The sequence below is a fragment of the Oryza glaberrima genome, chromosome 2 (assembly GCF_000147395.1).
Source record: "Oryza glaberrima chromosome 2, OglaRS2, whole genome shotgun sequence".
Lineage (NCBI taxonomy): Eukaryota > Viridiplantae > Streptophyta > Magnoliopsida > Poales > Poaceae > Oryza > Oryza glaberrima.
In genome coordinates, this window is record NC_068327.1 from 5,030,345 (window position 1) to 5,171,107 (window position 140,763).

Here is a 140,763-nt window from a genome sequence, read left to right on the forward strand (position 1 = left end):
AGCAGGGTCATTGCCAGAGAGACCGAGACTTGCCACACTACTACAGTCACAGATCGACAAGCGTGTGAATCGGCACGTACAAGTGTATGGCAAAAATGGCCAATGCCAAATCTGAAGGTGACAAGACTGTACATATCCTTCTCTATCAGACTAGCTATCACTGTACATGTGTGTACGTCTAAGCTACCATTTTACCATGCGTTATAAAATTTACTCTACTTGGCAAAATCGACAATGAAGGTGACTTGACTGTACATCCTTCTCTATCAGACTAGCCATGTCACTGTATGTGGGTATACCGTTTACCACATGCGTGTTAATAATATAATTACTTGGCAATCGATCGAGAGTGAATAATTAATATATATGACGAAGGTGACATGACTATGTATCCTTAATTCCCTATCACAAATTAAACTAGCTATATCACGTTAATAATTTACTCCAAGATTCTTTTTTTTAAAAAAAATTCACGTACTTATATTCGTAGGTGTATATCACATCCTATAGATTGCGTCACAGATATTTGTATATGTATGAATAATACTTATCTTCAATTAATCTTTGTGTAATAATAATGTACGTTGTTCCGCGGTTATAAATGGAACATGTTAATATTTTCATTTATGTGAAAAAATAGGGCTCATAAATCTCCGTTTAAGATTCGTAGTATATAACACTATTTTCCACCACTATAATTAATTACTCCCTCCATTCCAAATTGATGTATATATTTCATAGATACACTAAAACCAAGAAAAGCTAATAACTCTCTCATACTATATTTACTTTAGCAACAAACTTGATGCATGCACCATCCCCACTGTTTCCTAGCCAATAGCAAATCAAATTACACGTGGGTTATAAATATTTGTGTGCATGGATGCATGCATCAATGTCCATTTACTTTAATGCACAAATAACGAATAGACTTAATGAATGAACATAAATATGTAGATCATTTAGGAATAATCTCAAAAAAAAATTATATGTAGACCAATTTGAAATGGAGGGTGTATTAAATAGCTAGCACTGGACACATCATATCATACACTTTGTTCCCTTTCCTGCCCGCATCTCCCTATCTTATCACTTTAGCGCGAGGAAATGATGGAAATAACAGTGTGAAACGTGGATACAGTTTCCTATATATATTAGCCACCATGATGCATGGCATATAATAGCATGATGGTTAGTAAAGTGGTAAAAAAACACCACTAAAACCACTCTTAGCGCTGCATCTTGGGTTTTAAAATTTTAAAGTGAAAGATAACTGGTTGAAAAATAAAATCGAATCGTCTTCTCTCCTTGTCTTCCATTTAAATTCCATGACTTGTCGTACGTTGATATGATCTTTTTTGGCTTTACTTATTGAAAGATCGCCGGGAAGAACCTGTCCGGTACGTGCCGTCCGTACTCGGCTCACTCGTGCTCCTCCGCCGCCTCAACTTGCACGGCAACCTGCGCGACGAGCTCCGCCTCCCGCTCCGCCTCCCGCTCCACCTCTGTCTCAGCCGCCCGCCGCCCTCCGTCACCGGCAGCGCCGCCTGCTCCCGCCCTCGCGTGGCCGCCGCCGTGCTGGTGAGAAGAGAGGGGGGGGGGGGGTTGAGAACTGATAGGTGGGGCCCACTATTTTTTTTTAAGAAAAATTGCTGACTGGACTGTCACGTAGACCTAAAACCACTCCGGATTGAGTCAGGGGGGTTATTTATCCGATTTCAATAGTTGAGAGTGTAGAATGTCTGATTTTCGAGTTTGGGGGTGTAATTCGGTCGACCTCGATAGTTCGGAGGGTAATTCGTACTTTTTTTCTAAGATAAATGATTGAACATATGTCAAAAATCAATGGCATCATATATTAAAAATGCAAATAAGTAGCGTTTCTGTAATAGTACAGAAAGAACGGATTAAATTTTATTAACCACAGGACCCAACAAATACTTTTTTGGAGAGATTGGCTATCACCGAAGAATAAAACTCTCCTGCTTTTCCTGTGCTGGGTTAATTAAATTTTATTTACCACAGGACGTCCCACATACCTTTTGGTTTTCACGTGCACTGGTGATGTTTCTAGCTGTCTTGCATGAGCTCAAGCATCTCATCAGCAGGTACAGTAAATCAGGACAAAACTGTACTTAGCCGGCGTTTAGCTAACTACTAACAGTGTTTAATTAAAGTACATGCATCATGCATGGTGATGCCTCAAGTTCGATTGAGTTGGATTATTGTTACTGCTCACTAATAGTAGTCTGAATTAGTACGGCTGCCTGATTTCTATAATCTACTGACCGGTCAGTCAGTCTAAGCTGTAATCACATCAAATGCAATAAATGAGGACAAAATTGTTACCCGGAGTTTAGCTAGCTACGTACACGTTACAGGGACCCTTAAACAGCAACAGGTTATAGGCTACCTTGCACACCGGACAAATCAGGAAAAGGAAGCTTTGGTTGTATGTGTCTGTGAGTGTTTCCATCAAAATTTGGAAAAAAAAAAAGCATTTGCAGGTCCAATTTATCTCATCAAGTTAAAATTGAACATACGTGTAATACCGCTAACATCGTCATATTGCAACCTTGTGTTAAAAGCTATAATTAATCGAGAAAGGAAAACCATAGAGATTGGAGTGCTGGTGTGCAAGGATATGTAAGTTTTTCCTTTTTTTTTTCAAAAAGAGAGAGAATAAAGATAAAATTATGCGAACTACGGTAGCTCAACTCTAGAATTAAGAAAATTCTAGTTCCACGAAGGATGAAGAGAGAAGGCAATAGAAAGAAGAGGTCCGATATAGCATAACACAAGCGACAAGGCAAAGAGGTATTTTAGAAGAATCATTTTTTCTTCACACAGAGCCACCAACAACGGTGCCTCACTACGTGTATGTCTTTGTAATTCATTCGGTTTTTAAAAAAAATGAGTAAACATGTTCAAATTAATAAATGAGCGCGGTGGTGAATTGAATAGATATAAAATAATTCAGATTTCACATTAATAAAATAGTATGATTTGGATATCATGTATACTAGTAGCAAACTGTAGGCTTATATACAAGTGTGCAACCAATGAACGGCTTTGCGGTTCACAGCATGCAGTCCTAGCTTGTAGGATAATACAACATCTAATATATAGCATGTGCTGCCAAACATGTGGCTGCGAATTAATAATAAGCCGTATACAAAAATATTCCTCTCAAATAACAACAGAGAGATCTCAAATGATAAAAGATGTGACGTATACATGTTGTACTGTCATGCTACCGTACGTATTGGCCTCCTCGCACTTTCTTGAAGTGACTATAGTACTGTTGTTGATGTGTCCATATATGCTTTCACTTTTGAGGTCGACAATGAATCGGCCTGTTTGAAATGTGAAAAAAGATTTTCATTCATATGTATATATACTATGAGTTAAACTTTTTCTCATATAGCTCCTACCAATATATAAGACATTATTAGCTGTTTACACGGTTTACAATGCAACATTATACTTTGACAATATTTTTTCTAAATATATTTTTTTAAAAAGAAAATTACCGTCATATAGGTACTTCTAAATACAAATCTAGTAATAACATATATGACTTTAATTATTAGAAAAATGTTATAAATAATAATTTTCCTAAAAGATAGTAATGTCTTATATTTTGGGATGGAAAAGAGGGACATTCTTGTAAAAAAATTGCATTCCATGTCCGAGACTACTAGAGATTGGGTGTTGTTTATCATTCAATATTCTTTAGTGGCTTGACCTTGTAGCCTTGGAAAAGTAACCAGACTAAGCGTAATTTATCATCCAATATTCTCTAGTCAAGTTTTTTTTTTTCAACGATAGGCCTGCAAGCTTATTTCACCTTTGTAGTATAATTCAAAGCGATTTGTATTCTAAAATTTTATTTTTAGATATAATTTCAGGGGAGTTTTTTTTTAAAAAAAAATTTATCTTCTCAACAATCATGAAAAGAGAGCCAAGCAATGGAAATGACGAAGAAATTAAAAAAAACCCTCGAATAAAGTTCTAAATTAAATATTCAAGAAGCCACGGTACGTTTTGATTATTGGCTAGGCCTAATCATGCTGAAGCCGTTGCAGCCGTTCGTGTGAGGGCACATGTATCTCGGAAAATGTTGTGCATGGATTCTTCCATCAACCGGGAGATGCCTATACAAAAATTTCGCTGTCATCACAGCGACTCTTGACAGATCATACATACTGTTGCAAACTTTTCTATAGATTTTGCGTGCTGTTCTGTTGTCTTCTAATATGTGCTAGTGATACTGACTAATATATATGTGCCTCACCGATTAAAAATAAATAAATAAAACAATTAACAAAAATAACTTATCAGTAAAAATTATATGTATTCTTGATGATTTAAGAGACAACGCTAAAATGTACTTATATGATGAAAAACTTAAAATCGTCTCTGAAATTAAAGAGTAAATTTTATAAAACAACAGATACTTTAATCAAATTATCACAAAACTACAGATTTAACACTAAATTTCTCACAGTACTCGTAAAACTACATATTTAGTAATAAAGTTATCATAAAACTACAGGTTTAGTGACAATTTAATTACAAAACTTACATGTTTATAACTCAAACATAACACTAGTGCTAATGATCTAAACTCTGAAACCTGTAGTTTTGTGATAACTTTGTTATTAAATCTGTAGTTTTGCAATACTCCATCTTAGATCTGTAGTTTTATGATAAATTTAATTTTAAATCTGTAATTTTATGATACATAACATTAAATATATAGTTTTGTGATAATTTGATCAAAATATATGTAGTTTTGTGAAATTTACTTAAAATTAAATTTTTAGTTGTGGCTGATGTGCTTGCAAAGCATCAGTATGTTGCTAGCCAATAATACAGCAGCAATCAGGCAGGAGTAGTGTACAACCTTAATTAAGCGATATATTAAGCTATATATGTATGGCTTACATCCTAGCTACCTTCTCCTACTAGAGCCTCATATAGTCATGTGGAACATATAGAAAGAATTTGTGTGGTGAAGTGCTATACATCGATCCCATTCCAGAGGATATGGATTGTGACCACCTATATACTAATTAAGTACTTCTTGTATGTGTTTTTTTTTTAAAAAAAATGCATTGCTTGTATATATGTGTACGTAGACATGCAATAGACCAATTTACAACGACAGCTGTTGAAGTAGTAGAGGGGCCGATTGGACTACCTTGTAATCCTGATGATCTCTCTCTCTCCTTTTCTTTTACTGAAAATCCTGATGATATATTCCCTCTTGTGGCTGCATCCGAAGATGCTCATCTAGGGCTGGATAATAAGCCAGCTCAGGTTAGTTAATTAAGGCTTGGTTCGTTTGAGCTCGTTATCTTTACAAGTCACAAGTCAGTTCACTTAGCTCGCTAACCTTAACAAGTTAAAAGTCTAGCTCAACTCAGCTCGTGAGCTAAATTGTTAAACTCGTTAACACATTTATATATCACTTTTATAATTTCAAACTTACCAATTTATCATGTATTAATATATATAGTCTAAAAGCTAACTAAGAAAAGGCTCAACAAATACAAAAGTTTGAATGTAAATTAAAGACTACGTACTAATTAAGAAGCATGGAATATAAAAAGATATATATTGTTATCTCTTTTACTAACAAGCAACTCGTGAGCTAGCTCATTATAACTCACGAGGTAAAAGTCTAGCTCAGCTTAACTCGTTACGAAACGAGTTCAAGCCGATCAAAGCCACGAGCTTAATTTGAGCTTTTGTCCACCCATATGTCCATATGCCCATCGATGATATATAAGCTGTCCCGTGATGGGTCAATGCCATTAATGTTTAAGAAGGGTGTGGCTAGTCACCAGCATTTGTGGAATCATGAAGGGATCAGAGCATCCGCAGCGTATAATTTGATTAAGCAGGCAGCCAATTAATTTTCTTGGGGCCAAAATAAAACGGCCAACATTACTCGATAATGCGGTTAAAATTGACCGCCAATGTTATATACTTACTTTCTTTAGGGTTTTCCTTATAATGCTAAGGTATATATATGAACATTTCCTTGTGAGTTGGCCTAACCGCCAAGAAAAAGTATTTCAATCCGGCATGGAAAAGTATCCTTCTCACATGAAACTCTGCCACGTTTACAAAGTCATATTTACTAGGTAGGGGGAAAAGCGATGGAGGGGCAATGTCGCTGGTGGATCTGCCCCTCAGTTGCCATGGCCACCGGATCCACCCTGATCGGGGCCACGATTGACGAATCCACCGCTCTTAAGGCTGCTGTTGTTGTCGTGACCACCCTAGCCACCGTCACACTCCCCGCTACGACAAATTCGATGCGTCCGATCCATAGCCTCCCCTACCCACCCCTTCACCATCACCGGATCTAGCGGTCGAGGAGAAGAGGGCGAGAGGACTGAGGAGAAGAGGGATAAGTAGGGAGAAGAAATGATTTAACGCAAGGAGGAGAGAAAAGGAGTGGGAGCCAACTGGGTACCAAAATTCGCATGCAAACCTCTTAAGAGATCTGGCTGTGAAAATAAATTTTTGTAGTTGGGCCATTATTGGACACCTCCTAAATCTTTTTATATACAGGTCCGCATGTGAAGAAAACGGTGCAAAAGTTATTTTTAAGTAGTGTATATATGCAGCTATACTTTTTTTAAAACTTTATGCATATATACTTTTAGTAATTTAATTTTTGTCAGACTTAGCACTATTTGGAAGAGTTTATATTAGCTACAACGATTACTATCTTCAACTCTCTTCTAAATAGTCCAGGTTCAGATATTCTGTCACTCGGTAGCTAAGCTACATAATCCAGAAAATAAAATAGGGATTAGGGCATGTATAATGGTTGTCAATAGTGGTCTCTTAGCATTACTAATTAGGAATACTTGTTGACACGGAAGAAAGAGAAAGAGTAGAGACAAAATATTGTTGTTATGCATAACAACGGCTTAACAACAACTATTAATCACTATAATATGGAAATATGGTTGCATGAGGATAAAAAAATAAAAATAATATTAACAAAAGAAATATTTTTTGAGTTAATTATTAGAGCCTTTGTCGTCTCAACTATTATAAAGACACGTCTCTAAATAATCTGTATCTATTATATACTAAAGGTCCATTAAACTTTCTACAAACGCTCTCAAGCCGCCATGTGGGACTCCTACAAAAGCTCTTAGATCGCCACGTAGTATTCTAATATATTAGAAATATCTAGCCCTCGATTTTCACTTAAATAGGTGGGTCCATTATTTTAGACCATTAGATTAGCTTAGATTAAAGAAAAAGTTAATTAGTCCACCCCTCATCTGACGAGCGCGTACGTACGCCTCCCTCCCAATGGCACGCATGTAACCCCACCTTTTTTTTAACTCCCCCCAAACTTTTTTATTTAATTTTGTCTGAAATACTTTACAATATAGGAGTATTTATATCATCTCATTTTTATGCCGTTGATATTTTTGAGCGTATATTTATATGCATCTTAGTATTAAAAAATTTTGAGAATAAAATAAAACATTCAATCCTCGATTTTCACGTTAAATTAGATGGACAAATTATTTTATACATTAGATTAGATCTATAAAAAAATAATACCTTCCAAACCATCTACGTATAAATATATAGCACTATTCACCTAAAAAAGCCAAAAAGAATCATCCTGTGTACGTACTTACTCCATTATTCACTGATGAATAAAAATATTTTTACAATGTGAGATATAAATTGGTGGGTCCATTATTTTAGATTTAGATTAGATTAAAAGAAGAGTTAGTCCCTCCCTCTCATCTCACCGCGTGTACGTACACCTGCTTCATCCCGTTTGTACCTAGGTAAGGTATGTGCCCTCCTTTCTTTCACTCCTCCCATTTACCCCTTTTTTACCCTACAATCTCTATTTTTTTAGGATGTTTTAAATAGCGGGCTAATACATTTAGCGGTTAGCTTCTTAAACAGATATAGCGGCAGCTATAGTGGGATAAATAGAGCTATAGCGGCTAAATTATACATGAGAGCAAATAGCTAAAACCCTTTTCAAACAGCTATAGCAGGAGATTTAAAACCCTGCTTTTTTATGCTATTGACATTGTTTGAGTGAGTGTATATTTGATCATTCATCTTCGTATTAAAATTATGTAATTATAATAGGAGATTCTAGAAATTCCGACCTTCGATTATCACTTAAATTGGTGAACCAGTTATTTTATAGCATCAGATCACATCTATTAAAAAATAATTCCTCCCAAAAAAAAATCCCGCGTACATACGAATACATAGTACTGACAAAAAAAAAGCCAAAAAGAATATCTTGTATATATACGTCACCCTACTTAAAAAATTTGCATGGATTTTAAAGAAAATGAATGGCCTATATTAGAGAGCACCTAACATCTAAACTTCATTCAAACTCTCTCAAGCCGCCACGTGAGACTCCTAAGGGCATGTACAATGTAAATGCTCTAAAAACACTCCTAAGTTGTCATATGGAGTTATAATAAATTATAAAAATTTATTTTCATTAAATCGGTGAACCCATTAATTTTAACCATTAGATCTATCTAAAATTCAAAATTCTGGTAGCCAGCACGTACTCCCTCCCTCTAGCCACCCCCAACTCTTCCCTTCTCCCTTATTTCTAGCTAACATAGATCTATCTTAAGATTTTGAAATTACGCTCATCTGGAAAAAGAATCACATGTAGAAAAAGTCCTCCAAAATTCCTAATGCGCGATCGCTCGCCAGGCTCGATCACCCCCTTCTCCACGTGATTTCTTTTTTTGGCACCGCATTACTTTCCTATTTTAGTAAATTTTTGCACCTAAAGTTTGTACACCTCAAGTTTACATATCTAAAGTTTATACACCTAAAATTTAGAGACCCAAAGTTTATAAGTCAAAAGTTTATATATCCGATTCCAATTTGAATTTGAATTCAAATATTTTTATATATAGTATTTCTATACATCTAAACTTTATACACCTAAAGTTTATAGACCCAAAGTTTATAAGTCAAAAGTTTACATACCCGTTTCAAATTTGAATTTAAATTCAAATATTTTTTATATATAGTATTTTTCTATACATAAATTTTTCTAATTTTGTTTTTTTATTTTTTTAAAAAAATTATGTTGTAGTAGGAAGAGAAGAAGGGAGGAGGAAAGGGGAGAGGAGCTTATACAAGGGGATGGAGGTTGATCGCTCCAGGCGATCGATCGCCCATTAGCGTCACCCAAAGTCCTCTATCACTCCATGGACGTCCACGTACATATGTACCTACCCTCTTTGTTCTTTCCTTTTTTTCCCTTCTAGGTTAGATGAGATACAAAATCAAAATTCGTATTAAACTTAAAATATACTCTAATAAATTAGAAAAAATCTAGAAAATGTGAGAAAAAGAACTACAATATCTAGCCATCAATTTTTAATTAAATTGATGGATCTGTTATCTCCGACCATTAGATTAAATCCTATTTATAATCTCTCTCCTAATCTCTCTCAGCGCACCGATGAGAAAGGTATGTACTTACAACTTGTAAAAAAGCTGAAAATACATATACAACTGCAACACACATTTAAAAAGATAAAGTGGAAAAACATAAAAATATAAATTATGTCATTAAAAATTACATTTGCTTCCATCTTCTTTCTCTTCTACATGTATAGACGAAATTGTAATTATTAGTAGTGGTAATAAATTTGAAGAAATTATAACTTTATAAACATAGATTATATATATCATCATATATATATATATGTCTAAATTAGCTCCACAAATGTTTGAAAATAAACTTTATAAAACTATATTATTTTACCCTTTATATTAACAATATAATTTTTTTTACTTAAACCGATGCATCTATTATATCAAATCATTATTTTATATGAAAATTTTAAAAACATGTTGTTTAATATAAATGTTACGCAATAATATTCTCTACCAGTAAATTGCCCATTTATGATCTATGTTAACTAATATTTTACATTAATTACTCAACCCACTATTTTATACTATTTTTAACAAAATATTTTGATATCGATTTTCACTTAAACTGATGGGCCTATTAATTAGACCTATTAAGGACCTATTAACAAGCATGCCATATCTATCTTTTATAAAAGTAAAATGAAACTTCTAAAGACCACGCACATGTGTATGTTTGCCTTCTGCAAGAGTGATGAAGCATCGTACCTGAGGCAGCTAAGGTGATTTGCCAAGGTGATCCGATAAACACTATACATATCAATTAAATTTATATAATTTTGCTCTTATTTCAAACAAATATCGTTTCAAAGAAAACAATCAAACATGCGAAAAAGAAAAAAAAAGAAAAGCTTCAAACAATTGCTGATATTTTGCACTACCCAACAAAGCAATTCTGCAAATGATTTGTGTCCTAACAAAAATTCTTTAAAACTTTGGAAAAGAATATGAAAATTTTGAACTTCTACAAAGGGAAAAACAATCCAACCGTTAATCTATCCTAATTTGGTTGTCACTAAATCATGCATCTTCATGAGACGATTCGATCACAATAATTTTGAGTCCTTGCTATCGCAATTTTTACTTGTAGCAATATTATATGGTATGTGTTTAAATTGTGTACATAATATTTACTTTTCACGAACGCGTATACATCATATTTACTCACTCAGTCCAAAAGTAAATTCAAATGTCATATGACCTTGATCTATCTTCTAAGTCAATAAATGGTTTTCAGATATGCCCGACCTATAGTTTGCCCTTATAAAATATAATTTCTATTATGATAGCATGGATGCCCGCGTATCGCGTGGGCCACCTTCATAGTTGTTTAAAAAACCATACACGTCTCTATCATTAAACATGCCCTTAGAAGGTAGGTAAGCCAACGTGTCTTTAGATCATCGCTAGCACGTTATTGATTCACCGTCACAGCCTAATTAATCTTCGTATCTTGGAAACAGGACCGTAGAGATTTGACACACTTGACCATTCGCCAAACCATAATTTAAGCGTGTGTTAAAATTAGAAGACGCTTAAGGACGTGTATGTACACGCCTTATCCACGTAATTAGTCATATCGATCGCCAAAGATCGAATATGCATGCATAAGCCCTTTGCCATGCTGCGTCATTGCATTGATATGCTGCATGCCCCACAACGCGCCTATAGCTAGCTGGTACATGTTTAAGGCTTTGTACGTGCATACGATCGACCTGACCGTGCATCACGAGGGAGGCTGATCAATTTGCCTGTAGAACCATGTATGGTCAGATAAGATATGTAGGATCAGAATGTACATACTAGCAGGGAAAGCCTTTTTACTCCCGGTTTGCAACCCCTTATAGTCCCGGGTTGCAAACCGAGACATCCAATTTAAAACTTTTCATACCCATTTTAGTCCCAGTTAAAATAACTGGGAGAAAAGATAAATCTTTAGTTACGGTTGATAATACCAACCGGGTCTAAAGATGGTAACACCACGTGGCTGGCGCTACATCTTTAGTCCAGGTTGGTTAGTTTTTTTTTTTTTGGAAAAATCGGTTCATTGTTTCTTTCTGCTTCTATTTATTGTCACCCTCAAATCCTCACAAATTATGAACAACAAATCATCCACAATTGCCCATCTAAAAAATCATCCACAATCCACAAGTCATTCACAAAATCATCCCTAAATCTAAAAAAAAAATCACAAAACCACCCAGCCACTGCCTCCCGGTCGCCGCTGCCTGATGTTGGCGCCGCCCGGCCGCCTCCTCCTGACCTCTGCCACCTCTCGGCTGGATCTGCCGCCCAGGCACCCAGCTACCGCCGCCCGACCGCCACCTCCTGGCCGCCGTCGCCGTCGGAGGAGTGAGGAGGGGGAAGAAAGGGGGAGGTAGAGAGAAAATGAGAGGGGAGGAGAAGAGGATGGGATAAGGACGAGAGGCACAGCGCGCGCGGCTCAGGAATTTTCACGGTTTTTAGAGTTTTTTAGAGTTTGGGTCCCGGTTGGTATAAACAACCGGGACTAAATATTTATCTTTAGTACCTGTGGATTTTTAAATCGGGAGTAAAGATATTTTTAGTCCTAATTCTTACTCAAACCGGGAATAATATGATTTTTGCATGACCCAACAAAAATCATTTATTCAGTAGTGACACATCCTGAATAGTCTGTCTGATTCATCCATGTTAAAATATAACAACCTATAATCGAATATGACATATCTTAAACAATCTGTCTGATTCATAGCCCTTGTTTAGATCCAAACTTTTTCTTCAAACTTCCATCTTTTCCATCACATCAAAACTTTCCTACACACATAAACTTCCAACTTTTCTATCACATCGTTCCAATTTCAACCAAACTTCTAATTTTAGCGTGAACTAAACACACCCATAGTATTAGGCCCCGTTCGATCTCCACAATTCTGGCACGCAAAACGAGAAACCTCCTTAACACATGATTAATTAAGTATTAATTATTATAAATTTGAAAAATGAATTTATTTGGTTTTCTTAAAACAACTTCTATATATAATTTTTTTTAAATAATGCAACATTTAACAGTTTGAAAACAAGAAATAATAAAACAGGTCCTTAGAATGTGTACCATTTAGGACCGGAGGTCGTATACATGTAATCCTCGTCGGTGGGCGCTAGCTGCATGTGTTTGTGCATGCAGATCACCAAACCGGAAACGTCCATTTATACCTGCTGCTCATACAAATATACTCCCTCCGACCTAATATAATAGATTTTGGAATAGATAAAACGTATTCTAGTATTATAAGTCTGAAAATATTTCCCATCTAGATTCACAGCCCTATGATAGGTCCCATCCAACAAAAATCCATTTATATTTAGGAGCACATAAACATGAATGAATGCTGTCTGGACTTCTACTGTAGGGACTGTAGCTTGGATCCTGGTCCAAAGGCTGCACGCAGCCACGCATAGTACAGTAGAGACTCAATCATGCATCTGCATTATATGTGACCCAACGGCACCGCAAATCCCACTTATCGGGCTATATACAGTTCATATTTCAATTGGAAAGAAAATCATTTCCCATTTGGAACGAGACATAATTAAGATACCAACAAGGGAAATGATAGGAAACCGAATGCTAATGATGTGATATGTGGACCACCACGTGAGGAAATCAAGTGTTTATATAGGTCATTTCTCCAAAGTTGGTTCATAATTAATTAATTAATTAATTCCTATTACACTGGCATATCCGTGTTATTTATGGAAGGGCCAAAAATGTGTAATCACCAGAAAATGAAAAGAAAGATGACATCCCAACGACTGACGCCACAGCAAATGGGAAAAGAATTGGAGAAATACATCAAACTACTTTGCAGAAATAGGATGAAGTACATGTTTTTTTACATTATTGGTTCGCACCTGGGAGTAAGGTCAGCTTCAACCGACACGGTCGAATATTTTGAGTAAACAGGTCCATTTTATGAAAGCAGATGATCGCATGTTCAGTCGCCTTGCAGGCAGTAGAGCTGGCGGATGTTGCCTGAAGCTGAAAAATTAACAAAATGTGATTTAGGGGAACCCAGAGCTCACCAAAATTGAGCAAGCCATATATACCATCAGCAATGATGTGCATGAAAAAGATAAAGTAGAACGAAACTCAAAGAATTAGTTTCACATACGTAGGTGATTGCCGGTATGTTGCAATGGGATCCTAAAAAAAGTTTCACATACATTTTGAAGTCCAAAATTATCTAATTAGCAAACCATTTTAGCCTGGTGAGCTTGCCAGAAGCACTGAATACTGTTGCCATATCGATGTAGATTTTCCATCTAATTAACATCTCCTATTCGTTTCCATCAATACAGCACGGGTATACCACATTACCAGACAACCTGCCAGACCGCCGTACTCCACTGGGAAAGGCCCAGCCCATCTACAATCTGCTAACACTAGCTATCTCAACAACTCTCCCCAGAAACTCCCCCAGCCGCAGACACCCTCTCCTCCATCGCCAACTCCCCCAACTGAGTTAGCCAGCACCGCATGGCCGCGCCTCTTTCCTCCCTTCACCTCCAGCACCATCATTCCACTCTCCTCTCCTCTATCCTCAATAGCCATCGTACCGCCCCTAGCCATCTCCAGCACCGACTTCCTCTTGTTCCCTTACAGTTCCTCTGGTGAGCAAACACAGCTGCACTGCGGCGCCAGCCACCTCCTCTAGGCTCTAGCACAATCTACATCCCATCCTCTGGGGAGCGAAGCTCGGGACTGAAAACCAGTCACCCGGGCACTGCGGTGCTCTTTGAGTGGCAGCAACCAACGCGACCAACAAAAGTGGTCTGCTGTTACAAAGCTGACTATGGCAGAAAGATTCAAGCATTGGACGACAACTGCAGTAGCATGCTTGGCTGCCCCGTCAGATCAAGCACGTGGTCTTTGAGAAGTACCAAGCGCCGTTCCAACTTCTGAGTTCCAGGGCCGTGGCCAGGTAGAGTGAATGCGAGCAAGCAAGATGTCGGTTCCAGTTTTCCCTCTCAGGTGGCTCATTGGCCCCACGTGGCAGTGGTGGTGGGTGGTGGCAGTTTCACCACTCACCACCACCACAAGAGGCTTTTAAAGTAGTATAGATGTAGGTATGTTGTACTTAATACTCCAGCTGACATGCTGAATAAAACGGATTCAGAATCATGTGGAATTGGAAGCCCAGAATAATGGTTCAAGTTCATTATGTATGGCCGTCATACTCTATACTACACCTATATTGGAAAAAAAACACTTATTGAAGCTACTAGGTTGACCCAATCATATATTCTTGTGACAGGTTTGTACTGTATTAGTGTGCACATTTGATTGTAGCTACCCAACAGTACATAAGAATCCTCATGCTGAGCAGTAATTACTCATTACTGAGCGCTCCATTCATGCAAATTTGTTTGTATGGTCAAAGCAAACAATTTGATTCTTGACACTGTTTCTTTGAAGAGACTAAATTTCAGAAAGCAAGGTGCAATTCTAATGACTTAGGCAAAACCATCATAGGCAAATGGCACTAAAACAAGCATAAAGGAGATATAAATGCATTAGCAACTGAATGTACAGATGAAAACTTACCATATAACCAATCTTTGAACTGTGCATGGAGGGCATTTGTCAATTCCTTCTTCCTATTGTCATCAATTTGCAGCTCCCGAATAGTCCTCCTAATATCTTCCAGTGCAGCAAGCTGAATATGAATGGTGTAAACACAGAGTTGAATTAGAAAAATCTAAATGAGGCAAATGTCAGTGGTAAAAACAACAGGACAAATTTTTCTCCTACTTCACAAATAATAACCAGATCTTGTGCTCCATAACTCCAGCATCCCTAATGCAGCTAGATTCGTACACACTAAGCTACTACAATTTAGACATGCGAATTGTGGAAGAATATCGAAGCACCAATTATTTCAATGGTATTGTTCAATTTGTACATAAAGCCACAAGCCCACAAAGTCATGGAGTGGGAAAAAATTCGAGGGTTCATTCTAAAGTAGGCACCAGCGCAAGTATAGACAAATTAGCAATGCACATGCAGGTAGTCCGAAGTCTGAACAATGACCTTTAAAGAGTTTTTTTAAAGAACAGTAGGGGACATAATTAGAATTAATCAAGTCAGAGCAAGAGCACCTGAAGACCAAGCTTTGATGAATTTAACAATGCACCATACCTTTTTGCTCTGGGATGCACAATAAATTTCAGGCAATGGAAAAGGACAGCATTTTGTAGGTTCTTGCACTTCAGTCCCAAACCAACTAGGAATCTGCAGGAGGAAAACAGTCATGATACAACACTGTACTAGAAAAAAAAAGTTAGCTGTATTATAAAAGAAAAACACCAGGTCCTACTTTAACAAAGTAGCAGCTCCCTACCACCACTACTAGCATGTGTTTGCAAAATGGCCTCTCTATTCAAGTGCAGTGGATAAGATGGACAATGCAAGCAAGATGAATGAATGAGTTTTAATGTATGCCATGTTATGCACCAATCCCATCAAGACAGCCAGCAGAAAATAATATGGTGCAGATTGAATAAATTCGTCTATCTGTCTTCCTATATTCATGAAGTTTAGCAAAGCAGAAGGCCCAAAATATACATGATGTACCATAAAGTTTGTGAATAGATCAGGATCTAGACGAGCTGCAGATTCAGCCTGAACATCAGAAACCCCCGCGGGATGGGATAATGAATCGTGCGGATCAACAACTCCCAACACAAAAGGCTGGTCCCATTTATTGATTGCAGGATCCACACCAACTTTTGCCAGATGTTCACCCAATTGTGGGTAGTAGGTATTAAATGGAGCAACCTGTTGGTACAGAAAAGGAGAAATTTGACTATAGTAAAAGGTTAAAATCAAAGCACAGTATGTTATTAATAGCACATCAATAAGTTCAGCATTGGACAAACTTCATACTTTCTTCCAGCTGTAACCCAACAACCTAAAAACTATGTAAGAATAAGTTTAGAGCAAGTTTAATAGTAGAGCTAACTGCTAGTTATAAACCCACATTAGAGTTAACATGTATAATAGATTAGCTATAAGGTTGGCTATATTTTTCATCTCCTCTCTCTTAGGCTGCGTTCATTTCTCCAACAAGAGTTGGATGAAATTTTGGATACTTGTGGCATGCTTTTCAAACTACTAAACGGTGCGTTTCGTGCAAAAATTTTCTATATGAAAGTTGCTCTACAAAATCAGATTAATCCATTTTTCAAATTTGTAATAATTAAAACTCAATTAATCACACATTATTACCACCTCATTTTGCGTAAAACACTTAATCTTTATCTTCATCTTCATCTTCAGGAGATTCAAACACCACCTTACTCTCATTTATGCAATTAATGCATTCATCTTGGAGCATGTGTATAGCTATCTCTTGCATAACACTCATATTTCTTGTTATCTCTCCTCCACATAAGCTTACAGTTGAGTTATAGCCTACTAACTAAACTTGCTCCATAGTGGACTCTAAGCCAACTATAAGGCTATGTGGAGGAGAAAGAACAAGAAAAATGATGGGTGTTAGCTTTTATGCAAGAGCTAGCTTTACATATGCTCCAAGGTAAATGCATTAATTGCATAAGTGAGAGAAAGATAGGGAAGAAAATTTGAGGCAACCTTATAGCTAATATACTATACATGTTACCTCTAATATTATTTTTAAATGGGCTTATAGCTAGTAGTTAGCTCTACTATTAAACTTGCTCTAAAGTGTGAAGGTGAACCTTATAGTTAAGATCATTAAACAAATAATTCTTTGAGAGTTATCTCTTCTTGATTTGGTAGGGTGTATAGCATTGACTTTATTATGATCTCCACAAATAAATTATTTTAACAATCGGTAAACATATAGATAGTCATGTAGATATAAATATATTATTGAAGGTGTACAATCATCTATATAATAAAGTTTGATTAATCACTTGGCAGTAACTTTTCATAGCAACAAGTGTGTACCTTCAATTACACTATTAAAAGGGACACTCACTTGTAATTTATGGTTGTCCCCCACAATAAGAGGTTGGTGATTTACTCCCAGGTAGAATATGCACTCACGACAGTTAGCAATACAAATCCGTTTAGCAGCTGCAATAATATGAACTCTTTCACAATGCTCCACTTTAACAACCTGACAACACAAAACATATAAAGTATAATTGTCAAATGTACTTAGCACTTTAGCAGAACAGAGGTAATAACAGCAAATTTGAAGTGACAATAAAAAAGTGTTTCTTATTTTCCACTTGGGGCCCTTTATTCTTTGTTAATGTACAGCCTATCTTATATTATGTTTAACAGTCCAACTCAACGCATGATTAAATCTATTTGATAGGAATTTTCCAGGAAAAGACTGTAAAAGAGTAGCAACTAGCATGTCAGTTTTTGGTTCACACAACAATGTGTGACAGCTTTCACTGTCTATTGTTATTATTATCATCACCTCCTCTTCTATTTGGACAAAATACTCAGCACTCATGTACCATTCAGGTGATACCAAGGCATACACAATTGAAGTCTCAAACAGATCCGGTGCAGCTAAAATAGTCTGGTGGCAACTGATGTGTATACAAGGGTTTTTCTCTTTAAATTGCTTAGAAAAATATGAGGAATATATTAATCAATATTCTGCAACAATGGGAAAGGAGGGTGTAAAGATATACCGATTGGCATCCATACCTTACCAATAGCACCAAGAACAACAGTAGCATCAGAACATCCATACACAGTTGCGTACTTCAATGGTGCCAATATGTAGATAACAGACTCATGGCAATTTAAAACCTGCAAAAGCTGTTTGTTAAGAAAACCAAAAATGTGGAGTCCCACCTCCATGATCACAAAATTAAATACACAAAGCAGCTACATCACAATACAACACAGAAGTGGGAATTTCTTGAAATAGAGTAAAACATAATACTGACACAAACAGCTAGAAGCTGGAGTCTGCAAAAAATCTTCATCATGAGAACAGTTGTCATATTTGTTTTCTCATCCCAATTCTACTTAGCAGCCTACTCCCCGCGTCCCAAAATATAGCTATCTAAATTTTTCGCTTCGGTTTTAACATTTTACATATCCTGGCCCAAATAATGCCAGTTTAAGCCATCATCTCCTTAATCACCCAGATGTGGCTAACAATGTTTTTCCCTTTCAAACTAATACTCCACTGGAAATCCAGAGATTAAAACATATTCTTTATTGTACTAAGAGTAGCACTAGAATAAATTATTACGCTCAAGATATGTAAGCATATGAAAACACTTGAAACTGTTTTAAACTAGATTCGCATAAATGGTTCTTTTTATCAACATTACCCCCCCCCCCCCTGGGGGGGATTTAGTGGACAATGCAAACATGTAGAAATGTGAAAAGTGACATATCTTTGTAGTCTTTTCAGCATCCAAAAATAGTTTATGGTAAGCAGCTATGATCCATACCTTCACTGAATGTCCTTTGACATCAGACGCGTGCTTGACAACAGAAGTTTTGGAGAAGCCTTCCACAAATGTTGTGTTTCTGTAGTATGCAGGATTTGTACCAGTCGGTGTGCTGTTCCTTGCATTACTAGCATTGGCATCAGCCATTGTGACGTCTATATCGGAAGTAACCTGCTGGCTAACTTCCTTTGATATGGACTTCTCGGTAGAGAATTCCAGTGAAGCAGATATATTCTGTGAGATCCAATCATGAACCTGGGCAGCAGGTACAGGGGCAGCAGGCATGTCAGGATCAGAATTTGCAAAAAAAGTGGCTGCCTGGCTTAAGGGTGTTCCTTCTGAGAACTTCAGTAGAAATCCAAGGTGTTCAAATGTCTCCATGGTCAATACCTGCACAAAAATTGTGAAATACAGTTATTTTACATTCTGAAGTGTAATGGTCTACCAAAGCCCAACCACAAAGAATCCTAAGGAATAAAAACCTAAATAGGACGCACAAAGGCAATTGCCTTCAGAAAATGCCCTCAAATGTAAGGTGACAATGTGACATGTATCCTAAATTTAACAAAAAGATGAGTTCTTACTTGGGCCAGATATATCTAACTGGGTCAAATATATGCTACCTTTATATTTGCTTGTCTATATATTAGTTTTTAAAAAAGAATCTGCTATCTCAAAACATCTACTGATGGGTGGTCTTCGTTTTTTTTCTTTTTTTGCAGGGCACCTTCAGAGTGAAGTTAACACCTAATTGACCAAAAGCATACTCATACATCACAATATATTTAGAGGTATACTTGTCTGAGAGGTAGGTTTGCATATAATTTTACAGGATCACGGCCCTGGAGTTCCAGGCATCCAACACGGAGATGTACTTTTACGGGTCGATTCTAGTGTTTTGAGATATAGAAAAACAAATAAACTCCATTATCAGAACATGCTATGCATTATTCTGTCACTCTTTTCCCACATAAAGCTTCACTCTACTAAGAAAACAAGATACAAATTGTCAAACAGAAGAGTAATCAAGTGGATATCACAAATAGCAACAAGCTCGGCAAACTTAAAAGAAAGAAAAGGCTGCGTACCAGAGAATCATCACCTTCGCCTTCAACAGAATCGGCCAACAGAGTAAGAATATTGGCCATATGCTTTTGCAGATAAGATAGCTGGTGAATTTCCTCATCAGCTTGAGAAGGCATGAATCGACGGCTATTACTGCGTACAAGCTGCGAAATAATATAAATATAAAGAGTAAGTGAAGGAGGTACCATACGACTCATATTAGCAAAAGGAACAGAAGGTGTTTTTATGTCTTTTGCTTGATCTGTTGGTTTGGGGAAGGGAAATTGGGATTGACCCTAAATGTAACACCTAGAACAATTTTAACATGTAACTGAGGTTGGTAGCGTAAAAGCTTTAAATACGAGAAATTGAATAAGTAGGAGAAATCTTGATTTTACAAAAACTTTATACAAAAAGGCATGAATACTAACCCTCTGTAGCCACTGTTACCACCCAAACCAGAAAAGGCACAGGGCATAGGATTTCAGTTTAAAAATATTGCTGATAGACGAAACAGAGGTTTAGCAGCTGGGAATTTTGTAAGTCATATTTGAATGCACCATAGTCTCCAAATTTTGAAATTTGAGCTAAAAGAGTGGAAGTAAAATATTGTGCCTATAGTGAAATTACCAGGTTTGCATGGTTCCAGATCAAATCGAAAGAATTAAGCAAACATACAATTGACTGAATCTATAACAAAATGGTCACAACAATGACTGGTCGCTCAATTATGGCAAAGTCTGTGTGCTTCTGAGTTTACTGTTAGCATACCAGTCCAACCATCATACGTAATTTGATGCAACCAACCATTCATTTCTGACGGCCACCAATAAAAAAGATAACCTTAAATTGAAGTCAAGAAGTGACCCCAGCATACGGTACCATCCATAGCATCCAATAAGTATCAGCAGCTAGGATCTTCTTTTGCACTATATATCTAGAGCTGCACGACTTTTTACTGTGGCGCATTTCTTATAGCTCGAGTGAGTTACATCACATATCAATTTTTGTTGTGACAGCAGATAAACGGCAGCATCAGCTGCAACATGAAGGATATAAGGTGGCACAACAGCCGCCTTGTTTAAATCGACGGCGATGTTCTAAGCTCAATTGGGCACATGATTAAGGCTAAGCAATCACACATCCAAGGTGTTCTCTGCTGCAGAGGAATCATGGGAGCACCCAAATTCTAATTATAAAGCAACGGGGGGGAGGCCTTGATCCCTGACCTGGATCGGGGAGAGCGCGGAGAGGTAGCCGTCGAAGGCGGAGGTGGAGGGCCAGACGTCGGTGACGGCGGGCGAGTCCTTGTGCGCGCGGGGCACGAGGCGCTTGTACGACTGGATGTAGAGGAAGAGCAGCACGTCGCGGAGGTCGGCCCCGCCCCCGCCGCCGGAGTCCAGCGCGGGGTCGTCCGCGGGGAGCACCGCGGCGAGCGTGGCGAGCGCGAGCGCCGCCTGCTCGTGCGGGATCTGCAGCGCCTCCGCGAGCGCCGCCGCGGCCACGCGGCCTCCTCCATCCGCGGCGGAGGCGAGCTTGTCCTTGACCTGGGCGAGGGTGTGCGCGAGCGTGCCCTCGGGGAAGATGAGCTTGGGGATGGGGAGGAGGCCGTGCTCGAAGGCCTCGCGGCGGGGGCGGAGAAGGAGCGGCGGGGGGGACGGGGACGGGGACGCGGCTGCTACCGCCGGCGGCGTCTGCGGCTGCGGCTCCGGCGGCGGGTCGAGGGGGTCGTCGGCCATCGCCGGCGGCGAGGAGGAGGAGGAGGAGGAGATCTGGGAGGAGGAGGAGAGGAGGGGGAGAGTGGCGGAGTGCGGTGGCGCCGCGGAAATGGCGAGAAGGGATCGCAGGGGAGCGGGTGATTTTTCTTTTCTTTTCTTTTATTTATTAGATTATATTAAAATTGTTTTCCATTATAGTGGGAATTTTGACTCGTTTGTTAGAGCTTCAAATTCTAAATTTAACTTTATGAATTGGGTCTAGTATAAAGTTGTGGGGCAGTATAAATATAGCTCCACCCTTCTAGCAGTTTCATCTTTTCACTTATGCTTATACTTATTAGCCAAATTTTGAATTTTCAACGTTAAATTTGGAGTTGATTTTGAGGTTTTCTCATCGAAGTTTATTTTTCAACCTTGCTTTTTAGATCGTTAAGAACACGTATATAAAAGTTTTATTTGCAAATTATTTAGCCTGGTTCATTTTGTGAGAGCGCTCTAGCCAGCTCCACTCTAATTTAGATGAAACTGAAATTGTTTGGTTAGGCTTAAGATCCAAGAGAGATGTTGCTATATCTGGAGCTGCACCAAATATGCCCATAGTAATAACCAGGTGAAACCCCGCGCATTGCTGCGGGAATTTAATATGATAACAAAAAAAATAATGTGTAAGATAGCTAGATAACATCAGATTAAGTAAATTAATGTGGTTTATGATAATTTAAATTTAAATAGTATGTAGAATGGTTATTCAAACGTAAAAAGTAATGTGGTATGACTTTATGAAAGAAGAAAATTAGGGAGATAGTTTGGACCGTAGATTAATCATCTAAAGGCTAAAAACAATTGATGTGATATGACTTAATTAGAGGAAAAAAGGAGAAAGATAATTTGGACCATAGATTAATCATTTAAGCAATAACTAAGTGAGGATGAACTATATAAGTATATACGATATCATAAAACATAATAAAGATATACATTGAAACATTATGTGAATTGTGTTGAATGATAATTTAACATGTTTGTATTTGAAAAGCTCTTAAATTATAAAAACTATAAATATATAGCATGTTTGCATGATGTTTAAATGTGATGATTGTTAGTGGATGATGATGTGGCATCTAGTTAATTAGTGGATTAGTGGATGATGATGTGGCATCTTTGCATGTTAAGCTTAAGGAGTTAGTGGGGGATAACTTTATAGTAAGATAGGATAAATGGGTTTTGTAGTTTCAGACATGGCAAGAAGAGTTGATAGCTCTAGCGATCCAACGATGGTTGTTGGCCAAAATATGGCACATGTAAGGCCATGTACAAGTGTACAACCCGTATTAAATCATAAGCTATTAACCTTGCTAATTAGAAATATTTGTGAAAAAAAAGAAACAAAATATCGTTGATATAGTTAACAACAGCACAATATTGATTCTTAGCACTTACAGAAAGAAAACATGATTACATGAGGGTGAGAAAAAACAAGAAAGAACAACAATAAACAAAATTTGAGTTTTCGTCGTCTCAACTATTATATTGTAAAGATATTATCTCTAAATAATTTAAGAGATCATACTAGGCTCTACTATTGAGTATGTCCTAAACTGTGTTTTTTATATGAGGAAACAAATGGTTTAATCTATCATTTATCGATCAAAACTGGTAATAATTTATTGATAATTTTTTATAGTCATATGATTGTAAAAATAAACCATGATAAAAAAATTATCAAAATCAGTTTGAAAATTAAATATTTAAATTTAAATTCTGGCTACGGGTAATAAGCCAAAAGACAAGCAAAGGAGTAGTTTATACTTTTTGTAGAAATATAAAAGTTTCCTGTTACAATTTTGTGGCATCGAAAATATTCTGATTTATTTTAATTGCATCGAAATTAGCTATTTATTATTTTGTTTGGCAGTTCATTTTGTCGCGGATTTTTAACTCTCAAAATTTAGCAGTACCAATGTTTGATTAGGTAGCAAACTAAGCTACTCTTAGCATTATTACCTTTCCAAATTTTGTTAGTTCAGATAATTTCCTTTCATACGAACACTATCAAACTTTGCTAAGGTTGTATTGTTTTTTTGCGGGGAAGAGCTGGGAATTACTATTGCTCAACCGACTGCTAAGGTTGTGTTTGTTTGTTACATTTCTCAACTCATCTTCCTCGTTTTACGCGTATATGCTTTTTAAATAACTAAACGATCTTTTTTTAAAAAAAATACGAAAGTTGCTTTAAAAAATCATACTAATCTATTTTTTTTAAAAAAGCTAGCTAATATTTTATTAATCATGTGCTAATAAGTTATGCGTAGGACAAACTAACTCAGCCTAAAAAGTTGACAATGGCCAAAGGTGTCAATACCAAAATTGGGTATGAACAAGCCCTTAGTTACACTGGAAGGCCGCATTTGGACAACCTACTGTTGAAATTTCTAGCAGTCCGAAAAAAAAAAGTTGAAAAACAGGCCTAATTTTGGACCGAACTGAGGCCCATAGAGCTGATGCCTGATCGTCGCTGGCCCGTGGGCCGTTTCCCAACTCCAAAACCCACGCTCGCTAGCTGATGAGAAACGGCATGATGGGAAAAGAGAACCGAAAATTTCAGAACATTTTGAAATTAATTATGTTCAATAATTTTGTCAGTAATTAACTTAAAATTACATTTTCCTGTCACGGTTTCAAGGAGCATGCAGGAAATATATATTCATTTTCTTAGATCGACCGAGTAGAAGATTCTAATTTCTAAAAGAACAAATTAAGCCGTCGCTTTATTACAAGAGACTCCATTTGTGGTTGGAAACAGTTGCTTTTGTAATGGTCAAGTTCTTTTCATTTTTCAGGATCCAGGACTTGACCCTAATTAGGACAAAACTGAATTTTCCGTGCTTGTGCAGGAAATTCCCACGGTTAATTAATCGACATCGATCACTTCAATTCAGATTGGCTCCTATTGGTCAATTTTATTTAGGACATCTTTTTTAGAGCTCTTATACATAGGTCAATAATGTCGTTATTGCATTTGCTGTTTTCTGAAATCGACTCGTACGTGATCGTTATATATACACTGAATTGGAATAACTTATCAGAACACAGAAAATCCATGGAAAACAAGGCAATTCCTTCAGAATCATAACATGAGTTTTCCAATCCAATAATTAAACAATTAGACACAATTTAGCATGCATCCATGTGAAATGCAGAGACCATATATTGTTCCTGTTTATTATTGTAGAGTTGACTTTAATTAGCATCATCTTTGTAGTGACCCCAAGAAGGTCAAGATATGTTCTCCCTGACCTTTTGTATCTTCTTGTTTTCATTTTGTGTTACAAGGTTATTTGGCTTTGCCTGTTTGTTGTAGCCGACCTGGCCGACAGCATCTCATTCAACTGTAATCTGAAACCACCACCACTTTCTTCTTCTCTGACTTTTTCCATTAACCCAGATTGTTCTTACAACATCTTCTTTCTTTTTTCATAAAACATTCAAGATATCAATAATACTGTCTCACACATTCATATAACCCATAGAAATATTTTAAAAAAATACAGCTACGTTAAAGTTTTTTGATAATAAATTCTCTAATTCTATTTCACACATCAAATAATCGTTGTATATTTTTTTCCATTTACTAATGATGGGTTAAGATTTCGACATTCGATTATATGTATACTAAAACATCATCTATTTGAGAATGGACGAATTACATGGATAATGAATGCATGCACAACTATCTCATAATCCCTTCTGTTAATTGGTTTCGAAGTCTGACCCGATACCTTTGAAACAAATAAATTAGGAAGAATTTTGGAGGAGGAAGAAGAAGAAACACAAGCAACTTGGGTTAATAATTATAATAACCAACATGTCAATTGGGCAATCTTAAATTCTTAATCCTGCCGGTTAGTTTCATGAACCAATCCACCCACGCAAGCGTACACGCGCGGAACACATGCTCGAATGCATGGACTGACCGGAGAAAAAAACAAAGTGATTGACAATGTAAAAGATGGATGAAAATGACATTTCCTTATCTTCTAAGAGAATCCGATATATGTACACATTTGAAGGGCCCCTTTGATTTGTAGAAAAAGTGTAGGAAATTTAAAGGATTTCAATCCTATGGAAAAATTTTCTATGAAACCTTTTGAAACAAAGGATTGAATCCTATACTATCCTTTAAAATTCCTATGGAATGGGTGATCCTATAGGGATTTTGGAGGAAAGTTAGCAAGAGGTCCAACCTCTTGGAAAAATTCCTTTGAGTCTATCTCTCTCATCCGATTCCTGCGTTTTTCCTGTGGTCCAATCAAACGATCATTCCTGTGTTTTTCCTGTATTTTACAATCCTCTGTTTTACACCTGCATTCCTGTCAGAATCCTGCGTTTTTCCTATTCCTCTGTTTTTCCATTCCTGCGATTCAAAGTGGCCCGAAGTGACAACTTATATCATAGTTCAACAAGCAGTTTGTATATTCTTCTGTTCATCCATGTTTTTTTAATTAAGGAGGGGATAGATTGATCCTCCGTATGCACTGTCACGACATTATGTTAATTGTTATGATCCACTCTCCCTTTCAGACGCGACCACAATTTGTATTAAATTGATTGCTAGTTAGTCGAAAGATAGTTCAGCACAAAAAACATATTATCATAACTAATTTATTTTCAAAGTATAATAAAGATAGGAGCTTAATTATGCCAAACAAAATCTAAAAATAAGGGCTGGCTGCTCGGAATGTAGAATTTTCTTTACAGGAATTAGTTTAATTCATAAGAAAATCCTTAGAAAATTATTCATTCCAAAGAAGGCCTAAAACTATAATATCGTATACAGTAGGATTTATTTGGTTTGGAGGAATTTCAACATATAGCAATAGAAAAGTTAAAGAAATAGAAATGAACACGCACACTTCTATTTGTAAGAATTTTTCAAGAGGTTTGATCAAATTTTTTCTATGTGTTCTTTTTATAACTTGTACAAAAGAAAAACTTCTTCTGATTTTCCCATATTTACATTCGTACAAACCGAGTAACACTCAAGAACTTTTTCAGCAAAATATTCTTAACAAAATTTAATATCACACATGACAAAAAGATATAGTATCATTTGTAATTTAATATATCTATCTATCCAACTCAAGGGTAGGTTGATTGTGCAATGTTGCACAAATGCACACGTCTCCATGGGTTGGGTGGAGTCGTTTAGTTAGGTTATGTGATTAGCTAGGCAGGCAAATTAAGTGATCTCTCGATCGGCAGGTGATTTATAAATATAATGGCCGGCGACTAAGCAAAAGTAAATGACATGACATGACAGCCGTGGACGAGAAAACCAATACGTCAGCATGACATCACGTGCGATCCATTTCTTTTCTAAGATTAAGATATTTTACCTCGGTTTCCTTTAGCACGCTTTTCAAACTACTAAACGGTGTGTTTCGCGTGAAAACTTTCTATACAAAAGTTGTTTTAAAATATCAAATATATCCATTTGTCAAGTTTATAATAATTAAAACTTAATTAATCATGTGTTAATGATTTTTCTTGTTTTACATACATCAATTTAATTTTTATCTTCATTAGAAAAATTGTTCGTGCGTTGTAACTGGTGAAGTCTATTCTAACCTTATTACTACTATATGGTTTAGATAAGGTGAAATTCACTGTGGCAATTTCATTTGGATATATTTTCTTTTTAAAAATTATGAGCTATGGTTAGGAGTCTAATCGTTTCGAGTTAGTATATATGCCAGTTTTCTTTAAAAGAGATTTCTTATACGACTGCTTTTGTATTTGCAAAAGCGAACTAACTTAAAAGTCGACTCAAATAAGTACATGTATTTCAAAAAACGAACGAATTTAAAAACCAACTCATATACGGATTACGTACCAAAGTACTAATAAAAAACATATTTTTATAATAGTAGAGATCAGCTTCAAACACGGATTGAAAGCCTCCATTGATGATCACTCAATTCATCACCATCGAGAGGTCCATCGATCCTCAGCTATAGATAAGCTGTACAAGAAGATCGTACGACGCCATTGCCATCAATTCTGTGGAGCCCACATAAGAGATGAATTGACACGTCAGCTACCGGCGTCTAAGTACGTGTATTAGGTACGTATAGTGTATGTATATGTACGTACGTGTACACGCACAGTTTATCTAGTGTTGCATTCAGGCATTCAGCATTGTGTGATGTATGCAAACGCAAAGGAGTCGTCGATCTCTGACGACACAAGCAGGCAGTACAGTTTGAACCATATACTCCTGCACGTACGGACAGATAATTAATATATACTATAGACATAATTATTTTTTAACAAAGTAAGTGTACAGATTATATATAATTAATCACGGATCCTAATTAATACACTAATGTACTTACCTGTGTATCTCTTAATTTATATATACCAATTGTGTGTGTTCTGGCAACCTAATATTTCTGGTTAATTGTGTGTGTGATATATTCATATATATATGAGTTTCTTATTAAATAATCCTAAGGGAGATATATATACACATATGCAGAGCAGAACGAGATTAATTGAACTGGCAGTAACAGAGATATAAATATAAATATATATATATATATATATATATATATATATATATATATATATATATATATATATATATATATATCTATATATATATATATATATATATATATATATATATATATATATATATATATATATATATATATATATATATGCACGCTATATGAAACAAATTAAACAAGAGAAATAAGGTGCTTTTGTTGGCTGGTTTCATCAAGTATTAGTTGCTATCTTCTGTTAATTTAATTAGTTGTTTAGGTTTGGTATAAGAATATATTATATACTGAAATTGGATTGCATGCATGCATATATACAAGGGTCGATCATGTGTACTAATGCTAGATAGTAGCTAAATGCAATGCATCATTAGAGGTCAACTCATTGGCATGTATTTTAGCTTTGACCTTTACCTGTATAATAATGTGCTCATTGGAAGAGAAAGGTGTAGCCAACAATGCATGCCAGGTCTGTTGCTGGCCAGAGAAGAATCAAACCCAAATTTTGCCTTTTGGATGCTGAACATATATACAACAGACCGGACATAGTGCTTCATGGGTATCTGGAATTTAATCATGTGTCTTACTAATTAATTGACATTTTGGAAGGATCAACCAACTGTGGTGTCTCCAGGGCCCCCTTCTTTTGTATCCAAGGGAGGAAACCCTATTAATTATGTTTATCTTGTAATAACACATCCTTTAATTGTTTTCTCTTTTGAGTGGCTATTGGCTCCTGAAAAGGGTGGACATTGTGGTTGGATTAAGACACTGATGTTTCTTAACTATTATTGCCATCGAACCATTACAAAAGTACACGGTAGGGAATTTGAAATTATATATGTTCATACCGTGTACTTTTAATTTGTAATAGTATGTGCTATATATACAGCAACATAAATATATGTTTACACAATCCAATTGATAATCAACTATATATATATATTTGCATCTCCCCTGCTCTATCAATATACACAAAGGCAAAGCATATGCCTTAATTAATTTGCTTAAAAAATATATACTAGTATATATTAGCGGCTGGTCCAAACCATACTTTGTTTTCTTGCAGGACCCAATTAATTCCCAACCTAAATCCTGCCAAAACACAACAAGTTGAGCAAAATTAATTAACAAGAAGAAACAGTGATAATACTTAATTTCTTCTGAACCCAAAATACCCAACAACAATACAAGCACTAGATAACCTTCTTTTTTTTCTTCAGAATTGACTTGGACCAATGATGAAACACGTAAAGATCAAGCACCAATTAATTAACAAAAATCACTATAAAACCGCGCTCCAAAACCAGTCGCAGAGACCGATCAACCCCGATCCAATCACATATCGTATTCGACCTTTATAAAAAAAGTCTAATTATTGCCTAGCTTTTTCCATGGCCTTGTAACCACTCCCCTTATATTTCTTGTACAAGCACTCCACCTCAACTAAGCTAGCTACTACAAGTCCTAATACTTTTGCTACCTATAGCTAGCTAGCTTCCGGTCAGAAGAAGCTAAGGAGAATTAAAAGCTATGTCTACCTAGCTTGGAGGAAGAAGAAGAAGAGGAGGAGGGATTGCGGCGCGATCGACTGACACGCGTCGTCTACCGATAAATTCCTCGCAAAATCAATCGATATCAGATCGATCGAGTCTAGAGGTGATGAGATCAGATGTGAAGTACTTGAGGAGCTGAATTGGTGATAGGATCGATTTAATTGCTAGCTGAGGTGATCATCATCAAGGAGAAGAAAGAGATAGCTTATTTGCTACTGGGGATCAGTGTGTTTGCATGGGGGATAGGCCATGGCAGCAGCAGCTGCAGCCACATGATCAGCAGGCGGCTTCTTGCTCAGTCACGGCCGGGATGATGATGCAAGCTTCTGCGACCTCCTCCTCCATCCATGGCAACAACATCATGTAAAAACCCTAACTCCTATACGACTTGTGCCTTTTTTTTTCCTCCCTAATTCGATCTTGTTTTATCAGAACAAATTTGAAGCACCTTGCTCAATGTTTAGCTTCTTGATCCCCTTTTTTGTCTTATCATCAGAACTGGAGCTTTAATTAACTCCACAATTCTCTCTCTCTCTCTCTTGATGCTGTCTTTCTTGGCAGTTTAATTTGTTGTCTCTTTTACTTTCCTTTCGAGATTATGGAGTGCTTTTTTGAACTTTCAAGATTACAGAATTGTTTTTCATGTTTTAATTTGTATGATGCATGAATGGGTTGATTACTAATGGTGCATGTTTGCGCAAGATAAGTAACTTTATCCTGGTTATTAAGGGTTTTATTTGGTGTATATTTAAACATCTCTTAATTAATTTGAAGAGTGGTATTCGAAGTGGGTGTACTTATTGTTTGCTCCAAATTTAATAAAGCGATGGGTGCAACTAATTCTACTAGCTGGTGCCGAGGCTTTTCATTCATTTCCTTAATTTTGATATCTTCTAAGGATTTTTACATTTTCTAATACTGGATTTGTTTAGCAAACAACGTATATTCCAAAAATTCTTTTTTTATTTTATCCCCTTTCTTGGAGCAGGAAGCTTAGCTTCTCTTACCAAAACCTTAAAATATGCAGAATAATTTAGCAACTACTACAGCTATAGCTACTGTCAGATCAGATGATAATATAATTTTGTGATGATTTCTCCATTTGTATTAATTTGTGCAAGTGCAGCAGAAAGGATCCTGGGGGAGGATACGACATGGCAGAATTGGATCACATCTTCCTCTACCTCAACAGCCAGGATCAAGCATCAGCAGCAATTCAAGAACAACCTCGTAAGCCACATATATATATATGCACTTATTACTGTCACCAAATCTTCAGACTTTTCACAAATTATGCATTATATTCTTCTCCGAAAAAAGATGTGATCGACAAGGATGCAGAGGGAGAATAATCTTTCTTTGGTCATATTAATTAATTAATTTCATCAGATATATAGCAAGCAGGCCGGCAAGCATCTCATCTAGCTACCTCGATTTTGACAAGTGAATATATATGGTCATTATCGAATTTTTCGACGACAGATATGGAGTATTAGCTATCTATAGAGATCGATGAGCAGGCAGCGATGGTGATCCATCTTCTTTTTTCCTTCTATTTGATCGCCTCAAAGCTTTACTCACTGACATGTCATTTTCCCAAAATTTTCTCTAGATGGGGAGGAGAGAGTGACGTATAACAAACACCTGGAGATGTGTGTCGTTCTTGCTAGGATGATTATCGTATATACACATATATGTAATGCTAAAGCAAGCTAGATATATGCATTTTTAACCTTAATCATCCAGAGACATTTGCAACAACGATTTGCATATATATGTATATATACTACTGCTAGCTAGCTAGCTATTTACATATCTAGGACATCAAACATGCACACACATATATATATTCTCTCCCTTTTGTTCACTTTTTCATACTTTTAATTTACATTAGGACCATAAGTGTGAAACAACAGAACTTACAACCACATGCATGTTGACATGCTGTTACACCATTTGATATATGTGTTAATATATTAATTAATGCCATGCATTACATATAGTTAATTTGGACAATTTAGTTCATCAACATGCATATATTTTTGGACATGTTTCTCAGTATTATTCTGAATTGCTACTTTACTGATCTCTACATGGATGCAGAAACCCTCAACATCTTCCCTTCACAGCCAATGCACGCCGGCGAGCCTTCTCCCAAGGGATCATCATCCATGGCGGCTATCAACTCGGCGCCGTCCAATAACGCCCTCGCCATCGCCGCCGGCTCTTCCAAGCGGCCGCTGGCGGCGGCGGCGGCCGGCGGCCAGCCGTCGAGGCTGAATAATCCGGCCGATCAGCCGTCGGCCTCCGGGAAGGACGGCAAGGCTGCCGTCGTCAAGGTAACTTAATTAGCTCCGATGATCTCATCATCTTCGTCTTCAGCTGATCTACGACATTCTGAGTGGCTCAAGCTCACGCATGAGTTTGTGTGTGTGTGTGTGGTCGTCTCGATCGGCCGATCAGAAAGAAGGCGGCGGCGGCGGCGGGAAGCATCACGGCGGCGCATCGTCGGCGGCGGCGTCGGAGCACGAGGGCCCCAAGACGCCGGACGCCAAGACGCTGCGGAGGCTTGCACAGAACAGGGAGGCAGCCAGGAAAAGCAGGCTAAGGAAGAAGGTAATTTGTTAATTAATTAAGTTGCAGTTAATTATAGTTAATTACTCTTGCTCTACCTGGCTGGTAGGGTAGCTGTAAATCGAGATTAATTAATTACCTGTTGTTTAATTAATCGCACTGCCATTTCACCCTACTTTACGACAGCACAGGAGTATAGACTTGTGCAGTTACGACGTTCTTACTCCAAATTTAAGTCAAAATTAAAATAACTAACATGTGTCATGTCGGATATAAAATAAAGTCAAAATTAAACAAATGAGTTTGCATGCATGTGAGTGTGGGGGTACGAAGAATTACTTACCACCTAAAATGGAATATAGATGTGCAACATTACTGGCTACGTCTATCTGAAAATTACGTTTCTCATGACACTTAATTAACTATGCTTTTTTTTAAAATTGTGTCTCGTATATGGATCAATGTGTATATAGGCTTACATTCAAAATCTGGAGACAAGCAGGATCAGACTGTCCCAGCTGGAACAGGAGTTGGTGCAAAGATCAAGAACTCAGGTACAGCATATATACATGCAAATGCTCCTGAACTATACGATGTTTTCAGTAAACTAATTAATTGATTGATTTGTTTCATGATGCATGTCTAACGCACGTATCAACATAGGGTGCAATTTTGGGTGGTGGAGCTTTTTCTGCCGGCATTGGAGGACAAAGCCCAGGTATATATAATCATATATGCATGCATACGATCAAACCAACCCTAATTAATTATTATAATTAAATCCATATAATACTCAAAACCACATAATCACCAACAAATTCTCTAATTAATTTGTTTACTCGTTAATTAATTCATCATTAGATCAAATATGTCAGGAATGAATGCAGATGTCCATGTGCAAAAACACACAACTCTTAATTTTTAAAATACATAATGGAAACAACTAAAATTTTTAATGAATGCTTCCTCTGTTTCACATTATTTACGTTGGGTTTTATATATGTGTTCAAAACTTCAAATTCATATGAATGTTAGTGAATCTAGACAAAGGATTAAGAGAAAAAAAAAGAACATATTATAATGTGTAAGGGAGACTAATCATCATCGTCGTCGTCATCGTCATCGTCATCATGCAGAGGCGGCGTGGTTCGACGGCGAGTACGCGCGGTGGGTGGAGAGCCACGAGAGGATGATGGCTCACATGCGGGCGGCGGTGGAGGAGCAGCCGCAGCACGGCGGCGTGGCGGCGGCGGCGGCGGAGGCGCAGCTACGGCAGCTGGTGGACGCGGCGGTGGCGCACCACGGTGTGCTGGTGGAGCTCAAGGCCGCCGTGGCCAGCGCCGACGTCTTCCACCTCGTCTCCGGGACGTGGCTGCCCGCCGCCGAGCGCTGCTTCCTCTGGATTGGTGGCTTCCGCCCATCCGAGCTCATCAAGGTTAGCACATAATTAATTGAATATCTTATATAATCAATTTATAGATAATTATTTAAAGCCGGCTTTATATATTATATATTAAGGATTCACTACCACAAAATATCATCACTGATGACTTATCACTGATGGTTTAGTGTAAACCAACGGTGATATATATAGAGAGATAGTACTACTGCCAGTTCACCATGATTTTACCCACCCAAACGGATTTGAACTGGCAGTGATATTTTTACTTGACGTTTTAGATGTTGATATGATTTATCATTACCTTTTCAAATCAAATTAATGTTTGTGAAATTATTATAAATATTCCCTCTGTCCCATAATAATAATATATATATAAGGGACTATTCCCTTTTTATAAGATTAAGAATAGCGAGAGAAGACTAAAATACCCCTATTAAATGAGATTTGGTTTAGGTGAGAGGATAGTTGAGGGTCAAAATAGGTAGAAATTTGAATTGAAGTTGATGGATGTGACTGACAGTAGTACACAAAAATCTTTGTGAGACAATTAGAAAGGGCAAAATCCCTTGTACTATGTGATAGAGGGAGTATAACTATATGAAAGAGTTTTCATAACAAATAATCCACTAATATAGGGCCTTTCACTTTGATGTCATTTTCAACCATACCATTTTTTTCGCAAAGTTGCTAAAAAAATATCCACGTTTAGTGTGTTGCCAAATTTGATCAATACATAAAAAATCCTGCCAAAATTTTGGCAATATTGCCATCTTACCAAAACTTTAGCATTGCCAAAATTTGGTAAGGTTTATTTTGGCTATAATCTGAACAGACCCATAATCTCGATGTTTTGAATTGCAATATACTTTTTTTGCATATATTGATGAGTTAGGATTTCTTCATTTTTAACTGGATAAATTAGCATGTCGTCCTTCTGAAAGCAGAGGTAAATTATAAAAGATGTGTTGTAGTATAGGCACCCTTTAGATTTTGAGATACTAGCTAGATTATATTGGATTTTTAGGGTTTAAGGGCGTCTACAATATATGATAGACATGATATAGTCAGATAATTTTGTGAAACGCGTTTAGTTATTGGACATGTTGGAGTACGTATTTGGCTAGCTGCGCATGCCGCGCTCTACATATATAATACATAAAAACTTAAAAATAAAGAGAGATGGGTTTATACAATGTAATAGCTAATGAAGGGGAGGATGGCATCAAAATATATGGTAATAATTTTTAAAGAAAATAACAACATATATAGACTATATGGTGTCATTCATCACTATATACGAATTAAATATGTTAATATGATAAAATTCGGTTTACGTTAAAAATAAAAAAATAAAGCCCATTGTTATGTTCCAATATGGGTATGTAGAATATGGACGGAGAGACAGAGGAAGGTGAACCAAGAAAATACATGCTAGCTTCAAGTTTGACTAAGTTTGTAGAAAAAAAATAATATTTTCAACTCAACACAAATTTATTATGAAAATATATTCAATTATTGATTTAATGAAACTAAATTGATATTATATATATTACTATATTTATGCATAAACTTAGTTAAATTTAAAGTAGTTTGACTTTGACCAAAATCAAAACGTCTTACAACCAAATCTGTTTAATATACTAGAGCGACAGAAGTAGCAGTATATTAGCTAGCTAGTATACTAGGTTAATATACTCCATCTGTTTCAGATGGAGTATTAATTAACTGTTTCAGATGGAGTATTAATTAACTAGATCGACATAACTGTATATTACTCATATATTGCATGAGCTCCGGTTTCCGTAAGCTTGAGTTCACCAATTAACCTACTACTCCCTCCGTTTCGAAATGTTTGACACCGTTGACTTTTTAGCATATGTTTGACCGTTCGTTTTATTCAAAAACTTTTATAAAATATGTAAAATTATATGCCTACATAAAAATATATTTAACAATGAATTAAATGATATGAAAAGAATTAATAATTACTTAAATTTTTTGAATAAGACGAACGGTCAAACATATGCTAAAAAGTCAACGGCGTCAAACATTTCGAAACGGAGGGAGTATATAGCTAGCTAACTAGCTACCTGCTCCTCCCGACTTTTTTTTTTCTTTTTTGTTACGTACGTTTGTAGTATATTTTGACTAAAAAATGTCATCATTCTTCCTCCGAGATGCACAGCAACATATACATGCATGTTTGTTTGCAGCACGTTTCTTCCATCATTCCATGCGTGCCTTCGGTTACTTCGTTCGTCCTCGTGCATGCATGCATATACATATAATATTTGCTTATATCAGCCAGTGCACAACCAAACACGCTGCTCACTATACATGGATGCAGGCAACCAAACACGTCCTAAACATGTACTCCCTCCGGTTTCAAATTAGTTGACGTTTGGAGCTTAGACCTTTTGGATGATAAAACTTGGCGTTTTAGCTTCTATGTGATTAATTTAAACTGATTTACCCATGTATGGCTGCATGCATGCATCAACTCCGGCACAAGACAGTAAAAAGATGCTTTGGGACTAGCAGCCAGCCACTATGTTAAGAGGATGTGCTTGTTAGATGTGTCATCCTAATGTATTTAATATGGATAAAACATGAATATGCACCCTAACTAACCATTTCTAAGTATGTGAGATCCTGTCTAAAACTTTAATTAATTTAAAATCGGAGGGAGTACAATTAATAGCTTTACATATATTTAATAAAATACCTGAAATACCCTATATATACGTGCAATATTTATGGATCTGTTAATGCTCTAAATGTATAAGTATATATTTTGCATATATATATATATATGGAGTATATATTTAAGTTTTAGTAGTGTGTGTAGTAGCCCTATACATACATAGATTTCCATTCATGCATAATTGCAAAAAATAAAAAAAATAATTGGAAAGAAGCTTGTTAGACAGTATTCCATAGTACACCAGAGTCCAGACACATATATTAGGTACTCCAACTAGAAAGAAAGATGTATGATGGGTTAGCTAGCTATCTATCTTAAAATATTGATTTAAGTAGGTGAGAGGTCCCAGTTGATGGAACAGTTAGGCTCTTGGAAGTCTTTGATGGCTACTAATATGTGGTTGTTATTTTCTGTGTTGGAAGAAAGTAGTGTGCAGTAATGTACAACGGAGAGTTGGTGAAGGAGGCAAGTTAGATAAGAGTGATCAACGATGTAGATGGGGATGGCTAATTTACCAATAATGCATGTAGAGAGGATGTGTATACATACTTTAGCAAGCTAATTCTTCTAGATGGACAGAGTCCTAGCTACTATCTAATACTTGCAAATCTCATAAAAAGCTAGCTAGCTACATTATATTATAGTAGTACTATCATATATATCTCATAAAAAGTAGCTAACTAGTTAGTAATTAGATATACCCTTGTTAATTAGGTACTCTAATTTTCTTTGCGTGTTCCATCATCAATATGGTATTTCTAAGATATTATTTTTACGTGTCGTCCCATTACCGATATGATATTATTTTTATATAAAGTAAGTATAACTTCTGATCTCTATACTAATTAATACACTCATAGCAATATTTGTGAGTATTAATACTCATAGTCATAGTCATGCATCCACGACTCTATCATACTAATATAATATTATTAAGTGATACTACATGAACTCGAATAGTTATATTTGATTATCTTGCGAACCTATATATAATATGATTACATAACTATAAATATTCTTCATAATTATTGTCGAAAACTAATTGAAATAAAATGATTATGTTGCTGCTAGATGATGGCGCGGCATGCGGAGCCATTGACGGAGCAACAGGCGGCGGGTGTGTACGGTGTGCAGCAGTCGGCGAGGGAGAGGGAGGAGGCACTTGACCGCGACCTCCACGCCACCCACCACGCCCTCTCCGATGCCGTCTCCTCGGACTCACTCCTGCTCTTCCCTCCCAGCACCGGTGCCACCGCATACTCTGACGTCGCCATGGCTCACCTCTCCCTTGCCATCTCCAATCTCTCCTCCCTTGAAGCCTTCGTCAGGCAGGTACGTTGTTAATTACTACATCCATTTAAAAATGTATGACGCCGTTAACTTTTTTTACATCGTTTGACAATTAGTCATATTCAAAAAAAATATTATGACTTATTTTATTTCAAATAAAATATAATCTTTACTTATACTTTTATATATTTATACTAATTTTTTAATAAGATGAATTTGAACGAAAAATCAACAGTGCCATATATTTTGAAAGGGAGGGAGCTAAGTAGTTACCACACGTGATTCGATCGGCTTGCTAATTGTAGTTGATTTTTGTTTTTAATTCAGTTGATGGCTGCATTAGGTTGGTTAGTTGGCTCTGGATTAAGTGGTGGATTGTACAAAACTGTGTGGCTGCTTAGGCTAATTGATTATCTAGCCAGCTAGCTATAGCTGTTGTACTGTCTCCTTTTAATCCTATAACTAAGAAACCCTATCCACTAATGATCAATGGTATTGGCTAGCTGGGCATTTTAATTTGTTCTGTTCCCTTCAACAAGAGCCCATACTTAGCTAGCACCTAGCTAGCTAGAGCCAGGCAATTGGTTAATAATTAATTAATTACAGTGATTGAAATAAAACCTGAAATTGGATAATCTTTTTCTTATTAACAGCTAGATCTCTAATTAACTAAACTTGCAAAAGGCATTTTGTTTCGTTACCACACAAGTTTAACTAATACAACGACCACCGTCTTAAAATATAACAAACTAGAACTGAAGAGGGCATATTCTATCACTACGAAACTAGTCAAACATTTGTTCAAATTCGTATTATTAAGATGTGTTCTATCCAATATTTATATTTTATTTTAGGATGGGAATATTAATTACTTGAATTACTCCGTATATATATACTATTTGTATGATAAAGAAACATAATGGTGAGTGACTCTTTTAATATGGATCTAATAACATTCATTTTGTGTTATAAAAATTCACACTAATAGGATGATTGTTGCTCAAACTTTTGTCCTAACAAAATAAAATACGTTTTAGAACCTCATTGGTTGCTCATACTCTCTAATAAACCAAAACAGCTTATTAGGGAATAAAAAATAATTTATAGTTAAAACTTTTAGGGTGAATAGCTAGTTCAGTCCTTCAACTTTTGTTCATGGGTCGAATTAGTCCTTCATGTTTTATAATGTCCAACCAAGACCCTAAAAATTATCATGCGGCTTAATATAGTCCTTAGAGCCACTTAGAACATCACGTGGACATGCCACGTCATTCGTGCATGTAAGATAACATTTAAATGTCCATTTTAACCTTCAATTTTCTATCAAATAAAGAAAAGAAAAACAAGAAGAAGCAATCATAAAACAAAGAAAAATGTTAATTTTTTTTTATCTATCAATGCTACATATTTTTGCCAATGGTCAAAAGCTTTTTTTTTGTGTGTTTTCTCAATAGTTTTCCTTTATTTCCTATGAAAACATAGGGGTGTAAAGGACATTTAAATATTGAATTTGCATGCATAGATGATGTGGCATGTACACATGGCATATTTAGAGGGTTAAAGGACTATATTGAATCACACAATAAACTTAAGGTACTTGTTTGGACAATACGAAATGACAGGGACTAAATTGATCCTTAAGCGGAAGTTCAAGGATCATATTGGGTATTCACCCAAACTTTTATATATTTGTTCGCAGCGATTTAAAAGCACTAAAATGAAATCACGGTGAAAATATCTTAAAATCAAGTTTAAAAATTTAAATTTTAGCTTCTGCTTTTGCTTGGATTTATTATTAGGCCAACCGACGAGGCTCTTATACAACTTTAAATATAATGCACGAGTACTCTACTGACTGATGAACTGATGACGTATATGCGTATGATCCAGGCGGACGCGCTGAGGCTGCAGACGCTGTACAAGCTGCCGCAGATACTGACGGCGAGGCAGTCGGCGCGGTGCTTCCTCGCCATCGCCGACCACTCCCACCGCCTCCGCGCCCTCACCTCCCTCTGGCTCTCGCGCCCGCGCCACCCCGACCAACCCGCCCCTCCTCCTCCGCCTCCGCCACCCATCAACCCTAGAAATTAGACCACATCCATCCACTGGCCCTGGAGATCCAATGGCCCAGCATCTACACTGCTACACCACTGCAGTTTTACATACAGACAGACAGACAGGAACAGATTAGTTTCAAAAGTTTCAGAATACTACAGTGCATAGAGAGATGATCAATCGATCAGGCCTTAATTTGCTTCTTTGACAAGATCAGATGATTTCATTTTTAAATTAGGAGGGTAGCAGCATGCTGTAATTGTGCATATAATGTATAAGAAACAGAAACTAAGCTGTATACTAGTAGCTGCTGATGATAATTACTAGTCAGTATGAAAATAAGTGCTGAGATTGATGATGACACTGTAATGTTTTTGTCTTGTGGCATATGGTTTGACTGACTTTGCTTCAGAGTTCAGACTTCAGACACAGAATAGAGACTAGAGAGTTTAGGTATGCAGCACTGTCATCTTCTTCCTTTCTTGTCTCAACTGCAAATTACTTCAGTTGCAAGGTTAGTAGTAGGTGAAATTTGGGACAGATTAACAATGGGGGGCTTAGTTAACAGGTAACGAATGTCAATGTTACACTCATGCATCTTCCCAATCTTTGGGAAAACACATATATTGAGTTACAGACAGAATGTGGTATTTCTAGGCTCCCCCACTCATAAAAATGTGATCTTGTCATGTGGCATGCCTATGAGTTTCACAACAAGCACACCAAGAAATGCCATCACAAAGATGAGTTTCCTCTGCTGTTATAGTCTATCAAGAGCATCAACAATGGCCTTGCGAAACGCGTCGTTGTGGAGGAAAAACGACGATACGTGCCCTCCGGTTACCCACCGGACCTCTGAACCTGGCCATGCCTTTTGGAGCTCCATTATCGAATGTTTGGGGATGTAGCCGTCATCCTGAAAATAAAGAGAACATTTGCTTCAGACCAAGCTCCATTAAATATTATATGATAACGAAAAAAGCATATTGATATCTGAAAGTACAGAATTAAGCAGATGACAACAGTACTACAGAGAGGCGTGGGTAATTATTGGAAAGGAGCAACTAAGATGATGTGTTGCTGCAAATGACGCAGGCAATAAATCTATTTTGAATGAATGCAAAAATAAGATATGAGTAATAGTAGGAAACCAGAATGCACTAGTACTGGAAGGTGATAATGAGTTACTCTTATCAAGAAATTTACGTGCTAGGCTGAGATATATAAGACACAGGAAGGGTAAATCATGTTTGAGAAATGATGATAGAACATTGACACTAACCGTTGCACCAACAAAAATGACAGCCTGTGGGTTCTTTGGCACTGGAAATCGAGTGACGTCAGTCAAAGACAGCACTGATCGCAACCTCTCTCTTACTTGCTCAATAGTGATTCCTGATTTCTGTGCCGTGTCTTCTGTCAAAGAAGTTACGTCTTGGGCCAATGTTGCTGCATCTTTCCTCAATGCATCCCAAGCTGTGGCATGCCTGTAGAGCCCGTCACAGAAAGGCACCACAGCAGAATGCGGAGCAAGAAATGGCAGCGTAGCAATTGGTGTTGGGTGCAAGGATCCAACCATTGCAGCATGTACACCACCTATGTAATTAGCATGAGACGCTTGTAAGAAATAACAGCAATTTTCATATGTAGATGGTACTTAACTACTGTCAAGATAAAGTTTTTTCCCAAAAAAAGCCATGCCAGAGTTAACCTCATTATCTATCATATAGCATTTTTTTCCGTGTCAATAAGCAATCCAAATAAATAGAAAAAGGAGCGCTTCCGCAAGAGAGAAATTAATAGAAGGGGCCAAAGTACTTGAGGTGAAATAAAAGATATTTCCTTGAGAAAAATCATCACAGTTACCAGTCTTAGGGAAAAATGTATCACATCAATACTTGTAAAGGAATCTTGAAACGAAGTTGCCACGAAAATGGGGGTGAGTTTGATAAATGGGATGCTGCAGGTTGCTTAAGACTTAAAGCATTCACATTATTCAATTATAGATGAAAACTTTAGAATTACATACCCATGCTGAGCCCGCATATGCCCATCTTGCCATAACCAACCTCATTCTGCAACCAGTACAGAAGGCTGCGAGCTTCATCAATAGTAGCTTTTCCTAATAGTAGCAAGTCACTCACACACTGAAGCTTTGACCCATGCTGCATGCTTGGTCGCCGTTGTCCATAATAAGGGCTGGAATTCATTTGAGAAATCAGATCTTGCGGGTTAGGAAAAAAGCTTTGGTATCAAAGGTGGCGTAAGACAACCATTCTGGCATTCTATACAAGCCTCACCTCTCAAGAACCATAGTTGCAATGTTGTCCTTCAAAAGAGGTCCACCAAGTCGAAGTCTTCTCTCAAACGAGTGATCACCAGTGCCTGTAATATTAGATAAAAGTTTAACTTGACCCATTGTATTAGAAGCCCAGATCAAATTTCAACAGCTGGACAAAGAACATTTTTGCAACTCATCAGTTAATAACATGGCATGATATGAAATATAATATTTAGAACCAGAAAGCAGATCACTCAATATGGAAAGTTGAAACATCAAATCTAGTCAACTTTTATTTCTGTCCGATGGGATGAAATAAACAACATTCAGCTAGTGTACAAACATCAATATCTAAAGGCTTGAAAATAGTCTCTTATATAGAAAAAAACATGTAGATGCATGGTACATCAAAGTATAGAACAAATAAATAGGATTAAACTGTTGTACCTGCCAGATGAATCACACAGGCCATCTTCTCAGGTGAAACTGACTTAGGTGTAAGAAAAGCAACTCTTGCATTGTGACTCTCAGGAGGCAATGCTTCAATTAGCCGTGGATCGCATGTAGTCCTGAAAACACCCTCTCGCAGACAAGAACTCTTTGTCTCCCAAACCGTTTTCCACATGGGTTGCACGGCAGTTGGTGGCCAGTTCTGGCAACGTGCTTCAGGGAATAACTGTTTCACCATCTTCTCTAACAAATCAAGTTTGGTGCCTCCCCATCCTTTCGAGAAAAATGGCGTTCCTAATTTGGTGCGATGAAGGACGGTACCATATATGTGGTCCAGTACATAATGTACTAGCCCAAGATTCACCGATACCATATCCAATGAATGCTAGAATAATGTAAGTTTCTTAGGCTTGGTTATAAATTACAGCCGTGGACACTGAGATGCCTGCAACACAAAGTTTAGCACAGAAGCTAGTCAACAAGTTGAGGGTTGAGATGCATTGAACTGTAAAGGAAAAATACTGATCAGCATGTGTTAAGCTAACCTAGCCAGTAAAAATGCTTCTTTGAGCATATGTTGTGCATAACATATGATGGATAACTACATTTGACAAAAGTAAAATAGGACAGTACAACTTGGAATTCCACGACGCATAACCAATGATAAGATGGCTAAATTTGAGCAAAATCATAACAGGATGGTAAACTAAGGATTTCCAGGAGACGGTAATTCTATAACTCCTTGGTGTCATTGTGTGCCCTATGAGGCAATGAGCAGAAGCAAACACTCCCCAGAACAATGCAGCTCAATTTCATCAGATAGATGCACCCGCAGAAAGTACCAACAATTCCAGGGCAGCTAAAAGCAACATCTTTCTTGTTAGCCAAGTGAAGAACCTAACCATCCAGATCTGGGGAAAAAAAAAACAACCCGACCAATTGAGCTCATCAACAACGTTACATCTCAACGGCGCAATGCAGGTGCGGAGGTGCCAAGATAAGCCAAACTAGTCTAAATTTTATATTTCACCACGCAATTCGAAAACTATCTCCGCAAACAAACTCTCTGTCCTCCCCCAACCAAGCGAACAACGGATCGGTTCAGAAATCAACCACTGTACATAGAACAATAAAAACAAAAAGAATTAACATCTGGGACACACGGGGCGCCGGTTCCAGCACCGCACCTGGTCGAATCCGCGGCCCGCGGCGAGACGCCGTTCCTTTTGCCGGGAGCCAGACAAGAATCCACCACGGGGGGGCAGACAGACGCGCGAGACCAAGAATCGGGGGAGGGGAGGGGAGGAGAGATCCCAGGTGGCAAGAATCCCCTCGATCGATCCGCGGCGGTCGCGGGGCGGCGGGGAGGCGGGAGGTGGGGTCAGAGGGTGGGGGAGTCGCCTGCGGTGGGGAAGCGGCGGGAGGAGGAGGAGTGGGCTGTGATTGGGGGTTCCGCCATTGGAGAGGAGGGGAGAGAAGCGAAGCGGTGGGCACCGCGGCGGTAGTGGCGGGCGGGCGTACGGGCGCCGGATTTGGGAAGCGGGTTTCCAGATCCGGATCCGGATGCTGCTCTGAGGCGGGGCAGGTGGGGCCCGCTCTTCAGTGAGTAGAGCGGAGCGGGGCACGAGGCACGAGGCGCGAGGGGATAAGGTGGGGCCCACCTGCGGCCCACGGAAAGGAGGAAGGTCTGGTTTGGTTTTGCTTTGGGCCGGGCTGCAAACCAACTTGGGCTGAGTTCTTTTTTTTTTCATTTTCCCAAGGAATAAGTTCACTTTGGCTTCCTTAACTGGAGGCTGAATCTAATTGGTATCCCCAAACCATAATACCGGATATCTCGTCCCCCAACTGTTGAAACTAGTGTAATTTGACTTCTTCGGTGGTTTTGGAAGACGGTTCCGCTGACGTGGCGCCTACATGGCTATATTGACCCGGTCTTTGTTCCACGTGGCTGTGATGTGGCGCTTATGTGGCATTAGAATTAAAATAAATATGTGTAGGGCCATTTGTCATTCCACTATATATATATACATATATATATATATATATATACATATATATATATATATATATATATATATAATGGAGAATTTAGATAATATACCATCCAATACGCATGCCTTATATGTTTTACCACCTAATCCGCACGCCTTTTACAATATACCATCGGGACTACGAATTCTTCTATTTCGTAGTACTTTCTTCACTTTTTCCTATATTTCTCCTCGCCGACAACGGTGACCTCGACCTCATGGACAACAATGGCGACCTCCCATCCCCTCCCCTCGGCGACCTTGACGGCGACGGGAGTACGGATTAGGCCGCATGGAACACGCCCGCAGCGCCGAGGGGAAGAAGGGCGACGCGAGGTTGCTGGTGTCGAAGTGGAGAACCCCGCGGCCAGCACGAAGGCGATGATGGCGATGCCAACCACCGATGCCAGCGAGTTGAGCGTGGACGTGAGGCGCGCCTCGGACATGGCCACCGCGGAGGTGCTGATGAGTGCCACGACGGCGATGTGGTCGAGCAGATTGCCACCGCCGCTAGATCTGCCGTTGGAGGGAGGCGAGAGGAGGCGGAGGGAGCCACCGACGCCGCCACCACTGGATCTGGCGCGGGAGGGAGGCGAGAAGGGGCGGAGGGCCACCGGCTCCGCGCCAGTAGGGAGAGCGCCGCCAGTGGAGCAGGTGGAGGAAGGGGGGAGGGAGTGGCCGAGGCGGTGGTTCCCCTCCCCGTCGCTGATCCCCGTCGTCATGGAGGAAGGGGAGGGGGTGACCGAGAGGAACCGATAGGAGCGGTGGATCCCCTTCCCGTTGCCGTGGAGGAAGGGGGAGAGAGTGACCGAGGGGAACCGGCAGGAGCGGTGGATCCTCTCCCCGTCGTTGTGGAGGAAGGGGGATGGAGTGGCCGAGGGGAACCGGCAGGGTGCCCTCCCTGTCGCCGCGCCGGCGAGACAGGAGGAAGAGGGGGAGATGGAGCGGCGCCACCGGTGAGGGGGAGAGGGAGCGGCGGCGCTGGTGGGGGAGGGGAGGGGAGGGGAGTAGCGGCTGAGAGAGAGGAGAATGGAAATGATTTTAGGGTTAGGGTTTAGACTTCTGAGTTTTTATATAGATTGGGATCAATCAGGACCGTCCATCAGATCGGACGGCTACTGCTTCTCCCACGTCGGGTCGGGTGCCACTCCCAGGCCGCCCACACTATTGGGCCGCATGTACGCTCCGCGTGAAAAAATTTCACTTTAGATCCCTTAAGTTGTCCCCAAATTGTTCCCAGGCCGACCACACTATTGGGCCACCACATAGGCCGCGTGTACGCTCCACACGGAATAAGTTCGCTTTAGCTCCCTTTATTTGTCCCCTCAAACTCCTAAAACCAATGCAAATCTTTAATTTTTAGTTAACCCGTTGTAACGCATGGGTATATTTGCTAATACAATATAAAATAGAGCAAGTAAGCGATCATCAGATTGATCGGTGTAGATAGATAGTCACATGTTACAGTACAACATGTAGATATATAGATAGTCAGATGTTACAGTTAACATGGAGATTGTTGGACATCACGCTCATGGTTGACTGATGGCTAGACGATCCAGCGAGTGGTTCATATGTTTCTTCAGAGGATTTAAGTTATTTTTTTGGGTTAGTTTTTCTGTTACGTGCCGACTCCGATCACAATACATGGAATGGACCTTCGGTTTTTATGGTTTCGGCGCAAATCCTTGGCTAGTGAAAGTGAAACAGCTAGCTCCACTGTAAGGCTAAGTTTATTTCAATTGGATCATATGCGTCAGAAAATCCCAAGGAAGGATACAACTTGAGGAAAATTTGATGGTGCTTAAAACAACACTTGTATACGATGCTCATCTCGATCGATCGGCTTGACTGCCTACAATCAATACCTGTTGTTAAGCTTATCAGCGTTCCTAAAACAAACAAACAAACATACAAACACCAACTCCACAGGCAGTAAACTTTCTATCCAAAGTTGAACTGAAAGCCTCCAGGAAAGCCGCCCCCGGGGAATCCTCCTCCTCCATGGAATCCACCATCGTAATGGAATGTGTATTGCTGGCCACCTCCCCCAAAAGGATTGAAACCACCACCTCCTCCTCCTCCCATATTCATCTCATCAAGATCCTCTCCTCGGTCGTATCTTACACGTTTATCTTCGTCCCCAAGAACCTGCAAATTGCCGATTGCGCATTGTTAAAAGACACGCGTGGCATCTGCAGCATGTCGATCTGATTCGAAACAAGCATGCCTATAGCTAAATATGGGTGACCAGAATTTATGTTATTGGGACACTTTTTGTCTCGGACACATGCAGTGTCTAGCATGATATATTTTGTGGATGAAATGCACTTCAGCTAGTTCTAATTCATAGTACAACACCAGGGCTAGAAACTTGGAATGCATGAGAGTATTTTAAATTAACCATATTAATAGAAAATGTCATCTCATAGAACATTAAATACTTAGTACGGTTCAATTTTGTTTATTTATACCTCATAAGCTGCAGCAATTTCTCGAAACATGTTTTCTGCTTCTTCTCGCTTATCTACATTTTTATCTGGATGCCACTGCAGTGCCAACTTCTTGTAGGCACGCTTAATCTCTGCAGCTGATGCCGTCTTTGAAATGCCAAGGATCTTATACCAATCTTTTCTTTTGCTTAACTTAAGCTGCTTTTCAGCTCTCATTAGTGCTTCTCGGATTCCCATGTCCTGAGCATGAACAGTGCAAACCACTGTTACATTTGTACCAAAAAAATACAGAAAAAGGGCAGAGACCAAGTCTGTTTGATAGATAAATCTAATAAAGCATTCCATTAAAAGCACATGACCTTTGGATTCAATTCCTGAGGTTAAAGAAACAGGGAAGCAACAAGTTAACTTCCTATTTGTAATATAGCTGAGAAGCAATTTATGTAACTATCAATATTATTTGAGAACTGTGCTGTAAGGGGCAGCCGTCAAGCAGGGCTCACCCATGTTCGAAATTCTGACCGCCCTCACCTTTTCCACTAGTTTAAAATCCTGAGATCCTGTTGCTTATTCATAAATACATTGGCATAAAGTTCCTCTTCGGTGGCCCACTTTATTATTAGTAGTACTAACAATAGTAATGTGCAAATCTAGTTTTATCAACTCATCCACTGCATGCATAGGTGCTAGAGAAACATATGCAACCTACGAACCCACGCTGCAAAAAGCGGATAACAAAGATTGCTGGCAGAAGGGCAGCAAATAGAAATACATCACGGGGAAGTAAAAGTATCATCAGATGACTACCGTAAAAAACAAATAATTGTTTCTGCATATTGTCTATCCAATTGACTAAAACTAGATGTTTCATCCATTTGGAACTATGTTTCATGATAATTTGGTTGCAGCACAATTACACTAAAAATATTGTGTTCCCAAATCTAAAAGGAAATGAGATCAGCACACTGCGTAGCCACATAAGCAGATTATTTGATGGGAACTCAAATAGCAATATGTGTGTTTTCAAAGGACAAAAAAGAAGATATGCTGATATATGAGCACACTTATCCCTAACATTTTCCTAGGAGGGTAGGGGAAAAAGGAGATAGGTCCACATAAAACTTGCCTGGGGAGATTTCTGGGCAGCCTCTTTTAGATCCTGAACCGCTCCTTCCCAGTCTTCTGTAAGAAGCTTAGCTTCACCTCTCTGCAACCAGTAGAAGGTAACATACAACAAGCAGATGAAGTAATAGACTAGCGAGATCTGGCTATAACAAGTAATTCAATTGCATTGTCTGGTGCATAACTCAGTTTACCAAACAAATATACATTACTATTTTTTTTTTGCATCACTTATTCACTCATAAAGTCAAAACACATTAATTGTGCATACTGAATTACATTTTTTGTGGTTTCTGAATAGCAGTTGCAGATTTCCCAAGTCTTGTGGTTTAAAATACAGAATTAGAAGGACAGGCTAATGCGACTGCATGTCTGCATGCTCGCAGCTTGCTCAATAATGTGGCATCAGTGTGCAGAAGGAGTCCAAGATTCAACATTAATGGCAGGGCAATCAGACTGAAATTCCCTTCTTTTTTTCACGGAAGTTTCAACATTGAATAATACGAACTTTGGTTTCCACTCTAAATTAGAAAAATGTGTATTTCTGTGCATGCCAAGCAAGTAATGTCACCTGTGTTAATGCATCAACAAGTTCTCCATCTATGTTGAGTGCTTCTGTACAGCTACTTATAGCCTCCTTGCCTCTTCCGAGTTTAACCAGAACCTTACATAGCCCAAGATAAAGATGTACATTGTAAGAAGTATGGTCTGGATCCATTGCTAGGGCTGCCTTGTAGTCCTCAGCAGACACACGTAGCTTACCCTTGGCAGCATTATCTTCAGCCTGCATGCACACCATTTGATCCTATTACTATGATGCAGTAAGCCCCTAATTTGTTGATACAAAGAAATCATACTCACACTCTTAGTCTTCTTCACAAGATTTTTCAACCCAAAATATGCTTTCTTCAGTTCTGAATGTTCAGGGTCTAGACGAAGGCCTTTCTGGTAGTGCCTAAACAACTAATATTGTCATCACTGTACAAATATTTAAAGCTAGCACATTTATCTAGTACTGCATTTGTGTGTGCAGGCACAAACAAGCATGCACTTGTCCAAACCTAAAATACCAGACACGCTTTACCTGGATGCAACATCATGATCAGCAAGGTAGTAATATGCTCGGCCACGAAGCAACAAGGCATCCAGGTTATCTTCATCTTCCTTCAGAATAAATCCTGTTTCTGAGATAACAGTTGAGTAGTCTTTAAGTGCTAGCAATGCTTTAGCCTTGAGAAGCTTCGCCTGAAAAATCCATTTTTAGTACTGCAGCTTACTGAGACAAAATTAGATGAAATATTTATCTGTCCATGGTTCCTACTATCCTCTGAAATATACCTTTAAGCAGTCTGGAGAAAAAACAAGCACAATTTTGTTGATGTAATCCAGGACTTTTGAGAAGTCATGAGACTCAAACTGGCCATAAGCAGACTCTAATGCATTTTGAGCCTGAAGCAGTTGAGATAATTCCTTTTCCACTGAAGAACTCCCAGGTTTTAGCTCCAGGTATTTGCTATAGTCACCCTCCGCTTCCTTGTACCTAGACTTCAGAAAAAACACATTGAAACGAGTAAGGGATACGGAAAGGTGACACATACGTGTAAAACTGACAATGTTATAAGTAGGCACATATGCTTAACAGTTCTTTAATGGAGTCTTTCAGATATGGATGTTTTTTTAATAATAAAGTTTAGACATTTTTAGGACAAGAGAAAATGGGAGTTTAGCTATCTGGCGGTGGCAAGTAATTATTTTTCTGGTCAGTAACTTTGAACTGAGGAACAGATGTGAATCAAACATGAATGGATTATAATCTAAAGTAACGGATACAACTTTTTTTTACCTGCACTTGTGACGAAGCACAGATGCACGCTGCCTGTAAGCTTCTGAGTGATTTGGTTCAACCTCCAGCACAGCATTTAGCAGACCAAGTGATCCATCATATTTCCTTAGGTTCATCATTTCTAAGGCTCGTTTGAACAAAGTAGAGGGATCATTATCTTGGCCTTCTGAAAAAATGAGGGGAAAAAGGATACTTAGTCTACCAGGAAGCATAAAGGAAACATCCATTTTGTGTAGACGTAGTGCTGATTGGAATGAAAAGAAACTTAGGACATTGCTGATCCATGAAATTAATATGCTGAATAGAAAATTTAGGATGGAATGGTTCCGTTAAATTTCATGAGATGAACCCATGATGGAGCAGTTAATAGGATCCAAGGCTGGCTCTAGATCCAAATATCTTGTGTTAGAAACGATCCAATGGTATCGCAGATGGATGCAGAGCACTGAGGTGGTCGAATGAGATGACGAGTCTCGCGTTCATCTTATCTGTATGATGGATGATTCACTTCCAATATTTGCCATTTGGGGGTGGTGGGGCGAAGAGGAAGCGCCGCCCCACAAGAGAGAGAAGACGGGGGTCGCAGTACCTTGCGCGAAGACGAAGAAGACGGAGGAGGAGTGAAGGAGAAGCAGCGGCAGCAGCACCCTCCACGGCCACCGCGCCATCGCCACCATGCTCTCTTAATTCTGCCTGCTAAATTAGACTCAAATTTTCAAGCCAATCTTGTTGAAAACTTCTTATAAGAATATACCTTGATAAAAAGATATTGTGTGTGACTACTCTTCTTAAGAAATTTTTATGTGAGTTACTGAGTTTGGATAAGTACAAATTATATGAGCTTACATTTTTTTTTCTAATGCAACTATTCTAAGGGTTTGTGGATGACATTCAGTAACCAAATTACATCCGCTAAAAACCAAAATCAAAATTAACAAGTTGAAAGTAGGTGGAACTGAGCAGAGGCAGATCTAACCCTGTTTCGGTTGAACCAGGGATAACGCTTAACGCAGAATAGCTGATGAGGTGTGGGTAGGGAAGGATGCTCACCGGCGAGCGACGATGCGGTGGAAGCAGGAGGACGCCGGGCGCCACCTCTGCTCGCGGCGGAAGCGGCGGGCGAGGAGACGAAATCCGAGGCCGAGGCCGAGGCCGGACGGGATGGATTAGGATGCTCACCGGTGAGCGAATGCGGCGGGAGCAGGAGGACGCCGGCGCCACCTCAGCTGGCAGGATGGAGATCGGCGGCGGCCGGCGGGCGAGGAGACGGCCGGGACGGATTGGGGAGGCGGAGGTCGTCGCCTGCCTATGGGTCATATGCACATGCCCATGAGTCTGGAATTTTTCATCTCCCAAAAAAGTTCATCTAAGGTCCCCTAACTTGTTGTTGAGTTTAAAAGGCCATGAAACCTCTAATCCTGTAAAACCGGATCGGATCACTTTTGATCCCAAGGTAGTATTGCTTTTCGGTTTTGTTGTTGCGGTGGCTGAGTCCCACGTGGACCCTACAAGTTAACCGGCAATCTTCTTCCACTTCACTCCCCTCCTCCCATCTCAACCCAAACCTCCTGGGCATCCGCCGATAGGTGGGGAGAAGGGTGTCGGTCGGCGAGGAAAAGCTCGACGGTCGGGAGCGCTCACATCATGGACTTGCACGCGCAGGGGGGGTGCGGCGCGGGTCCCAACCACAATTGCAATGTCGTCTTCACCTGCACGCGCGAGTGATGAGGCTTCTACCTCATCACGCTGGCCAAGCTCCTATCCCCCAAGCTCATAGTCACCCCCCGTCGAGCTGCTCAAAAGTCGATGTGTTCAGGTGTCCCCGAGCTCCGCCTCTCGTCCGTAGAGGTGCACGTGCGGTTCCGCCGCATCGTCTTCGAGGTCAACTCCACTTGCACCACATTGTGGTCGCATCGTCCTCGACACATGCACCTTTCTCCCTGCCTCTCGCCACTGCCAAGCTTCTTGTTGGCTGTTAGCCTTCTCCCTGTCCCCTTCTCTCTACATTTTTGTGGTTAGCTTCTTATTACTAGTTGCTGCTTGTGTTATTGTAGGCTCACTTGTGACGAATCCGTTTTTTTACAAAGTGCTATGTTGGACCAGACATGAGACTTGCTTCCGCTTATCACATTTCTATGTAATTGTAGTGTCATTATAGTAGTGGATGAGAACCTCATTTCTATACATTTCTTAAAAAAACTAATGGTGGTGTCAGTAAATTCACTGCCCCACCTACTCTAACAGTAGATTTTATAAAGCATCCTTAGAACTTTTTAATATTTAAAATAATTGAATTCTAGCATACAACCACGTATAAAATCAGAAGTTGAATATTTCCAATAGCAAAGGATGAATAACATATTTTATAAAAAGTATATTTATATATTTATTTATATCCATGGTAGAGTACATTTGTTTAGCAAGTAGTTAAAGTTTTAAATTCGCCAATTTCACTATATCTAAGCCATAATTGATCCTTCACTAGGGATTTAAAAAAGTCAAAACTGAGAATTTCATTAAATGGAAAATATTCATTCTGGTAGCAATTATGTATATTAGCTTGGATACATGATAAAAGATTACCTTAAACTAAGGTTTTCGGTGGCTTTTGCATGATTTGGGATTATTTGTGACAACCTCCTAATGACTCCTAACGAGTAAATTTTATAAAACTACATTTGATCAAATTATTGTAAAACTACGTACATATTGAAATATGTGTATCACAAAACTATAAATTTAACTTTAATTTTATAAAATGAAATATATATTTCAAACATGAAAACTACCTTAAATGGTGTTAAATCTATTATTTTATAATACATATTTTTAAATCTATATTGTAAATTAATGGTACTCTACAAATTGTACTCCCTCCATAAATAAACGAATCTAGAACACTACAATGAATCAGATGAATATATAGATTCATAGTATTAGAATATATCACAACCAAAATGATCAGCGACGACTGAGGGTGTGTTTAGTTTACGTTAAAATTGGAAGTTTTGTTGAAATTGGAACGATGTAATAGAAAAGTTAGAAGTTTATGTGTGTAGGAAAGTTTTGATGTGATGGAAAAGTTGGAAGTTGGAAGAAAAAGTTCGGAGAAAAAGGCCTGTGTGAAGTGCACACGCCCCTCGCCGCGGCCAGCTTCCGTTGCTGCGATTTTGACAAGGACAATGCCGGCGTCGTAATCCGACGACGAGCGGTAGCTCCGGCGTGCAAGCAAGCGGCGCTCACTGCTAGTGTCACGGGGATGGCCGGAAATGGATTTGTTGGATCTCGAATGGATGGATGGATGCATCAATGGTGGCTTGGCTTTCATGTCGCTCCTTGTCGTTGCTGCTCTTTGGGTGCAAGAAATCCCACAAGCCGTCGCTCTCATCCTACCCGATGATTGATGCGTATTTCTTGCCCCCTTTCCGCTTATCCGCCCACGAAAAGGGCGCCGATTTCTACTCTTCTTCTCCCCAAGAATCACTGGCTCAGTGGTTAGTGGTGACTAGTCATCGGACTCGGAGGGAGTGATCTGTGCGAGGGGATAAGGAGGGCTTCGTGTTCTTGAAATTCAGTTGTTGCGGCTTGCTTTCCGTGCAATTCTTGGTTGAGATCGCCCAATCATTGGGGGCATAAATGGAGGTGGAATTCTTGGAGGATTCCATTGATTTGATGCGTCTGGTAGTGTGGTGGTGTTCTTGAGTCTTGATTAGTGAGGAGGGAGTGGTTCTTGGCGGGAATGGCGGCGGCGGCGGTTGGGGTCGTGGTGGTGGTTGTGGTGTTCTTGGCCGCCGCCGTCGATGGCGTCGCGGGGAAGGACTGCACGAACGGGTTCCCGGGACTGACGGCGTCGCACACGGAGCGCGCGGCCGCGGCGGCGGAGCTGCGACCGGACGGCGAGGTCGAGGCGGCGCGGGTGCTCGATCTCCTCCTCCCCCACGGCCACGGCCACGGCGACGACCACGACGGCGACCGCCACCTCACCCCCACCGACGAGTCCACCTGGATGTCTCTCATGCCGCGGAGGCTCCTCGCGAGCCCCGCCTCTTCCCCGCGGCGCGACGCGTTCGACTGGCTCATGCTCTACCGCAACCTCCGGGGCTCCGGCTCCGGCGCCGGCGCCATCGCCGCGAGCGGCGGCGCGCTCCTGGCGGAGGCGTCGCTGCACGACGTGCGGCTGCAGCCGGGCACCGTGTACTGGCAGGCCCAGCAGACCAACCTGGAGTACCTGCTCCTCCTCGACGTCGACCGCCTCGTGTGGAGCTTCCGCACGCAGGCCGGCCTTCCGGCGTCCGGGGCGCCCTACGGCGGGTGGGAGGGCCCCGGCGTCGAGCTCCGGGGACACTTCGTCGGTGCGCCACCGCCATTTCTCGGCATCACTTGCACAGCGAAATCGCGCAATTGGTCTGAATTTGCGGTGGCTTTGCTTTGCTGCCTGTTCTTTGCAGGACACTACCTGAGTGCTACTGCCAAGATGTGGGCGAGCACACACAATGACACTCTCCAGGCGAAGATGTCATCGGTCGTCGACGCGCTCCATGATTGCCAGAAGAAGATGGGATCGGGGTACTTGTCGGCCTTCCCCTCGGAGTTCTTCGACAGGGTTGAGTCCATCAAGGCTGTTTGGGCTCCTTACTATACAATTCACAAGGTATATGGGGGAATTTCAGTTCCTAGTGTTGCTTGATCACTATATTATATCATTGTCTTGCTACATGAGTGCAATTCTTGGTTTGCAGATTATGCAAGGTCTTCTTGATCAGTATACGGTGGCCGGGAATTCTAAGGCCCTTGATTTGGTGGTCGGGATGGCCAATTACTTCAGTGACCGTGTGAAGAATGTCATACAGAAATACAGTATTGAGAGGCATTGGGCTTCACTCAATGAGGAGAGTGGTGGGATGAATGATGTGCTTTATCAGCTCTACACGATAACGGTGATTGTCGGTTTGTTATGAGATAGGAATACTGCCTTGATTAATGCAATTTTCTCTAGTGGAGTTGCTAACTTTTCTAGTTTTCTTGCATGTGCAGAATGATCAGAAGCATCTGACTCTGGCCCATCTTTTTGATAAGCCATGTTTTCTTGGGTTGCTTGCAGTTCAGGTCTGCTGATTTATTTTCTTACCTGCTTTTGTTCTTATATTCTGTATCATCTATGAACATGTGTCAATTTATGGTGAATGACTCAGACCAACTTACATTCAACTTCAACCTTGTTTGTCATATAGCAATTTACCTGTTTTACTAACTGTCAAAAATTATGGATTACCTAATATCCAGTTTTGAGTTGGCACTTGGCAGTTTGAAAATCAATATAACTACATGTTTGCATGCCAAATGGATCTATTATTTCAATTCTACTGTTCATTTTGTCATTATATTTTTTCCCACTATAGCAAAGACACTACCTAAAATGAAGTTTAGAACTTTTGGCTTGGGTGTCTGATTCCAGAGGATACAAGAATAGTAGTATTCCTATTGCAGTAATGTCTCTGACTGATAAATCTTGAGTGTGCTTCAATTTCAGGCCGACAGTATTTCAGGCTTCCATTCCAATACACACATTCCAGTTGTTATTGGTGCACAGATGAGATATGAAGTTACTGGTGATCTTCTTTACAAGGTAAAAGAACACAAACCTTTCTTTCTGGATATTTACTCCATATGCATACATGAAGATGAATTATCTGTCCAGGGATATGGATATGAATGTACAATGCTAATAGTTTAGATTATCATATTGGTTACTTTTTTTTAGTGGTCATATTGGCTGCTTGGCTGAAAGGAAAAGGATAGCTTTATTCTGCTTACAGATTATGCATATTTCCTGCTGATATTGGTAAATTTCCAGATATGGGCCTGGAAGTGTGATAGCATAATCCGGGGAAAATAGTATATTTCTTGCTAACCCATGCTTTCTCTAGGTAAACTATAGTTTTTGGGCAGTATTATACCTTTCATTACCTATTAGCTCTGTAGTTATCCATATGCAGTCCCTTTTTTTGTCAGCTGTATGTCAAAGCCATGTGTTGGTTTTTTACTGGAGTTTTTTTATGCTGTTTTTTACTGGAGTTATACTATCTGTTTTTCTTTCTAATTCTTTTCACTAACATCATTTGAGAGAAAAGCTGATTGTAATCATAATTCTCATGAAACAGCAAATTGCAACGTTTTTCATGGATACCATCAATTCTTCTCATAGCTATGCTACCGGGGGCACATCTGCTGGTGAATTTTGGTAATTTTACTCTAGATTCTGAATTCATAGTCAATAGTACTCTTTGATGTATGACTATCTACTTCTATATAATTATTCAGGACCAATCCAAAGCGTTTAGCTGATACTCTGAGTACTGAGAATGAGGAATCTTGCACAACCTACAACATGCTCAAGGTTCACAATATCAAATCACTCTCCTGAACATTCAATCTCTCTCTCTCTCTCTCAATGGGTTAAATGCAATCTACTGCAGGTTTCTCGCAACCTATTCAGATGGACAAAGGAATTATCATATGCAGACTATTATGAAAGGGCACTGATAAATGGTGTTTTAAGCATCCAAAGAGGGACTGATCCCGGGGTGATGATTTACATGCTACCTCAGGCCCCTGGACGGTCTAAAGCGGTTTCCTATCATGGTTGGGGAACAAAGTATGACTCCTTCTGGTGTTGTTATGGGACAGGTAAATAAAATGCTTCTGAGTTCTGCTTATTTAACACTGCTGCTTTTACATGAAAATATTGCGGTAACAGTTTGTCAAATTAATACCGTGATTTTAGTATTACTTTGCTTGTGTTTTCATTCGAAGTTGTGAAAATTTGAATTGAAAGGCAATTTATCAGGTGGCCTGTTTCTTTATGGATCTTCTATTTCATTTACAGGGATAGAATCCTTTTCGAAACTTGGCGATTCCATTTACTTTGAGGAGAAAGGAGATAGACCGGTGCTAAACATCATTCAGTACATACCGAGTGCTTATAACTGGAAAGCAGCTGGGCTTACTGTTAATCAACAACTAAAGCCAATCAGCTCTTTGGACATGTTTCTTCAAGTTTCACTCTCCACTTCTGCAAAGGTAATTTCTTTTAATGTATGTTACATGAAAATCAGATGAAAGAAGCAGCAGTTAGCTTCCTCTATTCTACTTATGCAGACAAATGGTCAGTCTGCCACATTGAATGTGAGAATACCATCATGGACATCTGCCAATGGCGCAAAAGCAACTCTAAATGACAACGATTTAGGATTAATATCTCCAGGTACAATCTTTTGAGTGCATGAACAAAAAAATATATCCATTTCAATCGTCCTTGATCATGTTTTAGACAAGTTCTTACTTTATTGTTTTGTGGGCAGGGTCTTTCCTTTCAATCTCCAAACAGTGGAACTCAGATGATCATTTATCACTACAGTTCCCTATTACACTAAGGACTGAAGCAATAAAAGGTCAAAACTCAACTTTTAGGAAATTTCTTCTATTTTCAAGTATGCATCAATGTGTTCAGATGATCATTTATCACTACAGTTCCCTATTACACTAAGGACTGAAGCAATAAAAGGTCAAAACTCAACTTTTAGGAAATTTCTTCTATTTTCAAGTATGCATCAATGTGTTTTGCTTAGTTCACATACAATTGTTTGATATTTCAACCGAAAATTATCAATTAACATAAAAAATCATAAGCTAATAGTGAATATGAAACTGTGACGATGTGACATACACCAACTATTGTGATTTATTTTAGTCAGAATATTCATCTCAATGTTAACTGCTATGCTGTGACATCAGATGATCGGCCAGAATATGCATCTCTTCAAGCAATCCTATTCGGGCCATTTGTTCTAGCTGGCCTGTCAACTGGTGATTGGAATGCAGAAGCCGGCAACACCAGCGCAATTTCAGACTGGATATCTCCAGTCCCTTCATCCTACAACTCACAGCTGGTGACCTTCACACAAGAATCCAGTGGGAAGACCTTCGTCCTCTCGAGCGCGAATGGCTCTCTCGCAATGCAAGAACGGCCGACGGTCGATGGCACTGATACCGCCATCCACGCGACATTCAGAGTACACCCTCAGGACTCAGCAGGGCAGCTTGACACCCAGGGTGAAACCTTGAAGGGGACCTCTGTGCAGATAGAACCATTTGACCTCCCAGGAACGGTGATCACCAACAACCTTACCCAATCCGCGCAAAAGAGTTCAGATTCCCTCTTCAACATTGTACCTGGGCTAGATGGAAACCCAAACTCGGTCTCCCTCGAGCTCGGGACCAAACCGGGATGCTTCCTGGTGACAGGCGTGGATTACTCCGTGGGTACAAAGATTCAGGTCAGTTGCAAGAGTTCTCTTCCAAGCATCAACAGGATTTTCGAGCAGGCCGCGAGCTTTGTGCAGGCTGCTCCATTGAGGCAGTACCATCCTATCAGCTTCATTGCAAAGGGGGTGAAGAGGAACTTCCTGCTTGAACCATTGTACAGCCTGAGAGACGAATTCTACACGGTTTACTTCAACCTTGGGGCTTGAACCTTGAAAGAGGTTACTCATTAGTAGAAAGAATCAAGAATTCAGAATAATGGTTGTCCTTACTATACTGTAATTTAGAATATGCAGCCAAAGAGGAAATGTTTTGTTTCTTCTGAAATTGTAGGATAATTTTTACTGAGTTCAGTGCAATGTTGTGCAATTATGAGTTTTTTTTCTGTGGCATTTTCGTATCTTGGTAATTGAAAATGCTGCTGAAAGCCTGAAATACAGCCATTCTGCAACATATATGATGCAGTAGATGCTACTTCCTCTGTTTCATATACTAAGTCACTTTAGATTTGTCCTAACTCAAACATTTCTAAGTTTAACCAAGTTTATAGAAAAAATTACAACACTAAATTAGTTCCACTAAATTTATTATTGAATATGTTTTTATAGTATATTTTTAATTTTGTGTTGAAAATATTGCTATATTTTTTTTATAAATTTGATCAAACTTGAAAAGGTTTAACTTAGGATAAATTTATAATATGAAATGGAGGAAGTATCATTTATCTCCATTGTTCTGACTTTTGTCCGGTAAACACAAGAGGGAAAAAAAAAATCATCTGTTCTTATCAGGATTGCGTGATATACACTATAATGGCATTAGTATAACAATATAAGATCAGAGCAGGTAACAGCAGTTTAAGTCTCATAAAATACATCTCCAGCGACTGGGAGGACGACAAACTGGAGATCCTATCCAATTCAATAAACTACTGAGGAATCTCAGCTGATCAGAGCTCACCATTAGTGCCTGCATTGTTTAATGCATTTCGGCTTAACACCCGGCAAAGGAGTTGATCAATGTACCCATCATGCCTAAAGAAACCCACCCAACCACAATGGCACAAATCAAGGGGGAAAAGAAGTCATCCTCTGCAAAGAATTTTTTGGCACAACTTGGTTTATTCTGCAATCCATAGTCATGCCAATCAAGTGATATAACAAAATGTAAGCATCTGTGAAATTATCCACCTAAGGATTTCAATTGGATAATATAAGGGGGGCAGAATTTGGTAGCAGATGTCAGAATCTGTGAAATTATCAATCGAATCAGAACTGCAGCTGCCTTGCACCAGGAAATTAATCGAACAAAATGGTTATCTTCATGACAACAATATGTATGCTGGTTCAGATCACAAGTTAATAGATGTTTGAACTTTAAGGCAGATTATTAACTACATCCCAGATTACTGAAACAGAACAGCTTCACATGCTGAACTTTCAGTGTTACATGTTGCAGATCTAATCCCAACTACTCTCAGTAGCATTAAAGAATGACCATTTGGGGATAGAGTAATAACCTGAGAACTAACTTGTCATTTGTCACAATTTCCTCTCAGATCCGATTTTCAATCTAGAGTAGAAATCTAGAGTAGACCCAGCCAACCAAGCACAATCCGGCAAACTTCTTTGAACATACATGAATTTGAATGCGCACCAGATAAAGGTGCATACATAAATAATCTTGAAGGAAAAATGAATAATGGACATGTTGGCAATATGATGGACCATTGCTGATAACTATTACTGATTGAAATGTAGCAAGCATGGGACATAGTACATCACAGAGCTAGCTAAATGAGACACCACAATACTGACCGAAAACCACCAAGAATAAAGATTACACAACATACCCAACACGCAAACCACTTGACTTGACTGAGAGGATGAATTCTTTCGGCTGCCAGGATGCAGTGTGCATCACAAAGTTGAACAATTTAAGAAATGTAGCAGCCGACAAGAAGAAGTGTGAGGATAGAGCAGCAAAGGTGGATGTTGAAATCTTGTAGGTTGCAATCCATTCCACGCCCCTAGCCGCCTTAGATCTTGTCGAGCTTCTCAGCCTTCACCACTGGGTTGGCCTTGGCGATGGCATCCCTAGCCGCAGTCCGGTAGTCGAACTGGCATTCATGCTTGTCGGAGTAGCGGTGCAACGCACAGTACATGTTACCGCACCGGCAGTTGAATCCCGTCAGCCCAACCCTCTTCCTACAGGTAGCGCACCGGTTCGGCCCTTCCTTGACCTTGGGGACTACAGCAACCTCCTCGCTGGTGCCCGCGACATCGGTAGGCTGCACAACGAGCGTCTTCGCCTCGACCTGAGCCACTGCCACCGCCGTGCTACCACTGGCAGCAACAATATGCTCCTTCCCACCGTCACAACCATTGACGATGCTATCGATGGAGGAGGCAGCAAGCTTGGCCTGCTCCTCCTTCATGATCATTTCCTTGTGGCACTTGGAGCACATGTTCATGGTCGCCGCGCTGCCAAAGAAGCCACAGTTATTGATGCAAAGGATTGGGCCCTCGGGCTGCTGGCAGCCAGCCTCCTTGTGTTCCATCGCAACTGTGATCTGTTCATCAAACAAACAATGCAAAACTCAATACCGAAATGCGTATAAGAAACAAATTTAAAATTTAACATACGGATAAATCAACTAGTGTCCAATTAAATCGGGCGGTAAGATAATCCAAGAAGCACCTAGTTGCTACAATTTTCCTATCGAAATTTCCATATAATTGTGACTTTTAAAATAACCTATAACCCACTGCGGCGAGCTTACACTTTATGAAACAAGATCCTAATTTCTATGAGGCGCAACGAAATCGCCATCACAAAAGTGGATTCCTCATCTTATCAACCAAACGCCCCTATCCATTTCGACGAAATCAAATTCAAACACCGTAAATCTGCTGTAACACGTTTTACCCACTCACATTTACCCCGAGTAATGATTAATCGCCCACGGTTCTACAACAAATCAACCCCAAAAAAAGATCAGGAAACTCACGCGAATCTAATCATTTCAACCTGAAAGATCACATAGCCTAATACACAACCTAAAAAAAAATCAAACATAAACGCTTTCCCCTCGAGCCCAATAACCAATAACCAACCACATCAAATACCAAATCAAACAACGACCCCCCACATCAGATCCCCGCACCAACCCAAAACCGATCCCCCCTCCCCAACACCAGCACCACGCGGATCGATCGATCGAATCGAATCGACCCCAAGAAAAAAACAAGAAAAAGAAAAAGAAACCCACAGATCAAACGGGTCACCCACAAACTCAAGGGAGGGGGGGGAATCAGGCAGGGGGAGCAAGAGGGCAAACCCTAACCCTGGTCGCGGCGGCGGCGGAGGCCGAGGCGGCGGTGGCGGAGGAGGCGTGCGGGGATTGGAATCGCGAGCTCGGTGCGCGTGATGGCGTCTCGTCTCTCTCTCTCTCTCTCTCTTCAGGGGAAGGTGGGGGGGGGGGGAGAGAGACACTGATAAAAAAGAAAGCCCCCGATGGCGACGGGGAAATTACCGGTTTGCCCCTCGCCTCGACGTATATTTACGCCACGTGGCGTGGTTGTGGGCCGTTGGATCGTGGTTGGACGGATGGGAATCGGAGGGAGGGTGTGGGGTTTTGCGGTTGGGTCCCTGGGAGATGTGGGGTTATAAAAAGTAGGGGCTTTTTCTTTCTTGCTGGGGAAGAAGATGGAGGAGAGGGAGAGCGTGTCCCTTTTCCTTCTCTTTATTGTTGGTGTGATACTTGTGTTTAATTATTAAATCCTTTCTTATTATAGTGCTGGAATTTAGTTTTTTTCTATTGCAGTAATACTGTGAAATAATATGAACCGGTATAAAATGAAAAGATAACGTGTTCATATGATAATCGTATAAATTGTTGCTAACTTTTGTAGATGAAAAGAACAACATGTTCATAACCATTTCCTATAAAATCATATTGCCTTATAAATGAAACATATAGGTTGTCCTACATATAAAACAATTTTTGCCTGCTTGACACTCTTGTGTTCATGAAAATTATTTTTTTAATACACAAAAGAGTTGCGCACCTATGTATTAAGAATAATAAAATTTACAAGTGGAGCCAAATAAAAAGAAGAAGAGAGCCACATGTGGAGTAGATGAAAAACTAGAGGACCATAAACCTATTCTCATGGTAAGCAAGAGACGACCTATTGTGACATAGCACTCTACCTTGTTGCGTCATGTATATACCTTATCATGTACAAAACAATAAAAATAAAGAATATGGTCAGACCAACTTGCTTTTAACTATGGATGATTGGTAGTATTGATATAGGGGTAAGAATACTTTTTTAGGATTTAGTTCAATCATAAGGGTTTGGATTAAGTCGTTGATTTCGTACTAGCTAATTAGGTATGCCAGGTATAAATATTTGGCATAGCATACATGCACTTAGTGATATGGGTGCTCAATGAAAAGGGATCATCTGACTTAACTGTTGTGTGATTGAGCCACTGACACGTGGAAAGTGACTCACATGTCAGCATATGTACTTTCTCCTTGTCTTTTTCTTAACCAACGCTTGTAAGATCTTGTATTGTACTCCCTCCGTCCTATAATATAAGGGATTTTGAGTTTTTGCTTGCACGGTTTGACCACTCGTCTTATTCAAAAATTTTTGGAATCATTATTTACTTTTTTGTGACTTACTTTATTATCCAAAATACTTTACACACAACTTTTTGTTTTTTATATTTGCATAAATTCTTTGAATAAGACGAGTGGTCAAACACTACAAGCAAAAACTTAAAATCTCTTATATTATGAGACGGAGGGAGTAGTATTCATCAAAACGTTAGATACCCGGGTGAACTAATATACGTTGGTATGAGTCATTTCAGCATACTCCTGTGAGAAGCAGCAAATGGACAATTACATGTATGAGAGTATCTGATAAATTTTATGATCCTTGCATATATAGAACCTGAAATATACACCATTTATTCCATTCTATTTTGCAAAGAAGAATGAGTAAACGGTATCAGAGCTTGAAAATTTTCACGCATAGGGCTAAACTAATGAAGAGCTATTTTTTCACGAATAATATAGCATTTTTTAAAAAATATAATAAGAATTACGGAGCGATTTCAACCTAAACAAATGAGAGCTATTTTTTTCACAAATTATATAGCATTTTTTAAAAAATATAATAAGGATTACGGAGCTAGGTATAGGGTTTCTACCCTAGTTGCTCCATGTTTGTTTTCCGCCCCAGTGCGCAGATAATTGTTACCTAGCTCTACATATTTTGTTTAAATAGCATAGAGTATAGAGCAGATGATATTGATCTCTTAGGTCTAAATTTCATAAGTAAACTATTTATAAGGTATTGTTTGAGTTGTTGATAAAACCTAACTAACAAGCTTTAATACGTAGAGAAAAAGAAGATTCCTACAACGTTGTACTCCCTCCGTCCCTAATATAAGGGATTTTAACTTTTTGCCTGCACTGTTTGACCATTCGTCTTATTTAAAAAATTTTAGAATTATTATTTATTTTATTTGTGACTTACTTTATTATCCAAAGTACTTTAAGTTTAACTTTTCGTTTTTACATTTGCACAAATTTTTTTAAATAAGACGAGTGGTTAAACACTGCACACAAAATATCAAAATCCCTTATATTATAGGACGGAGGGAGTACTGTCTTAACCTCATTCCTCATGTTATTTCCCATCTTCGTCTACTGTGGAGGAGCTCTAACTCATTACTCATCCGTTATAATTATCATTTTCTTTAGGACAAAACTCGGTTTAGTATGTAACATTTGATATGCTACCCGGTCAAACCGTACCAAGCTTTCTTGTAACATATATGATGGTGTTAGAGATCTCTAGCCAATCTTATGCCACATCGCATATATTTCTTTTAACTATGTATATGCCCTAAATAAACTTAGGCATTTATTCGAGCCCTAGTTTTAAAGACAAATTCTATCTACCCAAATTGTACCGATTCTACCCAGCACACATGCTAAAGGAATTTTGCAAAATTATGTATGCTCGTGTGGCTGATCTCTCCTCTCTACTACACATTCATTGTATAAAAACGAGATTTGAAGGGAGAGATACTCCTCTAAACTTTTTTTTTTAAAATGAATTTATAAACATGTTGAAAATTAAACACGAGATTTTAAAATTGAAACCACACGCTCTTTACAACTGCGCCGTGAAGTGATCTCTCACCTCCGGTGTACAAGCATTTTCCATCGAACCCTCCATCCCCATGGCGGGTGGTTCATTCGACGAGACGCCGCCAACGCCAAATCCCGGCGCGAACCTAAAAGCGCGGGAAAAATTTCCCCGCACCCGCGCCATCTCCACCTATAAAGATCTCGCCGCCGCAGCCGTCTTCTCCTCTACACTACTAGTCCTCTTCACCCCGCCGCTTCCACCAGATGGGCCGCAAGAGGAGGGCTAGGGTTTCCCGCGACGGCGACGGCGAGGAGGAGGAGGAGCCCGCGCCGGTCGCCGCAGAGAGCAAGAGCCTCTACGAGGTAAATCCCCAACTCCAAACCCTAGGTCTATGGCTTACGAGGTGTTACCCGTACGGGTAGCGGTTGATTTTGCGGCGGGGTGGTGTTGGTCTGATCGAATCGTGTGCTGGATGCCTGGATCGATGTTTTTTTGTTCTTTTTCTTTTTTTTTCGGGATTCGAGGGTGAGGAGCGCATCTGATTGTTCGATGCGATAGCGGGATAGCTTTCGTTTTCTTGTTTATCCGGTGTCGCGTCAGGTTCCGCCCGTTGGGGAATTTCGTGGTTCGCTGCGCGGATTGATCGTGTGTTAGTACTAGTGTACAAGTATAACCCACATGTGCATACCAGATTACCTCGAATTGAAGCAACTGTGTGTACCATTTCAATGTGCAAAAACAATTGGGCAAGATTATGCTACTGATGAACCCAAAGTACGAAGTGCGTACTTATGCAATAGGAAAAACATTTTGTATCCCAAACATGGAGGCAGTTGCTTGAAGGCTCACATTTCACTTGTGAAGCCTTATGACTGATATGGGAGAGTGCTTATTGGTTTGGCCTTAACTTTCAGCTCTAGTTTTGGGCTTCGCAGTAGTAGTACCTCTCCAAGGATTTTATAGTGACTTAATCTTCTTTAAATCTTGCTGGCCTTCCTGCCAATTGCTCTTTGATGGTATGGCATTCTTGCCTTTGAGCTATACCTGTTCCTCTTAAGTATTACTACCACAGAATTTATGAAGGTCAACTGATGTTTAAATCTAATTTTTATCATGTTCTGGAATCTGGAGTAAATGTCAAACAATCAAACAGTTACGTGGCTGGGTGTGATAGGGCCTCTAACTCTCTACTATGCACATACATTGAGGACATAGTTCAATCCTTGCTAGCTTGTCTCGTTAAAAATTTATATTGTCAAATAAAAAGGGTTTCTCATATCATCCGATCAATCAGAAAACACCAATGACTGGGTAAAGTGTGCAAGAGCCAAGAGGTACAAGAGGTTGTGATTGGCGGTTGATCTCAAGCTATACCACTATTAGTTTTAAAAGCAAGTACAATAGCATTACCTTACTTGCATAACTTAATTCAATAAACCTTATATATGTCCCAGATGTTCAGCCATCAGTATTGTTTTTTTTTTGTCTTGATCTGTGCTGAAAAATTGTAATTAATTGGCGCACACTACTAGACTGTGTTTAGCGCGTTTTAAAAAAATTCTAGACTGAAGGAAATGTTGCTGAAACCTAAGCTTAATGAAGTGCCAAAGAAGAGCTGAAAGAGTTAATGGAAATTCATGTAACTGACTTTAAAAAGGCCACAAATCATAAGATTGCAACCAGAAACAGTGGCTCCTATAGGCTGAGCTAGCTGCAAGCCTGCAACTTAAGAGCCCCATCGGTTGGCCTAATAAGCCAAAGCAAAAGCCAAAATTTGAATTTTTGAACTTGATTTTAAGATATTTTCAATGTAGTTTCTTTTAGTGTTGGATTTTAAGTTGCTACGAACAAATATATACAAGTTTTACCTATAAATTAATTTTTATATGGCTTATTAGAGAATAAGGGCAACCAATGAGACTTATTGTGCTGCTACCTCCCTAGCAGTGACCCCTAGCAAAGGGCATTGCTGGCTTCCTGCAGCAGTTGTCTGCGGTGCAGGTGCAGCTAGCTCAGTGGAATCGGCCTAAATTATTTATTTTTAAGCGAAGCTGTAGAAAGGAACCTAAAGTACATATGCAATCAGAAACAATTGTTATGCTTCGGTTTTGTCTTTCTTTATAACACAAGTAACTCATTTGATGTTTCCTTTCTTCATTCTGAAGATCTTAGGGGTTGAGAGGACAGCTTCACAGCAGGAAATAAAGAAGGCTTATCACAAGTTGGCCTTACGTCTTCATCCAGACAAGAATCCTGGAGATGAGGTAGGATCTTGTTTCCAAACTTTTTTCCATGGATTAAGTGCCATTTGTCTCAATTGAGCTGTTATGTGATGTCAGGAAGCCAAGGAGAAATTTCAGCAGCTTCAGAAGGTGATATCTATTCTTGGGGATGAGGAGAAAAGGGCATTATATGATGAGACTGGAATTGCTGATGATGATGTGAGCACCTGATTCCAAGTAGTGTGATTTCCAACCTTTCACTCCCAGTAGATTTTCTGAAGTTTTGTCTTTTCCTGTAGGCACTGGTTGGAGAAGCTGCAGACAATCTTCAAGAGTACTTCAGAGCTGTTTACAAAAAGGTATCTTTTTGGTCCATATCAACAAAAAAACTTGTGCTATCTGTTCACCTATACAATGATCGGTGATGACCTACACTTCTGCAGGTTACTGAGGCTGATATTGAAGAATTTGAAGCTAAGTACAGAGGGTCAGATTCTGAAAAAAAGGACTTGAAGTATCTATATACAAAATTTAAAGGCAACATGAACAGGTGGCTTACAAAATTTAGTATTGATTAATTTTCTATACAGAAGGCAATGAATTGCAAGTGAATAATTGGGTTCCATTTCTATTTTAATTTGGTGCCCTTGTATGCAGGCTTTTTTGTTCAATGATTTGCTCAGATCCAAAGCTTGATTCCCATCGCTTTAAAGATATAATTGATGAGGCAATTGCTGAAGGTAAATGATTATATGCTGTTGCCATATAATTTTATCATATAATATTGAATACCTTTTTCTATTCCTTTTCTACAATGAAGCGCTGGCAAAGTGTTTAGCTTATCATGCTAACTCAATCTATTCCCTGAAACTTCTCTAATGGTTAAAGTCCTTTCCATTTCCTTCCCTTTTGTAGGTGAGCTGAAGTCAACAAAAGCATATGATAAATGGGCCAAGAAGATCTCCGAGATTGAACCTCCCACAAACCCATTAGAGAGAAGAGTGAAGTAAGCTCTCATTCTCTTATCTCCCAAGTAATCCGCCTTCCGAGATGTTGTCTACCATCAGTTGCTCACTACTGCTTTTGCCTCAAACCTCGTCACAGGAAGAACAAGAAGAGCGAGGAGAACGATCTGATCCTCGCGATCTCACAGCGCAGGGCGCAGCGGAAGGACCGGTTCGATTCGGTGCTCTCATCCATCATGTCCAAATGTGACCCAAAGGGGGGCAGCAGCTCGGAGCCCACGGAAGAGGAGTTTGAGCAAGCTCGTCAGAGGCTCGAGAAAAAGCGTTCCAAGAACCGCAAATGATTCGCCTTGCAGCCTCCCTTGTGGCTTGTGCAATTCTGTTTCATCGAGTTTGTTAACCAGGCCTATCTTTGACAGATCAGATTGTCTGATATTCTGACCCTTAGTATCTATGTGAGATTGGCTGCTTCTGTTGTGGTGCAAGTTCAGGCTGGAATCTGAACTTCCTGCTCTTTTGCTGAAACTGGGGCCGATCTTTAGCATCACTGCATATGTGTATAATCAAAATCTTAAATGTTTCCTGGATGTGAACTTGTGATCTAGTTTCTGTATAAGTTAATCCAGTAGCTGTCTTGAGTTTTTACGCCTGTAAACGATATAAACAAGAATGCATCATCAACAGGGACGAGAGGCGGGTTTGCAATCTCGTTTTGGGGTTGAATTGTGAGGCACAGCACTATTTTCACTAAATTCTGATGAAATTTCAAACGGAACTCTTCATAAAACTGAATGGTTTGGGAAGCTCGAATAAAATTCGCATGAACAATCTTGATAAAAACTGGTTGGTTTTTGCGAAATTTTCTGTGATTTCGAGACAGGCTAGAAATCATATTTTTGGAGGGGGGGGGGGGGGGGGGTTCGAATGGTATTTGAAAATTTTAGGGTTTAAACAGCAAAATTCGATTGAAATTTGGCAAACGCCATTAGATTAGAACTTCATCGAGCAATCACCTCCACTAATCACCACCACCCCTATCTTGGCAAACCCACTAATCACCACCCCCATTTTTGGCGAAGCTCCACCCCGAGCTTCGCTCATGGCCGCTCGCCCCGCCATTAAAATCCCCCGCGCGCCTCGCCTCGCCCCGCAGCTCAACGCCACCACCGCGCGCCTGCAGCCCGAGAAGCCGTCGATCGACAACATCACCCGTCTCCTCCCCCACCCTGCAGAGCCCAGCACTTCGCCGCCGCCGCCCGGGATGGAGATGAAGAAGATCGCCTGCGCCGTGCTGCTCGCCGTGGCGGCGTCCGCCTCCGCGGTCGCGGCCTCCGAGTCCCCGGCGTCCGCGCCGGGCCCCGGGTCCGCCAGCGGCGCCACCGCCGTCGCGGCCGCGCCCGCCGCCGCCGCCGCCGTCGTGCTCTCCTTCCTCGCCTACTGCCTGCATTGATGACGAGGAGAGGGAGAGAGTGAGAGAGAGGGTGTCTCGCGTGGGAGAAGGCGGCGCGGCTGGTTTATTTGTGTTTTTTTTAAAATATATGATCTAATTCGTTGGCTAATTTGATTGTTTTTGGTTTATATTTTAAATCTACGTGTTTGTGAATTGTGGTTGAATATATATATATATCATGTTGCTTAATTTGTTTTCTGACGTTGTACCTGCTCAAATCCACACTTGTAAGCTTGTAACCTTTATTTTATGGCAATTTAAATATAGCATATGAATTGATTTGTTCCTTTTTAATTGTTTTTTTGTTTAAAATACATTCAGATCGTTATAGATTTATCGAAAACGGTAAACATCTTTAACACAAGTCGTTTTGTGGCATGGAGAACCATCTGCCGCTCAAGCTTATAGAATGGACGCAGGAGTGGATGGGTGGATGGCATGATTCATGTGGCTGGCTATTGTATTAGCCCAACTACATTGTTTCAGTTAGCTTTTATGAAACTGATAAATAATATTGATATTACTGCTCCCTCCGAGTTGATAATATTTGTCGTTTTAAAAATATAGTCTAAGAAACATATTTGACCACTATTTTCTATTATAATATATATAGAAATATCACAAATATATAATTTTATTGAAGTACATTTTTAAAACTAATATATACATATAGTTTTCATATTTCTAAGATAAATATTTTATAAATTATTTATATTCAAAGATTTGAAGGTTTGACTTTACTTTGCTTCAAAATGATAAGTATTACTAGTTCGAATGGAGTATAGTACATTGTTTCTCCTTAAAAAATCTACATCATGTTATCCGCATCACTATTACTAAAATCATAAGAGATTTTAGAGAGATGTGACACTTCATAATACTACGAATCTAGACTTAGACTAAGAGACGGTTCAGATTCGTAATAGTAGAAAATATATTCCTCCAGAATCGCTTATATTATGGGACGGACGGAAGTTGATTTAGAATATTAAAACTCAACTAATCAATCACATGGTAATGACTTTTTCTTTTGTTTTTGGTGGCTTAACTTCATCTCAACCAAATCTAAATTCGACCTGCTATATCTGCTCATACAGTTAGATCTCGACCGTCGAATCTGCACGATCCACGATATCAAATTCGCGAAATATATATATTTTTTTAAAAAATACAAAATTCCAAGAACACAAGTTGCCAATATGCCCTGACAAAGACAACAAAAAAAAGAACAGAAGAAAAAAAATTACCAAGACAAAATTCCCCTATCTATTGACTAACCCAAACCCAAAGCACATAAGCATGTGATTAGCAAAAGACGCCGTACTCTCTCTCTCTCTCTCTCTCTCTCATCAAACTGCTGACGTACGCACGCCGTGAGACGCCGCCGCAGCAAAAGCTTCCCTTCCCCCATCTCCCTCTCCTCTCCTCTCCTCCCCGCCTCCCCCCGCCTCGATCCCCTGCAAGCCCTAGCTCTCTCTCGCCGCAAATGGAGTCGCAGGTGCTGGTGGCGCTCGCCCTCTCGCTCGTCGGCGGCCTCAGCACGTCCATCGGTATGGCCCCGCCCCCTCGCGCCTCTTCCCCTCTCAACAGTTTCGTTTCGGGGGTTTGGATGCTGCTCTGCCTGCGGTCGGGCGCGGTTTCCTAGGGTTCCGCGGGTGGATTTAAGGCTGTTTTGTGTAGCTTGCGGGCTCGCTGCTTGAAGGAATCGCCAAGTGGCTGAGCATCTCGCAATCTCGCGTTCCTGGGAATTTCTGTGTTTCTGGTGAGTTTCAGGTGTCGATAGCGAATTCTGTCTTGCTACCGCTCGTATAGGTGACTTCCATACGAATTCAGATGCATCCTTTATTAGCAAATCGAAAATTAGTGTTTAGGATTTTTGTTAAGAAAGAGAGTTCAGAATCCAGTGAGTATCTCCCTTTTGTACCATTTTGGCTTGTGAGTGATGAATGTTTTGCTATTTAGGCCTCTGAATATGAAAATTAATTGATCACAATGATTCATCAGATTTTTTTGTTTTAAGGTCAGCAATGGGGTGTTGTAATTTGTAAATAAGTGGCATAACTGGACAGGTTTAGTGGCAGGGTGTGGTTTTCTCTTATGTGTACTATGTATAACAGGATAAGTAATAAATGTCGTTGCATGGTCAAAAACTTTTAACCCCTAGGGTTCAACATTGTACTTCCTTATGTTTGGTTAACAATTTGCGACCGTGAATGATCTCAGGACATTGAGCGATGAGTACTCTCTTTTAAAACTGTCCCTAATACTATGTGGAGGGTTTCCAGCAAGGCTTCTTTGTGCCATTTTCCCACTTTAGAAGCTCCAATTTTCTGTTTTTCAGGTGCGCTGTTTGTGATTTTGAATCCGACACCTAATCTTAAGATGCTTGGGCTTCTACAGGTGATAAGCTTTGTTCTCTATAGTAATGGAGCAACTTCACTATCTTTTAAGCAAGTTCTGGTTTCACTATTGGTTCTTGGTAGATTGATCTCTTGCTGTTACTGAATACAGGGTTTTGCCGCTGGACTTATGTTGAGCATTTCCTTTCTAGATTTGGCACACAATGCATTGAATTCTATTGGTTTCTTGAAGGGCAACCTTTGGGTCAGTCATGCTTTGCCTATACTTATAGTATCCATGCCAATGTAATGCCGATCTATCTCATACAATAAACAGCAACCATTGTTAACTAATAATAATATTTTGCAGTTTTTTGCTGGAGTTCTTTTCTTTGGTTTGGTTGTCAAGTTTATTCCAGAGCCAACTGTTGTGCCAACAGCTGATGCAGGCAAGAAGCAGGTTGGAATGAGCAGCCTTAATAATGTTTTCACAATCATATTAGTCTGTTTTCAAATACCAAGGCTGAACAGAATTTAGTTCTCTATGTTTGGTTTGAGGAAAGCAGACTGACGATGATGGTTCGGGTAAAGATATGATGAAAAAACATCGTCGGCAAGTATTATTCAGTGGGATCATTACTGCTGTTGGTAAGAAAATAAGACTTCTGTATCACTAAGCATACAACCAGACATGCATTCCTATTGAACTTACACCAGGCCATTATTCGAACTGTTTCTTAATATATGTTGTGTGGCTTTGCTTCCTTGTTCCTTGAGATACTACAACAATCTGATTTGATACTTATTATGAGCCTGCAGGAATCAGCTTGCATAACTTTCCGGAGGGGATGGCAGTATTTTTGGGATCCATGAAGGTATTGCTTTTGTATATTCATCATTCCAATATAGTGGCATCATTCATCTGTTGAAGGGATCTGTAACTTGCATTTTTTTCATCTAATAGAAGTTACTTGGGACCAACCACCTTTCAAAGCCTTTACTAGCTCTGGTCTATAACACTATATAACATAGTTTTGGTGTTCCAATAGTTACTGTATTTGAGTAGTTGGCTTGGCCTAGTTGCTAGTTGTATTTAATATCATTCTGTGTCCCAATAGATATCATGTTGGATATTTGTTAGCTTGCCCTGAATGTGTTTTGTTATGATGAAAAACTGCAGGGCCTTCGTGTGGGACTGAACTTGGCTATTGCTATTGCTTTACACAATATACCAGAGGTAGATAAATCAACTTATCAGCATTTCTGGTCCATGAGCATTCTTAACTACAGTTTGATGTTGCATATTGCCACTTAGGATACCCTAGCTTGTTGTATGTGCTTGCAGAAATATTTGAATGCCATCTAAAGTTTGCCTCTTAGAAAATATCTGGTATTTCATTTATCAGTTTAATATGAATTGCCAACGTTATGGCAAACTAAATCATGACAAGGAAAAAAAAATCTCAAGTTTGGTTAATTATATATGCCCTTAAGCTGCAACATTTATGACATTTTCTAGATCTCAACAAGTCAATGTAGCTGTATCTGAATCATTGTTGAGTGTGGCAGGATAGAGTCTTGGACAACTTCTTTTAACTTCTACAGAACTTGGTTCATTTACTGTAGTATTTATCTGAAGCCCTAATTAGTTGTTTTTTCTCACCTTCTCAGGGGGTTGCTGTAGCTCTACCACTCTATTTTGCTACCAACAGGTACCTATTTTACCCATGTAGAGAGGAACTGAAGTAAGTTTATATGGTTCGCAGTAGCCTTCAGAAATGAGTTCATTAAAGAATATATGTTATGGCTTTGAGATTTTCTATAGACAAAAGAGTGTACTAGTTACTGGTAAAAAAAGAGTGTACTAGTTGAAGTCATGAATTGAGGATAGGTGTGTAAGATTTGAGAACTAGTCATTGGCGAACCACTCTTATCTGCTAGTACTACATTCCACCTGTTGCACTTGCAGGATTACAGAGCATTAATAATTTCTAATGGTTTTGCTTTAGCGAAAAGGCAAATGATGCTTAACCTTTTCAATTTGCAATAATAGCATGTTTCTGATAGTTCTCTTGTAATTTTGTAACACTTTCTTCTACCACAGTAATTATATCTTGTTCCTTTTTTCACATGTCAAAGCAAATGGCAAGCATTTAAAGTTGCAACCCTCTCTGGTTTCGCTGAGCCACTAGGAGTGATCATTGTTGGTATGCTATGTCATATGCACTTCTCTGTAATATTTTTCTTCTGGTGTATATCCATTGAGTGCTGAAGGCTGATGCAAATGTGATTGCTTCAGCTTACTTGTTTCCGAGCAGCTTAAATCCTGAAGTTCTTGAAGGCCTACTTGGTTCAGGTCAGTCTGTTAATAAAAAGAAAAACTGGTATCAGTATTCTGCATTTTGTTGACCTCCCATGTGCCTTTCTGCAGTTGGTGGGGTTATGGCCTTCCTCACTTTGCATGAAATGTTACCTCTAGCATTTGACTATGCTGGTCAAAAACAGGCTGTCAAAGCAGTCTTTGTTGGCATGGCCTTCATGTCTGCAAGGTTTGTTGATGTTTCAAATAAAGTACTCCTAATATGTTTCAGATCATCCATTGTGACTAATGTGGATTTGCATTCAGTAAAGATTTTCCTTTATATTTTTTGATGCACTTCTACCCTGGAATATAAGTAACTTAATGCTCGCAAGTGCTGAATTGCTAAAACATCATTGTCATAAACTCATCATCAAAATTAAAATATATCAAATGAATAGACTGATTAACTTATTGACCTTGACACTGAACAGATAGTCAATCTTATACCGCAGCATACCGTCACATTGCCTTGGAGCGGTACACATGCTATTCTTACACAACTAATCTCTGGTTTTTGCATTGTCAGCTTGTATTTCTTGGAGATCAGCCTGCCAAAGGAAGTGAGCTTGTAGCACATGACTATCCATACAAGCTTGTCACACTATCCTCTGAACTGAAGCGGAGAACTTAGGAGAGATGTTAACTTTCTGAGCACTGCCAGGCAGGGATGTGGGGATATATGGTTCGCCATTTATCAAACGGAAACAAGGATTTGTGACTTAGATTCGCGCGTTGGCCATGTGTATGCTATCACAGCTGGTCATTGTATTTGACCATTTTACAGTGAAGATGAACAGTCTGGGATGGGTGGCAAAACACCACCCAGAATCAGAATGTAACCTCCGCTTGTTGGGGAGGAATAGGACACAACTTGAACTAGCAGGCTGATCAGATCAGTCCTTTAACTTGACCAGTGTACATTGGTTGAAGGCACTGTGAGAAAAATAAAAATAAAAATGCTTCGTTTTCACTGTCAATAACTGTCTTTGGTTTCAACCTTTGGCCAGACATGAGTGAATTATATAGTTCCAGAAACCTTGATGGTAATATATCATAATCCTGATTGTTTTAGTTTTAACTTTTGACTAGTCGTCTAAAATATGTACTATCAGAAGTAGCTATATTTTGGGATAGAGGGAGTAGTTTGAAAGTATTAAACTAATATAAGTATTTCTCCATGCTGTTACATTTCCATACTTTTCTAAAAATAAATTTACAAAATTCGGCGGCATCTTATTGATTACGAAGATAATAAATGTCATTTTTCACTCTAGGGCCACACAAAAAGATTTCCCTTGATCAGCAGCAATTTTCTCAGACCTGTTGAACCGCCGACACGTACAATCACACAACTGCATCAACAGCAACCACATTACTGTGCAACCCATGTATCATGTCGTGTAAGAATTTAAAACCTACTGTACTAACTTTTTTTTTTTTGTTAACCAGGGTTAGATTGCCCAAGGATAACCAGATGCACAGGTTAGAGTTAAATCCTAGGTTTTTTTTTTTTTGGTTTAACTCACCACTCGTCGAATGACCACTTTTTATCTATCATGATATATATCAACCACAACATCAATATCCAACAATTCACATGTTTATTAGATGCTCTTTTAACTTGAAATCAAAAAAGGAAAAAAACAGAGAAGAATATATATTAAAGAAACACATCTAGATTAACCTATAACAATGTAGTATAACATAAAGCCAGCTAGCTTAAAGTTCCAGCAAACTTATATATGCTATGCGAATTAAGATTATTGGAAAATAAGAAAATTTCAAGCAACTGAGACCTAACAAAACTATATATAACAATAACATTTCTCGTCTAGTTCTTATAAGATGCATATGCTCTAGTCAAGAAAATATGTTGCTTTGGACAGGCCTAACGATTTGGAGTATTTTTAGTATATGCGTAAAACCCGACAAAAATTTGATACTGTGAGAAAAATATGTATTTGATATGTTTATTTTTCATACACCCGATCTAAATATTAAAAAAGATATTGACATTCAAAATTTTAAAAGTTCTAGTGTGCCTTACACATCCAAAACTGTAAAATCAATGTTTTGATTGTTATTGTGATGAACAATTGACATGAGATTTTATTTGTATTGGTTTTGATATATGGTGATTTATTGGCGAAGTGATTTTTTCTCTGTATGGGACCAGACAGTAGGCACCGGTCAGACTGTAGGCATGGTGGCGGTCAAACCGGCCAACCAGACGGTTTGATTGACTAGCTCCTGTTTGGAGTTGGTTTGGAGTTGATTTTTTGATTAACAATGATTGCTTCTTGCTTATGGCTTCCAGATGATTTCTATACGTATGTTATATATACTGTTGTGTGATAATATTGAGTCAAGTTGGAAAAGAACTAATGCTTGAATATGGTTTCTTATTTATTCATATGTAAGTGTGTCTTGAGATCTCAGGAGAGTATTGCCGATGATGGATAGGGAGTCAACTTGAGAGAAGTTTTGTCTAGATGATCAGGAGATCATGTGGGGTACTAAGCCTAGAGGACAATGTATGTGGTGATGAAGATTTTGTATGTCATACAAGAGGTGTTGTATGCATATGGAAAGCAGAGTTAATTTTGAATGGAGTCCAAGTTTGAAAAGTTTGAAGTTTAAATTTGTAAAGGATATTGAGTTGGATACTTGTACGGGTGAGTTTCCGAATGGATTAGGACTACTTACTCATGTTGGATTTGTGGCTTTTGTGCAGTCATCTCAGGATATAAATAGAGAATTGTCATGAGAAAAGTTAGGGTTTAACCTAGATTTGAGTTTAGTCGAAAGTTGAGAGAGGAGCGTTTTTGTTGCACTTTATAAACACAATTAGAAGCAATAAAGTTGATCTATATCCAAAGAATTTTTTGATTTATGTTCTCTCTATTACGATGGTCAGGCCAGTAGAGGAACGACAGTCAGACCACGACGGTGTGACCGAAGGCATCTTGGTGGTTGGACCGATGGCATCAAGTCAAGAGGAAACAACAATAGGAGATCAGGCAGACGATAGGGAGGCGGTTAGACTGGTCACCGGTGGCATACTGTCAGTCAAACCAACAGTATCAGGTGGTCAGAACGACGCTCAACGGGTAGTTTGACCGGAGCAACTTCTTCGGGTTTTAGGGTATTTTCTTATTAAAAAATTTGGATTTTTATGTTCCTACCATTGACGTCCCTCGCTGGTAAGCTTGGTTGTTATGTTCGATTAACAAATGTTTTATGGCCTAGTGGATTATTTTGTTAGACATGAATCGTGATAACGGTACATTCTACAAGTCCCTTTTTCACATCTCCTCAGTAATTTTCTAGAAATTATGCAAAACCAAGAACCAGCTAGTGTTGTTATTTTATTTAACAAGTGTCTTGCGAGTTATTAAGTACTATTGAATATATACAAGCCATAACAAATGGAACAAATTGTTACAGAGAAGCAAATTCGAGGTAATGGAATTCATTGATTAATTCTGGCGTTTACTTACAACCAATATTCCAAAGTTTGCACGACTAGCTACCGATGTCTACCATAAGCTAAATAAAATTTCGCAATGCTATTATTTCTCGTGGATCTAAAACTTCAAAAAAAGCATCTCAACTTTAATTAGCTAAGTTTGAATTATTTCACAATATGCAATAATCACTATAGTCATAGCAATGTCAAACATAGTTCGAATTAATAAATCTAACCTCAGTTCAAAACCCATGCATTTACCATAAGCACACTGTATATCTGTATATATATAGTGTTTAATTAATATAATTAAGATCTCACACCCAAACTGCAAATTGCATGCAATACACATCAAATCAAATCAAACCAAACAAAAAAACAATTAAGAGAGTCCTCCACATATATATATGATCGATCACAAACAAATTAATTTTCTACTAAAAAAATAACCTGAAACTAACCAATAATCAGCTAATTAATTTCGCACTCACATATATATAAATTAAGGTCATCGCAGCACACCGGCGGCGGCGGCGGCGGCGCGGCCGTCGTCTTCGGCGGCGGCGCCGGCGTGGGCGTGGGCGGCGCCGAAGGCCCGTGCGTGGTCGTTGAGGGAGCGCTTGTGTCGGAAGTGGGCGCCGCAGGCGCAGCGCCAGAGGCGGCCGCAGTTCTTCTCGTGGGTGCGCCAGTCGCCGCGGACGGCGAAGCGCTTGGCGCAGCGGCGGCAGGCGAAGTCGCGGGCGCCGTGGCGGCGGCGGTAGTGCGTCTGCAGGGTGCGGAAGTCCTTGAGCGGCCGCGCCCGCGGGTGGTCGATGTGGTTGCGGCACCCCGCCGCGCAGCAGTAGCACGGCAGCCGGAGCATCGCCGTCGGCTGCGCCCCGCGCAGCGCCGCCGTCCCGCCTCGCCGGTACTGCGACCCGTGCCCCCACATGTGCATCTGCACTCACCACGCAACGCAATTTTTCATTCTTAATTTTCAGCCAGCTGCCCATTGTTCATCTTCTCTTAATTGCATGCATTTGTTTTTTTTTCTCTATAGGTTGCGTCCATCAATTGAATGATCAATAGATACACGAAATCAACCTTTATTTTTCGATTAATTACATGCAAGATATGCACACCACCACACACACTATGTGAGATATTCTCTCGTTGTTTGTATATCACTTAAATAGTTATATAAAAATTGAAAAGAATTGAGAATATATATTAATGTGTGATATATCACTCCACAAAAATGTAGCTTAAAATTCAATTTCTACATGTCATACAAAAAATCAAATTAAATTATAGCTAGTTAACATATATTCTCAGTTAATTTTCTTTACACGTACAAGTTGAATTTTAAGTTATATATTTATGAAGTGATATATCACATGTTAATATATTATCTTATTTTTTTATAAATTTAAGTGCAACGAGGGGACGTCTCTCGAGTTTAAAATTCACTCTCCACTATGACAAGCATTAATTACACGAACACACCACGACGTAAGCAAGAGCATGCACACTCACTAAGACACACATTATAATGACTAATGATAAACTTCATCGATTGTTGGGAGTTTCATAAGATAACTGATCATAACTCATAAATATGCTCAATTGCTAGAAATTTATTGGTATATCTTTTTATGACCATATAGATCAAATGGGGATCGGAGTAGGAATTTAAAACACACTTGTCATATACTCCATTATTTAAGTATATATGTGTTTTTTGCACGTATAAATACCTGGAGGTTGTTGTATCTGTTGAAGGTCTTGCGGCAGACGGGGCAGGAGAACTGGGTGGCGCCGGCGAGGATCTGCGCCGCCGTCGGGATCCAGTACTGCCCGCCGCCGCCACCGCCGCCGCTCCTCCGCACGCTCTCCACCTCCACACCCACGCCGGCCATGGCGCCGCCGCCGCCATCATCTCCAGCAACTCCTGTACTAGAAGCACTAGCCCCATGGTTCGCCATCGCCGGCGACGCCGACGCCGACGCCGACGAGACGGCCGGTAGGCCTATGCGCAAGGCAACCGTGACCTCCTCCTCCTCTTCCTCCTGCTGTTTGTTGCCGCTGCAGCAACCGTATCGGAGCAGCTGATGACGATCATGGCCGCCATGGCCATCATCATCTTGCCGCTGCTGTTGCTGCTGACCACTGCTGCTGATGAAAGAAGAGGTAGATGAAATGAGGCTGAGGAAAGGGAATTCCTTCATGAGCTCGGGTTGATGATGATGGCCATGGCCTCTCGAGATCAGGTTGGTTTGGGCGTAGTCCTCCATGGATGGATGGATGGATGGATCAATGCGAGCTAAGGTAGTAGCTAGGGTGCATGAAGAATTTTGCAGATGATGTGATGCTGCAGGGGATATAGCTAGCTGGGGACGACGATGACGAAGGGGTATTGTGGATATCGTTTGATTTTTATAAGATGTGGGTTGGATTAATTTCACGTACGGCCTCCAGAAAATGGAGCTTGACATTATTTGTAGGACGAATCGAACGATGTCACTTTTAATAATCTAAATGGTGAGAATATATATACTTTCGTTCGTTCTAAAATATAGAGGCGCAACTGATACCAAGAAATAATTATTATCACCTTTTTATTTGGATCATCCTAATAAATAAATTATGTACACACCTAAAATAAAGTTAGAGATAAGGGTGGAGGATTTAAACAAACCAATTTAAATGAGGGAAGCTAGTTAACTATATGTATATGCATATATGCACGTCTTGTATTATAAAACATAGAAAAAAAATAGTTATGTCCTAATATTTTGAAATGGATTATAGAGTAATATTTTTCAGATGTATGTAAACAGCTAGTACGACTATTATATATCTTCTTCATTTCCTTGTACGTCCTGCATGCATGGTTGCGTAGATATGTAGTGACGACAATATGTACGGTTAGCATAAAGTTAAAATATAAAGAATTACATTTAATGTAAAGATAGTAGACATGATTCTTTGAAGGTATTACATATGCTACCATTATATATATATATATATATATATATATATATATATATATATATATATATATATATATATATATATATATATATATACTATATTACCTGTACAATTACAACCATATGTAACAGGATTTTATTAAAAAAATATCATTAACCCGTCAGTACCATTAATTTGTATAAATATTATCTTTTAGTTTATATATATATATATATATATTTGTTACTTAAATGTGATCTCTCTGGGCCCACTAGCCCCCACAATCCTTTTTCCTTCTTAAAGAAAAAATAAAGAGTTGGTGATAAGGTTGATTGACGTGTAAACCCTTATACTAGACCCCACATTATTCTTTATCCCCAAAAATGTATCGAGTTGGTAGTGCAGATGATGGTGGATTCACCATTTACCACCACCACTAATTAAGGAGTATAGATAAAGGAAATAGCACATAACCCTCCGTGTTTCTATGACACCGATTACAATCCACAGGAAACTAAGCATTTTAAGCGACAATCATATGCTTACGATGGAATTATCATAGCCATTCAATATTTGGCAAATGAAGTGATTGAGATGAAATATTTTTTTTTCCTTATCCTTAATCTTTGTTAAAGAACATACTCCCTTCTTCCATTTATATGTAACTTTGGTTAGTTTAAATTTTTACTAACCAATGTCATATATAAATGGAATGAGGGAGTATAAAGAAATGCTTTATTTAAGAATGGATGGAGTAATTTTTTAGGGTAATTAATACTTTTAGAATTATTTTCTTACTATCCAAAAGTTAAGAATGAATATATAGAAAACCTAAATTAAGTTCAACAATTCAAAATTGGTATAAGCCACAGTTCAAACTTCAGCTAATTAATCAATCATCACCTACATATATACATGTGAGAAAATTCATTTTTTATATATCTTGAACAGCTCACATGCACATATCTACTTTCTCTGATAAATAATTATCTGCCAGAAGTACAGTTTTGTAAATTCCTAAGCTGTATATATTCACCAGTCAAACCATACAAGCCACACAACAAAATGGACCTGCAGCCAGGGCCCACTGTTTTTGCATAGCTAGCAGTATAGCTCAATGTTCAACTGGACACGGCTTGATTGATTAATTGAAAATGAAATGCCAAATAGTAGCAGCATTCATTGTCCTGTGCTGCTTTCTCCCCAGCTTAATTAATTCCCCAATTAATTACTGTAGGGGTCGTCGCAAGCTTTGCAACCCCCAACTGACAGCACTTAGGGTTCAAGGTATGGATGGAATAGATCAATAGTGAGAGCCATAAATTTAGATACAGTAACAGCACGTACTAGGTAGCAGAGGGACAGATCGATGATCATCGATCCTAGTCACCGATCATGAATGTTTCAAGATGATCGAGATCGTGGTCACCGATTGAGAGATGCATGGTTACATCTTTTAGCTTTTGTTTTGAATTGAATCAAGGAAATTAATATGTAGGAATTGCGAATAAAACCTTAACAACTTCTCAATTACATGAAAGTCCCACACACCAATGTATATATATTCGTCAGGTTTCCTCCTTCGACACATGTTCAAATGAACTGTGAAAAATCTTACTCCAATGCCAAATAATGCACATGTGGTACATAAAGTACTCATATCTCTACGCGTCTACCGCAGCATCATCAGGCATGATTCACTAAACCTCAAATTTTGGCACATGCAAAATACAAACCTGTCTTACAATTAATTATTGGTTCGACCAAATCCACTCAATTATTGGTTCGAAAACGAGATTTTAGCAAAATATAAAGGTTGGAATGCATGAAGTCTTCTAAAATCTAAATTATTGTATGTTGGAATTGAACCATTTCACTTCAAAATTAAAAACTACTATAAGACCTCTTTGGAATTTTTCTTTTGCATGTATTAAACTAGTTCTATGAAAATCTTAAAAATTTCTACGTTCTAAGCCCTAAATACTAATTAAATAGGAACCTGATTTTTTAAAAAATAAACTGAGGCAACAACCTCAGGGTAGTTTATTAAAACACAATTGGGAGTACACAAGGCCCCTCATAGAACATTTTGAAACATGTAAAAAAAGTCCTCTAAAGAAAAGTAAAATGTGATCAGGTCCTTCAACTCCTTCCACCGAGCTGATGTTCCATTGTTCCATCCAGTGTCTACGGTGATGGTGATGATACCATGGCAGACTGCAAAGGGCATAGTCAAGAAGCAAACCCAATCAAGGCCTCCACGATGGAGGTTGAAGCTTTCATGGCCAAACAAGAAAACCACAATCATCGCTTTGAGATCCACCACCAAAGTCCACAGGGAAGAGCGCCAACCCTTGCAGGTCTGCTCATTGGAAAATTGAAGAATGGCCGGCGTAACCTTTTATTGCTTGTGGATTTGAAGGACTACATGTTACAGATGTTGAAAACCAAAGCATCGGTTCTAAGCCCGACGGTTGCCGGCTAGATGGCATCTTCCGAGACCAAGTCTAGCAGAACCATCCATGGCATGACACCGTCAAGACAAAGGAGACAGAAGTCGACATCTCCTTTAATCTTTACAAGAAAGGTGGGGGAGGGGGACAAAGGATCTGTAACATAATTTACCCGACTATGGGACGAGCTTGAGCACTCCCCCGGACCCCCCCCCTCCCCCCAATCCTTTCACCGGCAACCACCGGGGATGAAGAGGAGAGGGATTCCAACGAGACAAAGACACCGTCACCTGTGGGTCCTTCTCTAATTGCGAGAGAACGTGTGTTGGGGGAATGAAGTCCGTCTTAAATTAAACAAGAGTTAGGTAAGGGTAATTCAAAAATCTTCCAACTATGCCTAATGTTAATTTTACTTTCGAGTTTTGAGGGATTTTGGATCGAATGAAGGGACATGACACTTTGAAAATTTGCACAACTATGCTTTAGCAAAAAAGCATTTTAAAAATACCGATAAATAACTTTTATCAGGTGTTTGGTTCATACCAAACCTTTGGCAATCAGGTTTGCTTAACATGTGGCCAGGGGTGGATCCACTCCACCACCCGACGACCGGGCTGGTCGGGTGGCCGCACAATGAAATTTAAATGTTTTAATTTTCAATTTATAGAAGCAAAATTTTCATTGCAAACACTTGATACAATATTTTTTCCCCATGCTCTAAAACTTTTTTGATCTACCACTATATATGTGGCTAAGAGTTTTTTTCAGCCAAACAAATTATGACATACCACACCGCACCTTAGCTCTAAAAGTTGGTAAACTAAAGCATATATACAACCAAACAGCCCCAAGTGTTTCTAGCTCCCGCCATTGGAAAGGCGCTGTGACTGAACTGTGCATGCTTGACCGATCCGAGAGAAAACGTACGATGGCAACACAAGCGAATTCACGATGATGATAATGCAGGGACCAGCAGTACATGAGCCGCTAGCAGCAAGCTAAGCACTGTCTCCATCGCATCCTCCCCCTCGCTAAGTCCTCAACGAATCACACACATTTCGATCGACCACATGCACGCATGCACAAGAATTCTAGCATACAGTACTACTACAATGTGTGTGCATGCATTGTATTCCCTCCCTCCCATAATACAAGAGATTTTGAAGAATACAACACATTTAGTACTTTTAGTACTTTGAATCTGAACACATGATCATAGTACTATGATATATTACATATTTTGAATCTGAACACATGATCATAGTACTATGATATATTACATATCTTTAAAATCTCTTATATTTTACTCCCTCCGTCAAAAAAACTCAACTTCTGGAGTTTTAATTTTGTCCCAAAAAACCAACTTCTACCATTCTACCTACTCCCAGCAAGTAAAATGAGAAGTTTTATTCCTTCAATATCCTTTACCTACATATCATCATTACTATTTTTTTTAATAATAAGAGGTATTTTGATTATTTTCACTCTCCACTCATGTTGCATTGGGATGCTAGGATTTGATTTTATAAGGGACAGAGGGAGTAAGAGTAAAAAAGAGGAGCGTTTGATTTTATAAGGGACAGAGGGAGTAAGAGTAAGAAGGAGGAGTAGACCACAAATGGTACTACACTGTTATATCACATGATGCATGAACACACACGCCACAGCTAGCGTAGTACACAAAGATACCCAGGATTGATAGCGAGAGCTTCGATCTGGATGAGAAGCTGCTTTCCCGTTTCCTTTTCTAGGAGGCTACGCTGAGCTAGATAAGCTGCAATGCTGCATCATATCACGCTCACACCAAGTACTACAAGATACCCACACACACCGGTGGTGGTGGTACACTACTACTGGCTTCTAGCTTTTGCCTTTTGATATGCCAATCTATGGAAGATCATGGTTCGTGCACTGGTGATGTGGAGAGGGTGATCCTTTCTGTCCCTGATGGACAGATAAGTGCAACAGTGGCTTGGAAAAGCTGGTGTTGTGATCATCTTGATTTTGAATTAATCATGGAAAAGTTGGTGTTGTGACCTTGTTTTGCATTAATCATGTAGTAGTACAACTTTGGCATCTTGCTATTTTTTTTTCTTTCAATTCGATTTTCTTGGATGCCATCTAGCTACCTAGCTAGGCAGGCAAAATGAAGTGTAATTATTGACATTATAAAGTGTTCTGTAAGAATGTGGCTTGGGTTTTTCAGTAATCATGAGGCACTCCTAGCTAGTTAGTTCCCATATTTGGTGCAATAATCCAATTTTTTTAGTTGGAAACATAGCATTACGGTGTACTAAGATTTGATTTCCCTAGTTCCTACGAATTAACGAAGGATACTGGAGTGACCTCTGAAAACCGCTGCAAGAAGGCAAGAGAGAATACCATGAATAGACAGCAGCTGAGCAGCAGAAGCATCCATCCATGTTGTCCCCAGATGCATCCAGGGGAGATTAATCTGCAGGAAACCTCATGATCACAAACGCGAAAATCGCCGATTGATCGGTCCACTGAAAAACTGGAGATGATAAGCTCAGGTTGGTCTCCTCCTCCCATAATAGACTGATTACACACTGTCAATCGTTGGCTGCATCTGGCTTGTCAGCTTATATCTGCAGGCCATATCATGCATGCATGAATTCCAGAAAGATTGGTCTCCTGGGTATTTGATTATCAGCATGGGACAGCCTGCTGATGGTTGCCTGTGCAATGATGACTAACCTGCAGCATGCAGGCAATGCATTGCAAGATGACTTGTTTGATTAAAAACCAAACTCTATGGCAGGAAGGTAGGGGTAAACTGGGACCAAATGAACAAATTCAGTAGCAAACTAATTTAATCAGGTGAGTCATCTGATCTACTAGTGTGCAGAAGGACAGCTGGGCGCCTGGGCTACTGCAAGTTCTAGAGATGGAAAAAATAATGCCGACAGAATGGTGTGCAGGTGTAGGTCTTGAAGAATTGTCAATCCATTATATGCTGGACATATGCATGATTACATGTATCGAGATGCTAATACACTGGTAGCATTTTGCAGTAGCACATGGATGGCATGAAGCAGAGTAGCAATAACCAAGTCCTGAACCCAAAACAGCACAGATGTTTCTTTGAAGGCAAACAATCTTTTGAACTTTTATCAACATTGTAAGCTGTAGCTGTAAGAAGAATGAAAATTACCAAAGACAGCAAGAGAGAAAATTATTTTCTTGAAATTTTCAGCTCGGGAAATTGTATTGAGTATATCTTAAGATAAAAGGATAACTTGTAGCTGGACAATGACAGGATGAGACACTGATTGTGCGTACCTGCTAGCATGTCCCCATTGCATGGATGGAAGATTCCGTGAGTGCTCTTCAGTCCAGCTTTTTATTGGTTTGGGAAGCTTTCATTCATCTTGAGATCTGAGGAAATCCGATGCATGCTGCAACTTCTTATGACACATAATACAGGCCCATGCGTGCGGACGTGGCTTTGGTCCTGGACAGACTCAAAGTGGCAGCTTTTGTTTGGAGCGAACTTGCAATGTCATCAGACAGATTATGATAGCTTTTGTTTAAGCTGAATAGCAGAGGCTCAGATTTCTCCAGCTAACATTACAATACAAATGGTGACATTGATACAAGTCCAAAATTTTGTCCTACGACAACGACAAAACTTGTTTAAATTATCCCAGGGAACTTCACCCAACCATAAGTCATGAGTAATTACCTGGTGGGATCATTTTCTCCTCAGTTTCAAGAACATCTACATGAGAAGAGGGAGGATTGAAAAAAATGTACAAATATGTTACAATAAGGGAATTGGGACAGACAAAATTTGCTTTGCAAAAGGCTTTCACATATTGATACCGCAAAGAAATGGAAGTAATGGTACTATCACCTAACAGCAGCTAATCAAATGAAGGATCACGCCGACAAACACAATGATACTCTGGTTAATTTCTGTAGCCAACCCCAAAATGAAATCGCCTTGCTTGTTTATCATTGAAAGCATACTCAAGACGCAAAGGTCCCAGTGGGGAGTCCACACGGATGCCAACACCGTAACCGTAACCACTTCCTGGCTTCCCACGAGCTCCGGCTGGGTCACCTAAACAACCAATAACCAAAGGTGGCCTAAATGAGATTTGGGTTTAGCATAAAAGAGATGCTATCACTGTAAATATGGAACCATGTCAAAATTGTTTCAGGGCACTAAACCTCATTAATAAATGCAAAAGACATTAACTTTCCCAATTATAAGGATTGTTTTTATTTTCACACCTATACAAGGCTTAACAAAGTAGAGAACATCTACTGACTACTAGTCGACAGGACTGTGCTGCTTTAGGACCAACAGGTACACAAGTGGACCACAAAACTTCCGAACATGTAAAATGCGAGCAGAACATGGCTTACCAGGAACTTTGGGGCCAGAACTAAGATCACTACCATAGTCACCAAACACCACACCTTCCAATGGCCCAAACTACACACAGAAAAAGCACTGTAAGTAATCAAGATGATGAATAGAAGTTTGACCATCATGCATCAGGTCATAATATGCACTTGTCATCATGACAGAACAATTTTCGTATAGAAATTAATATACTCTTCACCATACCCGTCTAAAGCAAAGAAAAAAAATATTATTAGAGTGATACAACTCATGAAATATTTGGTATAGATACAACTATTTGCCATTCTGTGCATCACATAGTGTCCTCACCAAGTTAACTATATTCTTAAATACATCCAGTCCAACAAATATAACTTCATCTTAAGTTGCAAAATAATTTTAATCTCAAATACTACTATTTTTAGTTTTCTTTTATGTATGCATATCCATGTTATCAACTAGGTATTTATGGGGGAAAACAAGTAGTTATGTATGTAAGTATATATTTTACTGTACTGATGATTCAGGTTAAGCCCCTTCTACTAAAGACAGAACATTCCATAAAAAGTGACAAAGCCTACCATGCGGCAAGAGACTTCTCCACTACCAACAGCATATGAGCGGCCAGAACCAACAGCACCTTCTTCATATCCTCTTACACTATTTGTCCCACCAATTGCAAATGCTTCATGAGGCGAAAAGTTTCCCTCTACATGACCTCCAGAAGCACTACAGCACATAGAAAGAGTGATTTTAGGGCAAACTCATATTTATGTTCCAAGATCCATACATGGCATATGATATGCACTAAAACATACCTTAGAAGAAGTCGAGCAGGGCCAATTTCATAGCCCTGCCTCAAACGCGCTGTCACTCTGTTAAAACTGAGCCACTCAGGAAGAATAGGAAGACCTTGCTCAATGTTGAAAACGAACTGGAAGCAGTAAGAACAGTAGGTGATAAGAGATTTTGACAACAAAAATTAGAAAATAAGCAGTGGAGTAGGAAAAATGCTAACCATTGTTGAGCTACGATCTCCAGAGTCTGTGTAGACACTTTCAAGCTTAGCTAGTAGTGTATCATCATAAGCATTTCCGCTGCATTGTCATGACAAGAACATCAGATTCCATATGTTAACATGATTTGACAATTGAATTCATGGTAGATTGAACATAAAATTATTTATGGCGCAAAGTTAAGGTAAATGAAGCATCAAGATCCAAGACCTGGCAGTTAATTGGCTGTTATAGAAATCTCTGATGATAGGATTGCCTTTGTCATCACGAGCACCAGCATGCTGCATAGAGTGTCAGTAATCAGTAGAATGAAGGTCCCCAAAGGGACAGATTTATAGCAGGAACCAAATCAACAAACTTAGTTTCACTTGCTTCTTACACGGTTACACCATTACTGGCGGTACAAACTGTGCTCATGTACTACATCTCTTCTTTTTTGCTTGATGCTTTGGATATGGACATGTACCATTATTACTTCTTCTAATTATGTATTTACAAACAATATTAAAAACATAACTGCATGAAAGGAATTTTCACGATAAATCTATTGGTGCTATTTTTATAATTAATAAATCATAATATTTTAGCATATATTAATGATTTAAGATATTGAGGTTTGACGACGTCATCTATATTTAAGAACGGGGGTAGAGTATCCTTTTTTATCCTTTAACCTAAGGTAGTATTAATGTCACAAGATTGTCTAGTCTGGGTCTTCTCTCATGGCCAATAAGTACGGAGAAAGGGCTACTTGATTACTATGGCAAATCTATTCTATGTGAAAAGTAAAACTCAAAAAGCAACCAGAATTAGCCACATCATCTGTCAAAAAATGGCCGTTGGATTCACAAAATGACAAAATAGCAAGGAAAAATCCTAGCCATTGAAACGAGGAATCTTCTAGAAGTGGTAAAATACAGAGAGAAGGAAGAGTTTGAGCCACTCATTGCCTCTCATTGTAATCTCATGTTGGCCTCCCAAACAGGTCTAGGGCTGGCTTGGCTTGGCAAATCAACCCAAACGGTCCTTAGACTAGATGACCAATTAAATAATTTTAGAAGAGGGAAAAAATATTCTACATATAACACTGTAAATCAGTCAGCAGCAATCAAAACAATATATAGAAAAGAAATTAACATCTAATTATTGATTTAACTGAATGGTGGAAAAATTATTGTTAATTACAATAACGGTTAATAGATAGGAAGGTTATAGTCGCGCGAACATGCGACTTCATTCACTAGTTGTACCTGAAATATTAATCCAAGTGTGCCACTCCATTTAGGTCTGAATGGTCGACTGTATTCAATGCCAGCAGTAACTCGTCCAATTGTAATGGGCCCATGGTCAGGATGGTCCCCGCCATGGATAAGTGTTCCGGGAGTCCTAGAGTTCTGGCAAAGAAAATAATTATAAGAACATAACGATGATTGTCAGCCATAAGTAACTATGGAGCGTTGAAGACGGAATTGTCTTAATCATAATTACCTGAACCATGATAGTTCTGGAGGTCCTCTTATTGTCACCATCAATCCAAGGATCAGTATAGTTTAATCGAAATATAGAATCTATTTGCCCCCTCTCCAGTGAGAGATTCAGCTTCTTGTTCCTCCCAAAAACATTTCGATGAGAATATGCAAAACTGTTTATTCCAGTGTGAGACAAGAATTAGATGTGCAACTCCAGTTTGAGGACAACTTCTGTAAGGATATTAACTGATACATTTGAAGCAATATCTAATTCTTCACAGCTGATAATCCAGGATGCTTCCTAGAAGTTTAAGAAGTCTGGTTTCTAACAAACAACAATCCCAACATTGTTGCATAGAAAAAACAGATATATTCTGGTCTTCCAGCAGAAACAAGATCATATTGGCATGTGGTAAGAACAGTACGATAAACAAAATCAGAATAGCCGAAGGCATAAAAATAAAAAGAGTGGAAGAATCTACCAACCTGCCAATAAGCCCAGAAAGTGGTCCATTTGTTATCCTGCAGAAAACACAGCATGCCATCATGATAAAATAGATGTTAAAACAACATTTGGATGCAAATTTGCATATATTTTGCATATGGTCTTTGAGGTACAGTAAGTTTAACATTATCAGAACCTTATGGATAAGGAAATTATTTTTATGAAAGCAAAGATTTGATATTTCATTCAATTAAGTTCGCTCAGCAAGCCTTGTACTCACCCACTTGAAATGCCACCACCAGCAGAAAAACCACCCGAAGGTCGTTCAACAAGATTCATGACAAGATCAACTTTATTAGAATCTGCAGAAGATCATAAGTAAGAAAACATGTGCTAATAAGTGCAAATACCAGCTTTCCGAAACAGACTGAACTAACAAATTAACATTACCTCCAACTGGCTGTGGAATTATAGTAACATCCTCCATGATTCCCATAGTAAGGATTGTTTCAACATCCCTTTTCACTTGTGCTCTATTGTAAGCCTATTTTCATCATCACAAGTTTAGACAGATAATACAGTATCACTCTTATCAGAGAATTAGTCTGTATTTTCATTAGCAAAATACTTCTGCTTCAGATTGCGTGACTACCCCTTTCTTTCTTTCTTTCCTTTTTTTTTTGCAGAATACAGAATTTGTGCAAAATTATATGTATAGGCAAATATTATACATAAATGTTCAAAGAATTTAATGAGTACACTCTAACGTCGGTATAAAAATTAAGTTTTGTAATTATGGCATTTGCATTGCAATTTCAGAAGCACACCAAAGCAATGCTTCAATGCCTAGTGCACAGTTCAGTATGAAATGGAAATGGTTCTTGAAGTCATATCTCACGAAAACTCGTATGTTCTAGATATAACTGATATGAATATTTGTGAATATCATCAACAGTGACATAGTGCTTTTAAAGTAGGTATGAAATGGAACTAGTTCTTAAAATCATATCACAAGAAAACTTCTACATTGAGAACACAACTGATGTGAAATTTGTAAATATCATTGTAGTGGAATAGTGTTCCTAAAGTAGGTAAACACAAATGGAGCAAAGTGATTTCAATGATCTGACCTGACCCTTCTTGGTGGTAAGGTGACGGAGTATTGTCTCTGGTTGCGTCTTCCCAACAGTTGGTTCACCACTGGTGATGGAGAGAAATAGAAAGAGGTGGAAGATAAGAAAGATCAGAATATCGCATAGAAATAAAACAGTAACAAGTGAAGCGAATCTCAATAAATCAGGCTATGGTTCTCACGTTCTTCTATCCAGAAAGCGAATATTGATATTATTAACCTCAGCTTCAGAAACTTGTAGCCTCAGAATTCCTCCAGAAAGAATCTCAGCATATGAAACCTGATACCAAATCAAGGGGCTTTATTGATTTATCAGTAGTAAACAAAATACCTTGTTTTTCTTGTTAAAACTGTAAAAGTCTGATGTGTTTTGCCCTACAATAATGAATGCCAGAGCTCAACTTATCGATAGGTTGCTAACTTCAGCATTAACCACACATCATATTTCTAATCCTGTTAGGACTAAGAATTTAACAAATAACAGAGGATTACTATGGTGTATGCCCACCTATTTGACATCAGCAATATATATGCAAATAGTGCAGGTTAGACAATCTGGATAGCAACAAATCGACTGCTGTTGTTGTATGCATCTAAAAGTTTGTAGTTACAAAGAATGTACTGTAAATCAAATGGGCACCAGAAGCCTGATTACAGCAATGCTCAAACCTCTTAAACAAAATGTGATATAGAACCAAATAGCATACAAAAGTAGAAGATGAGTTTTATATTCACTGATTTGCCACTTACCAAGCCAGTTAGACCACGTTCCTGATACCATCCATTAACAGACTTGATCACTTGATCCAAATGTCTTATATTGATTATTTTCCCTGCATAGTGTAATATGAAAACTCAAGTAGGTCTCAAAAGAAAATGCGACAAGCTAGAAAAGGTACATTAGGATTACAAAGAGGAAATGAATTGCGCATTCTTTCTCCATAGAGAAATGGTACAACTATGAGATTTCGTAGGATGTAGAAAAGCATTTTTGTCTATAGGGTCAAAATGAACCAACAATAAGAGCTGCAAAGCAGCACATTTTAATCCAGTGGAGTTCTGGAATTCAATACCCAAACTCATTCTAGACAAATGCATACGCTATGTCAAAGATATAGGATACTGACCACCGCTATACTTTGATGGCTCTTTACCCAGATTTTACAATAGGAGAACAACGATTTGCATTGCTTAAAGCTTTTGATATGATGTATGAGTAAATGAAACAAATGTAGCTTTTTACCCTGACAGGCACATATCCTCAATTATGATAATCTATACCACATTTCACTTCATCCACCACAGCAGGCTACCGAGAATGAAGGTGGACAAGTTCTTACCATGGCGATCATGAAATGCGTCCTCTAGGAACTTAGATGGCAGCATGTTGGCACCCTCACAGACCAACCCATGGAAGTCCTGGTTCGGCTCCACCTAAACCAAGCCCAAAATGTGCAATAATCAGTTCCAAGGTTAGCTGACGAAGAGAAAATGGGGAACGAGCAAATAATAATAATAATAATAATAATAATAATAATAATAATCCTGACCTCAAAGACGAGACGAATGCCGTCACGGGTGTCGACGGCGACGGGCATGCAGGAGCGGAAGAGGCCGCTCTCGACGACGCGGTGCACGTCCTCCTGCACCTCCCGCACCGTGAGCGCCGCGTTGGGGCGGCACGCCCGGAGCGACGCCGCCGCGGCCGCCTCCAGCTCGGGCCGCTCCAGGGGCTCCCCGTCCTTCCCCCTCACCGCCACCTCGCTGATCAGCACCCGCTCCTCTCCCCCTCCACCCCCTCCGCCGTCCTTCTGCCTCCGCGGCAGCGCGATGGGCGCCGCCGCCGCCCCCGCCCCCGTCTCGGCCCTCGCCACGGGTAGCCTGGGCAGCGACCTGGCCACGTGGCGCACCACGCCATCGATGGCGCGGCCGATGCGCGCGAACGGGAGCGCCGCGGAGAGCAGCGTCGGCGCTGGCGCTGGCGCCGGAGCCGCGTCGGCGCAGGGGAGCTTCACACCGGAGGAGACGAAGCGCACGTCTCGGCGCGTCCCCATGGCGGCGGCGGCGGCGCTGGAATCGAGCTAGGGTTTAGGGTTTCCGCGGCGACGAGGAGAGGGTTTCCCCCGCCATGGGCGATGCGGAGGAGGCGGCGGCGGCGGAAGAGGGAGAAGGGAATGGTGGTGACGTCATCCGCGTTGGCCTCTCGTCCTCCTCTCGGATGATGAGGGCCGTCGGATCGTCTCGAATTTCGTGCTGATGGGGGGATACGTGGATCTGATCCGTTGGATGGTTTCGGGGATTACATCCAACGGCGAGTATTAGAGGTAGAGATGAGAAGTACCCTCTCACGCTGTCACGCCATGATCCACGTGGGGAATAAGGTCATTTGAGGTCCCTCAAGTATTGTTTAGTTCGTGAAAAGAAAATTTCTGAGTGGCACATCGGATGTTTGAGAAGATATCGGAAAGGGTTTTTAGACACGAATAAAAAAATTAATTTTATAACTCGCCTGGAAACCGCGAGACGAATCTTTTGAGCCTAATTAATCCGTCATTAGCACAGTGGGTTACTGTAGCACTTATGACTAATTAGGTTAAAAAAACTCGTCTCGTGATTTTCCCCCCAACTGTGCAACTAGTTTTTTTAATTTATATTTAATGCTCCATACATGTGTTTAAAGATTCGATGTGATGTCTTTAGGAAAAAAATTTTGGGAAACTAAACCAGGCGTTAATTTGACACTAAATCTGATTTTCGTCCTTAAATCGAAAAACCAAATACAATAGGTTCCCAACTTACAAAAGCAGTACAAACAAGGTCCCTCGGTAGTATTGGGCCTGTTTGGTTGCTACCCTGAGCTCATATGCCTGACCTGACAGCTAGCCTGAGCCTAGCCTGAGCATTGTTTGGTTGAAGACCTGAGAAATCAAATGCTTGCCTGACCTGACCTCTCCGGCTGCTTCATTAGCCTGAGTCAGGCCATCGATTTTGGTGGCCTGAGCTCCAGGCGAGTATCTAGTCAACATGTTTAACCACTAATCAAATCAGCATGGCAAATGTGCTTGCATTTGTCCATCTTAGGACCTGGGATTATTTCTTATTTATGTTAACATATTCTTTAACAAGAGATGCAATTAATTTGATGGTTATTATCTGTCCATTTAATTAGTACCTAATTAACAGTATATGCTACAATAATTACAATAAGTTTAACCGATGAGTATTGGTCAGGCACATTTCAGCAACCAAACAGACTATGCTTCAGGCTGCCTGACCAGGCTAAATTCATTGGTTTCTCAGGTAGCTCTCAGGCACATAAAAATCTCAGGCAGGTTACTCAGGGCACCAACCAAACAGACCCATTGTCCCCGGTTTTTGGCTAACGTAGCACCTACTGGCTAATTTGACTAGTCTTCGTCCCACGTGGGATTGACGTGGCGCTTATGTGGCAATTTGATTTGGAAAATAATAAAATTCGTGAGCCCACATATCAGCTACACAAATAAATAAATAAATAATGGTGAGACCTAGGTGAATCTCACATGTCATTCTCACTCCCCTCCTCTTCTTCCTCATCTGTCCCCATCTTCTCTTCATCTCTCTCGGAGACCTAGGTGTCGCACGACTGGAGGACAAACGTGGCGGCGGCAACGGTGGTCGTGGAATCATCGGGTAGGGACACGGACGAGGGCCTGGCGATGTCCGCGTCGAAGAGCGCCAGGGTCCAACGTGGGTCACGCTCTGCGCGGACCAGGCGGTGGAGGTGGTCGGTGGTGAGGGTCTTGGGCCATCTTGTCGACGAGAGGATGGTCGACGACATTGGGTGGCGGCGGCAGAATGGGCAAGCCTGCGAGTACAAGACATAGTCTGAACTCTGAAGACCGAGTCTATGCCACGTCATGTGCATGTACCGAGTCAAATTAGTCACGTAAACACCACGTAAGCTAAAACCACCATCCAAACTATCGTGGGATCTATATTGCACCAGTTTTAACAGTTGAGGGATTTGTTGTATCTGGTATTGCGGTTAAAGGATGACAATCGAATTCGCTGTCAAGTTAAGGGAACTAAAGTGAACTTATTCCTCCACATCGACGTACGCTTCCGAAATTGCAATTTTGCAAGGTTTCGGCCCCAAAAGGAATGAAATTCTCAAATCTCAACTGAAGCCCAATACAGAAGAAGTTACGGAGAATTTTAGGCCCAAATAATGGGATGAAGCCCATATTGTACTATCGGGATTCCTTCAGAATTTGGGTACCGCTCTAACTTTTTTGGTTTTGTTTTTCAGGACATGGAAAAAAAATCAACTGCATTTGATTTTTTTAAAAAAATTACTGCGTTTGAATTTTGAACCCATAGTGGCCAGCATGATATTAGAACTTGCACGGTACTGTTTTTCTTTTTCTTCATAAATTAACCCTTTGTCCATATCATTCCATTGTCCCTTTCTGTCTTTCATGATGCATGCTAGCTTTTGGGGAAAAATATTGACCGTCATAGAGTACTGTTTTCTTTTTCTTCACAAATTGCAAAGATTATACTTTTCTGAAAGGAATGCAAAGATTATACTTGCTCTCAATCTTCGGTATTGGTATATAGTATTTTCCCAATGTAGACATTCGCACAAATTACAAGTTAAAACATGTCAAATTCACCGTGGTTGTTACGGCACGAACGACAGAGCCACGGCGAATTCAAAGCTTGTGTTTGGACTGGTATGTGTTGATTTGACAAAAAGTTTTTGAACGAATCGTGTTGGTTTGACAATAGGAAAAATGACTGCATGACATATCGACAACGATTTGAAGCATATTTGCGTCAAAAGCTAGGAAAAAGTAGGAAATTCGTTTGTGCAACCACAGTATCATATTCTCATGTGAATGGTTTTCCTAGAACCCTTCATTTTTGACACAAATCCTCGTAAAATTACACGGTTTGAAATGCCTCGAACATGGTACATGGGAATTGGTTTTCCTTTCACAAAATAAGAGAACTTTCAGATGGGATCAGTCAGGGCATCCACAATGTGAGACACTCCTAGAGTGTCCTCACTAACTGAGGAACTTGGTTCACAATGGAGGGTGCCCCTGGATGAACTCCTTAAAATCTGAAGCAACCCGGTAAGGGTACTACATCCCACAGTGGGTGTCCTGGCCCAAGGTAGCCCAGTACAAAAATTCCACCCATACCCCTCATCAGCCCACTAGCCCAGCAACCTCTTCCTCTCCTCTTTCTGGCATTTTCTCGTCTCCTCTGCCCACCGTCTCCTCCTCTTCCGATCTCTCCCTCTCTCTCTCGGTCGAACGAGGCGCGAACGGCGGTGGCGAACGGCGAGCGCCGCGCGAGGTGGAAGACGGCGACGGGCGTGCGCGGTGGCCGACGGCGATGGGCGTGCGGAGTGTGAAGCATCTAGGCCCCCGGTGTTAATTTTGGTAATTAATGACAAGCGCTAATTATGGACTAACCGTTGTCTTTGAGCTATACATTTTAAGTCAGGTCCACGTCATATGTGCGCATGGATGATTATCCATGGATTAAAATTGACGGCGCAAAACAAAGAGAAAGAAGACGGTAAAACTAGTGCTTTAATTTAGAATTGATCGAGGTGTAGGGCGATCAAAATTGCTAGTTTATTTTCTAGTTTCGCCGTACTATTAAGAGGGGTAATGACCTAGCAAAGAGATGATTGAATTGCCACATTAGGTCATTGCATTTTCATTTGTGCTCTCTTTTTCATCACACACACATTCACTTGCAAATTCACTGGGTTCGGCCTGACCAGGGGGCGGTCAGACCGGCCACATAGTGGCGGTCTGACCGGCGTGCCCTGGCCGGTCTGACTGGCCCCAAGCAGGCGGTCTGACCGGCGCATAAGGCCGGTCTAACCGGCGGCACTTGCCCGGTCAGACCGGCCCCCTCGAGGCCGAGATGATGCTGCTCGGGATGGCCGATACAGAGCCGACGGAGCCGTAGTCGGTCAGACCGAGCCGATAGCGGTCTGATCGAGCCGAGGCCGGTCTGACCGCCCACTCAACTCTGGTCTGACCGGCCAGGCCGATGGGGCCCTCTGACAGCACTTCAACGGCTAGTTTTCTAGCCGTTGCAGAGTAGCACGGTCTGACAGGCCACATACCTCCGGTCAGACCGACAGAGCACAAAGTTGGGAGATTTCGCCCCCAACGGCTAGTTTTGGTGGGTGGGAGTATAAATACTCCCCCACCAGCAGCAAGGGGACTCTATTGGCACCCAATTTAATTGCGTACATCCCTTGCACCTCTCTCACACTCACTTGAGCTTTGTGTTCATCCATCTAGTGTGTTAGAGGGTTGATTAGCCAAGAGTCAAGTGCATTGCTTCCATTTGTAGAGCTAGTGTGGCACTTGATAGATCATCTCCACGCCGGGTCATTGCTTGTTTCTCTTGGAGGTTGCCGCCTCCTAGACGGCTTGTGTTAGAGTTGCCCGGTGACCTCTCCGAGAAGATTGTGGAGGAGGCCCGGCGCCGGTTTGTGAGTGGTTTGGAGTTCACCACCTTCGGAGTGAAGGAAGAACTACCCTAGTGATCGAGGCTTGGGTAGTCCTCTCCGTGGGCCGGCTCCCGCCTTGCCCACCCCTTGACGAAGGGGGCGTGCGGTGGCTTCGTGGTTGAGCGGTGGAGTTAGGCTCGCCTCAACGGGGAGTAGGAAACCGGCGAGTTTCCGAACCTCGGTGAAAAATCTCTTGTCTCCTTGTCTCATTTGATTGTCGCATTTACATTTATGCAAATTTACTTTTCTAGAAACAAACTAGAGATCATATCACCCTAGGATTGCTAAACATTGACATAGGAGTGTGATTTACTTTCTTAGAGATATAGTTAAGCCACAATCACCCTAGGTTTGCAAAACATAACTTAGTTGCTTAGTTAGAGTTGACCCTCACCAAGCCTAGCAACTTAGGTTAGTTTTGATTAGGTGTCATTTAGTTTTAAATCGCCTATTCACCCCCCCTCTAGTTAACATCTCGATCCTATAAGTGGTATCAGAGCTTGGTCTCTCTTGATTGGGTTTCACCGCCTAGAGAGAAGATGTCGAACGAGGTGAACCATGTAGGGAAGGCTCCCATGTTTAATGGCACAAACTATTCCACTTGGAAAATTAAAATATCTACTCACCTCAAAGCTATGAGCTTACATATTTGGAGTATTGTGGATGTAGGTTTTGCTATCACCGGCACGCCCTTGACGGAGATTGATCACCGCAACCTCCAACTCAATGCCCAAGCCATGAATGCTTTGTTCAACTCTTTGAGCCAAGAGGAGTTTGATAGAGTGAGCAACCTTGAGACCGCATATGAGATTTGGAACAAGTTGGCGGAGATCCATGAGCGCACGAGTGAGTACAAGGATGCCAAGCTTCATTTCCTCAAGATCCATTATGAGACATTCTCCATGTTGCCTCATGAGAGTGTGAATGACATGTATGGAAGGCTCAATGTCATTGTGAATGATCTCAAGGGGCTTGGGACAAACTACACCGATCTTGAGGTTGCCCAAAAGATGCTTAGGGCTCTACCGGAGAAGTATGAGACCCTTGTCACCATGCTCATCAACTCCGACATGTCAAGGATGACACCCGCAAGTCTCTTGGGGAAGATCAACACCAATGACATGTACAAGTTGAAGAAGAAGGAGATGGAGGAAGCCTCACCTTCCAAGAAGTGCATTGCTCTCCAAGCCGAAGTTGAAGAAAAGGGCAAGGGCAAGGTGAATGAAGCCAATGAGGACTTGGAGGAAGAGATTGCCCTTCTTGCTAGAAGGTTCAATGATCTCTTGGGAAGGAGAAAGGAGAGAGGAAGGGGCTCCAACTCCAATAGGAGAAGAAATAGAAGACCCAACAAGACTCTCTCCAACTTGAGGTGCTTTTAGTGTGGTGAGAAGGAACACTTTGCTTCCAAGTGCCCTTCCAAGGATAATGATGGAGACAAGTCATCCAAGAAGAAGAGTGGAGGCTACAGGCTCATGAAGAAGCTCAAGAAGGAAGGCAAGAAGATTGAGGCCTTCATCGGGGAATGAGACTCAAATAAGGAGAGCTCCGCCTCATCCGGGTCCGAGGAAGAAGGTGGTGATGATGCAAGCTCCAAGAAGAAGAAGAAGATGGCCGTTGTTGCCATCAAGGAGGCTCTATCACTCTTCACTCCACTTTGTCTCATGGCAAAGAGCTCCTCTAAGGTAACATCTCTTAGTGATAATGAGAGTGATGATGATTGTGATGATGTTTCCTATGATGAGCTTGTGAGTATGTTTGAGGAGCTCCATGCTTATAGTGAGAAGGAGATTGTCAAGTTTAAGGCCCTAAAGAAGGATCATGCTTCTTTGGAGGTCTTGTATGAGAAGCTAAAGACTTCTCATGAGAGACTCACCATTTCTCATGAGAAGCTTAAGGAAGCTCATGACAACCTCCTTTCCACTACTCAACATGGAGCTCTCATTGATGTTGGTATATCTTGTGATTTGCTTGATGATAGTGCTACTTGCCATATTGCTCATGTTGCATCATCTAGCATTTCTACCTCTTGTGATGATCTTGTGGATATGTCTAGCTATAGCTCTTGTGTTTCTATTTGTGATGCCTCACTTGTTGTTGAGAATAATGAGCTTAAGGAGCAAGTGGCTAAGCTCAACAAGAGCTTGGAGAGGTGCTTGAAGGGTAAGAACACTCTTGACAAGATTTTGAGTGAGCAACGGTGCATCCTTAACAAGGAGGGACTTGGATTCATTCCAAAGAAGGGTAAGAAACCTTCTAATCGTGCCACTCGTTTTGTCAAGAGCAATGGTAAGTATTGCTCCAAGTGTCGTGAGGTTGGGCATTTGGTGAATGATTGCCCGGTGGTAAGCCTCCTAAGACATGCATGTTTGATTCTCATTATATGCTTAGGAAGGCTCATGATGGTAGCATTGTTGCTAGATATATGGGTTCCCCTATACTCGGTGGTAAAAAGAATGCCATTTGGGTGCCCAAAGCTTTGGTCTCTAACCTCCAAGGACCCAAACAAGTTTGGGTACCTAAAAGAGCTTGATCTTCTTTTGTAGGTGAACTACCACACCGGTGGGAGCCATTGGGTGCTTGATAGTGGATGCACTCAACACATGACTGGTGATAGGGCTATGTTCACCACATTTGAAGTAGTAGGGAATGAACAAGAGAAAGTGACATTTGGAGACAATAGCAAAGGAAAGGTAATTGGGTTAGGTAAAATTGCTATCTCCAATGATTTGTCAATTGACAATGTCTCTCTTGTTAAATCTCTAAATTTCAATTTGCTTTCGGTTGCTCAAATTTGTGATCTTGGCTTGTCATGTGGTTTCTTCCCGCAAGAAGTTATTGTTTCTAGCCTTCTTGACAAGTCTTGTGTGTTCAAAGGTTTTAGATATGGAAATCTTTATTTGGTTGATTTCAATTCTAGTGAAGCAAATTTGAAAACTTGTTTAGTTGCAAAAACTTCTTTGGGTTGGCTTTGGCATAGAAGGCTAGCCCATGTTGGCATGAATCAATTGAGCAAACTTTCAAAACGTGATCTAGTTGTGAGCTTGAAAGATGTGAAGTTTGAAAAAGATAAGCTTTGTAGTGCTTGTCAAGCCGGCAAGCAAGTTGCATGTTCTCATCCTACTAAGAGTATCATGTCCACATCTAGACCATTGGAGCTCTTGCATATGGATTTGTTTGGCCCAACAACCTATAAGAGCATTGGTGGTAATAGTCATTATCTTGTGATTGTTGATTATTATTCTCGCTATATTTGGGTGTTCTTTTTGTATGATAAGTCTATTGTTGCCGAGCTTTTCAAAAAGTTTGCAAAAAGGGCCCAAAATGAATTTAGTTGCACTCTTGTGAAAATTAGAAGTGACAATGGTTCCGAGTTTAAGAATACCAATATCGAGGACTATTGTGATGATCTTGGTATTAAACACAAACTTTCCGCTACCTACTCACCTCAACAAAATGGTGTAGTGGAGAGGAAAAATCGTACATTGATTGAGATGGCAAGGACTATGCTTGATGAATATGGTGTTTCCGATTCTTTTTGGGCGGAAGCGATAAACACCGCTTGCCATGCAACCAATAGGCTTTATTTGTATCGTCTCTTGAAAAAGACTTCCTATAAGCTAATTGTTGGGAGGAAGCCAAATGTTGCCTATTTTCAAGTTTTTGGTTGCAAGTGTTATATTTACCGAAAGGGTGTTAGACTAACCAAATTTGAAAGTCGGTGTGATGAAGGGTTTCTTCTAGGTTATGCCTCAAATAGCAAGGCATACCGGGTCTACAACAAGAACAAAGGTATTGTGGAAGAAACCGCCGATGTTCAATTTGATGAGACTAATGGCTCCCAAGAGGGGCACGAGAATTTGGATGATGTAGGTGATGAAGGCTTGATGAGAGCCATGAAGAACATGTCAATTGGAGATGTCAAGCCTATTGAAGTGGAAGACAAGCCATCCACCTCCACTCAAGATGAGCCATCTACTTCCGCTATGCCAAGTCAAGCTCAAGTTGAAGTGGAGGAGGAGAAGGCACAAGATCCACCTATGCCACCAAGGATACACACCGCTCTTTCCAAGGATCACCCAATTGACCAAGTGTTGGGTGACATTAGTAAGGGTGTTCAAACTTGATCTCGTGTCGCTTCGATTTGTGAACATTACTTGTTTGTTTCTTATCTTGAGCCAAAACATGTAGATGAAGCTCTTTGTGATCCGGATTGGATGAATGCTATGCATGAAGAGCTCAACAACTTTGCAAGAAACAAGGTGTGGACTTTGGTTGAAAGACCTAGAGACCACAATGTCATAGGGACAAAGTGGGTCTTTAGGAACAAACAAGATGAGAACGGGTTGGTGGTGAGAAACAAGGCAAGGTTGGTGGCACAAGGTTTCACACAAGTTGAAGGTTTGGACTTTGGTGAAACTTTTGCCCCCGTGGCAAGACTTGAGGCTATTCGCATCCTTCTTGCATTTACATCATGCTTTGATATAAAACTATTTCAAATGGATGTGAAAAGTGTTTTTCTAAATGGTGAAATTGCCGAACTTGTCTTTGTTGAACAACCTCCCGGTTTTGAAGATCCTAAATATCCTAACCATGTTTACAAACTCTCAAAAGCTCTTTATGGTTTAAAACAAGCTCCTAGGGCTTGGTATGAAAGATTGAGAGATTTTCTTTTGTCAAAGAATTTCAAAATTGGAAAAGTTGACACCACCCTTTTTATAAAAATCATTGGTGATGATTTCTTTGTGTGCCAAATTTATGTTGATGACATTATATTCGGTTCTACTAATGAAGTATTTTGCAAGGAATTTGGTGATATGATGTCTAGGGAATTTGAGATGTCCATGATTGGAGAGTTGAGCTTCTTCCTTGGACTTCAAATCAAGCAACTCAAGGATGGGACGTTCGTGAGCCAAACCAAGTACATCAAGGATCTACTCAAGAGGTTTGGCTTGGAGGATGCGAAGCCCATCAAGACACCTATGGCAACCAACGGGCATCTCGACCTTAATGAGGGAGGTAAACCGGTAGATTTAAAGCTTTATCGTTCTATGATTGGTAGCTTGCTTTACCTTACTGCATCTAGGCCGGATATCATGTTTAGTGTTTGCATGTGTGCACGGTTTCAAGCCGCTCCTAATGAGTGTCACTTAGTGGCCGTGAAAAGGATTCTAAGATATTTAAAGCATTCCTCTACTATTGGCTTGTGGCACCCAAAAGGTGCTAAATTTAAGCTTGCTGGCTATTCCGATTCGGATTATGCCGGTTGCAAAGTGGATAGAAAGAGCACATCCGGTAGTTGCCAAATGCTTGGTAGATCCCTTGTGTCATGGTCATCCAAGAAACAAAACTCCGTAGCCCTCTCCACCGCCGAGGCGGAATATGTTTCGGCGGGTAGTTGTTGTGCCCAATTACTTTGGATGAAACAAACCTTGTTGGACTACGGCATATCTTTCACCAAAACCCCACTCCTATGTGACAATGATAGTGCCATAAAGATAGCCAATAACCCGGTCCAACATTCTAGAACCAAGCATATTGACATACGCCATCACTTCTTAAGAGATCATGTTGCCAAGTGTGACATAGTCATTAGCCACATAAGAACTGAGGATCAACTAGCCGACATTTTTACCAAGCCTCTTGATGAAACCCGCTTTTGCAAGTTGAGGAATGAGTTAAATGTCATAGACTTCTCTAATGTGGCTTGAGATGGTGCACCATGGTTGCTTCTTTTGCATATTGTATATTTGCTCCTATTTGCTCTTATGCTTTGGATTTATTGTCATTTGGTTCTTTATTGCGAAAATAGAGCATGTCACATTAAGGAGTAGTCTTGCACTCTTGCATGTGCTCCATTTCCTTTTATATGTGACCAAATCAACTAAAAGTGCTAGTAGTGTTTTCAAAATGACCAAGTCAACATAAGTCAAAACTTCTGCAAAATCGATGCATTTTGAAAACTATCTCTTGGAAAATGTTTCAAAAGGTTCCCTATATGTTTTCCAAGCCTCACATTGCAAGAAAAATGATTTCTGAATGAAAATGCCATTTTGGCCCTCTTTTGAAGAAACTAGATTCTTAGTTTTGGATAAAATGAGATTTATCCCCAAAATGAGATTGAGAAGGAATTTGAGAAAAGTTTCAAAACAAAGTTGGTAGAGGAGAAGTTTTGAAATGTTTTTGGTGTTCAAACCTATTTAAAAACCAATCATTCAAAAGTTATTTGAAAATCAAATTCGCCCAAAAACCCTATAGACCATAAAAGGTCACCTCCTAGCGCTCAAGTGAGTTTTGTTGCAAATCTTCATAATTTTCAAATGTTATGAATGGTTGGCAATATTTTAACTCACACATTTCAAAATTGCTCCAAAAATCAATTTTTTTGTTGAATTTTATTTTGTGGGGGTAGCCGAACTGTGCAAGGGCTATGCACAGTCGGCTGGGGGCCAGGCAGTCTGACCGGTGCTATATGCACGGTCTGACCGCCCTGGTGGCGGCGGTCTGACCGGCCACTAGGGCCCGGTCTGACCGGCCGCACCCTTGCGGTCTGACCGGCCGCGTATAGCCGGTCTGACCGGCCGGGGATAGTGGGCCCAGGAATCTTTCTTTTTCTTCTCTCTTCTTCCCCTACCCGACTCCATCTCCACCCATTCAGCTTTCTTCTTCCCCAACTCGAAAAAACTCCTCCTCTCTCTTTTCCCAAACCCCAGTCACCTCCCTCTACCAAATTCCCTCGGTCTGACCGCGGATTTCTCTCCGGTTACACCGTAAGTGATTCTCCTCCGCTTCCTCTCTCTATTCCATGGATTGTTTTGTGTTTTTGTTGATGTTTTTGATCCATGGCATGGAACCCTAGGTGAAGCATGAGGTGTTCTTCGATTTGCACCAATAGTGGGTAGTTTCTTGGTGTGATTCAACTCCTTCAACCGGTAAATCACTCTCCCTCTTGCGCATTATCTCAAATCGGTCTATTTCAATCTCTAGGGTTTAGGGTAGTTTCCCCCATTATTCCAATCTTGATGAAATAGGCCATACCCTTTGATGTTCAAGTTCCAAACTTGTGCAATATTGTTCTAGCAATATTTTAGACTCATTTGTGTGATTGTTGGAAGGATTTGGTTGTGCTCCTGTCAGTGGCGGTCTGACCGGCAGGCGGTCTGACCGGCACCAAAGCGGCGGTCTGACCGGCCTAGGGCAGGCGGTCTGACCGGCCAGGGGCCGTCGGTCTGACTGACTTGATGCCGGCGGTCTGACCGTCCCTGGCCCCCGGTCTGACCGCCCCTGACAGGCAGCACCCCCATTCCTTCCTCTTCACTATGTGGCTTCTAAAATTGTTGCTTATCCATCCTTTGCTCCTTGTTTTTCAGCTATGCCTCCCCACACTCGCCATGGTCGTCGTGAGCCCACGCCCAATCCCGTCAGTGAGAATGAGGAATCAAGCGGAGATGAGTATGTTCAAAGTGATGATGACAATATGGAAAATGTTGAAGGTGATGAGATGGAAGTAAGTGATGATGGTGATGACAATGGGAGTGGCAATGGTGAAGATGATGAGGCAAGTGATGATGGGAGTCCTCTCGATTCCACCATCCAATTTATGCTTAATTTGAGGAATGCTCAACAATACACTATCCTCCGTCATCATGATCAATTCCGGAGGCCTAATGATTGTAATGATCCAAGATTTCATACCCGGTTCCAAAAGTCCGTGTATGAACAAGTGTATGCCAACAAAGCCTTCGCCGAACACAAGTGGATTTCTTGGAGGCACATTGGTGAGACACCGGAGTTTGAAGATTTGCAAGAGATGTTCCGGACCGTTGGGATTGATAGAATTGTCACCATGAAGCAATCTTTTGATGAAGATCTCATCCGGCAATTCTATGCCACCGTATGGGTGTCCGGCGATTGTGATGCAATGAAGTGGATGTCGGGGACCCTTCGATGCTCTATCAACCGCCGTGAATTCAAGGAGCTCTTGCACATTCGCTTCAACAACGGGGATGACCTTCATGATGAGCACACCCACAACCCCTTCCCCATTGATCACTTTTTTCAGATTTATGAAGACGGGGGAAGGCACACATATGGAAAGGTGGCGGGTTTGAGGGCTCTCCCAAGTGTGATCAACCGCATAGTAAGAGCCACCATCCTCCCAAGATGTGGCAACAATGATGACATACGCGGAGTTGCTTGGCATGTCATTGATGCCATTTTGGATGGTCGTCGGTTTGATGTTATCAACCTTATGATGAAGGAGATTGCTATCTCAAAGGGGACTATTGGACAAGGAATCTATTATGCTCTCTACATAATGAGGTTGATTCAAAGCAAGTTGGGACAAATTGGTCACAATTTAAAAGAACATAAGGAGTACAAGCCTCGTCTCCAACTCTCCTCCCTTAGAGCTCCTCGTGTGCGCCAACCAATATTTGATCAAGGTGCAAGCTCAAGTGCAGCCCCCCCTCCTCCTCATGGGTCTGATCCAAGTGCTTTTTTCCATCCACAATATGCCTACTTTGGAATGCAACCCAATGAATTCTTCAACCCGGTCCTTGGGGCTATTAATACCCTAAGTGAAAGCATTCAATGCTTATCCACCGGGCATGAAGCATTGCATGAAGATGTTCGTGGCTTGCGCACCGATGTTGGCAACTTGAATACTTCGGTGGGAAGATTGCATACTAGGGTGGGTGTATTGGATTCTCGAGTCCAAACCTTGGAGAGTACCCAAGCTTTTGTCTATCATCGCCGCCGTGATGCTTCTCATCCTTCCACTTCGGCGCGTCCTCCTTCTCCTTCACAAGAGTGAAGACCTTTTTGGTGCTTGATGCCAAAAGGGGGAGAAAAGTGTGTTTTATGTTTTGTGGGTTGGGACTAGTAGTAGTGAGGTTAGTCACCTCATATTTAATAGGTTAAGGAGGTTTGGACTATATTTTGTATGGGTATGGGCTATTACTCTATATTGTGTGTTCTTTGTCGTTTTGTTAAACTCTCTATGTCATTTGGACCCTTCGTGGTCTTGTAATAGCCTACATTTATTTGTGAGCCTTTTATGTGGTCTTGATGTGAACTTGTGCTATGATGGATGGTTGGTGTGACATTGATATACTTGTGACCATCTAATGCATTCGGTTGATTCATATGTGAAGTTCACATTATAATTTGCATATGTGTTGTGCTATGTTGAATTGTGAAATTGAAATGTGCATTGGCTCCATATTTATTATTTGTGTTTGTTATCCATATGTTTACGGGGAGCTTTTGCTTGTCAATGCAATATATGTCCATGTGCTCTATGTTTGATTATATATATTTGTGGTGTTTGTCATCAATTACCAAAAAGGGGGAGATTGAAGCATCTAGGCCCCCGGTGTTAATTTTGGTAATTAATGACAAGCGCTAATTGTGGACTAACCGTTGTCTTTGAGCTATACATTTTAAGTCAGGTCCACGTCATATGTGCGCATGGATGATTATCCATGGATTAAAATTGACGGCGCAAAACAAAGAGAAAGAAGACGGTAAAACTAGTGCTTTAATTTAGAATTGATCGAGGTGTAGGGCGATCAAAATTGCTAGTTTATTTTCTAGTTTCGCCGTACTATTAAGAGGGGTAATGACCTAGCAAAGAGATGATTGAATTGCCACATTAGGTCATTGCATTTTCATTTGTGCTCTCTTTTTCATCACACACACATTCACTTGCAAATTCACTGGGTTCGGCCTGACCAGGAGGCAGTCAGACCGGCCACATAGTGGCGGTCTGACCGGCGTGCCCTGGCCGGTCTGACTGGCCCCAAGCAGGCGGTCTGATCGGCGCATAAGGCCAGTCTAACCGGCGGCACTTGCCCGGTCAGACCGGCCCCCTCGAGGCCGAGATGATGCTGCTCGGGATGGCCGATACAGAGCCAACGGAGCCGTAGTCGGTCAGACCGAGCCGATAGCGGTCTGATCGAGCCGAGGCCGATCTGACCGCCCACTCAACTCCGGTCTGACCGGCCAGGCCGATGGGGCCCTCTGACAACACTTCAACGGCTAGTTTTCTAGCCGTTGCAGAGTAGCACGGTCTGACAGGCCACATACCTCCGGTCAGACCGACAGAGCACAAAGTTGGGAGATTTCGCCCCCAACGGCTAGTTTTGGTGGGTGGGAGTATAAATACTTCCCCACCAGCAGTAAGGGGACTCTCTTGGCACCCAATTCAATTGCATACATCCCTTGCACCTCTCTCACACCCACTTGAGCTTTGTGTTCATCCATCTAGTGTGTTAGAGGGTTGATTAGCCAAGAGTCAAGTGCATTGCTTCTATTTATAGAGCTAGTGTGGCACTTGATAGATCATCTCCACGCCGGGTCATTGCTTGTTTCTCTTGGAGGTTGCCGCCTCCTAGACGGCTTGTGTTAGAGTTGCCCGGTGACCTTTCCGAGAAGATTGTGGAGGAGGCTCGGCGCCGGTTTGTGAGTGGTTTGGAGTTCACCACCTTTAGAGTGAAGGAAGAACTACCCTAGTGATCGAGGCTTGGGTAGTCCTCTCCGTGGGCCGGCTCCCGCCTTGCCCACCCCTTGACGAAGGGGGCGTGCGATGGCTTCGTGGTTGAGCGGTGGAGTTGGGCTCGCCTCAACGGGGAGTAGGAAACTGGCGAGTTTCCGAACCTCGGTGAAAAATCTCTTGTCTCCTTGTCTCATTTGATTGTCGCATTTACATTTGTGCAAATTTACTTTTCTAGAAACAAACTAGAGATCATATCACCCTAGGATTGCTAAACATTGACATAGGAGTGTGATTTACTTTCTTAGAGATATAGTTGAGCCACAATCACCCTAGGTTTGCAAAACATAACTTAGTTGCTTAGTTAGAGTTGACCCTCACCAAGCCTAGCAACTTAGGTTAGTTTTGATTAGGTGTCATTTAGTTTTAAATCGCCTATTCACCCCCCCTCTAGTCGACATCTCGATCCTACAGGGTGGCCGACGACGACGGGCGGGCGCGGTGGCCGACGACGACGGGTGCGCGGAGTGGCCGACGACGTCGGTTGCCAGATCCCCTTCCCTCTGCCGCGGGGCCGTCAGCGTCAAGGGTCATCGCCATCGGAGTGGCGGCGGGGTGGCCAGATCTGGCATGGGCTTGCCGGATCTAGCCTCGGGCAGCAACGGCGGCGGCTTGCCGGCGAGGTCAGCGCTCGGTCGCCCTCCTCCCGCTCCCCTCTCTCCCTCCAGCCGTCGCCGTTACCAACCCCAGACTCCACCGCCCCGTGCCGCCTCACAGGTCACCTCGCCGACGACTCCGCCGCCCTCGGCACCCCCGCCCAGCGCCGCCTCGTAGGTCGCCTCGCCGATGACTGGCTCGCCCTTCTCCTCTTCAAGGCCGCCGAGCTCCTCCCCGCCGTCGCGATGGCGGCCGGTGGAGCGGATCGACGAGCGGGCGGCGCCGTGGGAGAGAGGCAAGGGTAGGAGGGGGATTTGGGGGGAGCGGCGAGGAGACGGGAGCCTGCAGTGGGTCTCCTCCCAGGGACGAGGGTCGTGTCTCTGCGAAAAGTGGTCGCTCCTTGCAAAGACCCGCGTTCCTCTGCTTGGCGTCGCGTTCCTAGCCTGGGAGACGACTCACGCTGAAAAGGGGATGGGAGGCAAACGGCTCCTCTGCTTGGCGCCGCGTTCCTAGCCTGGGAGACGACTCACGCTGAAAAGGGGATGGGAGGCAAACGGCCGTTTGCGAGGGCACGGGTCGAGGGTAGGGATGGCAACGGGTGCGTACCCATTGGGTTCACCCACCCCATACCCACACCCATTGAAATGAAATACGCCCGCTCCAATACCCACACCCGCTCACGGGTGAAAAATTCCCCCATACCCACACACGCATGGGTGACGGGTCCCCATTGGGTACCTATACCCATTAGAGTATCAAATTGAGCACACCAATGCATCCAGTCAGACAGCAGGGCAGCAACATAGCAGCCAGAGATTTTTACAAATTAGGATTGAAAAGCACATAAACAAACCATGCAGCCACATTGCACAATCAGCAAATCAAGTGATAATTGGAACAGTGATATAATATAACCCATTAAGTTTAATAGCAAGCATGCTGTCCACTCCAAAATACATCCATCCATCGTACAATACATAAATCCTCTAGTGATCCAGTCTCAATTGAGCAACAGTCCAGCCAATTCAATGGCATACAAGTACACAACATTACAGCTTAAATACTCCACAATAGCTACATTGCATGTTTGCATGCTTTGGACTTCAAGATATCACACAGTGACACATTCAAAATCATTACAACCAAAATAACATATAAATAGTTCTTAGGCTGGTAGCAGCCTCCTTGGTCTTACACCTACAACATCAATTCATTGTTTGAAACCAAAATACATGCCATCCTCCAGCCTCAATCCTCAAATAGCAAGTTCCTACAATAGCATGCAAAGTATAAACCAAATTAGTTGACTACCAGAAGAGAATACAAAGTAAAGAGAATACAAGATGGAAGGAATCAATAACCTGAAGACCCTCTTGAATGTCTTGAAGACAAGACCAAAAGGAAGGTTGTTCTTTGTTCTTGTCATCAACTGCAAAACAAAGAATTATAAAAGAATTAAAGAGTTAGTTTTTAGTCAATGAACTGCGTAAGTGCAAATTATAAATACCTTTGTATTTGTTTCGAAGCCAATCCTGTGAGCACATTAGAGCTTCCAACAACTTCGAAGTGAGTCGACTGCGATGCTCACTAAGGACTCTCCCACTAGTGCTAAAAGCTGATTCTGAAGCAACTGTGCTAACAGGAATTGCATATATATCTCGTGCTATCCTCCTCAAAACAGGGAACCGAATTCCAGCCACCTTCCACCAATCTAAAACATCAAAATTTTTTGTGTGGATGTCAACCAAGTCATCATCCAAATAGTGGTCTAGCTCAGTCCCTACTGGCCTTCTTCCTCTCAAACTCATATTGGTCATATAGCGGTCTAGCGTAGGAACATAGATGAACCTACATACATATAAACCATGTATGTATTCAGATTTAATTCTAACCATAAAAAATGAAGTACATGTTAGTGGCTGTCAGTCACAAGAAAATACCTCATAATAATACTTCTAAGTTTCCAAGATTCATCAACAAAGTGGGCTGTGATAGCCATATAACCTCTCTTCTGATTGCTCGAAGTCCACAAGTCAGTAGTGATAGCCACCCTAGATTGAATTCCAGCCATGTATTGAATGGCTTTCTTCCTCTCAAACTCATATTGGTCCATAATTTCTGCTCTGAAATCAAATAAAAAAACCACAGAAATGAATTATTAACAGAAATAAAAAAAAATCACAGAAATTTATGCTCCGAAATCAACAAATTCCAGCCATGTTGTCATACCTTATTGTGTTCCTAGTCCCAAATTTGAATAGTGGCTGAAGTGCAGCTACAAATCTCCTAAAGCCAACATGATCAACCATGCTTAAGGGGTACTCATGCAGCACTATCATATCACACAATTCTCTTCTAGCTACATCTTGATCAAATGTATAGTTCTCCACTGTAATATTTTTAGAATCTGCTGAGGAAAACCTTAGAGCAGATTGTGTCAAAGTCTTTCCCTTCAGCTTGATCTTCTTTTGCACACATATCTTCAAGGCAAAATTGGTTATATAGCATTGAAAGTTCACGTTTTTGGTTTTATAGCACCGAAAGTTACTGGTTCACTTTAATAGCACCCAAAGTTCACCATGTTTCCATTTTTAACACTTCCGTCAATTCTCGATCGTTTTCCGTCCGTCTTGATCCAGCCACACACACGATATGACGTTTCTACCCCTCACAAGTACAAGTATAATGCATGTCAATGAGGGGTAGAAATGTCATATCATGTGTGTGGCTGGATCAGTAACGATCAAGACGGACGGAAAAAATTGACGGAAGTGCTAAAAATGGGAACAGGGTGAACTTTGGATGCTATTAAAGTGAACCGGTAACTTTCGGTGCTATAAAACAAAAAACGTGAACTTTCAATGCTATATAACCAATTTTGCCTATCTTCAAATGGTCATGAAGATGTTTAGTCCCATTCTTTGTGGCTCCTGTTAGCTTCTTGGAGCAATGCATACATTTTGCTTTGACTGTGCCCATATACTTCACTCTCTTGAATTCTTTCCAAACAGCCGAGGTAAGCTTCTTCTTTGAACCCACATCAACACCTTCTTCCTCTTCTTCTTCTTCTTCTTCGGCCTCATCTTCGTCACCATCAACTTCAATAGGTTCTGAGTCATTGATAGATTCGGGTTGTGGAGATGTGGAGAGTGGAAGAGACTCTGATTCTGGTTGTGATGCTTGAGATAATGGAGATTGACGTTGATAGCTTCCACTCCCACTAGCTACGGACATCTTTTTAAATCTACATCAAACATATTACACGTCTAGTCAAACATCCATTAATATGCCAAACATATGTAAAAAAATATGCAATGAGTAGCATCTCAGCCCCAAATACATGTCTAGGTTATTCTATTCCTTACCCACAACATATTCACAAAAATACATTACAACCATGCCAATGCGAAGTTTAAATTAAGATCTGAGTTCTTGTGTTGCTTACCCAAAAGAAAGTAGAATGTTGCGGTCTCCTGCAGCTGCAGTAGTTGTAGGAGAAAGTGGAGGCTTTTTGCTCTTGACAGCCGCAGCTGCAGTGGTCTTAGCCTTGGGGGGGCGACGCTTCGAACCTGCACCAACAACGTTAGCCGGAGAAGCACTTGGCTTTGCCTTTGCCTTCGGATCAGAGACAATGACGCCGGATAGGGGTTCCGCTGTTTCGGTGGAAGAAGGTGGTAGAAAAATGGTTGAAGGAATAGCCGGCACTCCTTTGCCGGTGTTGTCTTCCTTATCCACCGCATCTGGTGGTGGATGGTCAATGGAGATGGCGTCCCTTCGGACGGCGGGGGGTCAGTAGATGCTATAGCAGTAGAGCCTGACAATTAGATATAGCTGCAACAGTTAATAAAGAGGGAAGAAGATCACCGGCCGTCGTCGTTGCCGGAGCCGGAGACCGCCGCATGCTGCGTGCAGTACGCGCGACGGCGCAGGCCTATACTGCGTGCGGCGCGCGGTGGTGGCGTACGGCGGCGAGCAGGCGAGGATGCCGTGTGGCGAGCGCGGTGGTGGCGTGCGGCGGCGCGGTGCGGGCGTGCGGCGGCGGCGAGCGCGGTGGTGGCGTGCTGCAGCGCGGCGCGGGCGGCGCGGCCGTGCGACGGCACGGCTGGCGCGGGCGAGAGGCGCCATAGCCCTAGGGTTTGTGGCGGCGGCCACCTACAGCAGCACAGTACCGGGGAGGGAGGAGAAGTGAATCAGTAAGAGGGAGAGGAAATGAGTTTTTATATCTAGGGTTAGACACTTAGACTTAGATGCTTAGATTTGTTGTTGGGCCTTGGGCTGCTTGTATTTTCTGGGCTGAGGCCTAAGGGTATTTTTAACCCACGGGTTAATGGGTTCGGGTGGATGGAGAACGTTCCAGGACCCGGCCCACCCGATGGGTGACATTTTAGCCCGATAAGAGACCCATGGGTGCAATATTTAGAATACATTTGACTCCTAATAGAGCAAAAACCCATCAGGTCGCGGGTTATGAATCCCCCGTTGCCATCCCTAGTCGAGGGCACCCATTGTGGATGGCCTCAGGATCAGTTAAGCCAACAGCTTTGCATATGATGGGGATAGGACATTGGGGCTTTTGCTTCAGCTTTGTTGGTTTTGCCCCTATCCTATAAAGCCATGGATAAAGGTGAAGGGAAAAAGAAAGCAAATAGTTCAGTGGAGTATGACTAGGAATTATGACCCTAGTGCTTGGAAGTTGTTTGCTGAAAATGATCCCTTTGATACTGTTTATTGCAAACTGTGGAGGACACTTCAGCATGAAAGCCTGACAGTTCTTGATGGCCTTTCCTTGAGAAGACATAAATCAAACCCTCGTGCCTATGTTGATGGAGATTGTTTGGTGGCCTTTGCTGTACATACATGTGTTCACGATCACAAGTTCAAATGTTTGGTTGAGTTTCTGCACGTACATATTAACATAGGCAGCGTTTAGTTCCCTTTAAACTTCCAAAAGTTACATCACATCAAATATTTGGACACATGCATGAAACATTTAATATGAAAAAAAAAAACAATTGTACAGTTTGCATGTAAATTGCAAGACGAATCTTTTGAGCCTAATTACGTAATGATTTGACGATGTAATGCTACAGTAAACATTTACTAATGACGGATTAGTTAGGCTTAATAAATTTATCTCGTAGTTTATAGGCGGAATCTGCGATTTATTTTGTTATTAGTCTATATTTAATACTTCAAATATGTCTTCGTATACTTTACACACGACCATACATGTGAAGATAACATAACCTAACAAAGTACACAAATGCTGTAAAGGTCATAATTTTCAAGAAAATTCCGACCGATGATTTCCATTTCTAGAAAAGTTCTGACAGGCGGAGACTTTCCAAACCGTTTTTTTCACCTATAACTCTATTTCTTCTGATACACTGATGTGCAATTTTTTTACGCGTTCTCGAAAAAAACTTTTCAAACCTTTTTTAACCCTGATTTCTATTTTTTTTGTCTATTTACGTTGACTAAAATTCTTCGTAACCAAATATTACCTCCGTCCTAAAATATAGCTATTTTAGCACAGTGACTTGTTCCAAAATAAAGCTATTTTTTTACCTACCATTTTCTCTCAACCAATCACAACCGTTCTCTTCACCTACTTTCTCTTCTTTACCAATCACAACCCTTCTCTAATCATTTGTATATACTTTTTTCATATACGTGTCTATTTTAAAAATGTTTACATTTTAGAACAGATGAAATAGTAAGATCAGGTATAATAGCAGGCTATAAACCAGCTATAAATATATTTTAAGAAGATAATAGAGATACAGTGTGTGTATGACAGGGAGACCATGTATTAATAGTGTAATATGTAACTATTGTATAAATTGATTATTAAGTTGACTAGAGATTATTTGAGGCTAATAGTTAGCTATACTAATGTTATTACTCTAATCCTCAAGATTCACATGTTGCAGCGCGAGTTCCTGGGATGAACCCTTTTTTTCATCACATTCACGCATATGGTCAGCAGGGTGAGCGAGCGAGCGAGCAAGCAGCAGGGGGATCCATCGATCCGTCCGAATATGCTCTGCTCTGCTTTGCTTTGCGGTGGGCATCGGGAGGCGCGCCGCCTTTTGGGGTTTTTGGTGGCGCGCACATCGCCGTGCCCGACTGCCCGTGCAGTGCATGCAAAGCGACAGAAAAACCACAGCGGGGGGGTACTCCCCCTTTTCGCTGGAGCCGCGGGACTCATGGCATGGGCGGGCGCCCGCGGCGAGCGGAGCGGAGCGGGGACCAAAACACCGGAGGAAAACGTCGCGCTCGCGCTCGCGCTACTGCAACTGCACGATCATCGTCAGTTCCCCCACACGGCCACACCCGCGCACGCGCGCGGTCCTACTCCTCCTGCACCGCACCCAGGAAGGAGCCACTGCTCGGCTACCCCGGGCGGCTCACCGACGAAAATTTCATTAAACTTCTATATTGTTAAATAAATTTATGATGAAATTTCTATAACAAATTACTTATATATTGTTAATTTAATTAGTTATAATGTAGTTTTGTCCGCACTCAAAAATCTTTCTAGCTCCATCACTTACTGTGCCCCGTTTTTTTGTTGCACCTCCATTCTGAAATTGTGTGTTCTTTTCTTCCCCTTAGTAACTTCTACTCTCTTATTTTTCATGCACATATTTTACAGAACACTAGAGGATAGCATGTTTTCTTAAAAAAATATTGAAAAAATAATTTTATAAATTATATTAATCCATTGTTAAGTTTTTAAACTAATACTTAATTATTCACGTACTAATCTACCACTCCATTTTAAGGTCGAGGAAAAGGATTCCCGACTTCCTCAAAGGAAAACAACCACAATACCCTACTTTATTAAAACCCAATACAACTATTCTCAACTTTATCTACTCTTAGAGTCCAAGTGCATTTGTTCCCTGCTTTCACAATTGCTACTGCCTTTGTTTCGGGTTATAAAACGTTTTGACTTTGATCAAAGTCAAACTGCTTCAAGTTTGACTAAGTTTGTAAAAAAAAATAATAACATTTCCATCCCAAAACTTATTCTACAACGGAGGGGTAGCCTTTTAGCTACACGCGAAACAAATAAATCATTAACGAATGATTAATTGAGTAGTACAACCTCCGTTTCATACAATAAACTGTTTCATTTTTTTCTAAGTCAAAAGTTTTTAGGTTTAACTAAATTTAAGAAAAATATAATATTAATTTTAACAGAACAAAGAAAATTGTTTCTATATTAGATGTAATAAAACTAATTTAGTACTATAAAGTGCTTCTATTTTTTTATAAACTTAGTCAAACTTTTAAGAAGTTTTGACTTAGAAATGTCAAAGCGACTTATAAAATGAAACGAAGGGATTATTAGCTGCTCCCTTCATCTAAAAATATAGGTCTCGGATTGGACACAAAATAAGTGGCCATGTATAGGTTGGGTTCAATCCGATACAACGATACTAGGTTGCTATATATATTTTAGAATAGATGAAATATTACAAATTCAAAAAATAAGTTTATTCTTTTAGAAAGAAAACATTTATATAAAAAGTTCTTGAAAAGAATGCACTGGCTAGAACTTTATGAAGAGTGCTCATGGAAGACGAGAAAATTGCTAAATCCTAGTAATTCAGTACCGAACAGGCAATAAGGCTAAGACCGAGTTCTTTTCAGCAACTCGAAACGGTGTTTTTTTAAAAAAAAAAATTATATAGTACAACACATACACTCACAATACACGCGCACTCACCCCTATAAACGTGCGCACGTAAACCCTACCTCTATAAACATCTTCGAAGACTAGGCTGATAAATCCTTTGGGATTGACGAAGTCAACCGAACTTAACGTACCGTTTTGTGAAATAAATATAGTATAATGTATTATCTCTATCCCAAAATATAACAACTTTTGGCTATGAATCTAGTCACACATTTAGCTAGATTCATAACTAAAAATACTTATATTTGAGACGGAGGGAGTATATATTTTAAAAATTATAATTGTTACACTTGCTAATCATCCCGTCTCATTTCGCGTGCGAGCTGAACGGCTCAAACGAACGTGCCTAAATCAAGTTTAAATCAAGCTCAAAATAAATATAGATTCACCGCCGTTCGTCGGCAACCGTTTAATTATCACGGTTACTGATAAATTTGATAGGGATATGCCTTTCGACTATCGTTCGCATTTTGAAACCCTGGTCTGAGTTGTCATTTTCTCACAGTGCTAAAGTCAACACCAAATGTCCAATGCTGTCCATCTATTTTTATTCGGAATATATGTGTTTTGAATACTACCTCCGTCCCAAAATACTTGTCGCTTTGGGTTGGTTTGGTTTGTGGCCTAAATAGGCCTTACCAAATTTTGTCAATGCCAAATTTTGGCAAGTTTTGGCATGACTAATTTTGTTAAGGTAGAGTTGTGTTTGGAGTGAAGCCAAAATAGCCTAAGTTCACTATTGAAATGGCCTATTTTCTTAGGCATGTCAAAATTTGGCTTCAAACTAAATAGACACTAAACACTATTGAAATTGCCAAATATTTGTAAGCCTAATTTAGGCCTCAAACCAAACCAGCCCTTTAAGTTTTTGTTTGTAACTTTTGATTATTCGTCTTATTCAAAAAATTACGAAATTATTATTTATTTTTTGGCTTTATTATCAAAAGCACTTTAAGTATGACTTATTTTTTTTATATTTATAATATTTTTTTAAATAAGACGAATGATCAAACGTTGTAAAAAAAAGTTAGAGCGATAACTAATTTGGGACGGAGGTAATACATACGAAATATGAGCCAGAAAAGTCCAGCCAAATTTGTGGGCAGGGATATGGGGGAATCTTCTTGAGATTGCCCATCATCTATAAGCATCTAGAGACATCCTATCCAAATTTGTACCACCATAACATTTCCTTTTACATAAGGCATACGAATGCATATTATTGAGAGCACCACACCAACTAGGCTACTTATATAGGTCACTGCATAAAGAGGAGATAAAGGCATGAGCTTTTGTTAAGCACCTTCATTCGTTTTCAATCTACATGAAATTTTGGTCAGGTGGGTCGAGCCATGGTGTATGTTGACGTGCCAAATCAGTGGGAGCAATGCGCATTAACTGAGCCGATTACAAAACATATTTAAAAATACTCAATATATTTTTATTTATCCCCTATCCATTTCAAAATGTAAGACTTGGTCCTGTTCGATATTTGTGACACGCTTTTTAAATTGCTAAACGGTGTATTTCGTAAAAAGCTTTCAATATGAAAGTTGCTCTAAAATATCATATTAATTTATTTCAAGTTTGTTTGGTACGTAAATATTAAGATTAAGAAAAAAAAATCACGTTTCAGATCCCAGTGATCAAATTCTTCTCACGGACTGATTGGCTAAAAAACGTATGGATTTTTACGCGTTGAAATAAGTACACTAGAAATGCTTATACTATGATACAAATTTTAAATAACAGAAATACTTATATTTTGGAACACTAAACTAAGACATACTAATATGCATTGTTTAGGGGCTTATATGAGAAATTTCAAAAAACGAGGGCAAAACAACGAAGCAACGAAAACGATAAACAGGGAGCGGAGAAAGCGAGCGCGCATCGGCGCCACCCCGACAAATGGCGATAGAGCCCAAATCCAAACCAAACTCAAACTAAAAAAACAAATCCCACCGAAAACGATATAAAATTCGAGCGAGGGCCAAAGCGAAAAGCCGCCGAATCCACGCCATTTCCCACCCAAATTCCACCCGAATTCCAAACCCCACCAAATATAAATCAAATCCCAACGTGACCTCCCCCCGCGGCCGCGGCCTGCTTCACGCCTCCCTCCTCCTCGCCGCCTCGCCGCCTCGCCTCGCCTCCACCGCCTCTACTAAACCCTCCGCCGCCGCCGCCGCCGCGGTGATCACCGGCGGCCGAGGTAAGCCGCCGCTCTGACGCTCCCTCTTGACGGACGGCGCGTTTGGTCTCGCCGCCTTTGGCGTTCCGTGTTTTTATCTTCGCCCGGATTCCGGATGGATTTTGATTTTGATTTTTTTTTGTTTCTGTTTCCCCCAAATACCCGGGGCCTTGTTTGGGTTCGTGGAGATAAACGCGTAGTAGGCGGAGTTGCTGCGGTCGCCGCCTCTTTTTTTTCTTGTTCCTCTTTTGTCAAATGGACAGTTCGTTGGTTGTCGTTGGCGCGGTGGAGTTGGATTTGTGGGATTTTTTTTTCTCGGGCTTAATGCAAGTGGTGGTTAAACAATTTGCTTCAACGCTATCACTGAACTTAGAATGTACCAAAAAGATCCAAACAGTTTGATTTAATGTTATTTTACTAACAAATTGGGGGGGGGGGGGGGGGGGAGGCTGCACCTGTTAGTGCTTACCAGGACTATACTTTTGGGGATTTTTAAGGAGTTTACATCTGTACTGAGTTCATAATTATCTGTACTGAGTTCATAATTATCTGTACCGAGTTCATAATTCATAGTTCAAGTTGTACTTGCAGTACAGAAGTTTGTGCTGGATTATGAGAAGCTATTATTATATCTTACCAATTGGCTGTAAAATATAGCATGGACATATGACCATCTGAATTTATGTTGGTTTTTGGTTGTTCCTGGGACAGGGATGGAGCAGAATGGAGAGAACCATCTCAAAGATCCACTTCTTCAGGCAGATGGAGGCGGCTCCGGTGCTTCTCCCGCCGGGGCGTCGCCGCGGAAGGAGAGGAAGACGAGGAAGGTCATGTTCAATGTCCGGGGGATCTCGTGTGCTTCGTGCGCCGTGTCGATAGAGACGGTGGTGGCTGGCCTCAAGGGAGTCGAGAGCGTCTCGGTTTCGCCGCTTCAGGGCCAAGCTGTTGTCCAGTACAGACCAGAGGAAGCCGATGTAAGATTGCCTTGAGCTGACGGTCTTGTTCTCAACTGCACTAGATTTCCCCAGCATGGGAGGGACAATTTTGGGTGTTTCTCATCATGGGGCAAAATAGGATTTAGGATTTAATGCATATCTATATTGTCCTTATTCAAGTTATTGTGGGCCAGTTCTCTATTTGACTAGGAGTATATGTCTGCAACTCTGCATGAATTTAATTCCAGCAATATGGTGGTTTTGAATTCCAGGAGCTGAATTTTATCCTGTAGATGTCATGATTTAGGTAATTAGGATACATGAAAATTTTGATTTCAGCTTTATATTGGTCATTTATATAAGGTCCACGAGTAAGTACTACGAACCAGTGACTATCTTAACAATCTTTTTTGTCAGCGTGGGCCAAACCCTTGACAATGACTGTGCAATCATATGATGACCTTTATACCTCATCGAGTTCATGTTCTCCAGGCCTGTAATATTGAATTACTTCGCAATCATATGATCTTTTTTACCTCTTACTCAGAAATTTTTACTAGCAGTTTGGTTCGAATCAGTATTTATCAAGGTTCTAAAAATTGGTAACTGGTACTTGACAGTTAGTGACCATATAGCTTGTGATGTCAAGTTCAGGCTCATGTAGTCTCATGTTCTTTGTATACAGTTGCCATCATGCAATTGCCAGTTAGGCTGTATAGTCACTAATGAGTGCACCAACTGGTAACTTTTGTCTGCATGGACATGCTTTCAGTTCACTAAACTCATGTATATTTCAAGTTGCACTCATGAAGTAATGACAGGATATTTTACGGTTTGGCATTATTTTCCATCTGTTCTCAGTTTGGATTCTTATTCTTCCAGGCAAGAACCATAAAAGAAGCTATCGAAGGCCTCAATTTCGAGGTCGATGAACTTCAAGAACAGGAAATTGCTGTATGCAGACTCCGGATAAAAGGAATGGCATGTACAAGCTGCTCGGAATCTGTGGAGCGAGCACTTCAGATGGTACCTGGAGTGAAGAAAGCTGCAGTGGGACTTGCCCTAGAGGAAGCTAAAGTCCATTTTGATCCAAATATCACAAGTCGTGATCTTATAATTGAGGCTATTGAAGATGCTGGATTTGGAGCTGATCTCATTAGTTCCGGGGATGATGTGAACAAAGTCCACCTAAAACTAGAGGGTGTGAGTTCCCCAGAAGACATCAAACTCATTCAGTCAAGACTGGAATCTGTCGAAGGTGTGAATAATGTGGAATGTGACACAGCGGGACAGACAATAATAGTTGCATATGATCCTGATGTCACTGGCCCACGATTACTTATTCAGTGCATTCAGGATGCTGCACAGCCCCCTAAATACTTCAATGCTAGCTTGTATTCACCACCAAAGCAAAGAGAGGCAGAGCGCCATCATGAAATTAGGAATTACAGGAATCAATTTCTTTGGAGTTGCCTGTTTTCTGTGCCTGTATTCATGTTCTCCATGGTTCTGCCAATGATTTCTCCTTTTGGGGATTGGCTGTTTTACAAAGTATGCAATAACATGACGATAGGTATGCTATTACGGTGGTTGCTGTGTTCTCCAGTTCAGTTCATTATTGGTTGGAGGTACAATCCCATCTCTCGAACAGCTTCTTCTTGATGTTGTTTCATGTTCCTTATCTCAAGTCTTGTGTTTATTGTATTTAGCCTAAATATAATGTTGCCTTCGTTTGTTTCCTTCATTGCACACATGCACTATAAATCATGTGTGGTTATTCACTATGTGTTATTTTACTGACAGATTTTATGTTGGAGCTTATCATGCGCTAAAACGAGGATACTCGAACATGGACGTGCTTGTTGCTTTGGGGACAAATGCTGCATACTTCTATTCTGTGTATATAGTTCTGAAGGCACTAACATCAGAGTCATTTGAAGGACAGGATTTCTTCGAAACTAGTGCTATGTTGATATCTTTTATATTGCTGGGGAAATATCTGGAGGTGGTGGCCAAAGGAAAGACATCAGATGCTTTGTCGAAGTTGACTGAACTTGCACCAGAAACAGCTTGTCTTCTTACTTTGGACAAAGATGGAAATGCCATTTCAGAAACAGAGATCAGCACTCAGTTACTTCAGAGAAATGATGTCATTAAGATTGTCCCTGGGGAAAAAGTCCCTGTTGATGGTGTTGTCATCAAAGGCCAAAGTCATGTGAATGAAAGTATGATAACTGGTGAAGCAAGGCCAATTGCAAAGAAACCAGGAGACAAGGTTGGTATTTTTTGGATCCTGATTGTATTTGCTCTTGTTATGAACTAGTATCCTGATGGTTCAATTGACTTGTTTTTAACAGGTTATTGGTGGTACTGTAAATGACAATGGTTGTATAATTGTTAAGGTCACTCATGTTGGGTCAGAAACAGCTTTGTCACAGATAGTTCAGTTAGTTGAAGCTGCTCAACTTGCAAGGGCTCCAGTTCAGAAGTTGGCAGATAGGATTTCACGGTTTTTTGTCCCAACGGTAGGTTCGCTTGTTTTCTCCTGCAAATTCCCTTCGTGCTATTTCCCACCAGCGTTTACAAAATTGCAACATTGCTATATTCTACCTGCCTAGCTACTGGTTAATAACAACTGGCTAGGGTGGTAATCGAGGTATTTATCCTAGACAGTAGACACATAGTCAACTGCACTGGAAACTTTACCTGTACTGGTCACTAGTTATCGCACTAATAATTTCTTGGTATTTCTACCCTAGACTTAGTCAGCATTCATCTGGAAACTTTCTTGAACCTACCCCAGCTTCTACTGTAGAATCGTAGAGCAAATTATATTCAATTTAGTGGAGTAGCAGTTTTAACTCTACTCCTTACCAAGTTCACCTCCTCTGTAAACAGCTGGTTACTTATGAGAAATGTTACCCTGATTGATACTTGCAAATGTTTCCTAACTACTTTTGATGCTTCTCATGCATACTTTCTGTGAGATCGTCTCTTTCTTCATCTCATATTGGTCCCTCTCATTTTAAGGTTGTGGTGGCTGCATTTCTTACATGGCTTGGCTGGTTCGTAGCTGGGCAATTCGACATATACCCTCGAGAATGGATTCCAAAGGCAATGGATAGCTTTGAGCTTGCTCTGCAGTTTGGAATATCTGTTCTTGTTGTTGCATGCCCGTGTGCTCTTGGACTGGCTACCCCGACTGCTGTTATGGTTGCCACTGGAAAAGGTGCTTCTCAAGGTGTTCTTATTAAGGGTGGCAATGCACTTGAGAAAGCTCACAAGGTAACTGAGATGATTTCTATGTCATGTATTATTTTTTCTCACATCAAATGTATTCTATTTTTTTATATTGTGACACTAAACTATTCCTTGTATTTCTTTATGTGCAGGTTAAAGCTATCATATTTGATAAAACTGGAACGCTGACTGTCGGTAAACCTTCTGTTGTTCAAACAAAGGTGTTCTCCAAGATACCGCTACTAGATCTGTGTGATTTGGCTGCTGGTGCAGAGGTTGGCTTCTTAGATGCAAATGCTAATAATTTTTGTTGAATGGCGTGTGATGTTCCTAGTTTGCTGTCTCATTTCATCAAACCTTAACTTTTTTCTAACTTTGTCAGGCGAACAGTGAGCATCCTCTATCAAAGGCTATTGTAGAGTACACAAAGAAGCTCAGGGAACAATATGGATCTCACAGTGACCATATGATGGAGTCCAAGGACTTTGAGGTGCATCCAGGGGCAGGGGTGAGTGCCAATGTTGAAGGCAAGCTGGTGCTGGTTGGAAACAAAAGGCTTATGCAAGAATTTGAAGTTCCAATAAGTTCTGAAGTAGAGGGACACATGTCTGAAACAGAAGAGCTTGCTAGGACCTGTGTGCTTGTTGCTATCGACAGAACCATCTGCGGAGCTCTTGCTGTGTCAGATCCTCTGAAACCTGAGGCAGGCCGTGCCATTTCATACCTCAGCTCAATGGGTATCTCGAGTATCATGGTGACGGGCGACAATTGGGCTACAGCTAAATCCATAGCTAAAGAGGTCGGGATTGGCACAGTATTTGCCGAGATCGATCCAGTTGGTAAAGCCGAAAAGATCAAGGACTTGCAGGTGCAATCTTTTCTCCTTGCAGCAAAAACAAAGTTGGAATAGATCACAGATTTTACCACCATTATTCCAACTTACATCACATCATTTGTTCACAGATGAAAGGGTTGACGGTGGCCATGGTCGGCGACGGGATAAACGACTCGCCGGCTCTAGCCGCTGCAGACGTAGGCCTGGCGATTGGGGCTGGAACCGACGTCGCCATCGAAGCTGCCGACATTGTCCTGATGAGGAGCAGCCTCGAGGATGTGATCACTGCCATCGATCTCTCCAGGAAGACCCTCTCAAGAATCCGGCTCAACTACGTCTGGGCTCTGGGCTACAACGTCCTGGGCATGCCGGTCGCCGCGGGCGTCCTGTTCCCGTTCACCGGCATCCGGCTGCCGCCATGGCTCGCCGGAGCTTGCATGGCGGCCTCGTCGGTGAGCGTCGTCTGCTCGTCGCTGCTGCTCCAGCTCTACAAGAAGCCATTGCACGTCGAGGAGGTGGCTGCTGGACCCAAGAATGACCCGGATTTGGTGTGAAGACTGAAGAAGCGTCGGTCTTGCTGTGCTGACTGAAACTGAGCATGAAGCAAACGCCTTGTTTGCAGTGGCCCTCCTGACTGATTTCTGTACAGTAGTCATGTTTTGGGATTCTCTGTTTTTTTTTGGGTACTTCTGATTGATTCAATAATAATTTGGGGGGCTTAATTGCTATCCAGTGATATATAGATGTGAAATTGTGTTTAAACAGTGGAGAACAGTTGTTGTATTTTCTGGCAAGTGACCATTGCGACGTTGTAGCATTGGACTAGTTAGTAACTAGTTGAACTGTAAACTCATTGCAAAAGTAATCTACTCTTTAGTTATCCTTTGGAACGCTGCATGCTTATCTTGCGGAAACCGAACTGAATCCTCTGAAAATCCTATAACATTTCATCTCAAATTTGTAGGAATATGTTCGTCGATACGCGCTATTTCAAACAATAAATTCAAAAGAGCACTGCTACACCAATTAAAATTTTCTTACTAAACTCTTACCCTTAATTATCTCAACCGATTGATTTAACTATATGGGATTATAAAAAATCTAGGATATATTAATAGCATGACACGTCAATGCTAATAAGCGTTCAGTAAGAAAAAAGTAGTAGGTATAGTCTTTTCCAATCAAAAACTTTCTGCTCTAAAATCATGTGAAAATTCATCGAGATGTCAGGACGGGAACGGAAGGAAAATGATCGGTAGGCAACGACGAGGAAGAAGCAGCAGCAGCAGCCGCGCGTCCCGTTGGTTCGCGCCAAAAATAGTAGAAAAAACCCGCGCGCGCGACACCCGCGTCGTCGTCCGCTCGCCGTGTCTAAACATAGCTAAGCTCCCCTTCCCGCCGTATATATAATCCGGCGGCGCGCCCCTCCTCGACATCGCCGTACCTACAAAGATATCAACATGGTTTCCTCCACGAGAAGGACGACCTCGTCTCTATCCGCCACCACCGCCGCCGCCATCGCGGCGGCGGCGGCGGCGCTGATGGTGTCCGTGGCGTTCGCCACAGCGCAGTACACGCCGGCAGCGCCGGGGGCTGCAGCGGCGGGTGCGGCGGCGGGGGCGACGCCGGCGGCGCCGTACACGCCGGCCACGCCGGGGGCGGCGGGGGCGGCGCCGTCGGTGCCGGCGGGGCCGCTGGACATCGCGCAGCTGGGGGCGAAGGGCGACGGGACGAGCGACAGCACGGCGTTCGTGCTGCAGGCGTGGAAGAACGCGTGCAACGCGACGGGGACGCAGAAGATCGTGATCCCGCCGGGGAACTACCTCACCGGCGCGCTCAACCTCAAGGGGCCGTGCACCAGCAGCATCATCCTCCGCCTCGACGGCAACCTCCTCGGCACCGGCGACCTCAACGCCTACAAGACCAACTGGATCGAGGTGGAGCACGTCGACAACTTCGCCATCAACGGCCACGGCATCATCGACGGCCAGGGCCCCCTCGTCTGGACCCACAACCAGTGCAACAAGAACTACAACTGCAAGATCCTCCCCAATGTAAGCAACCTACACCCTCATCGTCTCTCTCTATAGCTACCTCCTCCTCCGTTTCATATCATAAAGTAGTTCTATTTTTCTATTCAAACTTATTTAAATTCAGCTAAATTTGTATATACAAAAAAGTAACACCTATAACATCGAATTAATTAGTTTCGAATAAACCTTATACTCTCTCGTTTTTCATACACACGTTTTACAAACTGTTAAACGTTGTGTTTTTTTTATAAAAAAAATAAAATAGTTGTTTTTTTTAAAAAAATTATATTAATATATTTTTAAAGTTTATTTTAGCTAACGTTTAATTAATCAAATGCTAATAGATCACTCCATTTTGCCTTTGGGAAGGTGGAGTTTCCAACCTCACATCTGAATATAGCCTAAGCTGGTCTTTTAACCAGCAAACACTATTGAGTATCACAGTCCATTTATAATTAATTGACATGGGCAAAATAACCAATGCTGTGATAGTAATTTGTATTGTTATCTTCTTGCTTCTCTGTATGACTAATAATGGGCAATTAATTAAAACAATGGATGGATGCAGAGCTTGGTGATCGACTTCTCGACGAACGTGACAGTGAGGGGGATAACGCTGAAGAACAGCAAGTTCTTCCACCTCAACATATACGAGAGCAAGAACGTGGTGATCGACAAGGTGACCATCACGTCGCCGGGGGACAGCCCAAACACGGACGGCATCCACGTCGGCGACTCCACCAACATCACCATCAGCTCCACCACCATCGCCGCCGGCGACGACTGCATCTCCATCGGCCCCGGCACCAAGATGGTCCGCGTCAACGGCGTCCGCTGCGGCCCCGGTCACGGCATCTCCGTCGGCAGCCTCGGCCGGTACATACATACATACATACAACTGCCCCTTTCCTTCCCTATAGCTAAGCTAGCTAGGACTTGTTTAGTTCGTGAAAAAAAAATTTTGGATGTCACATCAGACGTTTGACCGGATATCGGAAATGATTTTCGGACACGAATGAAAATACTAATTTCATAACTCGCCTGGAAACCGCGAGACGAATCTTCTGAGCCTAATTAATCTATCATTAGCACATGTAGGTTACTGTAGCATCATTCGTAGTATTTTGAATATCTATTTAACTATTCGTCTTATTAAAAAATACGTAATTCATATTTATTTTGTTCTAAGTTGTTTTATCACTAAAATAGTACTTTAAGCATCTTATGCATTTGCATAATTTTTTTTAATAAAACAAATGATCAAATATGCGTCTAAAAGTCAATGACGTCATCTATTACAAAATCAGAGGTAGTTAATAACTACTTAGTAGATAATTTGTATGTAAAGAACCCCGATAATATTAACTTCTGTTGTGTGTGGTTGGCCATCTCTGCAGGTACAAGGACGAGAAGGACGTGGAGGACATCACCGTCACCAACTGCACGATAAAGGGCACCACGAACGGCCTCCGGATCAAGTCGTACGAGGACTCCAAGTCGCAGCTGAGGGCGACCAAGTTCCTGTACGACGGCATCACCATGGACAACGTGAGCTACCCGATCATCATCGACCAGAAGTACTGCCCCAACAACATCTGCTCCGCGTCCGGCACGTCCAAGGTCGCCGTCACCGACATCGTCTTCAAGAACATCGTCGGCACGTCGGCGACGCCCGAGGCCGTCACGCTCAACTGCGCCAACAACCTGCCGTGCCAGGGCATCCAGCTACACAACGTCGACCTCAAGTACGCCGGCCAAGGGAACACCACCCTCTCCGTCTGCAAGAACGTCGCGGGCAAGTCCAGCAACGTCGCCAAGGAGCTCGCCTGCGTCTGATTTTCATCTTATTATACTACTCTTCCGTTTCATATTACAAGTTATTTGGTTTTTTTTTAAAGCCAATTTTTTCAAAGTTTAACCAAAGTTTTAAAAAAAATATAGTAGTATTTTCAATATAAAAAGAACAATTATCAGAATATATTTCATATTGGATTTAATTAGACTAATTTAATATTTTATATGTTGCTATATTTTTTTTATAAATTTGTTTAAACTAAATAAAAATTGACTAGAAAAAGTCAAACAACTTATAATATGAAATGGAGATAGGGGGAGTAATTGTCATATAGTTGTAAGTTAATCATCGTTCCCTCCGCTACATTCCCCTCACTTGTATTCTTCATCTAATTATTTTCCTCTCTCTCCCTCTTCGGATTTTTTTAATTATTTTCTTCTATTTATTTTTATGTTTGCTTCTTCTTCGTTTGGAATATATGATTCTTGTCCTGATTTCATTTCATTTAGTTTACTCGTTAATTGATTAATTAATTAATTGTTATCCGTTTAGTTGTCGTAGGTTAATCTCTTCAGTTCAATTATTTTTTTGTTTGATTCTTCTTTGTTTGGAATATATGCTTTTCTTTTTCTGATTCTGATTCGGATGGAAACTGATCTGATTCGTACAAAATATAAAAATAACCATACCATAAGCCGTATAAGGAACAAACAAAGAATGATCACACGAGCTCTGTCTAAATCTAGCTTAATTCATCATGGCCATCTTGAATTTTGCAAATCAACGTTCTCGGTGCTTGTTTGAGACAATAAAAGGCTTTCTTTCTTCAATCGGCAAACAAGAGGAATTGCTATGAGATTCGTGCGTGCAAAAGGTGGTTTGCACTAGGATTTCCCAAACCGCCGGGGCCGGGGTTACCGCGCGGTAACCGCGGTAACCATGAAAAACCATGCCAAATTTATCAAAAATTCAAATTATTTTTTAAATTTATTTGAATTTAAGAAGGTTACCGCGGTATTTATATTACCGTACACTCAGTATTTATATTACCGTACACCCGCGGTAAACCTATTAACCGCACGCACGGTTACCGACGGTAAGTCGAACCTTGATTTGCACCCAGTAAAACATTTTGTTGTGTTTTTACTTTTGCTTTTACCAGATAGCTTGCTACCACGTACTAGCATAGCCCTGCAATACATGCAGCATGCACGAGTGGTTTCACCAGCTCACCTCCAAAATCCAAACCAAAATTTTGGCCTCAACGTTCTGAACCGTTCGATCATGCGACCAACATTACATCGATTTTCACATCCAGCATTGCATGCCAAAATCACTGAGACAATGACGACTTCAAATAAGTTCTTATTGTAACTGGAGAACATTAATTACATCCCTTCTGTAAAGCTCAGGGAAGCATACCTTATTAGTATTTTTACCATCACTAAGCACTAAAATATAGATGTAATTAGCTAGATACATTGCCTCACTGCATGCTTTCTTCAGAGATTATTGACACACTGATGAGATGAAAGCAGGCTATCCTCTATATGTTGGATCATGGAAGTGCAGGCAGAACCTTCCCAGTGCAGGTTCCGAATCCGACATTGTAGCCTTCACCCTGTAAAAACATGTAGATGGATGGCATCAAGATAGAGCATGGAATCTTCAAAGAGATATTTGTTTTAGACGAAAAGAGCTCTAAATTTGGTTTGATCAAGACTTATGAGATTGCTGTACCTTGCAACAAGCTGTCAAGATGACCTCATCCCCATCTTCTAGGAACTTGCGGATCGAGTTTCCAACTGATATCTCCTTCTGCCCATTCCATGTTAGCTCCAGCAAACATCCCAAAGATTCTGTCTCCTGAAAGAAGGCAGATGTTTAGTTGTAAACATGCACGATAACTTCTAGATTGGTATGTTTATGGTGATATTTGAAATGGTTATTCCATACAGGTCCGCTTAGTGTGCCAGTTGCAAACATATCCCCTGGTCTCAGATTGCATCCATTAACAGTGTGGTGTGCTAGTTGCTGTGTTAAAGTCCAATACCTGGGAAAAAATAGTTACAGTAAGGACAAAGTTAACAAATACATATGGTAATGAAACGGCAATCGGAAAACAGGAAGCATCCTTACAGATGCTTGAAGTTACTCTTTGCAACCATTGATGGTTCACTTTGCTCCTTGGGCTTAATCCAGACCTTACAGAAAATGAAATGCAGTAATAATCATCAGTTTATGTTTTAATCAAATAGCTATTAATATAAAAATATAAAAGAAGAAATGCCATGAGAAAATCCTACCTCAAGAGGAATATCATAGTTTACGTGGTTCTTTTCAGCTAAGTAAGGCAAAGGTTCAGGTTCCTGCCACGCAAAGCAATTTAATTTATCCATAGAACAATAAAATGATGATTCTCAAGGAAAATATGGTTAACTATATACTATAATACTAAGACATGCTCACCTGCTTAGGAGCTTCACAGGTGAAAGGCTTTAGGGCATCCATAGTAACGATCCAGGGTGATACGCTGGTACCTAAAAATCACAAAGTAGGAAGGAAACATGTTACATTGACGAAAGATAAAAGCATAGTCCATTGCGGAAATCATGGAAGAATCCACTCAAGTAATTGTCCAGGCCACAGTAGAAATATGATCATGAGCATTTGTAAAAACTAAGCAATAAATGTGCAGGAAACTTTTCAACAGAGAGTGGTGTATTAGTGAACATGGCATAAGTATAACTGAAAAGGCATCAGGTGTCTTACTGAAACTTTTCCCAAGGAAAGGTCCAAGAGGTATAGTTTCCCAAGCTTGGATATCTCTGGCTGCAATATTATACAAAACTCAGTTTAACCAAAGTATGCAACTGATCTGAACGAAAACTGAAAATAATACCTACCACTCCAATCATTCATTATCATTAGGCCAAAGATATGTTCTTCAGCATCATTAATATCGATAGGTTTTCCCAATTCATTCCCTGGTCCAACAATGGCTGCCTGAAAGCAACAAGCCAACAAAGCGTTATGATATATTTGATCCAGGGGAAATGAAAATATCTATAACTAATTACATATGGCCAGATTTTATACCACAATGACAACCAACAGCTCAAATTTAACAAACATGCAACAGGTATGTCAATAACAGTTCAAGAATACCAAATACTGTGAGTCAAGAGGTTTGTAAGAAACTAACCATCTCAAGTTCAAAATCAAGCTTCTTAGAAGGACCAAAATAAGGTCGAGAATCTCCTGTTGGATGGCCTTGCCCTCTAAAAGGCAGAGAAAGAGGACATTATTGACATATCAATTGGATATTATGACAAAAATAAAATGTAATATACTACACATATGTATCCATCTACAATACATCACTGCATGCAACAAAAAGTTGAATGCAGCAAACATCATCGAATATAGTGAATTATTTGAAAGAGGGCATTTAGAGCAATAATTAAGCAAAATAGACACTTCAGACTTCAGAGGTTATGAAAAACTAGAAACAGCTACCCGCTATCCAATAACACTAATATATTCAATCATTCAAACAATAGTAATAAAACTATCTCATAATCTGACAGGAATTTGATAACTATCCGAATCTATGGGATGCGTACTTGGGTCGAATGATGTCTGTTCCAGATACAATCACAGAGGATGCACGACCATGATAACCTATTGGAAGCTGAAACCTGATGAAGCAAACATACATTGCAGATTAGTGTTTATGTCAAAACCCAAGTCTCAAGTCTCAGCACAAGGCATGGTCAAGAAAATACATTACCAATTTGGGTTGACTGGGGTCTGTGGCCCACGGAAGATGAACCCACAATTCCTTGCATGGTGCACAGAACAAAAGAAGTCGGTGTAGTCTCCTACCGTGATTGGCAGAAGCATCTCTGTGTCGCTCTAAATGATAAAAACAGAGAAGTTAGTGATTTCATAAATGGTCATCCTGTTTCTCGTAACAAAGAAAAGAGTAGTTGATCAAGCTCACCATGGGAACAAGGCACTTCTTCTTCAAGGCCTCGTTGTCACGCAAAACCGGCTCATCAGCTGCAAAGATTAGAGAACCCATTAAAAAAAAGTGTAAGTCTACCTCAGGATCTCATAATTCTTGGATAGTTTTGAACATAGGCGGTTAATCGATACTTTCAGTTTTGAACATAGGCGGTTAATCGATACTTTCTTGCATCATGATACATTGGCACAACATAGTACTAACAACACAAGTACAGGTAGAATTACTCATCAGCATCAGAATTTGGGGGGCAGAAGCCGCGCTACTCATCGTGCATTACTAACAGCATAGTAGACTACTACAAGATATTGGGAATTTGAAGTGAGCAGCTAAAGTGTGAAACCTGAGAGGATCTTCTGCAGCGTGGCGCGCGCCTCCTTCCAGGCCGGACGCCCCATCCCCAGGAACATGTTGAGCGTTTCCTGCATGCACACGAAACAAACCTAAAAATTACTACTACTTGTAACCACCAAAAATCACAGTGGAATCAACCACCCAAATCTCCAATCTCCGCGCCGCGCAAATTGCTGCTAAGCTTAGCTCAGCACCAGCAGATCAACCGCAACACAAGACGAGTAGGTAAGGTAAGGTAGGTAAGGTAGGCAGGGTGCGGACCTGGCGGAAGCAGGGGGAGGCGGAGAGGAGGGGCCCGTGGAAGAGGCCCGCGTCGGAGACGGCGGCGAGGTCGAGCGCGAAGTCCCCGATGGCGACGGCCGGGCGCGGCGGCTCCGGCTCCGGCGAGCCCCGGCGGCGGAAGACCCCGAAGGGGAGGTTCTGGATGGGGAAGTGCGACCCCGGCGCCACCTCCACGAACGACCTCAGCGGCGACCGCGACCCCTCCGCCATTGCCGACTCCTCTCTCGTGTCGTGTCGTGTCGTGGCGCAGATGAACAGTGGAAGAGCGAGGCGAGGCGAGGAGAGGAGGAAGAAGAGGCCGCAATAAATAGGCGCAGATGAACGGAAGCGGCGCCGGATAGTACAACGATATGAAGTGTCCTACACTCCTACTACTGGTAAAAAAGAAAAAGAAAAATTAGCTGCGTGATTTATCCCAAAAAAAAAAAAGGAGCCATGTACGATCAGGTCTCTTTCTATGGACTCTATAAAGTATTAAGGCTGCGTCCCCACACTCGCACCCTTTTTCAAATTGTTAAACGGTGCATTTTTTTACAAAAAGTTTCTATACGAAAGTTGCTTAAAAAATTATATTAATCTATTTTTAAAAAAAATTAGCAAATACTTAATTAATCACGTGCTAATCGCTGCTCCGTTCCGAACGCAGCCTAAAGCCTCATCGATTATCCACATTTTCTCTAATAATTTTAACGGTTTATTGAGAAATACAAATTAATTCATAGGTGAAACTTTGATATATTTGTCTGTAGCCTAAAAAGGAATTACGTTAAAAATATTTTAAGATCAACTTTAAAATTAAGTTCGAAAATTCAAACTTTGGTTTTTTCTTTAGCTTATTAGATCAACCGATGGAGCTCTTACTCTCTCCATCCAAAATTTTAGAACTTAAGTATTTCTATTGCCATTCATTAAGACTAAGAAAAAAAAGTTATCATGCATGTAAGAGCAAGTTTAATAAGGGACTTATTGTTTAGGTTATGCTTATACTTATGGTTATAAGCCAAAATTTTAATTTTAGAACTTGATTTTGAATTTGATCTTTTTGTTTTCTCATCGTAGTTTATTTTACAGCATTTGGTTTTGAATTGTTAAGAACACACAAATAAAACTTTTACTCATAAATGATTTATATTTGCAAATAAGTGATTCGAATAAGCATATGAATAAGCGAAACAATAGGATTATAAGTAAAGCTAACTATTGGTTATTAGTTCATATTAGAGCTATCATGCATAATAGATTAACTATAAGTTTCACTTTATTTTTTTCTCTCGCTATAATTTTAATGTGATATTTTGGAGCATGTGTAGAACTAGCTTTTGCATTAGAGCCAACACCCATCATTTTTCTTTACCTCTCTTTCACATTAGCTTATAGTTGGTTTATATAGCCCACTATTATCCTTGCTCTAACAAAGATCAAGAGCTATACTATGTATGTAACCAATGGGCATAAAAAATGTTGCTTGGGTTCCGATCAACAATTTAATCTAGTATTGTAAAAAGAAAAGACAATCTCTTCATTTCAGTCTTATGTACTTAAAGTCTATAAATATGTCTATTTTATTTAGAAAAACTAAACAAATAGAATATGTATAAAACTTTTGGATGGAGGGAGTAGTAATAGATTTAAATGCTTTTGGATATAGTCACGGTAAAAATATAGCACCATATTCTTTAATTTGATTTCAGCTTGGTTTCCCCCGTGTGATCACTTTTATGTATGTTTTGAAACTCTCCTATCTTCTCTTTCGAGCACATAATTGATTGGTTTTTACAAGACTAACTATAATATAAGTATTGAAATTTACATGTAACTATAGTGTAAATACATATAATTTGTACCGTAAAAGAATTAATTATATTTGGTGCCACAAATAGAGTTAGCCTACATGGTTATGTTTCGATGAAGGCATGACGAGGGTCTGGTCTTGTAGGATTTTTTTTTTTGGTTTATCTAAAACGTTTGTGTGGATTTTTGTGGTGTCAAAACTCAAAACTATCCAAGGATTATGAAGCTTAATTTAACCGTCTCTAAACTTTTGAATTTTAATTTAACTTCGATAAATTTACAGTGTCATGTAGAGCCGTTGTAAACAAAGGATTTTCCTATTAATAATTCGGCCAACCAATCAAATAATAGTAGGATTTTTCGCACCGAACGAAAATAGGTCTCTCCGTCTAGGAAAAGCAAAAGCTGACGATCGAGAAAAAGTAGGCGCATATTCCGGTTCAAGTAAAGTAATTTACGGTACAACTGCTGTGCTCATACTTCTAGGTTAGTTATCTCTTTGGTAAAAAAAAAAGCTCATCATACATGCATAGTGTAATAAAAATCACTTGAGTTTTTGTTTTCAGAAAAGGTTGAAGTACAGAAGAATGGAAGTAGAGTTCAATTCAGATAATTCTTGTTGACGCACACGAATACACGATCGTTGCTACTGAGAAAAGGACACAAAGAGTAGAATTCTTGTTATGCTCTTGTGCGCTAGCTAGGAACACATTTATCTTTTTGTTAACTTATTGGCAACAACCAAAATTTAAAATTTACAACACTCCCTTATAATATTTGACGTTGGTTTGAACTAGCCAACATCGTCAAATATAACGAAACAAAGAGGGCTTTTTAAAACCATCAATGACAAGTTTTTTTTTTCTATGAATCACTTTTGATCGCTACACAGATTTTTTTCCCACTACCTGCTTAATTCAAACGGTTTTGAAGAATTTTAAGAATTTAACTGATTTCTATGAGAATTTGTAAAACCTTTTCGTTTAAAAAGGGGGTCATCATGAACTGTTTTAGAAGGAAAAGAAAAACAATTTCTTCTCCCATGCTTGGAGAGAGAAATCGCGGCTACATGTGAGGGCTCAGCACGAATGAGTGACGTGCCAGGTTGCCAACCGCCCGGCACCACACGCACCGGCGATCCGATCCATCCATCCAGCCAGCCAGCCAGCCTACGTGTCCAGATTCTTCTAGAAGATATCATCATCCACACAACAAACCAAACCAAAATTTCCTTTTTAGGGCTCCTTTGAATCGGAGGATTTGCATAGGAATTTTGGAGGATTTAATTTCCTAAGAATTTTTTCCTATGAAACCCTTTGATTCATAGGAAAGTATAGAAAATTTTCCTTAGGATTGTATTCCTATAACTCAATTTCATAGGAAAATAAGCAAGAGATTCAACCTCTTGGAAACTATCTTTTGCTTTATTTGTTTCCTATGGTGCTATCAAAGGGACCCTCTTCATATTTCCTGTATTTTCTATTCCTGTAGAATTAGGAAAATATGCCACTTCAATTCCTACGTTTTTCCTATTCCTGTGTTTTTCCTATCCTGCGTTTCAAAGGGGCTCTTAACCAAACGAGCCCCAGCAACAAACTCTGGTCTGGTCTCGTATGGTTGGCAAGGCACGCTCTATAGCCAACTTCAACTTATAGCCTGTTACTTCCTCCAAACTCTGGTCTGGTCTCGTATGGTTGGCAAGGCACGCTCTATAGCCAACTTCAACTTATAGCCTGTTACTTCCTCCGTTGCACAACGTAAGTCATAATGTGGAAAATGCTAGAATGACTTACATTATGAAACGGAGGAAGTAAGATGGACGTCGTTTTGTACCATATCATTTTTTCAAAAAAAATGACAAATATATGGATGTATTTAGTTTATTACCAAACATTGGTAATGCCTACAGAATTTTGACAATAACACATTTAATCTATTCTACTGAAATTTGATAATGTTAACTTACAAAAATTTTGTCATTGCCAAATTTTGAAAAAGTTTATTTTGCATCAATCTAGCCCTTAAACACTTCTGTCATCCAGTCTGCCTGTTGCAAAATCAGTCTCAGGCATTTTCAGCCTCACATGTAAAACAAAATTACAAATACATCATCTCTATGTACGAGGTAATTCACAATCCAGCGAGACAATATATGAATTTATGATTTAACTTAAGATAAAATTGAAAACAAAAAAAAAAGATACTCCTCTAAAATTCAACGAGTCACAAAATTAGCAAACACAAGAACAATGGGGCATGCCGCACAAAGGGTGAAAAAATGACTGAAACCTCAGCTTCTGCTCAGTGCACGCGGATGGTGCCTCCCGGTGTTTGTGCAGGGAAAAAAAAAATCTCTGTGGATGTTCAGCTACAGCTCTTCAGGCAAAACAGACAGGGTGCTGTTAGAAACAACTAAGGAGGGCACGAGAACAGCAGCGACGTGTTGGTTCCACCAAACCCAAAGGAATTCGAGATGGCAGCTCGGATAGGCATCTTCTTTGGGGAAGATAGAGGCATGAACGCGCCTTCGAACAGCGTGTCTGGTTTTTCTAGATTAAGTGTCGGTGGAGCGATGCCCTGAAAATCGAAGATAAAATGTTATGCAGAGAACTCCTGAACTCAAACTGTTGGTGGTCAGTAACTGTAGACAACATACATGGTGGATGGCTAATACGGTGAAGATTGCTTCCACTGACCCAGCTGCCCCAAGCAGATGACCAATTGCTCCCTGAAGAATGTTGTGCCATTTGTCGTGAATGGGAGACGAAGGAATTGTGATGAATTAGTTGCACATGAGTGTGGGGGCTATACCTTTGTTGAGGACAATGCAAGACCACCTGATGTTGCATGGTCACCAAAGACAGATTTGATTGCATTAGCCTCTACAGCATCACCTAATTGTGGTTCAAATCAAACCATCACCTTTTATCATTATAGCTACAGATGACGTAGAACCAAGAACATGGCTTATAATGAAAAATATATATATGAAAAAACAGAAGTGCTGTCAGTCCAGATGAGGCTTGTCAGTCTGACTGTGCCACTTACCAAGAGGAGTTGAGGTCGCATGTGCATTCAGATAATCGATTTGATCTGCCTGAAGGCCTGACTAGAATAAGAGGAAGAACATTATCAGAATGTACCATAAATAGCCATGATGCATTTTACAGTTCCTTAACAACAATGCCAAATTTCTAAAATGTGCCACACAAAAAATCACAAAGGTGTATGACATTGCACCTGATCCAAAGCTCGTTTCATGGCTAAGGTAGCACCTCTACCATCATTTTGTGGCTGAGTTATGTGGTGTGCGTCACCTAAAAGAGTCATTCACAATGAAAGGCATCCTAACGACAGAATAGACAAAACTCTTTGTGGAATAGGAGGATACCAGACATTCCATAGCCTCTCACTTCTGCATAAATTTTTGCCCCACGTTCTTTTGCATGATCAAGTGCCTACAGAAGAGTATATGGTTAACCCTCTTAAGGTCAAATAAGATGAACTAAATGACACTTTCCAGACATAGAAAAAAACGCATACACGATAGAGAAAAAGAATTAGAATATTAAGGGATCAATAAGTGGATATGTGAGTCAAACTGATCATAAGACAGATCAAAGTATTAAATGGCTGATATTAAACTACACTCAACCAGAAACTTCAGAACGAAGGTGTAAAATACCAACATTTTTCTGAACTCACCTCCAACACCATAACTCCACAACCTTCACCAATCCTATTAATTATTTTGAAACAAAGATAAGAATAGCCACACATGAAAAAGGAAAAAAAGAAAGGGGGTATGATTTGATAAAGGATGACATACACAAATCCATCTCTACCACAATCAAATGGCCTGGAAGCCGCTTGAGGAAGAGAGTTATATTTTGTAGACAATGCTCTTAATCTGAAAAACAAATAACATCACAATGAAATAAGATAAGGTTGGCCACACTAATCAGAGGAGCAGACGCAATAGGGAATAGGGAACACTGAAAAATTAGAGATAAAGTTTGCATATGGATATTTATGGACCATGGGTGTTTTGTGTACATAGTTGGTTGAGGTCCCCTATTACTTCCTACAGCCATAATGCGAAAGGTATACCATATAACCTAAATAAAGCATTGAAAAAACTTACAGTATTTGCATAAAGAGAGCATATAAAAGAGTATTATGGAACATTAGTACAACAAAACAAGAACAAAGATGCTTACCTAGAAAATCCAGCTATAGACAAAGCATCAATGCTGGACTCTGTTCCACCAGCCACCATTACATCCGCGTCTCCAAATTGAATCATCCGTGTAGCATCACCAATAGAGTGGGCACCTGTGGCACAAGCTGTCACAGCAGCATGGTTTGGACCCTAAGTTTGAACCATTAATTATCTGAATTAGCATCCATGTACGAAATGAATTATAGAATGAAAAGCCTGAACTATGGCATATGACAATTCACCTGGAAACCATATCTCATGCTGACATGACCGGATGCCATGTTAATCAAAATCTTGGGAATGAAATATGGACTGAGGCGACGTAGACGCTGTGCCATAATAAAAATAAATTTCAAATTTCAGTGCTGAAGTTACTGGAAGATTGTCGTTTACATTGCAAGTCACCTATGGCACTGCTTAGCAAAAGCATAAAAGAATGATGACGAGTAGAGAGTTCAGCACGTAGAAACACAATAGCGGTCAAGATAAATCATCTAGAAATATAGAAATCCAACTGCCATATCTGCCACAATAGCTAATAATACCAATAGAAAAAAAAATAAAAGAGTGTGGATACAAACATTTTCAAGTATCATCTGCGATGCATCTAAAATGTCTGAGATGCTTCCAATCCCTCCACCGATTGAGACTCCCTGATACAACTCCAGGACACCGCAATTCAGAAACACATAAAAAAATATATAGTTCATACCAACAGCAGTTTGTACCGTTCTTTCCTTCTTCTCATCTTCTGAAGGCAACCAATTTGCATCTCTTAAAGCCTCATCAGCTGCACATAGAGCATAGGCTATAAATCCGGATATAGATTTATTGTCCTGGAAACAAGAAGGTCAATCAACAGTTCAAACATCAAAGCATGATACAGAGTTTAACCATATGAGATATTCAGCACCGCCATTACATGTTTACAGCCATGCAAACAACATTCTGTCAGAATATTTTGGCTCCTAGTAGGAGAAGGAAAAAAATGGCAGAAGTAATTCTATCTACACATTTTGTTCCAAACTAGGACGTGCATATTTCTATAAGTATGCAATGAAAATATGAGTGGGAGCACAAATTAACAAAAAAAAAAAGGAAAGGAAAACATTGAGAAATCAAGACACTTGTCACTCCTGGTGGCACTCAAGATAAGGTCATTGCCATTGTACAGCCTACCAGGAACAACATTAGTTTTTGTATTATGATGATCTATCACATTACTAGCAGAAAAATCGTGTTGGATAAAGAATTATAGATAACCTCAAATAGGAAAAGTGGTGCTAGAGGTAGTATGGGCAATCAATATCTATGTACATATTGGCCATGAAATGCGGTTAAACTTATCATCGCCACAAAATGGGGTGAAATTATGATGTAAGGACAGCGCAAAAGTTGCATTCCTATATATTTGCAAGACCTAAACGTGTTCCAATTTTAGCATCCAACAAGGCCTGAACAAATCACTCCACTCCTCAGTGCTTGAATCCCAATGCAGCACAGAAAGCAATCTACTGCACCAATCCAATCTCGCATTAACAACTAGTAGAAGCACATTAACAAAGCATTGGAATTATTAGGGCTAATGAAGCAACGGTGAGTATGATAAGCAACCTTAGTCCAAGCCTCCTCGTCGAACTCGGCGTCGCCCTTCCCGCGCGGCACGGGGGCGGCGACCCTGGACGGGAGCTGCTCCAGCGTCCTCCCCGCGTCGGCTCCCCCCGGGAGGCGCAGGTCCTCGGCGGCGAGCGCGCGCACCGCGCAGCCGCCGGCCACGAGGCGGTCCCAGGTGGGCCCCACGCCGCGGCCGAGAGGGGTGACGGCCCCGAGCCCCGTGACCACCACGCGGCGCCCCGCGGAGGGGCGCGGCGGGGGGAGCTCAGCCTGCTCCGCGGCCGCCGGAGCCGCCGAGGAGGAGGAGAGCCCACGGCGTAGGCCGAGGCGGAGCGCGCGGCGGAGGCAGCCCATCGCGGCGGCGCCGCCGCAAAGCCGCCGGAGTTCGAAGCAAAGGCGAAGAGTGGAGATGAGTCCTCTCGACTGTTTTCCGTTTCGAGCAGTTTACAGCCGCTGGATGCGTGCATCGAACGGCTAGGATCTATTGATGTACTGCCTTTCTTTTATTATTTTTTCCCCTTTTTCTTCTTTAAATTTAAATATTGTTGGGGCTGAACCAAATTACTTCAATGTGCAAACTATAATTTACCAACCGGCAAACATATTTCACATAATCAACCCTCATCTTGCTATAAACTTTGAGGACAGTTTCAACTAGCAAATCAGCAGTGGAATAACAATAGACACATGCACACAAGACACGGTGATTTACGTGAAAAACCATGGGACCAACGATGCACTCCAAGCTTCTGTTATAATCAATAATGGGCACAAATGGAGTCTTCACTAGAACATCTAAATGCACATCGCAACATCAGCTATAACATCAAGTTACACACTTGACATCA

The 140,763-nt window shown here is 40.5% G+C and overlaps 14 protein-coding genes and 1 pseudogene across 19 annotated transcripts; 6 read left to right on the plus strand and 9 right to left on the minus strand.

Annotated features, from left to right (window-relative positions):
- Positions 1-13,127: 13,127 nt before the first annotated feature.
- Positions 13,128-21,859, minus strand: LOC127763324 (uncharacterized). Its single transcript, XM_052287988.1, has 9 exons — positions 21,240-21,859; positions 20,034-20,174; positions 18,946-19,335; positions 18,185-18,289; positions 17,496-17,636; positions 16,106-16,309; positions 15,671-15,763; positions 15,077-15,188; positions 13,128-13,510 (listed from the first exon to the last, which is right to left on the minus strand). Exons 1-9 carry the CDS (start codon positions 21,747-21,749, stop codon positions 13,467-13,469), a joined length of 1,740 nt encoding a protein of 579 aa, XP_052143948.1. The 5' UTR covers positions 21,750-21,859; the 3' UTR covers positions 13,128-13,466.
- A 7,876-nt stretch (positions 21,860-29,735) lies between these two features.
- LOC127763543 (transcription factor TGAL9) lies at positions 29,736-40,076 on the plus strand. Of its 2 annotated transcripts, none has more exons than XM_052288280.1 (9): positions 29,736-30,213; positions 30,977-31,080; positions 31,954-32,189; positions 32,314-32,466; positions 32,898-32,978; positions 33,088-33,142; positions 33,561-33,859; positions 37,602-37,862; positions 39,711-40,076. In XM_052288280.1, exons 1-9 carry the CDS (start codon positions 30,086-30,088, stop codon positions 39,909-39,911), a joined length of 1,518 nt encoding a protein of 505 aa, XP_052144240.1. In that variant the 5' UTR covers positions 29,736-30,085; the 3' UTR covers positions 39,912-40,076. The 2 variants fall into 2 exon arrangements, with proteins under 2 accessions (XP_052144240.1, XP_052144241.1); XM_052288281.1 differs by having other exon boundaries at positions 30,980-31,080.
- A 439-nt stretch (positions 40,077-40,515) lies between these two features.
- LOC127763545 (uncharacterized) lies at positions 40,516-44,086 on the minus strand. The gene is made up of 6 exons (XM_052288282.1): positions 43,794-44,086; positions 42,604-43,051; positions 42,176-42,260; positions 41,905-42,074; positions 41,158-41,471; positions 40,516-40,791 (listed from the first exon to the last, which is right to left on the minus strand). Exons 2-6 carry the CDS (start codon positions 42,977-42,979, stop codon positions 40,636-40,638), a joined length of 1,101 nt encoding a protein of 366 aa, XP_052144242.1. The 5' UTR covers positions 42,980-43,051; positions 43,794-44,086; the 3' UTR covers positions 40,516-40,635.
- Positions 44,087-46,351: 2,265 nt separating this feature from the next.
- On the minus strand, positions 46,352-51,419 carry LOC127764094 (dnaJ protein P58IPK homolog A). 2 transcript variants are annotated; one of them, XM_052288923.1, is made up of 10 exons: positions 51,105-51,419; positions 50,644-50,747; positions 50,055-50,220; positions 49,550-49,751; positions 49,296-49,456; positions 49,073-49,166; positions 48,783-48,995; positions 48,216-48,296; positions 47,111-47,329; positions 46,352-46,787 (listed from the first exon to the last, which is right to left on the minus strand). In XM_052288923.1, exons 2-10 carry the CDS (start codon positions 50,729-50,731, stop codon positions 46,581-46,583), a joined length of 1,431 nt encoding a protein of 476 aa, XP_052144883.1. In that variant the 5' UTR covers positions 50,732-50,747; positions 51,105-51,419; the 3' UTR covers positions 46,352-46,580. The 2 variants fall into 2 exon arrangements, with proteins under 2 accessions (XP_052144883.1, XP_052144881.1); XM_052288921.1 differs by having other exon boundaries at positions 50,644-50,750.
- Positions 51,420-53,225: 1,806 nt separating this feature from the next.
- On the plus strand, positions 53,226-58,768 carry LOC127762069 (uncharacterized). Its single transcript, XM_052286421.1, has 12 exons — positions 53,226-54,406; positions 54,503-54,705; positions 54,794-54,991; positions 55,089-55,160; positions 55,585-55,680; positions 56,216-56,295; positions 56,376-56,451; positions 56,531-56,741; positions 56,941-57,134; positions 57,213-57,318; positions 57,416-57,505; positions 57,849-58,768. The coding sequence occupies exons 1-12, from the start codon at positions 53,794-53,796 to the stop codon at positions 58,583-58,585; spliced, it is 2,676 nt and encodes an 891-aa protein (XP_052142381.1). The 5' UTR covers positions 53,226-53,793; the 3' UTR covers positions 58,586-58,768.
- A 1,216-nt stretch (positions 58,769-59,984) lies between these two features.
- LOC127762070 (zinc finger A20 and AN1 domain-containing stress-associated protein 4) lies at positions 59,985-61,861 on the minus strand. 2 transcript variants are annotated; one of them, XM_052286422.1, is made up of 2 exons: positions 61,723-61,861; positions 59,985-60,948 (listed from the first exon to the last, which is right to left on the minus strand). In XM_052286422.1, exon 2 carries the CDS (start codon positions 60,934-60,936, stop codon positions 60,415-60,417), a length of 522 nt encoding a protein of 173 aa, XP_052142382.1. In that variant the 5' UTR covers positions 60,937-60,948; positions 61,723-61,861; the 3' UTR covers positions 59,985-60,414. The 2 variants fall into 2 exon arrangements, with proteins under 2 accessions (XP_052142382.1, XP_052142383.1); XM_052286423.1 differs by having other exon boundaries at positions 61,717-61,852.
- A 2,760-nt stretch (positions 61,862-64,621) lies between these two features.
- Positions 64,622-74,873, plus strand: LOC127762986 (uncharacterized; annotated as a pseudogene).
- LOC127762985 (arabinogalactan protein 23) lies at positions 68,825-69,479 on the plus strand. The gene has a single exon (XM_052287531.1). The coding sequence runs from the start codon at positions 68,842-68,844 to the stop codon at positions 69,190-69,192; it is 351 nt and encodes a 116-aa protein (XP_052143491.1). The 5' UTR covers positions 68,825-68,841; the 3' UTR covers positions 69,193-69,479.
- Positions 74,874-77,634: 2,761 nt separating the features above from the next.
- On the minus strand, positions 77,635-79,836 carry LOC127763907 (protein TRANSPARENT TESTA 1-like). Its single transcript, XM_052288708.1, has 2 exons — positions 79,099-79,836; positions 77,635-78,299 (listed from the first exon to the last, which is right to left on the minus strand). Exons 1-2 carry the CDS (start codon positions 79,834-79,836, stop codon positions 77,871-77,873), a joined length of 1,167 nt encoding a protein of 388 aa, XP_052144668.1. The 3' UTR covers positions 77,635-77,870.
- Positions 79,837-85,718: 5,882 nt separating this feature from the next.
- On the minus strand, positions 85,719-93,395 carry LOC127763411 (outer envelope protein 80, chloroplastic). Of its 2 annotated transcripts, XM_052288102.1 has the most exons (18): positions 92,755-93,395; positions 92,545-92,638; positions 91,955-92,037; positions 91,387-91,484; positions 91,203-91,272; positions 90,523-90,616; positions 90,353-90,434; positions 90,114-90,149; positions 89,647-89,800; positions 89,409-89,552; positions 88,369-88,439; positions 88,161-88,239; positions 87,961-88,076; positions 87,724-87,871; positions 87,163-87,232; positions 86,645-86,854; positions 86,071-86,509; positions 85,719-85,920 (listed from the first exon to the last, which is right to left on the minus strand). In XM_052288102.1, the coding sequence occupies exons 1-16, from the start codon at positions 93,256-93,258 to the stop codon at positions 86,700-86,702; spliced, it is 1,998 nt and encodes a 665-aa protein (XP_052144062.1). In that variant the 5' UTR covers positions 93,259-93,395; the 3' UTR covers positions 85,719-85,920; positions 86,071-86,509; positions 86,645-86,699. The 2 variants fall into 2 exon arrangements, with proteins under 2 accessions (XP_052144062.1, XP_052144060.1); XM_052288100.1 differs by having other exon boundaries at positions 86,071-86,854.
- A 16,368-nt stretch (positions 93,396-109,763) lies between these two features.
- Positions 109,764-113,040, minus strand: LOC127763743 (zinc finger BED domain-containing protein RICESLEEPER 2-like). Of its 2 annotated transcripts, XM_052288537.1 has the most exons (7): positions 112,747-112,931; positions 112,328-112,654; positions 111,112-112,126; positions 110,823-111,005; positions 110,390-110,730; positions 110,244-110,311; positions 109,764-110,152 (listed from the first exon to the last, which is right to left on the minus strand). In XM_052288537.1, exons 3-7 carry the CDS (start codon positions 111,219-111,221, stop codon positions 110,138-110,140), a joined length of 717 nt encoding a protein of 238 aa, XP_052144497.1. In that variant the 5' UTR covers positions 111,222-112,126; positions 112,328-112,654; positions 112,747-112,931; the 3' UTR covers positions 109,764-110,137. The 2 variants fall into 2 exon arrangements, with proteins under 2 accessions (XP_052144497.1, XP_052144496.1); XM_052288536.1 differs by lacking the exons at positions 109,764-110,152; positions 110,244-110,311; positions 110,390-110,730; positions 110,823-111,005 and having other exon boundaries at positions 111,221-112,126; positions 112,328-112,622; positions 112,747-113,040.
- A 5,481-nt stretch (positions 113,041-118,521) lies between these two features.
- On the plus strand, positions 118,522-124,684 carry LOC127762354 (copper-transporting ATPase HMA4). Its single transcript, XM_052286844.1, has 9 exons — positions 118,522-118,805; positions 119,496-119,758; positions 120,602-121,347; positions 121,523-121,994; positions 122,077-122,244; positions 122,750-123,004; positions 123,112-123,234; positions 123,342-123,827; positions 123,923-124,684. The coding sequence occupies exons 2-9, from the start codon at positions 119,498-119,500 to the stop codon at positions 124,346-124,348; spliced, it is 2,937 nt and encodes a 978-aa protein (XP_052142804.1). The 5' UTR covers positions 118,522-118,805; positions 119,496-119,497; the 3' UTR covers positions 124,349-124,684.
- Positions 124,685-125,225: 541 nt separating this feature from the next.
- On the plus strand, positions 125,226-128,146 carry LOC127762355 (exopolygalacturonase-like). Its single transcript, XM_052286845.1, has 3 exons — positions 125,226-125,848; positions 126,396-126,703; positions 127,225-128,146. The coding sequence occupies exons 1-3, from the start codon at positions 125,255-125,257 to the stop codon at positions 127,661-127,663; spliced, it is 1,341 nt and encodes a 446-aa protein (XP_052142805.1). The 5' UTR covers positions 125,226-125,254; the 3' UTR covers positions 127,664-128,146.
- Positions 128,147-128,967: 821 nt separating this feature from the next.
- On the minus strand, positions 128,968-132,577 carry LOC127764670 (fumarylacetoacetase). Its single transcript, XM_052289578.1, has 14 exons — positions 132,268-132,577; positions 131,996-132,074; positions 131,629-131,687; positions 131,416-131,540; positions 131,249-131,323; positions 130,828-130,903; positions 130,529-130,628; positions 130,395-130,454; positions 130,092-130,162; positions 129,929-129,991; positions 129,762-129,826; positions 129,579-129,675; positions 129,363-129,488; positions 128,968-129,243 (listed from the first exon to the last, which is right to left on the minus strand). Exons 1-14 carry the CDS (start codon positions 132,496-132,498, stop codon positions 129,181-129,183), a joined length of 1,290 nt encoding a protein of 429 aa, XP_052145538.1. The 5' UTR covers positions 132,499-132,577; the 3' UTR covers positions 128,968-129,180.
- Positions 132,578-136,094: 3,517 nt separating this feature from the next.
- Positions 136,095-140,348, minus strand: LOC127761233 (3-oxoacyl-[acyl-carrier-protein] synthase, mitochondrial). The gene is made up of 13 exons (XM_052285497.1): positions 139,916-140,348; positions 139,030-139,137; positions 138,883-138,954; positions 138,544-138,630; positions 138,300-138,451; positions 137,909-137,989; positions 137,785-137,818; positions 137,471-137,537; positions 137,320-137,396; positions 137,128-137,188; positions 136,891-136,973; positions 136,736-136,807; positions 136,095-136,656 (listed from the first exon to the last, which is right to left on the minus strand). The coding sequence occupies exons 1-13, from the start codon at positions 140,267-140,269 to the stop codon at positions 136,492-136,494; spliced, it is 1,413 nt and encodes a 470-aa protein (XP_052141457.1). The 5' UTR covers positions 140,270-140,348; the 3' UTR covers positions 136,095-136,491.
- Positions 140,349-140,763: the final 415 nt, after the last annotated feature.

Excerpts from the sequence above, each read along its gene's own strand:
- LOC127763324 (XM_052287988.1), bottom strand. The coding sequence starts at position 21,749 with ATGGCCGACGACCCCCTCGACCCGCCGCCGGAGCCGCAGCCGCAGACG. Across the intron at positions 17,637-18,184 it reads TTCTTGGTGCTATTGGTAAG|GTTGTTAAAGTGGAGCATTG; the intron begins GTATGGATGCCA and ends TTGTGTTGTCAG. Across the intron at positions 15,764-16,105 it reads ATCTATTCACAAACTTTATG|ATTCCTAGTTGGTTTGGGAC; the intron begins GTACATCATGTA and ends TTCCTCCTGCAG.
- LOC127763543 (XM_052288280.1), top strand. The coding sequence starts at position 30,086 with ATGGGGGATAGGCCATGGCAGCAGCAGCTGCAGCCACATGATCAGCAG. Across the intron at positions 32,467-32,897 it reads AAAGCAGGCTAAGGAAGAAG|GCTTACATTCAAAATCTGGA; the intron begins GTAATTTGTTAA and ends ATGTGTATATAG. Across the intron at positions 33,860-37,601 it reads GCCCATCCGAGCTCATCAAG|ATGATGGCGCGGCATGCGGA; the intron begins GTTAGCACATAA and ends TGTTGCTGCTAG.
- LOC127763545 (XM_052288282.1), bottom strand. The coding sequence starts at position 42,979 with ATGGTATCGGTGAATCTTGGGCTAGTACATTATGTACTGGACCACATA. Across the intron at positions 42,261-42,603 it reads CTGTGTGATTCATCTGGCAG|GCACTGGTGATCACTCGTTT; the intron begins GTACAACAGTTT and ends CTAATATTACAG. Across the intron at positions 42,075-42,175 it reads GCAACTATGGTTCTTGAGAG|CCCTTATTATGGACAACGGC; the intron begins GTGAGGCTTGTA and ends AATGAATTCCAG.
- LOC127764094 (XM_052288923.1), bottom strand. The coding sequence starts at position 50,731 with ATGGTGGCGATGGCGCGGTGGCCGTGGAGGGTGCTGCTGCCGCTGCTT. Across the intron at positions 50,221-50,643 it reads CTTCTTCGTCTTCGCGCAAG|AAGGCCAAGATAATGATCCC; the intron begins GTACTGCGACCC and ends TCATTTTTTCAG. Across the intron at positions 48,996-49,072 it reads TTGTGAAGAAGACTAAGAGT|GCTGAAGATAATGCTGCCAA; the intron begins GTGAGTATGATT and ends GTGTGCATGCAG.
- LOC127762069 (XM_052286421.1), top strand. The coding sequence starts at position 53,794 with ATGGCGGCGGCGGCGGTTGGGGTCGTGGTGGTGGTTGTGGTGTTCTTG. Across the intron at positions 55,681-56,215 it reads CTGGTGATCTTCTTTACAAG|CAAATTGCAACGTTTTTCAT; the intron begins GTAAAAGAACAC and ends CTCATGAAACAG. Across the intron at positions 57,135-57,212 it reads CACTCTCCACTTCTGCAAAG|ACAAATGGTCAGTCTGCCAC; the intron begins GTAATTTCTTTT and ends CTACTTATGCAG.
- LOC127762070 (XM_052286422.1), bottom strand. The coding sequence starts at position 60,936 with ATGGAACACAAGGAGGCTGGCTGCCAGCAGCCCGAGGGCCCAATCCTT.
- LOC127762985 (XM_052287531.1), top strand. The coding sequence starts at position 68,842 with ATGGCCGCTCGCCCCGCCATTAAAATCCCCCGCGCGCCTCGCCTCGCC.
- LOC127763907 (XM_052288708.1), bottom strand. The coding sequence starts at position 79,836 with ATGTCAAGCTCCATTTTCTGGAGGCCGTACGTGAAATTAATCCAACCC. Across the intron at positions 78,300-79,098 it reads ACAGATACAACAACCTCCAG|ATGCACATGTGGGGGCACGG; the intron begins GTATTTATACGT and ends TGGTGAGTGCAG.
- LOC127763411 (XM_052288102.1), bottom strand. The coding sequence starts at position 93,258 with ATGGGGACGCGCCGAGACGTGCGCTTCGTCTCCTCCGGTGTGAAGCTC. Across the intron at positions 90,617-91,202 it reads TTACCACCAAGAAGGGTCAG|GCTTACAATAGAGCACAAGT; the intron begins GTCAGATCATTG and ends TGATGAAAATAG. Across the intron at positions 90,435-90,522 it reads AATTCCACAGCCAGTTGGAG|ATTCTAATAAAGTTGATCTT; the intron begins GTAATGTTAATT and ends GATCTTCTGCAG.
- LOC127763743 (XM_052288536.1), bottom strand. The coding sequence starts at position 112,783 with ATGCGGCGGTCTCCGGCTCCGGCAACGACGACGGCCG. Across the intron at positions 112,623-112,746 it reads TCCGGCAACGACGACGGCCG|ATGCGGTGGATAAGGAAGAC; the intron begins GTGATCTTCTTC and ends ATCCACCACCAG. Across the intron at positions 112,127-112,327 it reads AACATTCTACTTTCTTTTGG|ATTTAAAAAGATGTCCGTAG; the intron begins GTAAGCAACACA and ends TGTTTGATGTAG.
- LOC127762354 (XM_052286844.1), top strand. The coding sequence starts at position 119,498 with ATGGAGCAGAATGGAGAGAACCATCTCAAAGATCCACTTCTTCAGGCA. Across the intron at positions 119,759-120,601 it reads ACAGACCAGAGGAAGCCGAT|GCAAGAACCATAAAAGAAGC; the intron begins GTAAGATTGCCT and ends TTATTCTTCCAG. Across the intron at positions 121,995-122,076 it reads CAAAGAAACCAGGAGACAAG|GTTATTGGTGGTACTGTAAA; the intron begins GTTGGTATTTTT and ends TGTTTTTAACAG.
- LOC127762355 (XM_052286845.1), top strand. The coding sequence starts at position 125,255 with ATGGTTTCCTCCACGAGAAGGACGACCTCGTCTCTATCCGCCACCACC. Across the intron at positions 125,849-126,395 it reads ACTGCAAGATCCTCCCCAAT|AGCTTGGTGATCGACTTCTC; the intron begins GTAAGCAACCTA and ends GGATGGATGCAG. Across the intron at positions 126,704-127,224 it reads TCCGTCGGCAGCCTCGGCCG|GTACAAGGACGAGAAGGACG; the intron begins GTACATACATAC and ends CCATCTCTGCAG.
- LOC127764670 (XM_052289578.1), bottom strand. The coding sequence starts at position 132,498 with ATGGCGGAGGGGTCGCGGTCGCCGCTGAGGTCGTTCGTGGAGGTGGCG. Across the intron at positions 131,324-131,415 it reads ACCCCAGTCAACCCAAATTG|GTTTCAGCTTCCAATAGGTT; the intron begins GTAATGTATTTT and ends TTGCTTCATCAG. Across the intron at positions 129,676-129,761 it reads AAGAGTAACTTCAAGCATCT|GTATTGGACTTTAACACAGC; the intron begins GTAAGGATGCTT and ends ATTTTTTCCCAG.
- LOC127761233 (XM_052285497.1), bottom strand. The coding sequence starts at position 140,269 with ATGGGCTGCCTCCGCCGCGCGCTCCGCCTCGGCCTACGCCGTGGGCTC. Across the intron at positions 138,452-138,543 it reads GCATGAGATATGGTTTCCAG|GGTCCAAACCATGCTGCTGT; the intron begins GTGAATTGTCAT and ends GTTCAAACTTAG. Across the intron at positions 137,819-137,908 it reads TGTGGTAGAGATGGATTTGT|GATTGGTGAAGGTTGTGGAG; the intron begins GTATGTCATCCT and ends AATAATTAATAG.